The following is a 127,125-nucleotide window of genomic DNA, read 5'->3' as shown; positions in this document are numbered from 1 at the left end:
ACTGGAGGGTATCCGGCCGGCATATCACAATGGGATGGAATACAGTGCATCTCACAGGCTGAAACTGGCTGAGATTAAAAAACAAACAATCATCTCTACTGGTCAGAGTTCATAGGTTATTTATTTATTTTTTTTTTAAGGTGGCATAAGGGAGAAAAGTTTGTGAAGCAAATTGGGGGGTGGTGCTCAAGACTGAGGGGTTTCCTGGGATGTGGGACCGCAATGCTACAATCAGGACCATCCTGAACAAACTGGGACAGCTGGTTCCCTTAGTCTGTGACTATACTCGGGACCTCCGAGTCCTGCTCAGATGCTCCTGCTGAAGAGACATTCCAGGCAAAAGAAAACTATTCTAGAACCATGTGCTGATTCCTTTCCATCTTCTATCAATGGCAGATACATTTATCTCTCATGGCATTTGTTCTCATTAATGGTAGAGGCAGTCCAAGAATCCCTCTTAACACAGTGGTTCAGGCAGCCAGTATCAATGGATCAGAGTTGGAACGCCAAAGAACCTGCTACCTCTAATTTAGAGCTTTGACTCTGGACCTAACAACTGAGCTGGACCAAGTAGAGCCTCCAGAACTCCTTTTGCCCTTCTAACCCTGGATCCTGCTGAACTTGGCAGGCAGTGTAGCCTTTTGGCTCCTTTGCACTTGACCAAGAACCTGACCTTGTCTCTCCGGGACTCTCCATCTAAGGTAAAGCTTCAAAGGCTGACAGTATGGGCTGTAAGAATAGCAGATCATACCTTTGTAACATTAACAATATGCCTGGATTGGCTCTAGGTGCTTTGTGTGTATTTATGACTTATATTTTAGGGAGGAGGAAACAAACTGAAGTGAATTAAGCGACTTGCCCTGAGTGCTACAGGTAGTGTGGAGTGGACACGGGACTCAAGTCCGCTCAGTCTGGCTGGGAAATTTCTTAAGCACTGCATTGTAGTACCTCTTGTCTTGGCCACTGGGGATCCCTGGCTCCTGACTCAGATCTTGGCATGTAGCCAGTGCTCATCATTAAATCTGTGCTGGAAGTTACTAAATACAGACAAATCCTAACAGTATGTTTCCTTTTTTCCAGTCTCCTTGTCCATGGACACTGCCCTGGGTCTTCTAAGTAAGGGCAACCTTTGATCCAGCTGACTAAAGCAGCAGGACAGAGGACAGAAGAGCAGAGACCCATCCAATGTCATGTGGTCTCAAATCCCGACTCTTTTAGTCTCCTGATCTGTAAAAAGACAGTGACAATGGAATTTACCCCAACAAGTTTGTGTACTAAATGAGAGCCAAGAACTTGGCACACAGTGAATATGTAGTGTTAGCTTTGGTTATTTTGATCGTTATTATTAGAAATCAATCCAGGGGTGCCTGGGTGGCTCAGTTGGTTAAGCAGCAGACTCTTGAGGTCAGCTCAGGTCTTGATCTCAGGGTCGTGAGTTCAAGCCCAGAGTTGGGCTACACGCGGGGCATGGAGCCTACTTCAAAAAAAAAAAAAAAAAAATCAATCCAAATGTAGTAAATGTAAGTGCAAAGAGGAAATTTCTTGTACCAGGAGCAATCTCGTGACACCTGCTAGTTCCATTCCCAGTGGAGAGCTCTCCTCTTGGGGTCTTTGGCCCTCCCCTTCTGCATCTGCCCCTTCTCTGCAGAGGGGGTGGATGAAAAGAAATCCTTGGGCTCCCTCTAGAGGCCAGCAGCACTCAACTTTTAAACTTTCAATGACCTCCCAGGAACCAGAGGATGTTTTCCGATATTCTCTGGTTTTTTTTCCAAGTCCCTTCTTCTGTGCTGGGTGTTTTCTGTTTGTCCCTCTGTATCTATTCTCCCTTCCTTTCCACTCTGCTCTGGGTCCCAAGATGCTTGACTGAATCTGGGGGCTCCCTTGCCCACTGACTTCCAGGTTATTTTAACCAGCGGAGATCACTCCTACTGAGGAAGAAGAGAGAGAGACTGGGGTATTATTATTTCCTCAGACCCCTAAACGCTGAGTTTTCTTAGACTTGACAATTCCCTTCTACCAAAGACTAGAGCTCCCATCAAGCAGACCCTAAGATCTTTGGGTCTTGATGCTGGCCTCTTTATCTCTTCAGAGCAAGGATGGAAATGGTCCCCTGCTGTTGCGAGCCCCAGGACACAGCACCATCTTGTTTTCCCTTAATCCTGCCCACACCTTTGTAAATAGTCCCTTTATTAAGGCCTCCTCAGTTGAGTGTGCCATCTGTTTCCAGCCACATTCTACTCATACTGTGTCCAAATTCCTTGGCTTGGCAGTCTCATCTCTGCCTCACTTCCCCTGTACACCGCGTTCCCACAAACCAACCACTTATGGCTTCTGCGATATAATCACGTTGCTTAGTGCCGCAGGATTCTCACATGAATTCCTTCATTGGCAGAGACCCGACAGCCTCCATGCCCACCCCCCTTGCATTTCACTCTCCACCTTTACCCCTCTGCAATCCCAGGTGCTCCCTCTTCTTCTTTAAAGAACATGATTCAGTCCTTCCTTATCTCCTGTGGTGCATGTTTTGTCCCTCATCTCACTGGCATCCTGCCATTTCTATCCTATTGGGTAGCAGCGTTGCATTTTGGTTGGATTGACCTTTTCTCTGGCATCTGTGGAGGATCCTGGGTAATTACATGGCATTAACTGGATTAATTCACATAGTCCTAGTCCTACCAGTATCTGGCACTTCCCTGGCCATGGGGATTTCTTTACAGGTGTTCCACTCGGCAGGAAACTGAGGAGTTTTTGTTTGTTTTGTTTCAGGAAGTGATGCTCTCCCATCAGAGTGAACAGGGAGCCTGTAGTTACATCTGCTACTGGCAGCCATGTTGTAACCAAGAAGAACGCTATACTGAGCAAGAAGGTGGCATAGAGGGAGAGCGGGGTCAAGAGAACCACTGAGAAACAGTGCCCAGATCTGTTATGCCAGTTTGAAAGGGGGTTTCAGTGACACAAACTAAAAATATCTGTAGCATTTGTGTTCACGAAAAAGCAAAATTCACAGGGTGCACTTAGAAAGCAACTGAATTCATTTCTTCTGCTGCTCATTCAAACGCACCCTAAGGGCTACATCTTCAGCTGTCTCTGGATGACATACTGGTGAAGCCCAAGGTCAGGGGAGGCTCTATGACTTATCTGTTCTTTCACTGGTAAAAAAAAAAAAAAAAAAAAAAAGATCTTCTAGCCACTTCTAATTACAAAATAGTTTTATTTCAGTAATTAAAATACCCATTTCTAAGTGATAGTTAAACCTCTGTGATTCATTCAATACAAAGCTTCCCCGCTCCCCAAATTCCAACCACTAAAAGCTGCAGTGGGTGCCAGGTGATGGGGGAGGGAAGTGTTTCTGTTTCCCCCATCCAACCTCGGGAGTGGTGCATTTTATTCCCCGTTTCGCCTTCCTTCTCATTTTCTAAGAGGTTTCTGGCTCCTGGTTTGAAGCACAGGGGAGAGGAGAGGGGATTAATGAGGAAGATCTCACCTGTACGGACCCTCCAAAGTGATATAGTGGTGGTTCCTGCTCTTCAGATGTTTAAAACTAATTTTTCCTGGGTTTGAACCCAGGCAGAACTATCCTCATTGGCACTTCTGCGGGTTCGCTGAGGACCTCCCTGGCACACTGGGCCGGACTCCCTGTGATGTGAGCAATGTGTTTTTCTCTGTAGGTCACTTTCGGGTCCTCCCCAGCTCCTGGGATTCTGGCAGTCTGTCCTCTTACTGGATTTATGGCAACAGTTCAGGCTTTCTTGGGCTGCAGTCCTGCCTACCTCGCCCCCTGCCCTCTCTTCCTCGCATGGGTCACGTCTGGTTCTGGAAAGATACTGTTATATCCTTTCCCCAGTGGGAAGAGTCTGCTCGGGGCAGCCTGGTCTCTGCCCTCAGAGTAGTCAGCCAACCATAACCTTTTGCCTTTTGATTTTACAGGCATATGTCACATCGCATCACTGTGCTCAGCAGCCCCCAATGGTTACATAACTGGAAGACAGCCTAATCTCCTCTCAGCAAGTTTGAGGGTAGAGAGAAAGATCCCCTACCCTTCCCCCACATGCATGGGAAGGGGGGCTGGGGAACAGACACACTGATAGTCTCTCCACAAAAATCCTCTTGTGTCCAAACTCAACCTGGAGACGGATATTTGCTGAAAGTCGCACAACTGGTTGATTGCATCCTCTTTCCAAGTCCTGCACAGGTGTTCCATCCCATTGGAATGCGGGGTGCTTACCACCTATTGTCTTGATCCCTCAGCAGAAATGGAGAGAGACAGCGTGGGAAGTATCTCTCTGTAACACCCTTTTGCTTTCCCTTTCCTGGAATGGGTGTGGGTTTGGGGGGTTCTGGGAAGAGTAGGGGTACAGTCTCCTGGAGGGCTGAGAAGGAAGGGGTCCCACTCAGCTCAGCCTCTGCTGCCTTCGGCTCTCGTCACATCCTTCCGTCCGAGAAGCAGGCATATCCTGGTTTGCTCTGTTGGCTGTAGGGTAAACCCTGCTTTGTGGGGGTAAAAAGCTGAGCTGGGGTAGAGGAGGGTTAGATCAATTCAGGAGCCTGCTAGCAGGCCTGTTTTGTTGTACACTTCAGCCAAATTCTTCACTGTTATATCATCAGGATCATAGCTGACATTTTGACTTCCGTCTGTCTGAAACCCATAGGACTCAGCGGCTTCTCCATTTTGGTGGGAAAGAGAGGTCTTATTTGGGGCTCACTTCGACACCATCACAAGCTATAGAGAAAAAAATTTTTTTTTTTTTTTTTTTTTTGGCCCACATGAGTCTTTAAAAATTTCCAAATCAGCATAGAACTTTTAAAATCAGGGAGATTTTAACTGAAATTCTAGATTTCCTAATTATCATGATAATTTCAATGATTTGGTAACACTGGGGCTCCATTCCTCATGGAAACAATTCCTGAGATACTATGTAGCAGCTCCCCCTTTAGCCAACGCCTGCGCTTACCCATTCTCCTCAATTCCCATTTAGCTAGTTACTAGATTTAGCAAATAAAAATACAAGACGTCTAGTTTAAAGTTGAAATTGAGATAAACATTGATTTAATTAGTAAGTATATCCCACGTAATCCATGCAATTTAGGACACCTCATCCTGTGTCTAGCAACCCTACAATTAAAACTCCTTCCCTCCTTCTTGTTATCTGCTTAGGTTTAAAAGGTAAGTGTTTCCTACGCTTGTACCCATTTTTGCTTATCTATATATGCTTAATGCCTAATATACTGCCTGGCTCCCATTCATGTGCTCAACAATGTTTGTGGAATAAATATAGTCTGGGGACCAAAATTCTGTCCCACGGAGAATGTCACTAAGTCTCAGAAGAGGAATAAAAAGTGATAACCTCTTGCTGAACTCATCTTGGATAGAGATTCCGCATTTGTGGTGATTCGAGGGGCAGCGCTGAACTTGAATTCTGGATGGTCGACTTGTAGGCTCCACTCAGTCACTGGCTAGCTGAACAGAGTCGGGCATGTCAATGAGCTTTCCTGGATCCCTGGTCTCCCAACTCTTTGTGGAAGGAATTGATCAATTTGCTCCCCAGGACTTCTACCAAAGGGAATGTTTCTGATTTCTTCCTTGTGTTGTATATTCATCATAGAAAAAAGATCAGCATGGGAAAAATTTGACATCAGTATTTCTCAGCAGCACAAGGAGAGAAGTCAATTAATAACTATGTAATTGGTGATAATAAATCAGCAGACATATGAATAGGCTACTTTTTTGTGTCCCTAGAAAATCAGAACTTCTGATCTCATACAGAAAATAGAAGCCTAAAACTTCAGACATATATATAGTATACTACCTTTTTTTTTTAGAGTTTAAGATGTCATTAACACCCACCATGATTTAATAACAGCTACTTAGAGGGAAAAATATATAAATTATCACATCTGATGCCAATTCAAAAAAACTAAAACAGTGATTCATTTTTTAAAAAAATTGAGTGTAGTTGACACACAACGTTACATTATTCTCAAGTGTGCAAGAGAGAGATTCAACTTCTCTATACATTATGCTCTGCTCACCCCAAGGGTAGCTATTATGCTAAAAGAGTGATTTTTTTTTTAAAGGTATGTCATATAATGAAGAAACTTTGGTATATTTAGTGGAAAGTTTAGGAGATCACTAATTATTTGAAACCTTATGAGCAGCAGGAGATCAGACCAGAAGGGTGAATCGACATTTACTGAGCATGTTATGTGGTAAGCGCTTTCATTTCAGTCAAGGTTTCTCAACCTCGGCATCACTGCAGAGGCTGTCCTGTACCTGGTAGGATGTTTAGCAGCAACACTGACCTCTGTCTACCAGATGTCAGGAGCACCATATCCCGCCCCCACCCCCCCGTTGTGACAATAGTGTCTCTAGACATCACCAAACATCCCAGGATTGGGGTGGGGGAGGGAAGCTGTCCTAGTTAAGAACTATTGATTTAAATTATCCAATTTTGAGCTAAATAGTTCACAACAAAGTAAGGTCTCAGCAGTCTTCACTGTGCCAAGGTCACGCTGTGGTCTATGCAGACCTGGGTAGGAGCCTCCTCCTTTGTCACTCTGGTTTCCATTTAGTCCCCTGGCTACCAGGCAGTGCAGTGTATACCAAGTGTCTCAGCAGACTCAACAGTAACAGAGTTTCTTCTACTTCCTGCTGTATCCTCTCCTTCCACGAGACTCAGACTGAGTCTGCGGGGCTGCGGAAGCTGAGATGTCACAGTGTTGCTGTCTGTCCTGCCTCCCTTCTCTGATGACAGGTATTTACTCAAACCTTGAAAGGGTGAGGAGACAGAGGGATAAGAATCCGACTCCTATCTAGCCCTTACTATCTGCCAGGCAGCAGACTTAACACCTGTATTACCTTTGTGTAGCTAAATTCTAGAATGGATGACTCTCATTTATTTAAAGGAAATGAATGAAAAATTTCAGGCTACTGTCTGAGCTCTTGTATGGCATATGTAGGTTTACAACCCCCTCGGGTTATCCTGGCGTATGCTGCAACTGGCCCCTATATGCAGAGGGCGGGGAGAGAACGAAGAAAGAGGCAGGTAGGTGATAGGTGGCAATTTTAATAACAGCAAAGGGAGATCATATGATAGTTGTCTTTCTCCAATTGACTTATTTTGCTAAGCATAATACCCTCTAGTTCCATCCATGTCGTTGCAAGTGGCAACGTGGGGGTTTTGGGGGGGGTAGGAAAAGAATAAATGAAACAAGATGGGATTGGGAGGGAGACAAACCATAAGTGACTCTTAATCTCACAAAACAAACTGAGGGTTGCTGCGGGGAGGGGGGCCCGGAGAGGGGGCTGGGGTTATGGACATTGGGGAGGGTATGTGCTATGGTGAGTGCTGTGAGGTGTGTAAACCTGGCGATTCACAGACCTGTACCCCTGGGGATAAAAATACATTATATGTTTATTTAAAAATTTAAAAATTTAATAAAATTTTTTAAAATGACAATTCAAAAAAAATAAATAAAATTTGAAAATAACAGCAAAGGGAACTTACATAGAGGCTTGTCTTGGGTGGCAGTAAGGTAAATGGATGCCCTATGTGGTCTCCAAATCTTAAAAGCTTACCCAGTCAGGACTGAGTTTGGTTACCTGTTCTGTGCAGGTGTTTTCACCATCACATCACCATCTCAAGGCTCTGTCCTTGAAGCAGCCTCTAGGAACAGGAAAGAGTGGGAAAGGCAAGTAGAACCTACATTCCAAGGACATGGGAGGGAACGAGGAGCCTCCAAGTGCCCAGGTCCAGCTCACTGGGCAGTGTACAATGTGATGATTTGATATTTGGGTATATTGCAAAATGTTTGCTAAAATCAGATTAGTTAACACATCCTTTACAACACATCATTGCTATTTTGTTGTTGTTGTTCTGGTAAGAACCTTAAAGCTCTGCTCTCAATAGTAACTTTGAAAGATTCAATACGGTATTACTAACTATAGCCGCCATGCTGTGCATTAGATCCCTGGACCACATTCATCTTATAACTGAAAGTTGGTAGACTTTGACCAACATCTCCTCCATTTCCCCCACCCCTCAGGCCCTGGCAACCACCATTCAACTGTTTCTGAGTTTGATGGGTTTTATCTTATTTTTTTATTTTTTTAAAAGATTTTATTTATTCATTTGATAGACACAGAGATCACAAGTAGGCAGAGAGGCAGGCAGAGAGAGAAGGGGAGGCAAGCTCCCTCTCGAGCAGAGATCCTAATGCGGGGCTCGATCCCAGAATCCTGGGATCATGACCCGAGCCGATGGCAGAGGTTTTAACCCACTGAGCCACCCAGACACCCCTTGAATTTGATGTTTTTACATTCTGCATGTGAGAGATCACAGAGAATTTATCTTTCTTTGACTTATTTCACTTAGTGTAAAGCCCTCCAAGTCCATGCAAGTTGCTGCTATTGGCAGGATTTCCTTCTTGTTTTCATGGCTGAGTACGATTCCATTATGTATGTCCAATTACATATACCCCATCTTCACCCATTTATCTTTTGATGGACACTTAAATTGTTTCCATGTCTTGGCTATTGTAAATAATGCTGCAAAGAACATGAGAGTGCAGATATCTTGTATCTGTTTTCATTTCCTTTGGTTATATACCCAGAAGTAGGATTGCTGGATCATATGGTATTTCTATTTTTAATGTTTTGAGGAACCTTGGTACTGTTTCCCAGAGTGGCTACACCAGTTACATTTCCACCAACAGCACACATTTTCTTCACATCCTCACCAGCACATGTTATCTCTTGTCTTCTTGCTGGTAGCCATTCTAACAGGTGTGAGGTGATAGTTCACTGTGGTTCTGATTTGCATTTCCTTGATGCTTAGTGATGTGCACTTTTTTCCTATAACAGTTGCCCTGACTCCTTTGGGGGAAAACAAAATGCCTACACAGTTCCTCTGTCCATTTTTAAAAATCAGATTTATTTTTTTTTGCTACTGAAGTATGTGAGTTTTTATCTATTTTGAATATTGACCCGTTATCAAATATATGGCTTGCAAATATTTTCTCCCATTCCATAGTTGCCTTTTCACTTTGTTTCTTTGCTGTGCAGAAGTATTTTAGTTTGACGTAGTCTCCCTCATTAATTTTTGCTTTTGGTATGAAATTTCCTAGGAGGAAGAGAAGGAAGAGGGCCTGTAGAGAAGCAGGAACAACAAGGACAAAAAGATGGCAAGAAAAATTCTATTGTGAAGATATGGCTGACAGGATTTGGAAACTGAATGTTGAATGAAATGAATTACTGATGGTCCTCAAAACAAAAGCAAGTGAAAACTAATACTTTGATGATTCAAACAGATCTGGAACTTCCTTTCTACGTATTCTCCTATGCTCTGGAACAACTGGATCCAGAGGAATTACAGTGCCTGGAAACAGGATACAAAGTAGTTTCACTCCCAAGTGCCACACAAGAATGTGAACAGTAGATGGCACTTTTGTGTTATCCCTAAATTTTCAACCTTTGAAGGGAACTAACCTAAGAAAGACTCCTGTTAACATAAAAACAAACTTTTATGGTGCTCAAGTGGATACATTTGATTTCTAATTTGAGGGGAAAATTAGGAAAAGGAGAGCTAATTAAAGGATCTGTTTGTCTTAGGTAGTACCTTGCCTCCAATGCTATCTTGTGGATTTCCAAATAGTGTGAAATATTGTGGCTTTCTTCCAGATTAATACATTTGCAATTTGGAGTGGTTCCAAGTTACCGTAGCAAGTGGAATTACGTGAATTCAAGCAGGCTTGAGGTGAGGGGAAAAAAAATAGCCCCAACTTTAGCCTTGTTTCCAAATCTCTGTTTCTGGGCTTTTGCAGTTTGCAAAGGTGAGAAATAACAAACAAAAACACAGTCAAATCAAATATGGAAAAGAACCATGGGAGGAGCAGTTTGGACTACTGAGAGAATAGTGAAATGGAAACAAAGATGCTCTTTTTTTTTTTTTTTTTTTTAATTTACTGTTAGGCTAGGACACAGAATTTTACATGTTTACAATATGCCTGCCATCATGCAAAAGGCATCATGATGTAACTATGTACTTGGGGCAGGTAATTTCATATCTCTGCATATCAATTTCATCATAAAGAAACATGGTAATAGGAATGCCTGGATGGCTCAGTTGGTTAAGCTGCTGCCTTTGGCTCAGGTCATGATCCCAGGGTCCTGTGATCGAGTCCTGCATCGGGCTCCTTGCTCAGTGGGGAGTCTGCTTCTCTCTCTGCCACTCTGCCTGTGTTTGCTCTCTCTCTCTGACAAATAAATAATAAAATAATTTTTTAAAAAAAGAAACATGGTAATAATATTATTCTTGTGAGGACTATGTCAAATTTTGTAAGTAACTTAGAGGAGTACTGAGCATGTACCGAGCACACCAAAGGTAGAGGCAAAAAAGTTTTTAAAGCCAACTTTTAGGTGATGGGCCAGTAGGTGATAATTTCCCTTCTATTCAGTAAAGAACATGTATTTTTTGATAAGTAGAAAGTTTAAAATCTTTAACTAAAAGACTTAGAGAAAAATCTGTATTTAAAAACTTCTCTTTTCTTCTGAACTAGTTTCTACATCCATCCTTTTCCTTTTTCTTAATCTGCTATACCCATGATCAGACATATCCTGACTATGAGAAATCCAGAGGTCTTGGTCATTCTTCAGAGTTTCCAGAATTATTATTTTTGATTGTAGTCAAATATATATAACACCAAATTTACCGCTTTATTCTTAAGTGTACAAGTCACTGCCATGACATACATTCACAATGTTTTCCATCATCCCTAGTACCTATCTCCAGAACGTCATCATCTCAAACAGTAACTCTGCACCCATTAAACAATAATTCTCTATTCTCCCTTGCCCTCACCAGCTCTGGTAGCCTCCATTCTACTTTCTGTCTCTATGAATCCAACTATTTGAGGTACCTCCTATACATGGGATCATGCAATATATGCACATTTGTGTCTGGCTTATTCACTTAGCACATTGTTTTCAAATTTCACTCATGTTGTAGTATGTATCAGAAATTTATTCCTTTTTATGACCAAATAACAGTCATTGTTATGTACTTATCACATTTTATTTGTAGATTCACCTGTTAGACATATGAGTTCTTCCCACTTTTTGACTGTTATGAATAATGCTGCTATGAACTTAGATGTACAAGTATCTGTTCTAGTCCCTGCTTTCAACACTTTTCTTTAAAAACCTAGGAGTTAACTTACTGAGGAACTGCCCAACTGTTTTCCACAGAGCTACAGCATTTTACATTCAAACCAGCATCCAGGATTATTTTTAAGAATGCCTTCAAGTCAAACTGAAATACTGAATCTAAAGTTATTTCCTAGGGGCACCTGGGTGGCTCAGTGGGTTTAAAGCCTCTGCTTTCGGCCCAGGTCATGGTCTCAGGGTCCTGGGATCGAGCCCCACATCGCATCGGGCTCTCTGCTCAGCAGGGATCCTGCTTCCTCATCTCTCTCTCTCTCTGCCTGCCTCTCTGCCTACTTGTGATCTCTGTCAAATAAATAAATAAAATTAAAAAAAAAAAAAGTTATTTCCTAGCTGCTTAGTTGCTATGTACAGTATTTACTAAAACTAAATTCTATCACTAGGTAACCAGAGCACATATAATTAAGAGATGCAGTACACCTTTCATCTATATCGAACATGCATCTTGCCAGGTGTGGTCCATTGTGTCATTTTTTGTTGCCAATAATGTTTATCTTATATGTAGTTTTCAGCTGAGTCCTTCCTGCTTTGAGGGAGGGTTAAAAAGGATACAGATTTAGAATTTGAAAATGTGACTCTGGGATCTTTGACAATTATACGTAAAATATCTAGGAATGAGGTTTATAACTTGTAAACCTTGGTAACATTTTGTCACTCTATCGACCTCATAGTGTTGCCGAAGTGCAGATACAATGTGTAAGAAAGCCTGCTGTACGAGGGCGATAGTTACAATGTGTCCTAATAATTTAAACAAGACAACAGGTTTCTTTCTAAGGGTTCCAACAGACTTTCAACATGCTGCCCTGTGAGTCTGGGGCTCTAAAGCAAACGGTAATGAGCAGAGCATAGAAACCCATTAACAGAAAAACATTAAGTGGATGCATAACATTCCTTCTTCATTCAAGTTTATCCAGCATCCATATTGTGTCAAAAGCAGTGATTAAATAAGTTAAAGTAAAATTTTATTAAATTTATTAAGTTAATTAATTATTAATAATTAATAATTAAATAGGTTAAAATAAAATAAGTCCTTCAGAGGCTTAGTTCATGTGTGAATATTAATAATACTAATAATATCGAGCTGCCCAACTTCAGATCCATACCCCCTTACCCGGTCTCATTAAGCAGTTGCGGACCCTCTTCAAATTCGTGGGCGCTGTCTCTTTAACGTGCAGCAGAACTCCGATTGCATCGATCACAGACTCGTCATGCTTCCTCCCCTCGGTCTCATTTCCATCCCGGTGACTGCTGTACTTCACAGTTTCAAGCAGAGGAGAGAGCGTGCGTTAGTTAAACTTTGGGTCTCGTGGGTGGTCACACCTGACCCCGGAGCGCCCCGCTTGCCAGCCCGCGGCGGCCCTGCTTCTGGCTGCGCCGGCGACACCTCGGGGTTCGACTGGCCACGCCTGGAGCGCGGGGTTTGACTGGGCCGCCGTTGTTGTAGTGACCGGGAGGCGCCGCCGCTCTGGGCAGACAGTTCCGGGCGCCGCACGGTCCCCCCTCCTACCCCATCCCCTCCCTTCCCCGGCTCCCCCCGCGGGCTGGAGCCCGGCGCCGACCGCGCCTCCCATGGCCTCCGCCCTGGTAAGGAGGGGCTGGGGGGCGCCTCCCCGGAGCTGGTGCCGGGGGCTGCGGCGCCAGGTCCGGGCAGCGCTCGCACCTGGCGGGAGATGGAGGCGGCGTCCGCAGCCCCGTCCTGAGAGCCCCTCGCCCCTCGCCCCGGGGCGTCCACATCCCACTCTCTGCTACTGGGGCCGAGTTCTGGCCAGACCCCGGGCGCTCCTCCCCGCGTCCCCGAGTCCCGGACTGAGCCGGGGCAGCCCCATGGCCCCTAGAATCCTCCGAGGGTCTCCGCGGAGCGCCTGCGTCAGAATCACCTGGCAGCTTTAACAAGTAGCGAAGCCGGGGCCCCGCCTCGCAGCCGCGACTCGGAGCCCGCGGCCGGGGCCCGGGGACGCGCATTCGGATGAGCAGCCCGGGGCGGGGGGCCCCGCGGGCGCGGCCGACGCTGGGAAGCGCCCGCGGCGGGTTTGGCAGGTTTCTGCGCGGCAGGCCGGCGCCTGGCGTCCCTCGGCGGCGGTCCGAGCGTGTGTCCGCAGGCTCCCGCCGGTGTGGCCGCCCCGGGGCTGGGCTCCGGGGGAGCGGACCGCCCTGATCCCGGAACCCCGCGTCCGAGGTCGGCACCTGCAGGCAAAACTTGACAACTTTCCTTCCCAGGAGGACCCCGTTCTGGAGCGATACTTTAAGGGCCACAAAGCTGCGATCACCTCCGTGGACTTCAGTCCCAGCGGCAAACAACTCGGTAAGTGTTTTTCTCTCTTTTTGTGAGGAGGGACATGCCCCACTGGTCGGAAACCGTGTCGCCCGTCCACCCTGGGCCGCGGGAGCACCGCCGGCGACCCGGGCGGAGGTCGACGGCGGCCGGAGACGCGCGCACCTGGGTCGCGTCGGTCCCGCCCCCAGCCCGGCCCCGAGAGCCGCCCGCCGGGCCTGGGCCTGGCCGGCGACTTTCGCGAACTAACCACCAGGAGGAGCGAGTGGGAAGGGGAGGGGTTTGTCCCCGGCCCAGGGAGGGTGGGGTGCTGGCGAGAGAGTTTGTGAAAAGTTGTGAGAAGAGCGGGAGGAAGCGGGGACAGAGGAGCGGGGGCTGTGCCGGAGGCCAAGGACTGAGGTCTCAGGTCACCCCGGGAAGCCCCCCGTGGCTGGAAGGGAGCCGAGCGTCTGCGTCAGAGGAGGGACCCGCTTCGGAGTTCGCCCCTACCTGAGCCTGGGACTCCATCTGCGGGTCCCCAGCCCTTCTCCTGCGTGGTGACTCTGGTGGCCGCGTCGGCGCCCTGGCCGTGAGGATCCGGATGGCCGTGAGGTGGACCTGGGCAGGCAAAAGCTGCCTGTTGCTGGCGCTTTTAACAGTGGCCTATATCCTGGTGGAACTCTCGGTCTCCACTTTCCATGCCTCCCCAGCAGCCGACCTTGCTAGGGAGCAGAGGCCAAAACAGCTTTCAGAACCCTGGGAAAAGGCAGAGGATTTGTCTCGACCGCTCTACAAGAAGCCGCCTGCAGACTCCCATGCGCTGGGGGAGTGGGGCAAAGCCAGCAGACTCCAGCTCAGCGAGGGTGAATTGAAGCAGCAAGAAGAACTTATTGAGAGATATGCCATTAATATTTATCTCAGTGACAGGATTTCCCTTCATCGCCACATAGAGGACAAGAGAATGTATGAGTGTAAATCCAAGAAGTTTAATTATAGGAGACTTCCCACCACCTCTGTTATCATTGCTTTCTATAATGAAGCCTGGTCGACTTTGCTCCGCACCATCCACAGTGTTTTAGAAACTTCTCCTGCAGTCCTTTTGAAGGAGATCATCTTAGTGGATGACTTGAGTGACAGAGTTTATTTGAAGACACAGCTCGAAACTTACATCAGCAATCTTGATAGAGTCCGCCTGATTAGAACAAATAAACGGGAGGGGCTGGTTAGAGCCCGCCTGATTGGGGCCACTTTTGCCACTGGGGATGTCCTCACTTTCCTGGACTGTCACTGTGAGTGTAATTCTGGTTGGTTAGAACCACTTCTGGAAAGAATTAGTAACGATGAGACGGCAATTGTTTGTCCTGTTATAGATACCATTGATTGGAATACTTTTGAATTCTATATGCAGACTGGAGAGCCCATGATTGGTGGATTTGACTGGCGCTTAACCTTCCAGTGGCATTCTGTCCCCAGGCACGAAAGGGACAGACGGAAATCGAGAATTGACCCAATCAGATCGCCCACCATGGCTGGAGGACTGTTTGCTGTCAGCAAGAAATATTTTCAGTACCTTGGAACATATGACACTGGAATGGAAGTGTGGGGAGGTGAAAACCTTGAGCTGTCTTTTAGGGTCTGGCAGTGTGGAGGTAAACTGGAGATCCACCCGTGTTCCCACGTGGGGCATGTATTCCCCAAGCGGGCGCCCTATGCTCGGCCCAATTTCCTACAGAATACCGCTCGGGCAGCAGAAGTGTGGATGGACGAGTACAAAGAGCATTTCTACAATCGAAACCCTCCAGCAAGGAAAGAAGCTTATGGTGATATTTCTGAAAGAAAATTACTACGTGAACGGCTGCAGTGCCAGAGTTTTGACTGGTATTTGAAAAACGTGTTTTCTAATTTACACGTCCCAGAGGATAGGCCAGGTTGGCATGGAGCTATCCGCAGTATGGGTATCTCTTCTGAATGTTTAGATTATAATTCTCCTGACAACAACCCCACAGGTGCTAACCTTTCCCTGTTTGGATGCCATGGTCAAGGAGGCAATCAATTCTTTGAATATACTTCGAACAAAGAAATAAGGTTTAACTCTGTGACAGAGTTATGTGCAGAGGTTCCTGAGCAAAAAAAATATGTAGGAATGCAAAATTGTCCAAAAGATGGGTTCCCTATCCCCGCAAACATTATTTGGCATTTTAAGGAAGACGGAACCATTTTTCATCCACACTCGGGGCTGTGTCTTAGTGCTTTTCGGACACCTGAGGGTCGACCTGATGTTCAAATGAGAACTTGTGATGCTCTAGATAAAAATCAAATCTGGAAGTTTGAGAAATAGAAGAGCACAATGGCACTCTCTTCCTGAGCTTAGAGCTTCAGGAAAGTCAAAGAGCTGGTGAAGAACCTCAGTAAAGGCTGTATTTCATCAGAAATCACCCACTGTTCATCTGCGAGAGCTCTGTGAAAGCTGTGTTTCGTTTGGTACAGAATACTGAAAGTGGATGCATAGAGAGCTGCTGTTTAATCTCTCAAAGTGCCTTACTGATGGGTTGTCTTGTTTAAGGGCTTTGTCAATGTGGTTTCTTCTCCTTAAAGAAGTTGACTGTGAATTGAGATACATAAAACGTTTAAGTGCCAGACTTAATAGTACAGAATGTAAAAGTCCAAGCAGAATGAGTGATGAGTTATGTTGATGGATAAGTTCAATGGCCATCCTTTTAAAAACAAAACTCATAAATATGTGGTTGGAGCTATTGCTATTTTGATTGTATATGGGTTTTGAATTTCTTTTAGCCAATACATTAAATTTTAGGTGTTGTGGGTTTTTTTTTTTTAATTTTAATTTTCCTTGAATCAACTAGAAATCAAAGAAAGTTGATCTTAAGGAAGAAGGTCTGGCATAGATGAATGTTTCATTAGAAGAGGGCATTAGTTTGAAAGTGAGTTTGCAGGTCTTTTTAACATAGAGACATCTCAGAAAAGTATACCCACATCTGAATGAAATGGGGAGATACTTACATTCCACGCTTGGTGAACTGGAGCTATTAGACTTCACTGATTTGTATTGATACCTCATACTGCTCTGATTTTGTAAGCTGTCCTCTCTGTGAACTCTTTTTCGTGTGTGGGATATTTTCTGTTTGCACTTCCTTAAGTTATGAATGTACTGGAGAGGGACTCATTCACAATACTGTGCTTCCCTTTGTTAATGCTTAATCATTTAAAGTAAACACAGTTGTTGGCTCTCTGAAGTTAAACCCAACTGCATTTACTGAAATGTGTGAAACTGAAGGTGGGTCTCATGCTAGAAAGGCTGTGGGATTCTTCTAGGAGTTCTTCCTAATTAGAACATTTAAGGATTTATCTTAAAACAAAGAAAAAGACTGTCTGGGCACTGGTGTATACTGCCTGGCAGCCTGTTTTCAGCACCTAGCACCAAGCCTGGCACTTAGGCAGCTTTCAGTAGTGGGTGGGTGGATGGATGGATGGATGAATGAATGAATGAGTGAATGAGTGAATGAGTGAATGAATGGCTCAGCCATGGAATGTGATTTTCGTCCTGTCCTTTGACCAACTGTTTGGGCCTCAGTTTTCTCATCCGTAAATGTGGGTGCTGGATTTGATCTCAAAGATCCCTTCCAGCTCTGGAATGTTGTGATGACACATTACAGTCACTCTTACAGTCTTTATAACACTTTTTATCTCTTCACTTTTAACACAGATAATGTGATTGAACAACATTCAGTCCAGTTATGAAGCTGAAAATGAGGGACGGTTTTAAAATTAAGTGAGGTGAGGGTCGCCTGGGTGGCTTAGTCAGTTAAGTGCCTGACTCCTGATTTCAGCTCAGATCGTGATCTCGGGGCTCATGGGATTCGAGCCCCATGTCAGTCTTTGCACTAAGTGGGGTGTCTGCTTGAGATTCTCTCTCCCTTTGCCCCTTGTTCCACTCTCCCTTTGTCTCTCTTTCTCTCAAATAAATAAATAAATCCCTAAAAAATAATTCAGTGATCTGAGCTCAACTGAAGTGGTTTGGTTTGGATTGAGTGGGAAGTTGTTGTGGTCAGTGTTTGTATTCATTTTATTTTGGTAATCGTTGAACCAATTTTGTTTTTATCTTTACTCTTCAAACTCTAAAAGTAATCTTTTGGGCTAAGAAGACAAATATTTACTAAAACAAATTATCTGAGAAGTAAGCATATTTTTTTGAAGAAAAAAATATGTTTACTAGTTTTATTCTAGTGCTATATCCAGAAATCACAGGCTGAATTTAGAATTCTGTTAGTTCACTTTAGTCTAGATTTATGGAAAATGCATACTCCATAGAAAATTAGATGACAGTACTCATAAGTAAAGTTGTTTTCGTTGTGTACATGATGACTAGAGAGAAGGAACTTTGCAGAATGTGAATTTAAGAAAAGCTTTTAGGGCAACCATTTCAAAAATTAAAAGTATTATGTATCTCGAACAGCTTATTTCTCCTTTGCTTCTTAAAATGTAAGTGTGTTAATAACTTTCATTAAGTTATTTGGCAACCTTAAAGTTTATCAAAGAAGTGTCCAAATTTCATATGCACTGTATATGGGCATGGGTGTAATTTAAGAAGGAGTTATAAGAATACTCCTAATTTTGCAAAAATGGTTGTTTGACAGCAGTTGTTCTAAACCCACCCTCTCCTCTTGCCCAGTCTACTTTTTAATTTAAATTACCCTTTTTCTTTTTACTTATTTTTTTGTTCTTGTTAGCTCCCTATCAAATGGAAAGACTAAAATTGATGTATTCTGGAAGTACTTACTGGAATTACTTTTGTTCCAGTGTCTTGCTGCTCCTATCAAAAGGCGAAGGGGGCATTGAAAAGCAAAGTACTTAATTGTTTACCTATTGCCTAAATTGTAGGCTGTGACCCATTAATCTTTTTGGAAAGGAATTTTAGGGTAGTGCTTTATTTATATCAATAACTTGAAAGTGTCTGGTTCTTCATTCCTCCTGATAGTGTAGGTAACAGAAGAATGAGACTTTCATATTTTCATCTATAGGCATTTCCAATTTAATTGCAAAAACATACTGTAAAATTATAAACAAAATTTATTTTGATTCTCTAATTCCAGTTTATTGGTACCAAAGCTGTCTTTTGCTGTAGACAATGAAGAGTTGACCTTTTAAGTTATTTAACATACTACTAACAGTTTCAGTGAAATATTTAGTAGACCAGAGGTTTCCATTTTAAATGTTCACTGTCATGTAGTGTCCAATTCTATGAGTAGATTGTCTAAATAGGCATTTCTAGCAGTCATCTTTTAAGCAAATGATAACCTAGTCATCTGCAGGATCTCTGTAACTCAGAATAACTTGTTTGTATGAGAAAATCTGTTTACTCCCCAGGGGTAGGCTCCTGCATATTCATTATATGTTGGCAAATCAAACTTTTCTAGGTTGAAGTCAAGAGGTTATTTCTAAGTTGTAGAGTCTTAGTGGTTTTAGGATCTCAATTTTAATGGATAAAATATTTAGTTTTGACTTGTTTGTCCCTTTAAGTTGCTGTTTTAATTATATTTTTAAATGAGCACAAAGAATATTGAGGTTCAATTAATCTCTTTTGAACAATGAATTTTTTTCCTTTGTGATGAGCAGTTTCCATCCTTTTTTTACCCTTTTGTTAATGGTTTTTGCAGTATTGATCAGACATAAAATAAAATGATTGACTAATTATTTTTGCAAATGGATTCTAATAATTTTAGTCTATGGGATCATTTTTTCTATGTACACATTTGTTGATGGTAACAGAGGTGAGTTAAGTTCATAATAATTTTGCTTGTTTGAAAATACAGATAGAATGTTAAAAAGTCAAAATTTCTGAATTATTTTGCAAGGTGTCGTTAACCAACAAGCATTCTGAAGTGGTGTTAGCACTATTAATGCATGCATTAATTACTCATAAACAAACAGGAAATGATCCGGGAGCTCTGGGACCTATTGGGGGCACTATAAAAGGAAAAAGGTGAGCACCTGGGCACATTAATACCAATTTCAAAACCCTAGGCCAAAAAGAAATATGCCTATTCTATAAACCACATAGCCTCACATTTTCCTTAACCTTCTCTCTGCATCATGCCATCCTAAGTACAATTCCTGTCTACCGGTCATATCTCTCTTCCTCAGTGATTCTGCCTAATGCCCTACACCCTGCCTCTCCTAGCCTGAGACACTGCCTAGGAATCACTATTCTAAGTGAATACTGGGGATTCACTATGCCAAGACGCCAGATGTCTTATAGCCACGTTTAGGATATGTATAGTTGAGCTAAACAAATTTTTACGCACCTTTTGTTTTGTACGTATAGTTTAAAGTGTTACTATAAATATGTATGTTATAATCTTGCTGTCTTACTAAGTGACGGCAACCCTGTGCAAATCATTTTCTCTCTCTTTCAGTTTCATGGAAGTGAGAAAAGACTGGGAAAATCATAGAAACAGTATATAATGTTTGCCAGGGGCTGGGGGAGGGAGAAGTAGAGAATGATTGCTAATGGCAATTCTGTTTTGTTTTGTTTTTTGGGGTTTTTTTGCATGTGTGTGGGCAGGGGAGGGGTGTGATGAGAGTGTTCTGAATTACATAGTGACAATGGTTGTACAGCTTTGGGTAAAACACTGAATTATACACTATCAAAGGGTGAATTTATGGTATTTGAATTATATCTCAATTATTTAAAAAAAAAAATTAGAGGAAAAGAAGAGGCTGGAGAATTTCATGTATCCCAGAAAGGATTTCTGTGTCCCTCTATGCCTATTAGACTTTAAAACAGGCCAGCAGGATTTATTAACACTTGAGTCATTTTGTAATTCAGCAGAATTAAGAAAGCTAATATAAATGTGAATTAGGCTGTGAGTACAAATGAATTTATATTGGAATGTTTTCCTAAAACTTCAGAGAAACCTCAATCAATCCTCTTGAACAGGAAGTAGGGATTATATGTGAAATGAGTTCCTGAATTACATAGTTGTCCATGGCAGAACCGAAGAGTAGACAGTCCTTACAACTTGCTAATAATCAGACGCTACATTTCCTTTTGTGCCAAATTCAATCACTTTCTCAGGCTGACCTGAGAGAGTTGTGTGCTGCAGGCCAGCGGTGTCCTTGGCTCTCTGGTCACCCTTCTAACCCTCTCATTTGCATGTATATAATCTTGTTCAAAGAGGGAAATGGGAGGTACTCTCTTTATTTAGTATTCCTTTATTTAGTTAATGCTACTGGTGCCAGATACTGGCTTCTGCTCTGGGTATACATATAGAGGTTAACAAAACACATGTGCTTTCTCAGGGGGTATGAAGAATTCACAGTCCAATGATAGATACTAAGAAGCACATAAATCATGTGCCAGTACAATGTGAAACAGGAAAAGAGGGGCATGGTATGAAGAAAAGGAAGAGTGCTTTGAGGAAGAACAGTGGTGACATAAGTTTATGGGGTTAAGGGACACTCCTTTGTGGGAGTTAGATTTCACTCAAGACCTGAAGGAGGAGTTAGCCAGGCAAAGGCTGGAGAGAGAATAGCATATGCAAAAACCAAAAGTGGGAAAGAACTTGTCCTTGATCAAGGAAATAGAAGAAGGCCAGAGGCAATTGGCTGGCTCATTCAGAAGAGTGTATGACTCATGGACTCTGGGTTGTGAGTTAAAGCCTGGCATTGGGTGTAGAGTATGTACATATGTACATACATAGATACATACACAAACATTTAAAAAATTTTACTTAAAAAGAATTCCAGAAGGGTAAAGCCGGGTAACAAAGGAAGAGAGCGAGCTTTGGTAGATGAGTTTGCAGGGGAAGGCAGAGGCAGTTCAGCTAACATCTTGGAGTCTAGAGTGGGTCAAATGGGTAGCACTTTATTTTATTTTTTTTTAAATGGTAGCACTTTAAACATGTTCCTGAAACCTGTAAATATAACCTTATTTGGGGAAAAAAAAGTTCTTTCCAGATGTTATTAAGAATCTCCAAAAGAGATTATCCTGGATTATCTTGGTGAGCCTTGAATCCAGTGACAAGTATTCTTAAGAGAGAAGCACAGAGGAAATAGGAGGAGGCCACGTGAAGCCAGAGGCGGAGATTGGAGTCACGCAGCCCCAAGCCAAAGAACTTCTGGAGGCCTCAGACATTGGAAGAGGCAGGGAATGGAATCCCCTTTAGAACTTTAGAGAGATTCCTGCCAACACCTTGATTTTGTACTTCTGGCCTTCAGAACTACACAAGAGAATTTCCTTTGTATTAAGCCTCTAAGTTTATGGAAATTTCTTCTTTCTTTCTTTCTTTCTTTCTTTCTTTCTTTCTTTCTTTCTTTCTTTCTTTCTTTCTTTCTTTCTTTCTCTCTTTCTTTCAAGGTTCTATTTATTTGACAGAGAGAGACCACAAGTAGGCAGAGAGGCAGACAGGGGTGGGGAGAAGCAGGCTCCCTGCCGAGCAGAGAGCCCCATGCGGAACTCGATACCAGAGCCCTGAGATCATGAACTGAGCCCAAAGCAGAGGCTTAACCCACTGAGCCACCCAGGCACCCCCTTGTGGCAATTTCTTATGGCAGCCGCAGAATACTAAGACAGAGGCCATGTTTTAGGATTTTGTTCTGAGAGTTATAAAAAGTTGTTGAGGGGTTTTAAGTAAGGGAATGAATGGCATGATGTGATTTATACTTCAAAAAGATCATTGTGGGGACGCCTGAGTGGCTCGGTTGGTTAAGCGGCTGCCTTTGGCTCAGGTCGTGATCCCAGCATCTTGGGATCGAGTCCCACATCCGGCTCCTTGCTCAGCGGGAAGCCTGCTTCTCCCTCTGCCTTGGCCTGCCACTCTGTCTGCCTGTGCTCGCTCTCTCTGACAAAAAAAAAAAAAAAAAAAAAAAAAAAATCATTGTGGCTACTATGTGGAGACTGAACTATTAGTAGAGAAATCAGTTAGGAGAGATTTTAGTAATAACAGCAGGAGATGATGATGGTCTTCAAACTAGGGTAGTAATCTGGGAAAGAGAAAAATGTGGGAGTTATTAGCATAAGGATGATATTTAAAGTTGTCAAAAATTCAGAAATAACAGAGGTAAAACCAAGCAATCCCTGGAACAGTTGTTAATAAAAGTTTATTGTGCGCATACCATAAAGACATTTTGCAAACTGGGAGCAACTCAAAACATGGCATGAGGCTCAGAGGTACATTATGAAGCAGCTTTTATAGTAAGTAAGCAGTGACTTTAGTCTTCACACTGATTGCTTGTAATATTAGAATTCTCTTAAATGGTAGGGTGTTGGTCAGCAGTTACCTTGGGAAACAGTTCAAGTTTTGCTTAAGATTTCCAGGGACATAAGCAAGAAATGACCCAGGTCAAGTTAGTTTTACAAAATAAGCCAAATTAATCTTTGTATGACTAAATGGGTTTTGTCTGCTCAGGGAATTTTCAAGGCTGGTCTCCATTTGTTTTTGATTTTAGCCAAGTCATGGGAATATTTGAGGTCACCTGGGAAGAACGTAGAACAATGAGGGCAGATGGGCCAAGGCTGAGCCCTAAAGATCTCCACCCTCTAGACCAGAAGAAGAAATGGCAAAAGAATCTAAGAAGGGATAATCAGAAAGATAGGAGAAAAACCATGACAGCAGGGTATCATGAAAGCCAAGGTCCAGGGTGGGGTAGAATTGTTGAATTGAGAGGAGATGATATTACATAGTCATTAGCAGGGGCGCCTGGGTGGCTCAGTTAAGTGTCTCAGTCTTGATTTTGGCTCAGGTCATGATCTCAGGGTTGTGCGATTGAGCCCCACATCAGGCTCTGTGTCATTAGGAGAGTGGGGAGGGGACTCTTTCAGAATGAGGCACTGCTGGACAGTATGGAAGATCCATGTGAAATTAGTGGTTCTGAATTTACAGTGTTTCCAATCTGTTTGGGGTGTGTCTGGCCCTTTTGACTGGTACAGATACCGCCCCAGGAAAGGCAGAGTGATTGGGACTCGGCTGGGGAAATTTGAAGGAGGGAGGGAGGGTCAAGGGGTTGAATATATGTGTAAGAGAAGGATTATCAGTTGGATAAGGAGAGAAATGAAGATTATTAAGTGGAGGGAGAAATGGAGAGAGCCTTGGGGAGAATATAGGTCAATGGATTGGAGTTCTTCATGCGATACAAGTTACTTGACTATACTGTAAGGAATGCAGGTTGTCAGAGGATGATGGATTTCCATTCGTGATCTGCGAAGTCAGGTTCTGCTGATGACGATGCAGGGTGTGGCATGAACAAGTTGCGGAGGAAGCGCCGAAGTAAAGGGCTTTGGAGAGTCTTAGTTATCCCCTTAGTCTGAAATGCTCTTCACTCTTTACTCGGCTTGGCTGACTCCTCCTTGTCCTTGATGCCTCTACTTAAAATGCTACTGATAACTCCATCTGAATTAAGTATTCTACCCCACACACAATTCTTATTGGGTCTTCCTGACTTATCTTTCACGTCTGTTAGCAAAAGGTAAAATGGTATGTTTGCCTGTTGTTGACTTGTTTTCCTCCTCTTCATCTGAATGTCAGTAGCTCCCCGTTTAGAGATTTTGTCTATTTTGTTACTTAGGACTTTCCCTGCCCTTGCCATAACGCCTTACGTGTTACATGGGGGTGAGTATCTTTTGAATGAACTAATACCAGGAGTTGGAGAGGAAAACTGTGACCTGGGGTAGGTGAAATGTGAAAGAGAAAATGATTATCACTTGAAAGGGTTTCAGGGAACTTGGGGTTCCCAAGCAGAGTCAGGCATAAGTGGTTGAGAAGAAGGGACTTTCATGGAGGAGGTGGAGGGTATAAGGGAGATCATCTAGTGGATGTTCCTCTGGGCGAGTGGTAACTTTCAGAAAGCAGAGAAGGCATAGGTGTTAGGGTCACTAAAGGTCAACTAAGGAGACATCCAAGCATTGTGGGAGTGAGTACATGTGACTGATGACTTGAGGGGCTCAGGGCTTCAACTTCTGGTGATGACTGGGGAAAATAGAACAATAGAACATGACTGGGGGAAATAGAACATTTATACTTGGCAGCCTTTTTGAAGGCTGGGTTTCACAGAGGGATTTGGGAAGGATCAGAGGAGAGGGGAATGGGAACAAACAGTAGCCCGTGAAGTGTTTCCATTCCTTGTTCTGGATGAAGGTTCAGTGACTTTTCTGAAGCTCTGTAGCCTGGCTGGGCCTGGTTTGGAGTCTGATTCTGGAGCCACATTTTTTGCATTAGGCTAATTTTTCAGAGGGCAGCACTCAAGTTTATTTAAACATTAGAAAGTTTTAAAAGTACTGTCATGTGGTTTGTAGAATCTGTGTTGTACTTTAGAAGTTTTTATTTAAATTTGTATAATTTTAACATTGAAGTTGTCACTTTTCTCCCCTTTTTTTCCTTCAAGGTTATCCTGTCATCGACTCAATTCCTATTTATTAGACTTTGGGCTATTTGTAGAATAAATCATAGTAAAAAAAAAAAAGTTAATTTCTTTCTTTCTTTCAAATAGGAGCAGAATGAAATTTAGAATTTCTAAGTTCTTTTCCTCTTGGTGAAATCATAGTAAAGGTTTGCCAGATACTCTTTTTCTATTATGGTTCTTGATGGCAATCTGTGTAGTAGCTTTGTTAAAGTTTCTCCTACTGTTTTAGTTCAAAAAATTACTCCCAAGTACTAAAGTAATCTAGTGTATGCACTGAGAGGCAGTAGCAGAGTGCCATATTTCTCTAGTTTTGAAGTACATCAGACTTACACGAGAAGGTGGTTAAAAAAAAATTCAGATTCCTTGACCTTACCCCAAACAATGCTTAATTTGCTGGAAATACACATTTTTTAAAAAATAATTTTATTTATTTATTTGACAAAGAGATAGAGAGAGGGAGGGAGAGAGGGGGCATAAGCAGGAGGAGCAGTAGACAGAGGGAGAGGGAGAAGCAGGCTTCCTAGCTGAGCAGGGAACCCAGTGCAGAGCTGAATCCCAGGACCCTGGGATCATGACTTGAGCTGAAGGCAGATGCCTAACCAACTGATCCACCCAGGTGCACCTGGAAATAGACATTAAAAAAAATTTATTTATTTATTTATTTATTTATTTATTTATTTATTCATTTGAGAGAGAGGGAGGGTATACACCAGAAAAGGAGGGAGGGAACCTTAAGTAAACTCTGCGGAGCATAAAGCCCACTGTGGGGCTGGATTCACAGCTCTGAGATCATGACCTGAGCTGAAACCAAAAGTTTCGGAAATACATGTTTTAAACAAGGTTCCCAGTAATTCTAATGGAGATAATCTATAAATGCCCCATGCTTCTCAAAGCACCAGGTTATTGGTTAATTGGCCAGACTTTGGAGTCTGATTGAAATGAGTTAAAAATGGACTCCATTACTTTCTGCCTCCATGATCTTGGACAAATTACCCAACCTTGCTAAGGTTTATTTCTTTCCTCATCTATACAAGAAGAATAATAATATTTACCTGCCTTGTTATGATGATTAAATAAAATAATGCTTATGAAGTCTTTAAAAGTACTTGGCCCATAGTAACAACTCAGTAAAGGTGCATTCTGTTATGACTGTCCATCCTCATAGAGATGTGGAATTTGAATAAGTTAAACTAAGTTTCTCCAGGTTATCATTACTAAAGATTATTTTTAAAGCACCCACAGCTCCTTTTAGACCAATCTTACACTAGTAAGATAATTATTTAGTGTCAGCTAGAAGGAAAACATGATTAAATAGTCCCTCTTTCAGGGCAGAGGAATGTTCATTTAGTGCCATCATTTACTTATATTATTACACAGTGCTTGGAGAGCCCAAACTAATTCTGAAGGTATTAGATAGGTATTAAAGTTGATCTAGCGAAGATTAGAATATTTTCTTTTTATTGGGCAGCCTTCTCTCTTTTATCTGAGTTTATAGATATGTGTGCTTGGGAACTATATATTTTTTCATTTCTTAAAAATAGTTACAGAAAACTTCTTGTCAATTTCCTTAGAAGATGTCCTTGTTTATTTTTCCTTGGAAAAGGCAGCCTGGAGTCTCTTTTGTGACCGAAAGACAAGCACGAACCTGGAAATGCAGAAGGAAGTACAAAGTCAGGGTGCCCTCAAATTAGAAATCTGAGTTTACTTCTGGTAGTGGAGTACAAGTGGGACATAATTAGGGTCCAGAATATATAGAAAGATCTCTGAAATAGTTGAAAGATTCAATAATTTCTATATGGGGGTGCCTGGGTGGCTCAGTGGGTTAAAGCTTTTGCCTTTGGCTCGGGTCATGATCCCAGGGTCCTGGGATCGAGCCCCACATTGGGCTCTCTGCTCAGCAGGGATCCTGCTTCCTCCTCTCTCTCTCTCTCTGCCTGCCTCTCTGCCAACTTTTGATCTCTGTCTGTCAAATAAATAAATAAAATCTTTAAAAAATAAAAAATAATTTCTTTATGAAGGTAACCTGAATTGTTGGGACTCTCATGAATATGGGATAAAGAAGTCCAAGAGGGATATAATCCAAATGTATAAAGTTGTGAAAGATACTATATTGTGATCGCAGACCTTTTTGTAAGTTTAAAAACATGTATTCTTAGACCCATTCAAAATTCTTTTGGGAATTAATCACAGAGATACACTTGCACACACCAGAAATGACACATGTACAACAACATGGCATTGTTTGTGAAAGGGCAAAGCTGTACACAATTAGTCTGGTTAAATAAGTTAAGGTGTAGCTACACAATAGAATACTATGTAGCTATTAGAAAGAAGAAGGCATCCTTCCATCTCTAGTTAGGACAGGGTAATTTGGTAACTGAAATTGCCCTCCTGCCTGAAAACCACCGAAAAATGAGACAAAATGTATGAGGCAACTGTATTCAGGCATTAAGCAACAGAGAGTGCAAAACTGTGATGATTACTACAAGGAGGGAAACACACAAGGTGAGCCCACAGTCAGGTAGAGCCGAAGCGGTGACATCCTAGCTGAGCGGAGGCAACAGAGGTCATAGTTCTAGAAATGATTCTGGAAGGTAGTACCTCAAGAATGAATGACACATATTAGAGAAGGTCACAGAGACTAGTTTAAGGGAATCTCGCCAAATTTTAGACAGTATGAGAGTCAAAATAAATAATGATAGCTATGGATTGTAATCTGAGTCCATATTGATGAAATAAGTTATTGAATAAGTAGAGAAATAGAGGAAAAGGGGAAGTTCTTCCTTGCGATACAAAATTAATTAATTATATATTAGTTCATTAGTTAAATTATTAATATAATTTCTAATTAGTAAGTTATGGAAAGAAGGATGTGTTAGAAGAGCATTAAGGGTGCTAAAATTAGTTGTGATAGCTTATTAAGGAAAAGGGTTTATCTAGTCCTAAAGTATCGTCCCCACAAACAACTTATTGATTACAGGGGGGAACAATACTAACTTCACTAGGCAAAACCACCTAAACCAAGTGATGAAAGTAAATCTCACCAAAATTGGGACAGATAGACATCACATACACCCTAATATGATAAGGGCACAATAAAACTTGTGAATTTCCTATCAAAAACATATATCCTGACTCTAATCATGAGGCGCACCAAGAAGAAAATTGATGAACACCCCACAAAAATAACGGGTCTGTAGTCTTTAAGAATATCAAGGTCAATAGAGAAAAAATGACTTGGGAAATCTTCCCGGTTTATAGGAGACCAAAGACACTTGGCATTTAATGCAGTGCATGTCCTTGAATTACAGCATGGACTGGGGGAAAACACCTCTAATTGACAAAGTCTGTATATAGATTGTGAATACGTATTAAGAATATATTAAATAGCCTTTAATTTCCTGGCTTTGTTAACTGTACTATGATTTATGTCAATGGAATATCCTTGTTCTTAGGAACTGCATACTGGAGCATGTGGTGGTAAAGAGACATTATGTTTCTAACTTTCAAATAGTTAAGAAATATGCATGTGTAAGAGTTTTTGGAGAGAAAATATAAAGCAAACAGTGTTAATAAAGACAAAAATTGGGGCACCTGGGTGGCTCAGTTGGTTAGGCGTCTGCCTTCAGCTCAGGTCATGATCCAGGATTCTGGGATCGAGCCCCATGTCAGGATCCCTGCTTAGGGAAGACCCTATTTCTCCCTCTCCTTCTGCTGCTCTGTCTCCCCCTGCTCATGCTTGCACTCTCTCTCTCTAATAAATAAATAAAATCTTAAAAATAAAGGGGAGGGCAAAAATCTAAGGTGGAAGATACAAGGGAGTTTCTTGTATGACCTTTGTAACTGTTCTGTAAGCTTGAAATTATCAAAATAAATAAAATAAATAAAATAAATTATCACAACTAGGGAGGAAAAAAATAAGACAGTTCTATGTACTGATAAAACACGACCTCCAATATATACACTATGTGGGCTGGCGGAGAAGAAGATGCAGAAGCAAAATGCAGAATGGCAAGAGTAACATGTTACCATTTGCATAAAAAGGACATGTGAATAGACATGGATTTGTTTAAGCACACAGAAGGATATTCAAGCCATGGTTAACACTGGTTGCTTCTAGGAAGGGGAACTGGATAGCCAAGGTCTGGAAGGAGATGTGGGTAAATACCAATGTCAGGTACATGTGTTACCAATTGAAAAGATAAGACAATTCAACACCAAACTCAAAAACTGGAGGCAGCACCATTTCTTTCCAGGATATAGTATTTCTGACAGAGCAGACTTCTGAATCACTTCAGCTTTGGGCAAATCAAGGAGTGAGAGATCTTCGGTTGTCTAAAGTTATTGCTACTTAGGGTGACACAGTAACTTTTGGACATTGTGGAAAGCAAACATGTTCTCCATTAGTTTGTTCCTTGTTACTCCAGAGACCCAGCATGGTCTTTGTTTTTTCTTTTGTCCTAATGAGGATTTCTTGAAACAGTGAATTGTTGTTATAGAATATAAATAGTTTTTTAAATGAGTAGATTTACTAGTTAACCTTTTCTGTTAGCTTCCTGCCTTTGACATTTTATCTCAAAACAGACCAATCAGATGATGAAGCCTTGACATTTGAAATTATGTAGTAATGTTTATATAAGGTGTGGCTCAGTAGAAATGTATGAGAGCAAATTCCACGTTGACACTATGCAACATTGACATTGATAGTCCAATACCTTTTATTATCATGGTATGAGAATTTGGTGGGATCAGGTAAGGAAGTAAGGAGGAAAAATTCAGAAGAAATCTAGAGTGTACCTTGAGCCACACAGTGGCGATCAGACATCTCTGCTTCTGGTGTTTCATAATATAGGGCCTCTGAAGTGCCACCTTGCCCAGAGGTTGGGTTGTCCCTGCCCGTGAAGCACTTGTTGTTTCTGCTTTCTCACTTCCCTTCACCAGAACAGCAAGTTCTGCTTTAATGTGGGCATGCAACCATCGACTCTAATTTTTGAGCACCCACTCTGGTTAAGATGGTCTTTTCTTCTTCTGATGAAATATGTGAAGGCTTGAGCCCTACCCTGTGTCACCTTCTCATTTAAGCTTCTTATTCTTATCCCTCTGAGCCCACCTTACCCCATTAATTTTTGCATCACCATGAGCATCCTATAATACCATTTTTTCCCGGACCTCTTATCATATTGTTAGGGACCCTGCAAATCTTCAGTGAGTTAAAGAATCAATCTCACAACCCCGAGGTCATGACCTGGGCCAGAATCACAAGTTAAACCCTTAACCAACTGAGCCACCCAGGTGCTCCTACCTTTAAATATATCTTAATTTTGACTCCTTCTCCCACTTCCATGGCCTCTAGTTTAGTCCAAACAACCACCTTCTTCAATTTTGTCTCTCTGCCCTGTGTGTATTCTGCATAGAGCAATCAGAGTGATATTTAAAATTTTTTTTCTAAATGTTTCATTGAAGTACAGGATATGTAACCAAATTGGACAACTTGATAAATTTTCACAATGTGACATGACCGTTTAACCAGAGCCAGTACCCCAGAAGTCCCCTGTGCTCCCTTGCAGCCACTGTCCTCCCTTCTTGTCCCCCAATAATCCGTATACTGGTTTCTAACTCCATTGATTAGTTTTACTATTTCTTGAACTTCATAGAAAATGAAACTTCATTATACAGGAGGTACACAGTGTGGATATATGACGTTTAGGCATCCATCTTTGATGGATAGTTGGGTTTTTATTTTTAGTCTATTTTGGATCCTATTGCCACAAATATTATTATTATGCATCTTTTGCTAAACATACATAAGAATTACTGTCAGGGATATATCTAGGAGTGGAACCACTGAGTCAAATGGTCAGTGTATATTCAGTTTCAGCAGATACTCATAACAATTTTCTGAAATGGTTATAACCCTCAGGATTAAGTGAGAGGTCCAGGTGTCCCACATCCTCATCAAGGTTCGGTATCATTTCTCTCTTTCATTGTAGTCCTTCTGACGAGTGTGTAGTGAACTGTGCAGTGCACTGTGTTCATTACACTTGTACTGCTGAGCTACTCATGGAATGGACTCCCTTTTCATATGTTTGTTGACCATTTGGGTATCTTCCTTTATGAAGTGCCTATTTAAGCCCTTTACCTATTTTCTTGCTCTTTCTTATTGATTTGTAGGGCTCTTTACAGAATCTGTGTTCAATGCGGATATCTTCTTCCACTCTGTGGCCTGCCTTTTCACTCACTTGGTAGTATCTTTCCATGAACACAGTTTCTTAATTTCGGTGTAGTACAGATTATTGCTTTTCCTTTAGTAATTTAATCATTTTGATGTCCTGTTTGTTGCCTACCCCAATGGTCATGATGGTATTCTCCCATGTTCTAGTCTAAAAGCCTGTCATTTTACCTATCCCGTTTTTTAGATCTGTACTCTATATAGAATTATTTTTGTGTTTAGTATAAAAGGTAAAAGTCAAGATACATTCTTTCCCCTTATAATATCCAGTTGACCCAGCATCATTTTTTGTAAAGACTACCCTTTTCTTACTGTAAGAGTGGTAATTTTCTTAACCTAGATCATGAGGTCCCCCCTTGCTCAGAATCCTTCGAAGTTTCCCACTGCACTTAGCATGAAATAGACATGTCTTCCTGTGGCTCTTTGCCTGGAATTTGCTTTCTTCTCAGCTTTTGCCCCACTGTTCTCATTTTCTGCTCTCCACAGTGGACATGCTGGTCTCCTTGCTGTTCCTCAGTCTTTTAAATGCGTTATTGACTTGGGCAGTCAGGCGTGGGGTTTGTTCTGCCCAGACAGCGTTCTTCCTCCACGTGTCAGCCTGAAGCCCTCCTCACTGCACTGCACTCAAATCTGTGCTCAGACGCCCTTTCCAGAGGCCCCCGGGTGGCTCAGTTGGGGAAACATCGGACTCTTGGTTTCAGCTCAGGCCATGATCTCAGGGTCTGTGCTCAGTGCGGAGTCTGCTTCGGATTCTTTCTCCTTCTCTCTGTGCCTTTCCCCACTCACACACGCTGTCTCTCTCTCTCTCAAATAAATAAAATATTTTTTTAAAAAGCCCTTTCCCAGGGAGGATCACTAACCACTCCACGTAACACTAAGAATGAAGAATTTATGAAAATCCTCTGAACATGTATGATATTATTAGTGAACTCTTTCCCGGTGATATCAGTGCCTGCCAGGCGGCCTCTTCATTCTGTGTCAGATTCATCAGATCTCACTGGATTTGGAAGTAGGACTGATCATCATCTTTGCAACAGGCAGCAGCTCTTTTAAGCCAGCGCAATTGTGCTTTCTTCATTGTTTTTAGCGTTTGAATTTGAAGAAGTGCTTTTGAAGACTTCCATTTTAAGAACTATGAAAATTTTGCTTCCAAAAACCTTCACTACTGTGTGCTTAAATGAGTGTTAATTTCTGAGGTTTGGAATTTTGTGGATTTGTCACCTCTTTTTCTTTTCTTTCCTCTTTTCTTTCTTTTGATGTTGTTTGCTGTACATGCTGCACATCCAGATTGTGTATCAGAAGGACATGGATTATTTTTATGCTTTCTTAGTGATAACTGTTGTTAGAGTACCATTGCTGTCTGTCATTGCACTGTTTGTTCTCCTGAAATCAACTACTTCTAATTCCCAGTTAAACAAATCATTTTCAGTTTTGTCTGTTGTCTTTCTAGCCATTACAGTCATTTGGAATAAAAATTCAATTTCAGTGAAAAAAATGGGGTAAAGACCTAAATGTGAGCCCAGAAAGCATAAAACTCCTAAAAGAAAATATCGACAGTAAACTCTTTGACATCAGCTTTTAGCAACACTTTTCTAGATATGTCTCCTCAGGCAAGGAAAACAAAAGCACAAGTAAACTATTGGGACTACACCAAAATAAAAAGCTCTTGCACAGTGAAGGAAACCACCAACAAAACAAAAAGGCGACCTAGTGAATGGGAGAATATATTTGCAAATGATATATCTGATAAGGGATTAATATCTAAAATATATAAAAGACTTATGCAACTTAACACCCCCAAAACAAATAATCTGATTGAAAGATGGGGAGAGGAGCTAAATAGACATTTTTTCCAAAGAAAACATACAGATGGCCAACAGTCATATGGAAAGATACTCAACATCACTAATTATGAGGGAAATACAAATCAAAACCACAACGAGATATCACCTTAAAACTATCAGAATGGCTAGAAATGAAAAGACAAGAAATAAGTGTTTTGAGGATACGAGGAAAGAGGAACCCTCATGTACTGTTGATGGGGTCATAAATTATGCAGCTACTATCAAAAACAGTATGGAGATCCCTCCAAAAAATTAGAAATATATGATCCAGTAATTCCATTACTAGGTATTTACCCAAAGAAAATAAGAACACTAATTTAAAATGATAAATATACCTCTGTGACCTGCAGCATTATTTGTAATAGCCAAGATGTGGAAGCAACCCAAGTGTCCACTGATAGATGAGTAGATAAAGATGTGGTACACACACACACACACACACACACACACACACACAGGAATATTACTCAGCCATATAAAAAGAATGAAATCTTGTCATTTTTGACAACATGGGTGGGCCTCAAAGGTGTTATGCTAAGTGAAATAAATTGGATAAAGACAGATACCATATGATATCTAAAAAACAAAACAAATGAATGAACAAATAAAGAAACAGACCAATAAGTACGAAGAACATAATGTGCTTGCCAGTGGGGGAGTGGGCACATTAGATAAAGAGGAGTTGGAGCTACAGAAAATAGAATGAATCATTTGTAAAAGTCTTCTGAGCATGTAAATTATTATTATTGAACTGTCTCCTCTATGATGTTGTGATTCCTTGAGGTAAGGGATTGTGTCTTATTTCCTTTTGTAGATCTTATTTGCAGCATAATACTTTGGAACTCGAATAGGGTCCTTAGTATAATGCGTGCGATAATACATTGTTTTCCCTATTTTGTCTATATTAGCTCCAGATCATTCAGACTCTAATATAAATATTTAATAATCTTACGAATTGAGGTGGAACATGAGCTTTTTGTATTTTTTAAAAAGAGGTTAGTATACAGCATTATAGCCTGAAACTTTAAAATCCACTTTAACTATTTTATATGGGAACAACACATAGACCAAGTCCAGGCAAATGTTATCTATGGCTAAAGAAAGTAGAAGGTTTTCAGTGACTTTATATTCTCTTCTAACAGTAATACAAGTTGTATTTCACGTTTATAAAGTTGCATTTTTTTCTAGAATTCTGCAATCTAGACAGTATTTCTCATTGATCTGGTTCCTATTATTGGTGCAATTTGGGGGTTACATGTATATATAAAATATGATTTGGGGACAAGAGTTAGATTGATCTTTCATTTATTTATTTGTTCATTCTTTGTCTGAGGCATTTATTTCCACTATTGGTTGCATTTGTTTTTATTTCCTTAAAGCCTTAAGCTATGGCTTAATATACACGATTCTTTGATTAATTATAGAATGTCATAACAGAGCAGAAAGAGACTTTCACGATCACCTTATCCAGCTATAAAAGACATTACTGGGTCAGTTAACAGAATGGGAACACTGTTGGTAGATTCAATTATTATAAGTGATCAGCTTCCTGAAGTTGATAGTGTTACGGGCATATAAGACAGTATCCTTATTCTTAGAAAAACACAATGAAATATTTAGGAATAAAGATGCCATGATGGTGTATTTACTTCCAAATGGTTCAGGGAAAGAAAAGTGTGTGTGTGTGTGTGTGTGTGTGTGTGTGTACAAGCTCATTTGCATATGGAGAGAAAGAGGGAGCACAAATAAGCAAAGAGTCAATTATAAACCAAATGGGGCACAACATTAACAACAGGTAGATCTGGCAAAGGATATGTTAATCTTCTTTACACTGTTATGTGTTTCCTCTTAAGTGTGAAATTCTCTCCATCTAAACAGTTTTACTCATCTCAGCCAGCCCTCTCAGGAAAAGCATTCAGTCTGTGTGACACAGAGGTTACGTAACTTTCCCAGTCGCCCTGAGAGTTAGAGACAGAACCTCTCCTAGTCCTGCAGGCTGTGTTATGCTGTGCTGCCACCTTCTAGTAACTTGTCATCGTGCTCCAACCAGATGCAAGGGCAGTAATCTTCACTTGTGGTTGCATAGGATGCAGCCAAACTTGCACATTAATGATGTAGCTCTGGCTGACTTTTAAAAATACTTTTTCCATCATCTGGTCAGCCTTACAACCCCAAGCCCCTGTGTTACCTGGACATCTTGTTACTAGATATCCTGCCCATTGTAATGAGACACGCCTACATTTGCATGTTAACAGTCATGGTTTGTTCTTCTTTCTCCTGATAGCTACTGCTTCTTGGGATACGTTTCTCATGCTATGGAATTGCAAGCCACAAGCCAGAGCTTTCAGATTTGTGGGTCACAAGGATGTTGTAACCAGTGTGCAGTTTTCCCCACATGGAAACTTATTGGCATCTGCTTCACGGGACAGAACTGTCAGACTGTGGATTCCTGATAAGTAAGAGAAATAAAGAAATACCTGATGCGCTCTGGATTTAGGAATGTGAACGAAAATGAGCCTGGCCGTTCCTTCTGCACTTCTCAGGAATGCCTGCACTCCCAGTATCTGCACTGCTCCTAGTCTGAGTCACGTGCAAGACGTGGTGCCCTTGTCGTAAAGTTAGCAAACTCCTTCATACTGTTTTTTCCCCATCTTTAACTCATAATTATCTCTTCTTTTTGAAATCTATGTCTAACCATGGAAATATACTTAAGGTTTGTTTTTTGGTCTTTTTTTTTTTTTTTTTTTTTTTGGACAGGGGGCTGGTTATCTATCCCTTTATAAATCTATTGTAAACTTCAGATTGTCTCCCTAGAGAGACACGTATCGACATTATAACTGAAATTTCGTAGTTTATTCACCTACTATCACCCATTTGTGGATCTTTGGGGGGGGTCTTTGGATATCTGTTAATCCCTGTTGCAGAACTGACTTTTGGTGCATATCATATATTATTGGGCTCCGGAGTTTTCTGGCTAAAGAATGTTTCTGACAAATGTATAAATCACTGTGTTTGTGTAAAGTCCTATTCTAGTCTAACAAATCCCTCTTTAAGAGGCTTTTAAAATCCTAGCTGATAGCCTATCTATTTTAAGCAATTATTGAGCCATGATTTTTTTAAAAGCCTTTGAACTCTTTTTTTGAACTCCTTTTTTAATTACATGTTTTCAAACACACATGAAAACAGAAGGAGTAGCACAGGGATCCCTCCCCCCACCATATTCCTCCACCACACCCAGCAGCTCTCGGTATTAGCATTTATCAGTGATTTCACCCATGCCCCCGCTCTCTCTCTCTCTCTCTTTTTTTTAGCTAGAGTATTTTTAGAACAAATCCCACACGCCGTTTCCCGCCATAAATAAGAGTTTGAGCATTTGCCTTGGCGCTGCTGTGGCAGGACTGGATTTGTGGTGCGTGACTGAGCAGTCTCAGGCACCCCCACATGGACATTCTCAGGGCATTTTCCTGCCAGGAGGCACTTTGTTTTCTGCCACCACCCAGGGAAACTCCATGCTGAGAAACTGATGGTGAAAACTACCCGAGAGAAACAGCGTGTTCTCATGACGCTGTGGGTGGCAGGGTGCAGGGTAGCTGCGAGGGCGGGAGACTGGCTCGGGGTCCAAAAGGGAGAGCATTTTCTAAAATCCTTAACTTTGGGGATTTAAGGTTCGTGGTTGTACTGTCTTCAGCAGAACACAGCTCCCGTCTCCCACCACTTATTCAAGGAGCTCTCAGTGAATAAGCGCCATACAAGGGTAGACATGCTTACCACGCACGGTCGTTGATTGGTACCGGCTAATCAAGTGCCGCAGGTCAGCCTGGGTAGATGTCTCTGGTTCCTCTTTCTACATCATATCATCGTGGGCCAGGGAAGTCATGGCTCATGGCAGTGGGATGGAGACTGATTGCTCCGTATTGCTGTATAATCATCCTCAAAACTTAGCCGAATACAGTAACTGTCCTTTCCCATAATGTGTGGGTTATCTGGATGCCCCATTTGATGTTAGCTATTACTCACTCAGTTTCACTAGGCCGGGTGTCCTGCACCCCACTCACACCTGTGGCCTGTGCCAGCTGTTGGCCGGGGCTCCCTGGTCCTCCGTATGCCCTCTCTGCACCCAGATAAGGACTTCCTTACAGCCTGGCAGCTGGGTTCTAGGACGGTAAAAATGAAAGCGGCTAGGCCTTTGAAGGGCGAGGTCTGACACTGCCACAGTGTCACTTCCGTCTCACTCTGCTGGTCAGAGTAGGTCACAGCCAGCCCAGATGTGAAGGAGGAGAAATGCGTAGATTCCACTTCCTGGCGGGGTGGGGAGCAGCGTGTGGTACCGGGATGAGAGGGAGTAGGCAGGCGGCTGCACTTGCAAACACCACACCTGGTCACTGGCAGGCTAGGGGAAGATAGTAGGACCAAGCGTGGAGGCAGTTCTGGCCCGGAGTCCATCACCATGGGCAGTCACGAGAATGTGGGCAGAAAGGGAACGTAAATATGTGTGGGCACAGAAACCAGTGTCAAGGCAAGGTGAGGACCTACGGAGCCGTTAAGCAGCAGCACAAACAAGGCACTCCTATGGTGGTTTCTTATAGCCTTCCTGTTGAGACTGGGTCCAGGGTCACAACAGACAAGAGCCAAGAGGCAGGCCCTTTAGAAAGACGTCCAGCCAGACGGCCTGATGGAGTGTGGAGTGCAGAACTAATGACCAGGGCGGATTTGAATGATTCCAACTGTCTCCTGGCTTCCTGGTCATAGCAGATGCCAGTCTAGTCTTTGTCTTTTCTAGGCTATAGTCTTTGTTTTTTTTTAAGATTTTATTTATTTATTTGACACAGAGAGAGAGATCACAAGTAGGCAGAGAAGCAGGCAGAGAGAGGGAAGCAGGCTCCCCGCCGAGCAGAGAGCCCAATGTGGGGCTCGATCCCAGGACCCTGAGATCATGACCTGAGCCGAAGGTAGTGGCCCAACCCACTGAGCCACCCAGGCACCCCTCTAGGCTATATTCTTGAATTCGGGCCAAACTATACTCCTAACTGCCACCCATAGAACTTTCCCTTGAAATTTCACTGGACTAGAGCCTGAATGCTCCTTCCTATTTAAAAAAATATATATCAATTTTAGTTTTTCCTGGTATAATATCATGTATCAGGTGATGGAGATTTATTACAAAGTCACTTTACATTCTACAGACCACTGGAAGGATAAGCCAGGATGGATCTAAGAACCTTAAGTAGTGAGTCTTCCTAGTGGAATTGAACAAAGTGTATTGAGCTCTTTTTATATGCCTGATATTTTGCTAGATGCTGATCTTATAGGGATGAATAAATCATCATTCCTGTCCTCAAAAAAAAAAAAAAAAAAACCCTACAAAAAAACCCCCCAAAACTCAGGGCTTAATACAAGAGAAACAGGTCTATTTTTTTTTTTTAAGTACTGTATAATGTAATACATAAAATAGATATAGCAGACAGGGAGCAGTTAAGCCTGCCCGGGTCAGTCAAGGCGGCGGGGCGAGGACGGGGGGGCTGTTGGGGTGGAGGAAGTAATCCAGGCTGAGAAAAAGCAGCAAGTGCAAAGCCAGAGGTGTGTTTGAAGCTCGGGGATTGTTCTGAGTCCAAAGTTCAGTGTAAGGGCAGGATGCCTTGCTGAAGAGCTTGGGCATTGTGCCTTTTCTTGGAGGGCAGCCAGTGACACGTTTATGCTAAGATTTACATGCATAGAATGGCACTTTTAGGGAGGTAATAAGCACCGTTAGTTGGGGACTGGAGGGGGATAACAGATTAGAGCAGGGAAACCAGTTAAGAAGCTTTTGCGATAATCTCCGTGAAGGATATGGAAGGTGTATCTCCCTTAATGTGAGCATAGCTGGGATAGAAAGAAGAGGTACTGAAAGGATATTTGGGCAGTGATAGCAATATCACTACCAATAAGTCCATTTGTTGGCCTACTGAATGTGGGAAGAGAAGGGGAGCAGTTGAGTATGACTTCTCCCTCTACAAATTCTGTCGTCTGCTGTTTTTCAAACAGTTACATGTAAATGACTTTCTGAATGGAAAGACACTTGGAGGTGTCTTGGGAACTTTAGAATGCTACCACAAACCCTAGTATTTCCCCAAAGCCACCTTTGAACTCCAGCTCTCTCTGCTAGCCTGCTCCTAACTATTTTAAAGTTTTTTGTTTTGTTTTTTTCCTGGTGCTTCTCCTTAAATGCCACACATCATTTTCTCCATCTCTTCTTTTCCTGTTCTCTTTTGCTCACCCTAGTCAAGAAAAAGAAGAAGCATCTGAAATTTCAGTGTTGAGAACTGTGTTATTACCATTTATCCTTTGTTTTGCTTATGAGCGTAAGATTGGACCTGGCCTGAGCATGGCCTTAGATATACCCCAGGGGTCTCAGTTCTCATTGCTGGTGGGTGCAAACGCAAGTGGAAACAGGAAAGTCAGATCACCTAGAGCTATGTTCTGGAGAGGGGAAAATGGCATAAGGGGCATCTCTTCCCTCCCAATCCAGACTGCCAGTCCACACGTGACCTTAGTCCGAAAGCGCTTCCTTGGAGCTATTCATTTAACCTGTCTTAGTTTTTCTAGGTTGCAGGTTCTTTAAACTATTTTTTGCTCTTTCTGGAGGAACAACAGTAACTTAAAATTCATGGTCGAGATTTGTTCAAAATATTATTCTCTAGCTTCCAGTTAAAACAGCAACTGCATTTCTGGGTGGGACCACCAGGGTCTTTCCTGTTATGTATCAGTTGTGACTCTAATAAAACCAGCTATAAAGAGTGTTAATGAAGAAACTTCTCATACTTTTCTTAATTTTTTAGGAATTAAATTTTCATATGTTTCAAAGTCTGTACGCTGGTTAGTTGTTGATAATATTGAAACCCAGAGTTACAAATATTGAACTGTTTATTTCCAGGAGAGGGAAATCCTCCGAATTCAAAGCTCATACAGCTCCAGTCCGAAGTGTAGACTTTTCAGCCGATGGCCAGTTTCTAGCTACAGCCTCTGAAGACAAATCCATCAAAGTATGGAACATGTATCGCCAACGTTTCTTGTATTCCTTGTACCGACATACACACTGGGTACGCTGTGCCAAGTAAGTATGAAGTTTCGTCATAAGGTTTCCACATTTTTTCCCTGCTGTAGTTCATGTTTACCCTCCCCCCTAGCCCCCAGAAAAGGGGATTGAGGACAAATTTGTTCGTTCGTTCATTCAGCAAATATTTATTGTGTGCCTGCTGTGTGCTGGGAAGAATAGGAAACAAAATGGTCAGAACCTCTCACTGTCATGAAGCTGACATTCTAGAAAGGGGAGACAGAAAACAAACAGGTAGGAAAATGGATTGGAAGGGGCGGCTGGAGTTTTAAACAGGGTGTTCAGAGACTGCGTCACAAAAAGGGTGGCCTTTGAGCTGAGACCTAATATAGGGGGAGGAGGCAAGGCTTGAATATATTTGGGAAAGGAAATGTCCCGGATACAGGAAACTAGTACAGAAGCCCTGGGGTGGAAGCCTGGTGGCTGTTCAAGGACCAGCAAGAAGGCTGGTGTGGAGCAGAGTGTGGGGAAGGAATTGGAGAGGCCCCAAGGGAAGCTTCAGCCAGGTTGGGAACAGCTGACAGGCACTGAGTGAGGCGAGATGCCACTGGAGCGCGTTTCATCTCCCTGACCAATTGACCAATGTTTTGTGGGGTTGCTCTGATTTCTGTGTGGAAAATGGACCTTTGTCAAAGTCAGGGCAGAAGCAGGGGGTGTTGCTTGGAGGTTATGTGTAGTGGTTCACATCTGGGCTTGGACCAGAGCGGTGGCAGTGGAGACTTCAAGAAGTGATTGGAGTCTAGACATAGCTTGAAGGGATAAGCAACACTACTTGCTGTCACATAGGATGTGAGAGACAAAGAGAGGAACTAAGAATGACCACAGTCTTTCTCAGTAGTCTACTGGGACAAGTGCTATTGTAGGTGTCCCTTTCTGTTCTTAAGACACACTGCTAAAGTACTTCAAATATTTCCCCAACTGCCATGGCAGGTTAGGACTATTGTTTTATTTTCCTAGTTTTGCAGATAAGGGAACTGAGTTTCAGAGTTAAAATTAGCACTCATCTAGTTGAAAGTGATAAAAACCCAAAGAAACTATTTTTTTTCCTCTCAAGGTGGTTAATTAGCTGATGTTTGGTAACAATGGAGTGAAGACAGGGAACACTAGAAGCAGGGACTCCAATGCCTCCAGCGTCACTGTAGGCCTCCATACATGCCAGCTCTATTCTCTCAAACACGCTGCTGCTGAGGTCACTGCCAGCTCTTGGTGAAGTCCTCACAGCTCTGTGACTGGACAAGAAAAGCTCCTCCTGGCACCAGTTAGAAAATGGGCAGCTCTCAGCTTGGATCCCGTGCCCATCCCTTCAGGCAGTGAGACACTGGTTGCGTAAGGTTAGGCAGGTGCCCGATGAGACCAGTGACCCCGGCTGGCTGAGGGGTGAGAGTACATACCAACTATGCATTCTGGTGGTGGAGAGAGAGGACAGCTTGCAAAAGGACGGGGCTAGCATAGTCATGGCCATTAGGGGACAATCTGTGAAGCTTGCCGCCAGCAGACTTGGTGCACACTGGAGGAAACAATGTGTGACGACATCTCCAGCCAGGATATGGGGGAGGGGGAGCCCAGCCCTGTCTGTCTCGCCTTACATCCCATGTTCCTGTTCGCATGCTCTCAGTGGAACATTATTGTTCAGGTGTTGATTATAATCTAGGGTAATGAGTCTAAGGAAAATAAAAAAGACAGAAGGTCATACTTTCAGTCAATAGTTTTTTTTGTTTTGGTTTGGTTTTTTTTCCCCTTCAAAAGGTCTCCACTACTTTTGGCTCTGGCCATCTCAGTCTTATTTCTGTATATGCCAGAGAGCTGTGTGGTCAAGAACCTGGGCCTGGGACCTAAATATATAGGTTAAAATTCTAGCCTCACCAACTACCAGCTGTGTGACCTTATGGAAGTTTATCTAACTACTGAATGCCTTAGTTTTCTTACCTGTAAAATTAGGATAATAATAACCTGCTACACAGGTTGTCATGGTATTTAAATGAGTAAATATATGTGGAACTTTTAGAATCATGCCTCCCACAGAGTAATCACTAGATAAATCTTTAGCCATCCTCTTCCTCATCATCATTGGACATCACAATTTTGTTTCCTTTTTAAAGATATTGTGAAACTTGAGTTGATAATTGTTTTCTGCCTAAGGAGGTGACATGTGTGGTGGTCCCAAGAGGCTGGTCAGCTCATTTGTATTGATTTATTCAATGATGTTATGAACAGAGAATCGATTGTCCAGTGCATTAGACCTGGAGAGCAGACAGAGGACAGGAGACTAGGCGGGGGCCTGGGAGTCATTATTCAGCTCCCACTAGGACTGACTCTGGATATGTTTAGCAAAGACACTAGTTTCTATTATCTTCATCAAGGAGCTCATCAGAAGCAAAAACATTGAATGATAGCTGTTGTTTCTCTAGTGTGTCCTGAGTGTTTCTGTTTCCTTCCTAAAATAATTTAAGGTGGTTTATAATAACTGTAACACAATCAGAGGGAATGAAGAGATGATTCTATCTAGAACCATGTAACCTTGCTTAGTGCAAATCTGGCAGGTTTAGACTGAGTTTCCTGCAGCCACGGTATTAATGGGATGATGGTCGCTGACGTACTTTCATATTCTAACAACAAAAAGAAATCCTATCAAGTTGTTCAGATAAGACAAAATTTTTCCTGTAGTAAATTCGAGGAGGTATTTTATTCCTTGCCCTTGTACTGAATCATCTAGTATAATATACATGCAGAAGAAAACTTATTGCTGATATAAGACAGAAGAACTTAGGAAATGTTGAAAAGGTCACCAATAATGTAAAATTCTGGTTTTCACAATATTCCTTTAATGAGCATAGCCCTACTATGTACCGCACATCTGTGCTGTGTGTTAGGTAGGTAGAGATCCACAGTCTGGGCCTCAAGGAGCTTTTATATTTTATAGTTCAATGGGAAAAAATGGATACAAATTATACTTATAAAAATTATAAACTTAATGTATCCTGTGGGAAGGTGATGCACAGGGTGATAAGGGATTGGGCAGTGGGGCACTGAACTAGACCTGCATGAGGAGAAGCTGGGGAGGCATTTCAGGCCCAGCACCGACCGACAAAGACAGGCAGGAGAAGAGGCAGCAGCGTGTTGTCAGATGGGGAAGGGTGGCAAGCCATTCATGGTGGAAATCAGCCAGAGTAGGCACTGTGGCCTGGGGAAAGGTTTTGTGCCCTGGGAACATTAATTATTCAGCTGTTGCCAGGTGTGAGGAGTGAAATGAGAAGTGGGGTGGAGGGGGGAGAGCTGGGGAAGGCTCAGTGTCATGGATGTCATGAAAAAGACTTTGGACTTCATCCTCCAGGTGACACGGAGATATCAGAGGGCTTGGAATGGGGAGGAAAAGTGATCTTTCTGGAGCTCTCTGCTAATTGGTCTTACATCCCACAGCATGCTTGCTTTAGAGCGTTGGCATGAGCTGGGCCAAGACTCATAGGCCTCCCTGTGCCACATCATTACTCTTCGGCAAGTCATTCTACGGCTCTCAGCCCAGTGGGAGGTGAGGGTAATGAGGCATCTCAAATAGACTGTTGTGGGGATGAGAGAGAGTGTGTGCAGAACTGAGTGATGCCAGAAGCCTGCCATTCCTCCGGCTGGACAGCACTGGTTAGGGAGAGACTTAGGTATTGGGGAAGAGCCCCTAAAAACATTCTCCCTCATCAGTTAGAGAGGAGGAGGTGATGGTTGAACCCTGCTTTTCTGTCTGCCTGGCATCTGTTCTGTTTTCTAGAGACGGTGCCAAGTATTCCCCGAGGAACCAGTGCTCCCCCGCAGTCCCTCATTATGTTATGTACCATGCTGGCAAAGCCTACTCTCCAGCCCCAGCGGAGGGCATTGAGCTCAGGCTTGCCGCCTGGAGCGGGGCATCTCCTGCCTGCAGGAGTTAGTGAGTCTTGTTAGAACGGCATGCCCTTGCCTTGGGATTTCTCTGTCAAGCTTATTTCCTTTTTCTTTCTTTCTTTTTTTCCTTAAGTTTATTTATTTGTTTTAGTAATCTCTACACCCCAAGTGGGGCTTGAATTTATGACCCTGAGATCAAGAGTCACATACCCTTCTGACAGAACCAGCCAAGAGCCCCTTAGGCTTATTTAAACCTGTGGCTGCTGAAGGACAGTGTGGGCAAAGAGCTGACTTGGGGCAGCAGACTGTGAGCTGGAGAGAGAAAACGTTGCTGTCTAATTACCTGCTGCGGTTTCTGGAAAGGGTCATACCTGGTTTTATTAGCAGGTGTTTGCATGTGGGCATGTATGTGCGTGTGAGAAACCAGCCTTAGAAATTCTCACTTTATTTTTTAAAGGCACTTTCTATAAGATGTGATAGTGGAACAGCGTTTTGGAAAAGTGAGAGTTATTGTGGCACCCTGTGATGTACCCTCTCCACAGATTTGCCTTCCTTCCCCACCCCACCCCCACCAACGCTCTGCAGTCTCCATGGAGACCCTGGTGAAATGCAGATCCAGTCGCAGGGTTCCTCAGGTTAAAACCACTCAGTGATTCCTTGCCCTGGCGCCTCTGCTCTGCCTTCCTGTTATAACCTTGTCTTTTGTCCCTGTCACCATCCCCTTCTTGCCTCTATGCAGAGTTCCCGTGTGCGATGTTCTGTTATGTTCTGTGCCTTTTCCACATGCTGCCTGCCCTGTCTGCAATGCCCCCTGAATCCACGCTCCCTTCACAGTCCTGCTCTGTATCTCACCCTCCAGGAGATGTTTCTGACTCTCCCAAGCCCAGCTTATCCGAAGTCCTTTATGCCACTGCATTGTCCCTTTGAGGAGATCTGCTTCAGCCTCACTTCCCTGTCAGATTTTGAATTACAAGTATTTTATTCCTATTGTATTCCCTTGACAAGCACTGTTCTAAATTCTGTAGCTACCATAGAAAGCAAACCAAAATTCCCAGTCTTGTAGAGTTCCTTCTACCAAAGGGAGGTAGACAATTAAAAAAATATGTTAGTGATATGTGCTCTGCAGAAAAATTCTCTAGGGTAACCAGATAGAGAGTGCTGGGGTTGCAGGGTGCTCTTTTATCCCGGTGACAAGGCATCTCTGCTCAGGTGACCTTGCCTGAAGGCGGGAAGCCAGTGAGGGGGGGCAGGGGGCGGGGACAAGTGTTGGAGATGGAGTCTTACACAGTATGAGAAGCACCGCCATGTTAGTATGGAGTGGGGAAGGCTCAGAGGAGTTGTGTAAAAATGTGGGTTGAATGAATCAGTGAGGGGTGTGCAGGTAGTTTAGGTGGGAGTTTTTATGGGCTTCTTCAAGGAAGAGTCATTTCTGTGGATTTTTAATATCAAATAAAAGAGGACTGTACATGCATGTTGTGTTGGAGAATGTGTATGGGACTTCACTTTTTTTTTCCCATTTTTTTCCCAATCCCTGTTCAGATTGATAATTTTGTACAGAGCTCACCTACTCTTTTATAGAATGCCTTTATCTCACCTTGTCTACCTGTGGTTCTAGGTGGATTTCTTTTTTTCTTTTTTACCTGTTTTCTTTTTAATTTATTTTTTTAAATTTCTTTTCAGTGTTCCAGAATTCATTGTTTATGCACCACACCCAGTACTCCATGCAATACATGCCCTCCATAATACCAGGGTCACCCAACCTCCCACCCCCGCCCTTTCAAAACCCTCAGATTGTTTTTCAGAGTCCACAGTCTCTCATGGTTCATCTCCCCCACCAATTTCCCCCAATTCCCTTCTCCTCTCCATCTCCCCATGTCCTCTGTGTTATTCCTTATGCTCCACAAATAAGCGAAACCATATGATAATTGACTCTCTCTGCTTGACTTATTTCACTCAGCAGAATCTCTTCCAGTCCCATCCATATTGATATAAAAGTTGGGTATTCATCCTTTCTGATGGAGGCATAATACTTCATTGTAGATATGGACCATATCTTCTTTATCTATTTGTCTGTTGAAGGGCATCTTGGTTCTTTCCACAGTTATGAACATTGCTATGAACATTGGATTGCTGCTATGAACATTGGATTACAGATGGCCCTTCTTTTCACTACATCAGTATCTTTGGGGTAAATACCTACTAGTGCCATTGCAGGTCATAGGGTAGCTCTATTTTTAGTTGTTTGAGGAATCTCCACACTGTTTTCCAAAGTGGCTGCACCAACTTGCATTCCCACAAACAGTGGAAGAGGATTCCCCTTTCTCCACATCCTCTCCAACACTTGTTGTTTACTGTCTTGTTGATTTTGGCCATTCTAACTGGTGTAAGGTGGTATCTCAATGTGGTTTTGATTTGAATCTCCTTGATGGCTAGTGATGATGAACATTTTTTCATGTGTCTGATGGCCATTTGTATGTCTTCATTGGAGAAGTGTCTGTTCATGTCCTCTGCCCATTTTTGGACATGATTATCTGTTTTGTGTGTGTTGAGTTTGAGGAGTTCTTTATAGATCTTGGATATCAGCCCTTTGTCTGTAGTGTCATTTGTGAATATCTTCTCCCGTTCTGTGGGTTGCCTCTTTGTTTTGTTGACTATTTCCTTTGCTGTGCAGAAGCTTTTGATCTTGATGAAGTCCCAAAAATTCGTTTTCACTTTTGTTTCCTTTGCTTTTGGAGACATATCTTGAAAGAAGTTGCTGTGTCTGATGTTGAAGAGATTACTACCTATGTTCTTCTCTAGGATTCTGATGGATTGCTGCCTCATATTGAGGTCTTTTATCCATTTCGAGTTTATCTTTGTGTATGGTATAAGAGAATGGTTGAATTTCATTCTTCTGTACATAGCTGTCAAGTTTTCCCAGCACCATTTATTGGAAGAGACTGTCTTTTTTCCACTGTATATTTTTTTCCTGCTTTGTCAAAGATTATTTGACCATAGAGTTGAGGGTCCATATCTGGGCTGTCTATGTGTCTGTTTTTATGCCAGTACCATGCTGTCTTGGTGATCATAGATTTGTAGTAAAGCTTGAAGTCAGGCAATATGATGCCCCCAGTTTTGTTTTTCTTTTTCAACATTTCCTTAGCAATTCAGGGTCTTTTTGGATTCCATACAAATTTTAGGATTGTTTGAACCAGCTCTTTGAAAAATGCCAGTGGAATTTTGATCAGAATGGCATTGAGAGTATAGATTGCTCTAGGTAGTATAGACATTTTAACAATGTTTATTCTTCTGATCCATGAGCATGGAATGGTCTTCCATCTTTTTTTGTCTTCTTCAGTTTCTTTCATGAATGTTCTGTAGTTCCTTCAGTACAGTTCCTTTACCTCTTTGGTTAGGTTTATTCCCCGGTATCTTATGGTTCTTGGTGCTATAGTAAATGGAATCGATTCTCTAATTTCCCTTTCTGTGTTTTCATTGTTAGTGTATAAGAAAGCAACTGATTTCTGTACATTGATTTTGCATCCTGCCACATTACTGAATTGCTGAATGAGTTCAAGTAGTTTGGGGTGGAGTCTTTTGGGTTTTCCATATAAAGTATCATGTCATCTGCGAAGAGAGAGAGTTTGACTTCTTCCTTGCCAATTTGAATACCTTTTATTTCTTTTTGTTGTCTGACTGCTATTGCTAGGACTTCTAATACTATGTTGAATAAGAGTGGTGAGAGTGGGCATCCTTGTCGTATTCCTGATCTCAAAGGGAATGCTGTCAGCTTTTTCCCATTGAGAATGATATTCGCTGTGGGTTTTTCGTAGATAGATTTTATGAAGTTCAGGAATGTTCCCTCTATCCCTATACTTTGAAGCGTTTTAATCAGGAAAGGATGCTGGATTTTGTCAAATGATTTTTCTGCATCAATTGAGAGGACCATGTGGTTCTTCTCTCTTCTCTTATTGATTTGTTCTATCACATTGATTGATTTGCGAATGTTGAACCACCCTTGCAACCCAAGGATAAATCCCACCTGGTCATGGTGGATAATCTTTTTAATATACTGTTGGATCCTATTAGCTAGGATCTTGTTGAGAATCTTAGCATCCATATTCATCAGGGATATTGGTCTGAAATTCTCCTTTTTGGTGGGGTCTTTACCTGGTTTGGGGTTCAGGGTAATGCTGGCTTCATAAAAAGAATCTGGAATTTTTCCTTCTGCTTCAATTTTTTTGAAACAGCTTCAGGAGAATAGGTATTACTTCTTTTTTGAAAGTTTGGTAGAATTCCCCAGGGAATCCATCAGGTCCTAGGCTCTTGTTTTTTTGGGAGGTTTTTGATCACTGCTTCAATCTCATTACTAGATATCAGTCTATTCAGGTGGTCAGTTTCTTTCTGGTTCAATTTTGGGAGTTTATAGTTTTCCAGGAATGCATTCATTTCATCTAGGTTGCTTAACTTATTGGCATATAACTGTTGATAATAATTTCTGATGACTGTTTCTATTTCCTTGGTGGTAGTTGTGATCTCTCCCTTTTCATTCATAATTTTATTAATTTAGGTCTTCTCTCTTTTCTTTTGGATTAGTTTGGCCAATGGTTTATTGATCTTATTGATTCTTTCAAAAAACCAGCTTCTAGTTTCATTGATGTGTTCTACTGTATCTCTAGTTTCTATCTCACTGATCTCTGCTCTAATCTTGATTATTTCCCTTCTTGTGTGTTGAATTGGCTTAATTTGTTGTTGACTCTCCAGTTCTTTAAGGTGTAAAGAGAGCTGGTATATTCTGGATTTTTCAATTCTTTTGAGGGAGGCTTGGATGGCTATGTATTTCCCCCTTAGGACTGCCTTCGCTGTATCCCATAGGTTTTGGACCAAAGTGTCTTCATTCTCATTGGTTTCCATGAATCATTTAAATTCTTCTTTGATTTCCTGGTTGATCCCAGCATTCCTAAGCAAGGTGGTCTTTAGCTTCCAGGTGTTTGAATTCCTTCTGAACTTTTTCTTGTGGTTGAGCTCCAGTTTCAGAGCATTGTGATCTGAGAATATGCAGGAAATAATCTCAATCTTTTAGTATCGGTTGAGCCCTGATTTGTGACAGAGTTTGTGGTCTATTCTGGAGAAAGTTCCATGTGCACTCGAGAAGAATGAGTATTCTGTTGTTTTCGGGTGGAATGTTCTGTATTTATCTATGAGGTCCATATGGTCCAATGTGTCATTCAGTGCTCTTGTTTCTTTATTGATTTTCTGCTTGGATGATCTGTCTGTTACTGAGAGTGGTGTATTAAGATCCCCTACTATTAATGTATTCATATCAATATGACTCTTTATCTTGATTAACAGTTGTCTTATGTTACCCGTTGTTTTCTAACTGTTTGGCCTGAGTAGTTCATGGGAAACTCTGCAGAGGCCTCTCTGGAAGAATGTTCTTTGATAAATAATTTGGTTAAATTTAATGAATAAGGATCTCATCTTTTGGGCAACTTTCCATGTATATGCTTACAGCATACTTAGAGATTCTTTCTCATGCATTTATTATGTTTTTTCTGGAACTAAAGCAAGGAAATTTGTTGAAAAATTATCTTGATGAATAGTTTTCTTGGGTTCGGACCATGTGATGGGGCCATCTCGGCCACATGCACACACCAGCCCAGGAAGCTGCATGATCAGCTGGTCGGGTCCTCGACCCGCTCCCCAAGGCCAGGCAGGAGACACACTGACCACTCTTGCCTCCTGCCATTGCTGGACACCTCCTCTCTGGTGACAGGGTACTTGTCAGGTGCAGCAGTGTGGTTGGTTGAAGTCCGCGGAGAGGCAGTGCAGGGTGGTCAAGAGCAGGGGTTCACTGGAATGCGATCTGCTAATTCCAATGTGTGTGCCCTGTTTGGGTCAAGATTCTCTGCCGCTTTGTAGGTCTTGTAATTTTTTTTTTTTTTAATTATGTGCCCAAACACTGTTAAGTGTCTGAGATTACTCTGTCATCTCTAGAAAGTGATAAGTTTTGTTCTTGTAAGCAGTTAGCTTTCTGCTGGTTCTGCTAGATTCTCCTGAGGCTTGGATTTAGGCTGTTTTAGGGTACATCTAGAGTAGCATTTACATTTGGGCTGTAGTACTAGTGGCCTTTCTAGGGCCTCAACCAAATGCCTGAAGCATTTAGCAAGGTCTGCCCAGAACTTGAACATCTTTGAGTACTATTTAACATCTGGCATCTCTGTTCAGCTCTTAGTCTCCAGTGGTTGCTCTCTGTCAAGCCTTGTCAGAGCATAAGCAGCTTTGTATTTGACTAGACTCAAGGGGTCTTGGAGGCAGATTTTTGGAGGGTTTCTGCTCTTTGTAGCTCCTCTCGCACACGTCTCCAAAATTCTAGCCCTTTAGTCCAGTTCTGAATTCTGATTTCTGTTTCCTCTGCTCAGACTGTACTGTCTCCTTGGACCCTATGTCCTCGTGCCATGGTTTGGAAAATGCCTGTAGGTACATATGCGGGATAGATCTCATCCCATCTCATATTCCTTCTCTCGCAAGATTCACAATGCCATGCCATCTCTTCACTGATACCTAAAAATAGTTGCTTCATATATTTTGCCCAGTTGTAGGTTTGTTTATAGGAGAATAAGTCTGATAACCATTACTCCCTCTGTCTAGAAGTTCTGCCAAATGAATTTAGTGGAGCCTACCAAGCCAATTTCAAAATTCATATGGATGAGTTATATGTGTAAGAATAGCCAAGAAAAAAATGAGAAGAAACTTGTCCAACCTGCTGTCAGAACACAGTATAAAATTATAGAAATTAAAATACGGTGATAGTGGTATGCTATTAGGAAAATAAGTCATAGAAAGTCTAGAAGCAGGCTCATATATGCCTTAGATGGTGTTTCCAATAAGTGGGGAAGTGGATGGACTATTTAATCTATAGTTAAGATAATTGGATTTCTGTTTAGAAGACTATAAAGTGGGATCTTTATTGTATACCATACATGTACAAAATTTGTAGATGAATTAAACACCTAAACATTAAAAATGGTCCAACGATACTGCTTTTCCTCCTAGTATGTAGGAAGTATATGTAAACAAATATAGAGGGTCAGCAGAGTTTTTCTCCTAAGTATATTCATTTTAATGTATGGCATAGACTTAAGTAATTAAAATTCTATGTCTGTCTATGCTTGGTATTTACCATAATTTTGTTCTTAGAGCCTCTGTGTGGCATAGAGATGGTACCTATTCATGTAAGAAGTGATGAATAGCTTGCTACATTCTTTGAAGTGGCTATTGTTTATAATCATACATTTTAATTCACAGAAATATTTTTTAAGGTACACTCTCTATTGGGAAATATGTTCGTGCTTTTAAAATATAAATTAGTATCGTCTTTTTAGAAATCAGTTTGCAAAATCTGTCAGGTATCTTTGTTGCAATGACTTCACAATTGGAAGTATATTCTACGTAAATACTCTTTTTTATGTGCAAAAGAAAAAGCTTTGTATTCCAAGATACTGCTTTCAGTATAATTTATAATGGTGAGAAGTCGGAAAGAACGGAAAAAACTAGTTAAATAAACTTAAACTATTGTATAGTTTAAAAGGGGACTATATATAAGTAATGACATGAAAATATTTATGTGAGGGAGGGAGAGCAAAACTCAGAACTCATTATAATATAAAAGATAAAGTAGCTATCATACATACAATGTTAAGTATGATTTTGAGTGATGGGACGATAGACTATTTTTACTTACCGTATTTCCCATTTTTTTAACATTCAATTTTTCTTTAATGAGTAATGAAGAAAACATTTATCATTTGATATCTATATCTTTATCTATATCTATATATAAAATATGAGAAATATTTTCTCTTTCCAGTGGCAAAGAATTTTTTTAACAGGTAAAACTTATTGTAGCCCTATATTCCTTTTTTTTTTTTTTTAAGATTTTATTTATTTATTTGACAGACAGAGATCACAAGTAGGCAGAGATGCAGGCAGAGAGGGGGAAGCAGGCTCCCTGTTGAGCAGAGAGCCCTATGTGGGGCTTGATCCCAGGAAGCTGGGATCATGACCTGAGTGGAAGGCAGAGGCTTTAACCCACTGAGCCACCCAGGCACGCCTGTAGCCCTATATTCTTAAAATCATGTGTACTCTAGGATTCTGTATGCTTTTTTATGGTATCCTCCATTAAAAATAAACACAGCCTATTGAGACAACGTTTCCAACATTATCGCTTTTCCAGCATTAATTTTTAGGGGGAAAATATTCTACCTTTAATTTTCACTTGTTGGTAGAGTTACAAGTGATCTTTGACCACCTGAACTACAGAGGTTTTTTCCTTCACAGTGGTAAGATACATATATTATAGAGCTTACCATTTTAACCATTTTAAAGTGTAAAGTTAAGTGTCATTGGGTATATTCATGCTGTGCAACAAATTGCAAAGATTTTAAACATCAGCTTTCATTGGTTATATTTTAAATTGGACCCAATTTTCTTTCTTTTTTTTTTCTTTTTTTTTTTAATTTTATTTTTTATAAACATATATTTTTTCCCCAGGGGTACAGGTCTGTGAATCGCCAGGTTTACACACTTCACAGCACTCACCATAGCACATACCCTCCCCAATGTCCATAACCCCACCCCCCCTCCCAACCCCCCTCCCCCCAGCAACCCTCAGTTTGTTTTGTGAGATTAAGAGTCACTTATGGTTTATCTCCCTACCAATCCCATCTTGCTTCATTTACTCTTCTCCTACCCCCTTAACCCCCCATGTTGCATCTCCTCTCCCTCACATCAGGGAGATCATATGATAGTTGTCTTTCTCTGATTGACTTATTTCGCTAAGCATGATACCCTCTAGTTCCATCCACGTTGTCGCAAATGGCAAGATTTCATTTCTTTTGATGGCTGCATACTATTCCATTGTGTATATATACCACATCTTCTTTATCCATTCGTCTGTTGATGGACATCCAGGTTCTTTCCATAGTTTGGCTATTGTAGACATTGCTGCTATAAACATTCGGGTGCACGTGCCCCTTCGGATCACTTCGTTTGTATCTTTAGGGTAAATACCCACAGTGCAATTGCTGTGGACCCAATTTTCTTAAAAAAAAAAAAAAAATGTCTTTTAAATGCCTGAAATATTTACTAAAGACCTACTCAGTGCCATCTACTGTATCTGGAAGTGTAACAATGAACAAGACAGACGTGGTTTCTGTCTTCTTGGTGTTTACATTTGTTGGGGAAGACGACAGAATGTTTGGTTACAAGTGTGACCTAAGTGCAACTCTGAACCACTTCAAGAACACATATTGAGGAACTAAGCTGGGAACGCAGGGGTGGTCTAGAAGACTTCCTGAGATAGTGATGCTGAGCGGGAGGCTTACAGGACAAGTAAAATCCTCTTAGGTTTTTTAAACTAGGTAAAGAGTAGGGGGCAGCATTTGAGGCCCAGGGAATAGCACATGAAGACACTTCCTGAGACAGGGGCAGGGACCTGAGAAGAGAGACATATATGTCAGCAAGAGTACGCAGGATGATGGAGAGACAGGAGGGGAGACTCTGGAGGACCTGGTAAGCAGTGGGAAGGATGCCAGGCTTTTTCTCAAGGGAAATGCAAAATCATCAAAGCATTTTAATCAGAGAAATTTAATTTAATGTTTAAAGAACACTTGTATTGCCTGCGGAGAATGGAAGACATTAGTTCCCATTATGGCTTGAAGGGACAGGGCCTGATAATGGATTGGAGTGGGTGGGTGTAGAGGAAGAGAAAGAGGCACAAAACATGACTCCTAGGTTTCTGGCCTGAGAAAATACTTACTGAAAAAAGGAACACTGGAGAAGGAGCAGTTTGGGGAGGTAGACGATGAGTTCAGATTTGGACAAGTTCAGAGTTGGAGGAGCCTGCAGGATATCCAAGAGGAGACTCCCAGTAGGCAGTTGTATTTATGGGTGGAGATCCCAGGAGAGAAGTCTGGGCATATAAGTGGTAAATGACCCAACAAGTAATTAGCATGTTCCATGGCATAGTTAAATCTTTTTGTATCTCTTTCATCTGCTTTTTGTCTCCTAGCAGCTGTAGGAATGAATCCTGTTCCTGTCATTAACAGATGGGTTCTCTTCTGATGCTGACCAGCACTTAAAAAAAAAAAAAAAACAACACCGCACACACACAAATGTTTTGCTTATTGCCTTGAACTTCACCTTCAGTATGCAAACACAAAATCCCAACAAAGCAAACTCTGAGACTGCCAATATATATTTTTTTAATGAGTCTATGAAAGTTTAGGTCTGAATGCAATCCAAACTCCCTCATTATACAAATAGAAAACAGTGGCCAGTGTGGTTTTGAATTTCACAAGGTTACAGAGCTGGGCAGTTGCAAAATTGGCCCTAGAATCCAGGACCATGTACCGACAGGGCAGTCTTATTTCCAGTACTTTTTACTGCTTCCCTCTCCTATTGGATAGTTGCTGACTTCAGAGTACCAATTACTGATTATTTGTTTCTTAAGGGACATGGAACAGTGCCTACTCTGATGTCAGAGCCCTGAGGGCTGGAATGGTCATTTTATAGAGTATTCATTCCAACGATAAGAAATTTCCAAAGGAAAATTTTGATTTCTTATGAACACTGAAACTTCTCACGGTTCATGAACCCCTTTGGCTCTCTAATGAGTTAATAACTCTACGGCTCTGCATATAATAATACAATTTTACATACAGTTTTAGGAACTCCATAGATTCCAAGTTAAAGAATTCCTGTTATATAATTGGGCTATTCTCAAGGACCTGTGAACCAGTTTTTCTAGAAAGAAGTTCAGTAATTTTCTGATTCTCTCAAATGAGTATCACTATGTTTAAGTAAATAATTCAGTTAATTTCCCAGGTACCTTATAGACAATTCATGTGTGCTAATCCAGTAGTCACTATTAACTAATGTCCATGTCAGTGACACACTCTAGAGGTTTTATTTATTTATTTATTTATTTATTTATTTTTATTTTTATTATGTTATTCCCCATAAAATACATCATTAGTTTTTGATGTAGTGTTCCAAGATTCATTGTTTATGTATAACACCCAGTGCTCCATGCCATACGTGCCCTCCTTAATACCCACCACCAGGCTAACCCATCCTCCAATGCCCCCCTCCCCTCTAAAACCCTCAGTTTGTTTCTCAGAGTCCACATCCTCTCATGGTTGATCCCCCTCTGATTTCCTCCTATTCACTTTTTCTTTCCTTCTCCTAACGTCCTCCATGTTATTCATTATGTTCCACAAGTAAGTGAAAACATGATAATTGACTTTCTCTGCTTGACCACTTAACTCAGCACAATCTCTTCCAGTCCCATCCATATTGATGCAGAAGTTGGGTATTTGTCCTATCTGATGGCTGAGTAGTATTCCTTTCCTGATTAAAACTCTTCAGAGTATAGGGCTAGAGGGAACATTCCTCAACTTCATAAAATCCATCTATGAAAAACCCACAGCGAATATCATTCTCAGTGGGGAAAAGCTGAGAGCCTTCCCACTGAGATCAGGAACACGACAAGGATGCCCACTCTCGGCACAGTTGTTCAAGATAGCACTAGAAGTCCTAGCAACAGCAATCAGACAACACAAAGAAATAAAAGGTATTCAGATTGGCAAAGAAGTCAGACTCTCTTTGCAGATGACATAATACTTTATGTGGAAACCCAAAAGACTTCACCCCCAAATTGTTTATTTTTATTTAAAGATTTTATTTATTTGAGAGAGAGCAGGGGGAGGGGCAAAAGCAGAGGGAGAAGCACACTCCCTGCTGAGCAGGCACCCCCCCCCCCTTTCTAGGTTTTAAAAGGTGGTTAAGTGGTGCTAAATTAGAGAGGTAGAAATCTGTTGATGTTTCAGTAGAAATTGTATATATTCTTAACATTCTTAAAATTAATAACCCAGTTAGATGTTGTCTAAGCCCTGAAAAAGGAAAGAACAATCCTTTGCCCCAAAGTCAGGGTAAAGAGAAGCCTGTTTTATTGGGGCTATCCTCTTTTCGATGTGTCTAATTTAAAATGAAAGGGGAGAAAAGAAGATACAAACCACTATCCTCACTTTTAACCCCTCCCAAGGCAAACAACAACAACAACATTTTTGAGAACATATGTCGGGATTATAATGTGGTATCCAGAGGAAGGGGACAGCCTCAACCCTGAGTCCCCCTTTGGTTGTGTTGAGCTGGGGGTAGAACCCCTCGCTCCCTGCCCCCGCTGCCCTTCACTCTCAGCTTATCTGACTTCTCATGCCCTTCGTTTCTTTAGCACCTGGAAATTCTCCCGGGCTCTAGGTCCTCCTGCTCAGGATGAATTTCTAGCCAGCCAAGATCCCTTCTTTAACTTACTAATGAGTTTCTTTAAAGTCCTGTTGCTCCATTCTAACTTCTACTGACAAATTGGCACCTTTTTGTTACAGACTGTTTTCTTAGCACTATCTAAAATGCTATTATTTGTGTGCCCTTTCTAGAATGAAAAAGCTCATGAGGGCCAGGATCTTACCAGTCTCATTCACCACTTAATCCCCATTACCCAGGACAATGCCCAGGTTTTGGCAGGTGTGCAATAAATATTTGAACGAATGGATGAATATCTTCCCCATAAACTCCCCAAGGACACTGACAGTGTCTAGCAGCACAGACAAGTTTTTATTAAAGGATAGTCTGGTGGCTAGCCTGCCAGTCATAGCCCAGTCACATAGCCTCCTCAGAATCCTGCCTCATGGTTTCCCTTCACCCTAGAACATTGTGTGGTTACCCAGAAGCCACACTGAACTGTGCTATAAATCATTTAACCAGTTGAAGAAAGTTTCCTTTCAGGGACTTCAGCAGAGTGGCTGAGAGGTTTGGCTATGGAGCCAGACTGCCTGGTCAGACCTTCCTGTCTGTGTGACTCTGGCAGTTTCCTGATCCTTTATGGGGCTGGGCATTTTCACCTGTAAATTGAGGATACCAGTAGCACCTGTTCTGTAGATTATTTTGAGGATTAAATGAGTTGCTATAGGAAATGTGTTAGGAAACATTCTAAGACATATGCGCTCAATAATGTAGGCAGGATAATGACGATAATGGAAGTGGTGGTATTTGGTCAGTAATGTCAAAGGGTGGGTGTTTTTAGACTTTGTTTTTAATCTGGTCATTCCATTAACCATTCTTTCATCATTGCTTTCTTAAAATGTATGAATCAAGTAATCTCTTAGAAATACTTTTTAAAATATTCATAGTAAGTGATTTTTAAAATATTACTTATTAAGAAACAATTGATTCCTTATATTAGTTGCATTATTATCCAAAGTTTATTTCCATGAGGATACTGAGTAGGTGTTCCTTCCCTGGGATCTGTGTCAAATACATATCTGTTTGAATCATTTCTATAATACTGCCTTTCATATGTGAATCTTCCTGACATATTTTCTAGAAGAAAAGATTAATAAAATATTATATTATCATAAAATCAAGTGGTGCCTGCCTGGCTCAGTGGCTAAGCATCTGCATTTGGTTCAGGTCACAATCTCATGGTCTTGGGTTTGAGCCCCACAGCAGGCTCCCTGCTCAGTGGGGAGTCTGCTTTTCCTCCCTCTGTGCGTGTGCTTTTTCTCTCTCTCTCTCTGTCTCAAGTAAATAGATCAAATCCTTAAAAAAAAAAAAATCAAATCAAATCAAGCTGAACTACCCAGCATGGAAGGCATTTCCTTGCAAGGTTACTTTCCAGAATTTTATTTTATTTTTAAGATGTTCTTTATTTATTTGTCAGAGAGAGAGAGAGAGAACATGAGCAGAGGGAGCAGCGGGCAGACGGAGAATCAGGCTCCCCACTGAACAAGGAGCCTGATGCAGGGCTCAATCCCAGGGCCCTAGGATCCTGACCGGAGCCAAAGGCAGATACTTAGTGCACTGAGCTACCCAGGTGCCCCACTTTCAGAATTTTAAAAGACTATTTCATTTCACATAGAACTAAATTATGCTTCTACGCCCTTTTTTTAAATATGGTAAGTCCATAAATGACAGATTGAAAGTTTCTGTCAGGAAGAATTATTTTTAGGTCAGTCTTAAGAACAGAGAGGGAGGAGAGAAGAGAGTGAGAGAGAACAACAACGACAACAACGAAACTCTTCAATTACAACCCACGCCCTTAATTAATGACCTTTACAGTCATCTGGGCATAGAGGGAAAAGTACAAAGAAAATTCAAACATAATCAGTCTATGACCTAAGTCCTTTTTGTTGTTGTTGTTGTTGTTGTTATTGCTAAAGTATTAATAATAAAAATACTATTCATAGTTTCCTAATAGTCTAAATTTTTTTTTTCTTGGTCGTCTTTTCTTCTGTTTTTCCCCTACCACTTAGGGGAAAAAGAATGAACCTCAGGAAGGTTCTTAAAGGAGGAGAGTGCATAAAAGCAGTAGATGAGATGTCTGAGAATTGTCTCACTTGTTTCTGAGGGGGTCATGTGGATGGTAGGTGTGTCCGTGAATGAGGATCTTCAGTTCTGTATAAATAAGCCATCTGCTGGAGATTTCCGCTGGAGATTTCCACTGGAGATTTCCGGCCTCCCGAAGTCCAGGAAGTTACTGGCTGAGCGAGTTGGTTCTTCTGTTGGTGGTGTCATTTAATTTTAATCCTCAACATGCCAATCCTTTTCTTCCAGAATGCTTCACTACCGGTTAGTGGGATGAGTAGTAAAGGCTCTTGTAGGTCATAGGGATAGTACCAGAAAATGACAAAAGTAGAAGAAGGAGATAAAGAATGATTTTTTTAAAATAAAGTATTTGGCTTGGGAGGAGTGAAGAGTTGAATCAAAGACCTAGAACAAGTGCCATAAAACTAAATCAATTAAATCAACTAATACAAGGAAAAAAGAAAGTTGGTTGGTCTGTATAGTGTATTTTGATATGGTCTGTCATTGTCATTTGTCCTGCTTATTTGTAGTTAGAAAGATGGTTGTAGAATATGACCTTGCTACATGGTATGGTAACTGTGGTCTCTGGTATTTAATATGTACAGCCTGACATGTGTGTGGGGGTGTGGGGGTAAGGCATGTGAGTGATTGTCAGGAGCCTTTCACAAAGGCTGTCTTCTTTCTTGTGCTCTCCAGATTTTCACCTGATGGAAGGCTAATTGTATCATGCAGTGAAGATAAAACTATTAAAATTTGGGATACCACCAATAAGCAGTGTGTTAATAACTTCTCAGATTCTGTAGGGTAAGTCCATTCCCTTTGTGCATTTATATGGGTTGGTTTGCTAAGGAGACATTTCATTATTAAAATTCAAATAAAGAAATGAAGGGAAAGAAATCAGAATATTAGGCTACCTTATTCTTTCCTCCTAGGTTTGCAAATTTTGTGGATTTTAACCCTAATGGTACATGCATAGCATCGGCAGGTTCTGATCATACCGTGAAAATCTGGGATATAAGAGTAAACAAGTTGCTTCAGCATTATCAAGGTAACAATTTCCATGACAACAAAATCCAGTTGACGCCTGGCCCCTTCCAGGAAACCGTTAAGCCACAGCCCATGCTTCTCAGTATGGTTTGGCCCTCTTCAAGAGAGTCAGGGGGCTGCCTTTGAATTGACTCGAGAACAGTTAGTTCCATCAACAGCATGGTGGGAGAAGCTGGGATGGGTGTCAGAGTGGAGAGGGAGGGGGAGGGACCTCAGAAGTAATGCCAGGGCTGTTAAAAAAGAAGCTACAGTGAGATGTTCACAGGTTGGTTCTCTGCATAGTATGAGAGATAGAAACTAATTCTGAATTCCGAATCAGGAGTCCTGTGAGCACAAATAGGTGTTGTAAGTGGTGGAAAATGGCGTCTTCCTGTGTCTATGTATTGAAACTAGAAGAGAAATTAGTTGATTTCTTGGTTTGTACTGGATTTATATTAAATTCACATTTCCCTTTTAAAATAAGCATAATACTGTGCTAAATCCTTACAACAACCCTGGGACATATTATTATTATTATTACTATTATTATTATTGTTACTGTTATTATTGCCCCCATTTTATAGATGAGGAAATTGAAGCTTAAGGAACATAAGTAACTTGCTAAAGTAATTGCTAGAACTAGCTTAGGGTTATCTGTTTGTAAAGTACGTGGAAGAACAGCCTTCTCATGGCTGTGTCCTGCTGCCTTCTGTTGGAAAGATGGTGTCCAGGAATGAATTCTCGGAGAAGCTAGCAAGACTGCACTTCTGCAAATAGACTGCCACACTCTTCATCCCCAAGCCTCAAGTCACTAATCGGTTATGAAATTTCATTTAAGGCTAGATTGTATACCATATGTGAGCTGGTGGCAATCCATTATTGGTTATATTATCTTGGTAATGTGTCTGAAGACTTCATAGTTATGGTTAACTAGCTTATCCTTCCATGACATACTTCCAGTTTTAAAGCTATTCAGTCTCGTTGCTGGAAGTTGAATCTATGATCATAAGCTACTTACTTGTTTTAGTGAGCTATATGGAATTTTGGTATCGTGGAGACATTGGCTTTAATGGATTGTTGTTTCCAAGCTAATATTGCTAATAGGGCAAAGAGACATCTCTGGAATTAGAAATTGTTCTCTGAACTTGTTGCTTTTCTTTCCCATGAATTAGTTCACAGTGGTGGAGTTAACTGTGTATCATTCCATCCTTCGGGCCACTACCTCATCACTGCCTCTTCAGACGGTACACTTAAGATTCTGGATCTCTTAGAAGGGAGGCTCATATACACCCTTCAAGGACATACGGTATTAACACTAAGATTTGTGCTTTTTAAATAACATATATTTTAAGGCGTTGGCCCAGTTTATTATATATCTTTATGATCTTTCCAGGTGTAGCACACGTTACCATTATGACTCACACAGACTGTTTGCTTTCAGGGCTTTGTTTTTATCCTCTGGAAGCAACTCTTAGAAATATTACTTATTGTAATTCTTATCAAAATCAATGTGTATCTTTCAGTAGCCCTGAAAGTAATCCTCCACTGCTGGCTTCCTCAGTATGTAACATAGATTTGCCTGGTCCAATGGCGATGGAGAAGCATTTTCCTGACTTCAGATCTTTCCCCTCATGTGGAGGCTGTCCACAGCTCTGCCTCTCAGCCTTGCACACCCTCTCACTCATTCCTTTTCATTAATCTGATTGATGAGTTTAGAAGGAGAAAGTCAACAAGGAGAGCCCAGTGCCTTCTGTTAGGAACCTGTCCTCAGTGTTTTTCTCTGGTATTTCTTGTGGGCATGCCTGCCTTTGTTCAGTCTTGCCTGTGACAGGGTACGCAAACGTGACTCATTCTGGGATTCAGTTCTTCAGCCCATGTGCCCACAGATAAAGCCACTTTTTCTCTTTACAAGCCTTCAGCAGCAAGAAAGATGACATTCCTATGTGTTAATTTTTAATTGACTTAGAACCCAGTGAGGAAGAGGCTTGTTATTTATTGAGCCTGTTCAATCTCACGCGCACACACACACACACACACACACACCCAGCATACAATGAAATAAATAAAAATGGTTTTTAAGTGTATAAACTATTCCTCCTTTCTGGGTAAATATTCAAACTTCTTTAAATTTTTTAGAATGCATCCTGCATCCTCTTTTTCTTTGTTTGTTTTGTTTTGTTTTAAGATGTACTAGGTACTTCCTTTTAACCAAGTGTGAGCTGTTTATCTCCAAAAATAGAATAGGCTTTGTGGTCTAGGAGAGAAGGGGTTCTTTTCTGCCTTCATATATCCTGTCTGGCTTCCTGCTTTGCTTTATCATTTGTTCTGCAGCTGTGTTAGAGCAAAGCAGGAATAGACACTAACAAGTCAGATATGTGTATATCCACGGATTCAGGCTGAATAAACAACCAATAAAAGTGGTCGAGGGTTAAAATATCTGTGGAATAATATAGGATAATAATAATTCAGAATAATAGGAAAAATATATTTTAGGGAGAAAAACAATGTACACAAAGATGAAATTTTTCAGTCTAGAGTGAAGATGTTTAAGAGGCTATAATAACCCAAGTCTGTGTGATGATCTACTTGAAAAATACAAAATGATTCCCCCCCCCAATTTTGCTTACACCAACTAAAGACATTAAGAACAAACCATATAGTAATATATTTGAGATGAGAAAGAGTTACTCTTGACGGAAAAATTGACCTAAAGGCTATGCATCTTGTGACTTGCCCAACTCCACAGTCATTGCTTAATTTCAGGTTCTCACTACCTATCACCTCGATAACTGCAGTCATTTCTCAATGAGCTCCAACCATTAATTCTTGCCCGAATTCATCGTTTACAATCGTGATCCCAGTGTTCCACAGTCACAGCTCTCTGCCTGTCTCTGCTGGCAAAACTCTCAGTGACTCCCTGTTCCCTCTTGAGGGGAGAGCTCCGCAAAGCCCTTTGTGGTCAGGAAATGGCCTTTGTCCAGATTGCCTTACACACTTGTCATTCGGTTTCTCCTAGTGATTTGATGAACAAAGAGTGCAAAACCAGAAAATCTTAACAGACATTCTTAGTCACTTACACGTTTACAAGCTTTTCTTTAAATGGAAAGAAAGTGTATTTTCATAGTTTTATTAGTATTGCTTTTTTAATCTAGTATCATTGGTATGTGTTTTAATACAATTGGGTTGGTTCCTTGATTATCTTTACTCCGCCTACATTAGTTGGCAGTGACTGGATACGTTCTATCAGACTTACAGCATACATCATCTACATAGATTAGGATGAAAAATTCATACAATCTTTTTGACTATGAGAAAACAATACCAAGTGCTTTTTTTTTTTTTTAATCTCCATTTATTTCCTAGGGACCCGTCTTTACTGTTTCATTTTCAAAAGGTGGAGAGCTGTTTAGCTCAGGAGGTACAGATGCACAGGTTTGTAAATCTTTCAGCTCTTTCTCTGATTTGGTGAGGGTAAAGGGATCCAACACCTTGGCTAGGATTCTTACAACCAGCTCATTTGTAGGTGTTAAGATGATTATCACTGAGTTTATATTTTACTTTAATGCCAGGAAGTCTGCTGTCTCATTGCTGAACTAGTACCGGTTCTGACACTTTCTGGAACTCAAATAGTGGTTATTTCTTGTGCTCTTCTTGACAATTATATGTGGGATTTCCTGAGGTCCCAGTGCGGGTGTGGCACTTCCACTTGAACTCTTGCCTCACCTTTTATCTCTAGGTCTTTTTTTCAAATGTTAAGCCCCTTGAGGATGGTAAATATAAATTGTTCATGTAGCAAATCTGCATTTTTGAGGAAGTGTCCAAAGTCATCCATAGGCAGATGGACTGAATGAGGGGGACTGTCAGGCCAAGAACATGATTTTGAACTTTGAAAACATGAGAGAGTATTTTAAAGGAATACGTTACTTTCTTAGCATAAATTATAAATTGGACATGAAGGCAATTCAAAGTGCTAAATCTCTCTCACCCTTAGAAATGTAGTAGTGGGAACTAGTAGCACATTTGAAATGTATATTTCAGCCTTCCTATTCTGAGGAACAATCATGTAAACTTTTTTCTTTTTAATTTGTTCTGTTGGTTTTATGTGCAAGTCAATTTTAAGTGCCAACGTATTAATTTTTTATAGGTCTTATTATGGAGGACTAATTTTGATGACTTGAACTGTAAGGACATGATAAAAAGAAATCTCAAAAGGTTACATTTTGATGCGTCACCACATCTTGCCGATATATACCCAAGGACACCACATCCCCACGAGGGGAAAATTGAGACCATTGAAGTGAGTACTTTGCACCCCAGTCATCTCCCTGTTTGCAAGTGTATGTTTTGGGGCAACTGGTCAACTAGATGCTTGAAATTATACTTCATTATATAAACCTTAGTTATATCTTAAAGCAGCAGCTCTTTGAGAAACACTTATTTTCAATAATACAGCAAAACTATAAGTAATGATAGTGTGTAATTCTATTGAAGCCTTAGATTCATGGCTTGATGGTCTAGAAATAAAGCTTAAAAATTTTGTCAGTGATACAAAACATTGTATCATAGGAAATGAGAAATCAAACCTAAGGCCAGTGTTGACCGTGTAGCCCGAATTAGCTCATACTCTTTTTTTTTTTTTTTAAGATTTTATTTATTTATTTGACAGACAGAGATCACAAGTAGATGGAGAGGCAGGCAGAGAGAGAGAGAGAGGGAAGCAGGCTCCCTGCTGAGCAGAGAGCCCCATGTGGGACTCGATCCCAGGAACCTGAGATCATGACCTGAGCCGAAGGCAGCAGCTTAACCCACTGAGCCACCCAGGCACCCTAGCTCATACTCTTGATGTGTTTAGGGAGCATCTGTGGTGGCTATCACGAGAATGGGGCTGAAAGGCAAGAATTTTTATAACAGTTCCTGGAATAGGTATCTTACAGCCTCTTTATGACCATAGGAAAAAAAAATCTTGTGGACAGTAAAAAGAAGAGATTTAGGCATTAAGCCTAATCTTTGAGAATCATTTTACTATTTGCCTACTTTGCCTACATGTATTTTCAAATATGTAATTATCTATTAAATGCTGTAGGTCTTTATTGACAAGTTCCCCTAGGTCCTATAGATTTAAATGTTCTACTCTCTTCAGAGTCAGAATTCATCGTTGCTGGGTACTTGGCTGGTGTTTTTTCTTGGTTATAATTTTTGTCCTTCCATCTTCTGACCATCTTTCCAGTTCTTCTAAACAGAGTATTTACCATGTGCTTTACTGCTTGTTACTGTATCATCATAATTATTGATGATTATTGTATCTTTTTTTTATTTCTTTGAAAGAAATAATGTAATATAATTTGTGATTCATCACATTTTTGTTTCAGTTTCTACAATGGTGTATGTATTCGTGGATTCCCTGGGATCACATGTGTTCACATAATGTATATGTAAAATATATTTGAAGTTCCCTTTTCTTGTTTTACCCCAGCTGGTTATTGACTCGTGGTATTTTTTACTCTAGCATTTCTGGGGCTTGGCTGGGCTTGGTCCTCAGTGTTGATGCTGCCCAGTCATCCAGTCAGCCACCTTTCCAGAGTTGTGGGGGGTAGAGCTGCAGGCTGAGCCCAGTTCTCCTGGCTCCTAATTGAGTGATATTTCCATGACACCACACCACCCCTGCAGTAGACACCCAAGTTATTTTCTCTGTGATTTGCTGTCAGCCCCAGCCCACTTAAGAGTGCTGGACTTTGTTGAAAATGTCAACAAGTTGTCTGAGAAGCTCAGCTCTGACAGCAGCCAGAAAGCAGTAAAAGTGGCTGGGCTGCTTTGCTTGGCTGGGTCAAGATGACCCCAGTCACGCAAAGTCACTCTCAACCATAATTTTCACATGTACGCTTGAAAAATCTATTAAAAACCAACCTTTCCTCCTGGAATTAGAATTCAGTTATACTGTACAGAATGTTGAGCAGTATAACTGAATTATGTTTGTGGCCTTAAGAATGTCCGCCTCTGTGCACCTAGTTTAAATGATCTATCAAGCACTCATGGCTGCTTCAATTAAGTACACAGAGTGACGTATATTTATAAAACATCCGCAGACCACGTGATATAAAATACCAGAGAAGTGATAGGATGCTGCATAGGAACAACCGTTTGCCTTTTTTTTTTTTTTCTTTTTTCTTGAAAAGTTCTTATAGTAAGCAAGGATGTAAAGTTTTCTGGACAGAGGATATCTTTAATATTAGAAGTAAATGGTAAATGTCAAATTTTTTTGAAGGCTTCAAGTTAATGTCCAAGGATGCCTCCCAGAACCAAAAAAACATTAATTTGACAATATCACCTAGGATGGAAGGGGATGAATCAGAATAGATGTTGTACTACTATGTCCATTTATGATCAGTACATTTGACCTTGAACTGCTAAATGTGGTGGATTGATTTTTTTTTTCCCCCCAAAGATTTAGGCAAGGTCAGTTTATATATGATAGGCTACTCTGGAAATATTTGAAATTAGAAAAAAACTTTTTGAGGTCAGAATTCGTGATTAACTGTATAAAAAGGTATTATTGAAAGATGTAGGGAAAAAATGGCTCCTAAATGATCTAGTTAATTTCCCTAATTGGCTCTTTTTATAGTAACCATGAGTATTCTATTTCTGAGTTTGAAGCAACAGAGAATTCCTATGGTTTATATTTTTGTGTGTTTTCTTTGAGGCTCATTTGAGTGGCATAATCCCAGCCTTCTGGGTGACAGTGGCCCTTTATGAAAGTGACCCATTTGCCAGCTTTCGTGCTTTGCTTGTTTGAAGGTGGAGTCTTAGACCTGGGTTCCAGCTGAGGAAATGTGTAAATTACTAATTACTACACGGATAGAGAGGGTGATAGCAGGTTGCTTTTAGAATGAACGAGAGAAGGCCACATGAAAGAAAGCACGCAGCATGCAGTCCTAGCTCCAGCTGTGCGGGACAGGTCCCTCCCATGTCCTTCCCACTGGTCTGACTGCAGATCTTTGTTGTGGCACTTCTGACTCAGGCACTCCATCTTTTGTTTTTTCTTTTAATATTTATTTTTATTTATTTATTCATTAAAGATTTTATTTGTTTATTTGACAGAGGGAGACACAGCGAGAGAGGGAACACAAGCAGGGGCAGAGGGAGAGGGAGAAGCAGGCTTCCCGCTGAGCAGGGACCCTGTCGCGGAGCTCAATCCCATACCCTGGGATCATGACCTGAACATAAGGCAGACACTTAATGACTAAACCATCCAGGTGCCCCTAAATGTATAGATTTTTAACTTTAAGTAATCTCTATACTCAACGGGGGGCTCAAACCTACAACCCTGAGATCAAGAGTTGCATGCTTTACTGACTAAGCTAGCTAAGGTCCTCCATCTTAATTAAAAACTTGAGAACAGCTTCTTTCTTTTTTGGTGGGAAAGGATTCTTAACTCAGACCATGCTGTGCTATGGCACATCGCTAATTCATGCTGTCTTTATCTTCTTCAGACTGACATGAGCTGAACTACGCAGTTCTGCCCCTGGATAAAACCAGATTTCCTTCTTGAAGGGGAACTTAATGTGTGTGCAGTACCTTCTTCTTTTGCGTATTTTAATGGGAAGACAATAAAGCCATCCTAAGGGTCACAGGCACCAAAATAATTATTCTAGGAGAACTGCAGAATATTGTAAGAAGGGATTATGGTAGGTTAAAAAGAGTTTATTAATAAAATAATTGTTCTGGTGGCTTTTAATCTAGTACCCATTTGAGTTGAACTTAATCTATAAGTTCTTAATATTGCACAGGAAATTCTGTGTGATATTTAACAGGAAGGAAAAATTCCTTTAACTTAACCAACTATTATAATAATAATTTGTGACAGTCTGGCCATGATCCATTGTTGAAAAATGACCAATTTAAGTCTTCAGGTTTGAGATTGGGTTTTTATCTCAACCTTTTCTTAAGGTTAGAAGCATAATTTTGGATAAAAAATGATTACTTCTCTACAAATCTTGTATTTTATTTCTAGCCATGGCATATGTTTATGTTGTTTCGGGCCTCAATAAATGTTCTTCAGAGATTACATAATAATATTAATAATGATAGCAATATTAAGTACATATAGAGTTACTCTAATTGGCCTATATAAGTTGTCATTAAATCTTCCTTTAAAGCTCTATGAAGTACTAGTTTTATTCCTTGAGAAATTGAGGCACATGTAAGTTAAAACTTAAAGTTAGTAAATGGCAGTGCTAGAATTTCAACCCAAACACTCTGGTTCCTTTTTTTTTTTTTTTTTTGTGCTTTTAACCATTTTGAGGTAATGCTTCAAAATAATCAAAATTAAATGCTGCTGTGTTAGCAGTAAGTATGTATGTGCTGGACATTGTACTAGCTTTGGAGTATGCAACAAAGAACAAGATAGGCACATTCCTGTCCTGGATTTTGTTAGTAGCAGTCCTTGTGCTCATGGACTCCTCCGTGTGGCGGGTACACAGGGCCTCAGAATGGGATGCTGTGCACGAGGTTTCTGTCCTGCATAAACCCCTCAATGACACGGTCAGTGATAGAGAGAACTCAGCCCCTCAGAAGGCAGTCCACTCCACGTCAAGGTGAGTGTAGTTATGACGCGGTTCTTTCCCTTAATAAGGACAAAGAGCTAGGGTGGACTGTTGATATTCCTGGAGGTTAGCCGGTGAAGAGCCTTACTGGAAGCATCTCCCTTCTCCCCTCCCCCCGCCGCAACACACACACACATTCTCTTTTGGAGAAGACTGTGGAGTTTTACTCAGTAAGAACGTCCTGCTCCATTTAACGTATGTGGCAGCAACTTGTTAGTCACATCAAGAGTTTTCCAACTTGGAGAAGTTTACGGATTGCTCTGTGAGAGTTGCTATTTCCATGGGATTTAGATTTTCTGAGCAGTTCCACTTTCAGATGGTAAAACCAGTTGTATTTTTCATAGGTAAGTGATTTCACATCTACACTAGGTGGCAGTAGATAAAAGAGAATAAAATGTCTGCAGGCACTCTCTGGCCGGCTAGGCTAAGATTGGAAGGAAGGTGATTCATCCTCAGGTTTCTTATCGTGGCCTGCCGTGTGGACTCAGAGCTGAGAGGAGGAGGCTGTGTTTTCTGTTATCTGGAGCAGCCAGAAAGAAACAGAGGGGCTGATAGGCCCTGGTCCTCATCCTGCATGGTGCTAACCCCTTTCCTGGGGCACAGACACTCCTGGGCATGTACCTCTAACACAAGTGGCAGGATAATTATAAAAGTCTCTTATTGTTTCCAGAACTCTAGCTATACCCATCAAACATGATAAGTGTTTTTAAAATCATTCTGCTCCTCTGTGTGTATGTACGTGTATGTACACACACACACACGCACACACACACACATATATGTGTGTATATATATATATATATATATACACATACATACATACACACACATCTTCTCAGCCATTAAAAGAAATGAAATCTTGGGGTGCCTGGGTAGCTCAGTGGGTTAAAGCCTCTGCCTTCAGCTCAGGTCATGATCGCAGGGTCCTGGGATCGAGCCCCACAGTGGACTCTCTGCTCAGTGGGGAGCCTGCTTACCCCCTCTCTCTGCCTGCCTCTCTGCCTCCTTGTGATCTCTGTCTGTCAAATAAATAAATAAAATCTTAAAAAAAAAAATGAAATCTTGCCATTTGCAATGATGTGGATGGTACTAGAGGGTATTATGCTGAGTGAAGTAAGTCAATCAGAGAAAGACAACTATCATATGATCTCTCAGATGTGAGGAATTTGAGAGGCAGGGCTGGAGGTTGTGGGGGGTAGGGAAAAAATGAAACAAGATGGGATCGGGAGGGAGACAAACCATATGAGACTCTTAAGCTCACAAAACAAACTGAGGGTTGCTGGAGGGTGGGGGTGTAGGGAGAGGGTGGCTGGGTGATGGACATTAGGAAGGGTATGTACTATGGTGAGTGCTGTGAAATGTGTAAGCCTGATGATTCACAGACATGTACCCCTGGGGCAAATAATACATTATATGTTAATAAAAGTAATTTTTTAAAAAAATCATTCTGCTCCTCTTCCCCTGGGCTCAGCCCTTATCAGCACAGTCCTGGACTGCCGTAGCGGTGTTCTTGCTGTTACCCGACGTCCTTGGTGCTCTGCAGGCCTCTGTCAGATTCACCTTGCTAAACAGCATTGCAGGCTCCAGCTTCTCTGTGTCTTCCCCAGTTCCTTCACCCTTTCCAGTTTGCCCCTTGCCAACCTGTCTTATTACTGCCCTCTCCAAAAGGATCATGTCAGCATTCTGCCTCTGTGCTCAGGAATGCTCTTTACCTCATCTCTGTCTCAGGTTTATTTCCTAAACCTTTGTTTTTAGGGATCCGTCTTAAGCCCTTCCTATGTTTCCTCCATAGAAAAGGTTTTCTCCCTAAATCCCCAGTCAACAGTTTCTTCTTTGAGGTTCTTGTATACTCACTGCTGGTACCATTCATTTGATACAGAGTTCTCCTACCTTTGTTGCCCTTTGTTAACTAATTTGTATTCACAGTCTTTATAAGTATTTGGTGATGATGTGGTTTTATTTTTAATTTTTTTCCTTTGGTCTTCTTGAATTCTGAAGTAACCTCCTTCAGAAGTAATCACCAATCTAGTTAATTATTCCCTTGCTTTCATTTTTTCATTTACTATAACATTTTAACCTATAATTAGATGTTACTTAGTTTTAGATGGTTTTAAGCTTTATACAAATGAAATCATACTGAGTGTATTTCTCTATAAACTGCTTTTTTACTTAAAATCCTGTGGGGCGCCTGGCTGGCTCAGTAGGTTAAGCTTCGGCCTTTTGCTTAGGTCATAATCTCAGAGTCCTAGGATCGAGCCCCACGTAAGGCTCTGTGCTAAGTGGGGAGTTCGCTTGAAATTCTCTCTCTTCCTTAGCCCCTCCCCACTGCTCATGTGTGCTTTCTCTCTCTCTCAAATAAATAAATAAAATCTTTAAAAAGAAATTAAAATCCTGAGAGTCATACGTTTGGATTCTGAATTTGTATAAACATATGTTGTACATAGTTGTATTTCATTTATTTTCACTGCTGTATAGGATTCCAGTGAATGTAATTACCATGACTTATGTGTCTTTTCTGCTGTTGATACACATTAGGGGATTTGGGGCTGTGGCTTTTTTTTTTTTTTCCTCACCATTATAAACAGTACTGCTATAAACAAGACTGGCATCATTGAGCTCTCTCATTTTCAGAACCTAATAGGTGTCAAGTGGCATTTTGCTTTAATCTGGTCTAATTACTGATGTTTCTATAAACCTCGCCATATTGCTGGTCAACTGTTAGGTTTTTTCTTCCATAATTTTTTTTCTTGGGATCAGTGTCTTTCACAGTGATTTGTAGCTGTGTAAGGAAAACCTACTTTTTCAGTTTTAGACAGCATAATCTATCTCCTTTTCCATGATCGGATTATTAACTTTGTGGTGTCCATTGTTAAACAAATTGTTAACTTTGATGTCATCAGATGCATCAGGTTTCTAAAAATTCGGTGTTGTTATTTTTTACCTTATGGTTTTGCTTTTGCGGCTCTTGTTAAGATGTCTTTCTTGACCCCATGTGACAAAGATATTCTTATTTACCTTATAGTTTATAACTTCCTAGTTTTAACATAACATTTAGGTTTTGTAATCTATCTACTGTCCACTTTTGTATGTCATATGGTGAGCCAGTTTTCTCAACTATAATCATCCTTCCTCTATTGATTTGTTGTGCTATTTTTCTTTTGTATTTATTTCCCATGTATATAGGGTGCCGTTTCTGAGATTTTGGTGGTATAGCCTTCTATTTATTTAAGTCTTTTTAAATATCTATCATGTTAGTTTTATTATTTTTCCCATGAGATCTTATACATCTTTGTATGTTTATTGTGATGTATTTAAATTTTTTATGGTGTTGTAAATGATGTTTTTATTCTTTTTTAAAAATTTTTTCTTATTGTTTTTAAAGTAAGCTCTACGCCCAACATGGGACTTGAACTCACCACCCCGAGATCAAGAGTCGCATACTCTACTGACTGAGCCAGCAGAGCACCCCATAAATGATGTCTTTTTCAAATTTACATTTTCTGTGTGTTGAAGTATAGACATGAATTTGATTTTGTGTATGGATTTTGGATTGCATGAATTCTCTTGTTAGTTCTAATGATTAACAGTAGATTCCCTTGGAATTTCTCCGTAGATAATTACATATGAATGACAGTTTTATTTCTTCTGTTCTAATTCTTACATCTTATCACCTTTTATTCCTTTTCTTGTTTTAATGAACTGGCTAGGACTTTTTTCTGCATCTCTGGAGGTGGGTCATTTTATTTTATTTTAAAAAATCCTTTATAAAGGTGAATTATATTGATTTTCGAATGTAAAATCAACTTTTTATTCCTGGAATAAATTCAGCTTGGTCCTAATAATCTTTTTTTTTATACATTGATAGATTTGATAAGCTAATATTATGTTTAAAATTTCTGCATCCATATTCATAAATATGGCAATGTATTTAATTTTAGAATATTAGGAAATACCTCTAGGTTGTTACAAATAGCATCCAGGTTCTTATGGTAGAAAAAACTAATGTTAACTTTTCTTATCTATATACACAGATTAATCCAAAGCTTGAGGTAATTGATTTGCAGACGTCTCCCCCTGTTGTGGATGTCCTTTCTTTTGATTCTACCACAGTAAGTTTTCTTTAACATTTAAGTGGCATTAAATTATTTGGCAAAATACATTTTCCTTAAAAAGTGTGTGGGAGGGGTGCCTAGGTGGCTCAGTGGGTTAAAGCCTCTGCCTTAGGATCAGGTCATGATCCCAGCGTCCTGGGATGGAGCCTCTCATCAGGCTCGCTGCTCAGCCGGGAGCCTGCTTCCCTTCCTCTCTCTCTGCCTGCCTCTCTGCCTACTTGTGATCTCTGTCTGTCAAATAAATAAATAAAATCTTTAAAAAAAAAAAAAAAGTGTGTGGGAGAGGAGATAAAAAGTGGTCTAAATAGCCTAACATTTTAGCATTAATAAAAACAGTTGTACAGTCATATTTACAATATGCCTAAATAGCCACAAGGGGGAGCAGCACCAGTTTCTCAGAAAAGCCTTCACTTCTGATGACCTTAAACTCAGCCTAACCTGTACTCACTGTCTCATTCCCTATCAAGGTGCCATCCAGGTGACATTTCACTTTGTTGTCACAGAACAGATTTTCTTCTCTGTTAATTGCCTTTCAGAGATGCTAAACTCACTTATAGTTTTCTCCTGAGAAGCTATAAAAAAAAGCAGTCCTTTCTCTGTCCATCCCTCTTGATGGATTATGCAGGGATTAAGAATTTCTAGTACTTGCAATTTCGTTTATAACAACTATATATATATATATATATATATATATATATATAATTTACTTACTCAGTGTAAAGTCATACACTGAGAGTTTCAGCCTTTCAGTCTGAGTCTTTTGGCCTTTCCAAGGCAGATCATTACTGCCGTCAATACCCGCTAGTCAGTGCAAAACTAGTCGTAAGAATGAGTGGGAGGAACGGCATGCACACTCTGTTTTCACACTACTGTGATGGTGTCAGTGTAGTTGAGTATTTTGGAGAAATTGTTAATGGGTGGCCAAAAAAGAAAACAAACAAAAACGCTTGACATTATGACATTACACCCTTTCCAGCAGATCTCAAGAATGGTATTTTTGGTAGAGGAATTCTGTAGAGGGACTAGTCCATGTTGAATCTGTCCTGTACCAGAAAGAACTGTATTATTGGGGCACCTGGGTGGCTCAGTTGGTTACCTTCAGCTCAGGTCGTGATCCCAGAGTCCTGGGATCAAGTCCCACATCAGGCTCCCAGCTCCACAGGGAGTCTGCTTCTCCCTCTGACCTTCTCCCCTCATGCTCTCTCTCACTCTCTCTCTCTCTCTCAAATAAATAAGTAAATCTTTAAAAAGCAAGAAGAACAAACAAACAAAAAACCTGTACTTAACCCGAGGCAGAGAAGACTCATGGATCACTCATGAGAAGTTTCACAAAAAGAAATCACCCTGGGTTGGGGGAGGGAGGGTGACCAACAGGCTGATTGTCATGTAGAATTGTCACGGAATCTCAGGCAGGTCCGTGGTCCTGTCTTCTGTAGTATTCATGTTTATAAAATATTTCTCTTAGCACTTCTGCATTAATAGCTTACTTATGGCATTAAAAATTAACTGGACATCTAATTGTTTCCACATGGATTGGTGGCTTATAATAGGTAGGTCAATACATTTATGTTCAATAATTTACTTGAAAAACATAAATTCCAGTGAGTTAGGTTTTTGCCCCTGCTGTAAGAGGACCAAAAGAGAGGTGATGCCTTCTTATGAAGCTGTTATTCTGTAAGATTTGTGTATTCCTGGCCTAGAAGTTATCCTAGATCATCAAAATTTGGTCGACATTTTGAGACTCAGGCTTCTTGCTGGTACCTTTGAAGTTTTGCAAAGCCTCATGACCTGAATAATCCAGACTTTTTTTTTTTTTTTTTTTTTACAGTTTGCTGTGCAAGTGGCCTAATTGCCACCTAGCAAGTGATAGCAGAGTATCTATCCCTTGATGGTGATCCAAAAGTGCCAAAGTCAACTAGTCCATGTTATAGTAACCTAACTCAGGGACTACAATGTATGTGAAATTCTGAGAGGACAGTTCTGTGTGATAAATACATGATAAGTTTGCAGCTATGCTAGTAAACCTTTAATAAGACTGAAGAGTACAAATAGGTCCACATAAGGGATAATATAAGGTTGGATTATAGGAAATTGCCACTTTGTAGGCAAAAATAGTCTAATGTCAGTGATTTCCCATGGTTCAACCCAGTAGTAAGTATTACAAAAAAGACTCTACTGTTACTTTGAGTTATGTGCTTAATGCTTCATAATAAAACAGACAAAAAAACACAGGAAAGCAAAAATATATTTGCCATAAATCAGTTTAGGATTAGGCTAATGAAGTCCCATCTAGGTAGATTCTTTTATAATCTGGAAGATAGCTGGTTGCCTCCAGGGCAAGTTATAAGGATTCCTGATTTTATTTATTTTACTAGGACATTCTCTGAAGATATAAATATATGCTCATAAAGCATCTTTTTTATAAAGAATATCTCTAAAACTTTTCCCTTCAAATTTTCAATATACATATATATATGTATGTTCCTTTTAGCTCATTGATAGATAATTGGGTAGAAAACTAAAGTGAAATCACTTTAAATGTTCATCTTCTCATTAATCTACTGATAAGTAATTCTTAATCTATAGTCTCTGTACCTTGGCTACTTTTCTTTTGCTTCTGCAAACAAACCAGGCACAACTGTAAAGGAGATTTGTTTCCAGTCTGGCGTGAAGCATAACTGCATTAAGTATTTGTGATTTGAACTTTGCATGTGATTATAATTTTAAAACCCAGAGAAATACCAGAAGCCAAAAAAAAAAAAAAAAACCCCCCAAAAACCACCAAACAGTATTGATAGGTGGTTTTGGTTTTTATTGTGGTGGTTACTCTTTATCTGGGGGATTTATTTGTTTGGTTTTCATAGAAGACTGGAAGAAATTTCCCTTAGAATTCATTTCATCAAGATGGGACATAAAAAAGATTACTCTTCAAGCCTTAATTTGTTATATTTCCTAGTAGGACAAAAGCCAGGGTTGTTATGATAGAAGTAGTTGGCTTTTATTCCTACTTTGACTTGATTTTATATTACATTCAGGATGATTTATAGATCTGAGAGTACTGGTATCTGGACTCTGATGCTTTCTTTTTCTTTTTTTTTTTTAAGATTTTATTTATTATTTGACACAGAGAAAGAGATCACAAGTAGGCAGAGCAGCAGGTAGAGAGAGAGGGGGAAGCAGTCTCCCTGCTGAGCAGAGAGCCCGATTCGATGCAGGGCTGGATCCCAAGACCCTGAGATCATGACCTGAGCCAAAGGCAGAGGCTTAACCCACTGAGCCACGAAGGCACCCCACTCTGATACTTTCTTATTACAAGTTATGGCATACAGTATAACAGTTGGAATCTTCCCGGCTTGTACTTGTGCCTCTAAAAGCGGGCAGGACATCTGATGTAATATTTCAGGATCAAAATAAGCTATAACAAATATGCATTTTTTTTTTTCAGATTTTATTTATTTGAGAGAAAGAAGTGAAAGACGGGGCACAGGAGCAGAGGGGGATGGGCAGAGAGAGAGGGAGAAGTAGACTCCTCACTGAGCAGGGAGCTGAATGTGGGGCTCCATCCCATTAGGACTTGAGCAGAAGGAAGACACCCAACTGCTTGAGCCATCCAGGTGCTCCACCAGTCTGCATTTTTGAAGTTTTGCTATAAACAAACAAACAAAAACAGAATTGGGGGAGGGGCAGTTTGTAAAGGGACATACTGGCTGTCAAATAGATGTAATTTTTTAAATGTTGATCTCGAATCCCTAAATCTTCATCTGATTGCATTCTTACTCATTATGTACTGATTTTTTAAGGGTTTTCCGGGATTCCATTGGGTCTTTTAATATTTTCATTTATTCAGTTAGAACTGGACCAACCGTTTTAACAATACGGTTGTAGAGCAGCATTTAGCATTAGCACTGACATTGGATGTGGCCCTATGGGATGTTCCAGACCCTCCCCTATTCTTACCTCTCTCCTATAAAAGGCAGGCAAGATAGGAATTTCTCTTCTGTATCCTAACAAAGTCTTTTTTTAAAACAATACTGACTATAAACAAAATTTATTTTAAAATATTCTAGGATTATTAAAATGTTTTATTCTAGGTCAACTGTATTCCTACGTTTTGATGTATTAATTTTATTATTATTTGTCCTACAAATGAACAAAAAGGTTGATAATCTTGCTAGTGTTTCCTCCGACTGATTGTCAAAACATGGACTCTTCACTGAGAGAGAACCAAAACAGTGTTCTCATCTTCATTCTGGCAACTGTGTAGACTATGAACATAATGTGGGTGTCTTTCTTTAGAATTGGGGACAGTGTTTCAGGTCAGATTAATTCTTTACAATAAATGAGAATTTACAATTATAGGGAAAAAATCATGGGTTTACAGTCTTTTGTTGCTCCATCAGTCAAAATATATAAGATTATAGTACATGAAGACAGAACATGAGATGCTCAGTGAGCTGACTTCAAAAAACTTAGAACCTAGCCCAACAGAAATAAGAGTTCAGGGGCCCCTGGGTGGCTCAGTGGGTTAAAGCCTCTGCCTTCGGCTCAGGTCATGATCCCAGGGTCCTGGGATCGAGCCCCATGTGGGGCTGTCTGCTCAGCAAGGAGCCTGCTTCCTCCTCTCACTCTGCCTGCCTCTCTGCCTACTTGTGATCTCTGTCTGTCAAATAAATAAATAAAATCTTTAAGTAATAAGAGTTTAAGAAATAAGCGACACTTGGAGTATAGTAGATACCAAGTGTATGTGATCGTCACGAAAGTTTACTGATGGAAGTACTCAGAAAAGATCATTAATGGGCTGGAGGATACTAGAGAGATTTCTCTGGAAGGAATCTTTTGACCAGTTCTTGACCTGACCAGAATCGGTTAGGATTTTGTTGGGGACGTTCCAGTTGGGGAAATAGCAAGGTGTAGGTAGATGTCTCCGAAGTAATTGAAAATACATACCACAGCAATCAAAGTGCATCAGTCTAGTTTGGGATCTTTAAGTTGCTTGACTCAGTGGGTAGCAGATGTGGCAGAATGCCAAGAACATGCCTACGCACAACATATATGTCTCTTAATCCGTATTGTTGAGTAACTGTTCTGTGTCATTCATCGTTCTTGATTTTAGGAAAAGGGAATGAAACAAAAACACCTGCCCCCGAGTAGCCTGCTTCCTACATCCTAGTGGGGAAGACAGGCAATTCACAGATTAAAAGAGACTGTACAGTGTGGTAGGGCGTAGCGTATATAGCCCCCCGCCCCCAGAAGGCAAAGGTATAGGAAGCGCTGAAGGCAGACAGGAGGAGGGATGTGCTTTAGGTATGGCCAGGATGAGATTCACGCGTGAGGAGTGAAGGGGACAGCCATGTGGATATCTGGGCAGGTGCCCCCGGCAAGTGGGAGCAGTGCTGGAAGGGCAGATTGGGAGTGAGAGAGGAGTCAGCAGAGGCTTTCCTTCCGAGGCGGAACTTGTTTGACTTGGGTTTTAATAGGTTCACTGCAGCTATGACTGTGTTGAGAACCAGCTGCAGGGGTGGTGGTGGAGAGAAGCAAGCAGATTGGCTAATTAGGAAGCTACTGAATAGTCAGATGGCCGTCCGGAGTTCCTTGATCCACAGTGGTAGCGGAGGAGGTGGTGTAAGTGATCTGATTCTGGATGTGTTTTGAAGGCAGAGCCAAGAGGATTTCCTGACAGGTTGGATGTCAGCTGTGGGATTCCCTACCTCCTTTCCCCAGGGATGGTAAGGTGTAGCCTTGAGTAACCTCAGGATAGCTGAGATTATCTCCTGGCTCTGCATCATTTTGCCAGCGGGATTGCTGAAAGAAGAACTGTGGCTTTACCACATCCTTTTTTAGGCTCAGGAAAGCGATCAGATCAGTTGAATCTGATACTATGCTGTTGCTGTGACTTAGGGAAGCGCAGTGGTAAAACACTCCTCTCTCCTAGACGTCACTGAGATGGATGTTTTTCAGCAAAGTGGACTCATTTCCCTGTTGGAAAGACTTTTGTCTCAGCGTATTTTTAGGAAGAAAAATGTTGCATGCTTCCATGGAGATAGTCATATGGTATATGCTCTCTGAAAAATATTAATGCATTGATAAACTCTATGGACATACAAAGAGTAAACTCGCAGATACAGAGGGAATATTTCCATGGATGTTGTGGCAACAGTTTGTCCTGGCTACTGAACAACATTGTGTAACTAGTTCAGTTATTCCAGTTCCTAACTGCTTATGTAAGCAAAGATTTAGAAAGACTTACTCAAAAGAACATGGTGTATGCAAACCTAAATGTCTCAAAACTAAACTGTATAACTTTAAAAGTGTAAAATGGTAATATGCGATTTATTGTCCTCAGACTCCCCATTTACTTTTCCAGGAAAATAAGTAAAAATCAGGTTGCACAATCCTCCTGCTTTCACTACTTTCCTGTATGCTAACATTGCTGGCTTTACGTATATAAACCATCTCCAAATTTGGAGGCAGGGAGATTCTTTTTGAACTTTTTAAACTTTGTAGTATTTTTTAACATAGCATTTGATTTTTAAGTTTAGTCCATATGATTTCTGAAACTAGGTATGTTTGTAACTTTGTTGCTGCTTACTAAGCTTTAGGAAACAGACATGTGAACCATATCTGTAGACATTGGTTCAGTGGCCCTGTGCTATCTTTCTCCTGACCACCCTTGGTCTAAGCATTTGAAGGGAAATGAACATAGATATTTGTAGAATCTATATCCGGACTAACTAGCTGGTACCTTCCACATTTTGTCCACCTTTTATTAAAAGACTTTTAGTCTTCATTTCAAACAATAATGAGCCTGTTAAGTAGGACACAGTGATTTTTTTTTTTTTTTTAAATCAGGAACTCCAAAAGTTAAATGTAACTCTTGAAATGCTTAGTAGGAATAAAAGAGGAATTCTCATCTGGGTTGAGAAGTAATTTTAAAACGTTGTCCTTTGAAATTGTAAGAAATGAAGTAATTAAATTGTCAGACATTTTAAAAAGAAGATGTACATGATAATCGATGGAAGTAATGAAGAAAAACGTTTTCACAGACCTATTACCAGTTAGATGAAAACAGCACATTTTCTTTTTTTCAGATACAAGTTATTTTAGAGATAGGAAAGAAAATATTAGAGATAGAAAGAGACTACTTCCAAATTAGTTGTGTCTTTGCTTTTGAAGTATATCGTGACCCATATATTAGAAAACTACCAACAGTTGTGGATGTGATAGCTGACCTTTAAAAAAATGTGGTTTTGGATGGTAAAAAGGAAAAAAAAAATCCAACTAAAACTTTCTAACTTTTTAGTCTGTTAAAGGAACATGACTTTTTTCTTTTTCTTTCTTTTTTTCTTTTATTTTTAGATGACACAGATCTGATAATCTGTAAAGTTTACCAAGATAGTACAGCTAGAAAAAGAGATTAATAGTGTAGGTCAGAGGCTTTCTTTTTTCCTTCAAATAAAATATATTTTTTAATAAAAAATCATAATGATCTTAAGTTCCAAGGTTTGACTTAGCTATATTGAAAAATATATTAATTTTTGAGTTTTATTCCCAGGTTCAAGGTCACAGAGAAAGAAAGCTTACATTAATGTTTCCTTTCACCAAAAAAATGTTAACACAAATTACATTTCAACAAAAATTATTCAGGACTTAAACTCTTCTCTATGAAATGTACAAAAGAAGAAATTTTAAAAAAAGGAGATGCTCTCCAAAAAGATTTTATAAAATACGCTCTTTGGCAGCCCAACAGGGTACTTTTTTACAATTTCCTTTAGAAAATTAGCACGTTTCTGGGAACTGGAGGTGTTGAAGTTCCAGGTATTATTTCTGCCTTCCAGCTCCCTGAGATATTGTCTGTCTAAGCCGTGACCCCTAACTGCTGCAGTACTACCCCCGTCCCGGGCCTGGGAATCTCAGCCGCACCCCTGGTTCCCACAGCTGAGCCTGAGGCATGCTGAAAATGCCCCACAGCTCTCTCCGCCCACACATCCAGTAACAACTGGTTCCTTCCTCTTCCTGTGGAAGAGCAACATCCTCTGAAATGAGAAGAAATGCACCCTGAGGAATGCAAGAACAGCAGTGAGCTTTTCACACAGGAAATTACTCCAGTAGCGCTCTGAAAAGTGCCTGTCTCTTGGACTGTCAGCCGGGAATGAGCTTCCTGCGGCTGACGGAGAGGATGGTTCACTGTGGAGCTAAGCACCACATACGGGTCTGTCAGAATTTCGTGGAAAATCGTGAACGCATTGTTCTGTCCATCCCTACCTATCTGGTTTTGAGTTATTTGGTGCTGCATACATGGGAAAGCTAGTTGGCTTTGCCCTTCTATTTAGACACTTGACAGTTAATTACTTGCTGGAAGTAATCAATAATCTGCTAATAGAATTTTCAGTCATTTCAATTGTACTTTATGAAATCAGGTTTGGTAAAACGTGTTAGGGCTTCAAAGAAATTAAAACCCTTACAATCAGTGACGTGGCTATTAAGGCCAGTGCTGATCCTTTTCTAGTTCCTCCTGTGTCTTTCCATTTCCTTTCTTTTACTTTCTGAAGTTTAGGCATCAGTAGAAGGTAACGTATTGTGTGCACAATCATACATTCTCAAACACAGATACAACTGTTGCTTTGAACCAACCAACCAACTCCTATCATTTACATTTCAAATGGATTTTTACAGTTGAAGAATGTTTTAGTATAACTTGACTTTTTTTTAAAACTAACTCCCATAGCGTTTTCTCTTTGCGTGAGATAATGATGGCCACCACAAAGCCCAATTTGTGTATTACATGTACATTTTAAATTGCTTTCCAAATCAATTGGAGGTTTCAGTGCTTATGGTCACAAAATTCTTTTACTTTTTGCGTGTTTGGATTATTTTGCTAAAGCACATACAAGTCAACTTGTTTGTTCTAAGTTGAAGGGGAGATGGAGAAGGAATGCCAGGCATTTCCTCTTCCTTTTCAGAATGTCTTTTTAATGAACATTCCTCTTCTCTCCTATGAACAAACCATCTCAAGTCAGCCAGGGGCCTCTAAGTGCCTAGGGTCCAATAATCCAACACATTTCCTTTGTTTCTCCAGCGCTACTGAGGTCTTGTTCCATGCATTTACTATTTCTTCTTCCCTCTGTGCTTCCTTTCAGCCTTTACAGACTTCCAAACCTGTTTAACCAGCTCCCTATATTAAATTCTCTCTGTTAAAATAACTCTTGTGGTTTCTGTTTTCCTGTTGGATCCTGAATGATCATTCTAAAGATCCTAAATCATCTTTAAAAAATAATAAGACAGACTGACAAAGACTTCTATTCAAGTACGTTTATTCCAGCATGACTCTTAATAACAAGAGAGTGGACACAAATCAAATGTCCTTTATGAGAGTAAGGGTTAAATAGAAGGATAGTATATCCATGAATGGAATATTATGTAGCCATACCACATTTAACAACAACTAAATACAATGTGTGTTATTCTAGATTTGATCCTGGGTCAGTGGGGAAATTGCTACATAGGACATGATTAAGACAGTTGGCAAAAACGTACTATCAATATTAGATGATAATATCAATGCTAAATTTCCTGATTTTGATGATAATACTGTAGTTGTATGGGAAAATGGTCTTGTCCTTAGGAAATACCCACAATAGTAATTAAGGTAAAGAGGCATAGTGTCTATAGCTTTTCTCAAAAGATTCCAAAAAAAATTAGATAAACAGATAATGATATAGAAGATGTGACAAAATGTCAGCACATGAATCTGCATGAAAGATATATGAGAGTCCTTTTCATTATTCTTGCAACTTTTTTATAAGCTTGAAATTATTTCACAATGGAAGTTAAAAATCACTTATATGTCTTGTAAGGGTATGATTTTTATTTTTTAAAATTTTAAAATATGATTTTTGTTTATCTTTTTATTAAGTGAAAAAAGAATATCGCAAACAATATGATTCTAATTTTATCAAGGGACACAAATACGTGTCTCCATTCAGTGGAATTCTTTCTGAGCGTCTTGTATGTCTTGAATACCAACCTGGGCATTTGAAATTTACCCAAGGTCATCCAGCCAGTAAGTAACAAAGCTGGATTTCGAACTCTATCTAGTTTTACAGTGTGCTTTTAACCACTTTGTAATGTCCATGTGTATGCTTTTAAAGCAGTAACTTTCCAAATTATACAAAGAATGAAAAACAAGGAGAAAAAAGACAAGAAACAAAAAATTACCAGGAGACAACTGTTGTGAACATTTAAAATATTTTCTCCCAGGAAGAGGTTGCTGCTGTTAGATGCTAGAGGCCTGGAGAAGAGGCCCTGCCCTCCAGCCTCAAGAGCTCAGAAGGCAGAGCCTGCAGACTGAACCCAGACTTCTGAGGGCCACTGGTCACCTGGTGCGAATGTCTCTGTGAGGTCAAGGCTGTTGCTGGGAAGAGGCTGACTGGCGTCAGACAGGGAGAGGAGTCTCTTCTGTCCCCTCCGACCTCTATCCTCCCCATCATGGCTCCTTTTGGCAGAGCCTATCAGGGAACCCATTGGCAAGAGAAAGCTGTAGTTCATAGAGGCCCAATCTCAGCATCACAGAATAGAGTTTTGAAGGGTGGATTCGGAACCAAGAAACATATTCTATAAGAGGAATCACTGAATTAAAGGATAGGAACTTTAAAAAAACCAAAAACTATAGGCAAATTCAGTCTAGAATGTGTGAATTTGGATCCCACTAGTTCTATATGAGGGTGCCCACTTACTATATTTTAAAACATATGTTAGGTGTTATACTTACTTAATTATTAATTGTTTAATTTTAAAAGGCTTTAAAAATCTAATAAGTAAGAGGTGTTTTTATTTTTTAGTGAAGTGAGCTTTTTAAAAAATATTTCTGACCAAAAAAATTGGATATATTTTGTGTGTATTGTGTATATATATACACATATATATGTATATATATATATTGTGTATATATTGATGTGTTCAGTGGGATGTTTTGATATATGATTACATGGTGTAAGAGGACCGCAGTTGAAGTAATTAACATATCTGTTATGTCCCATAGTTACCTTTTGTGTGTGTGGTAAGAACAGTGACTTGTGTGCTTCAAACTGTTTTCATGATTTCCGCTCATTCCTATTTCTCAGCATTGCTTTTTTGTGTGGTTGCCCATTTTTCTTATTGTTTTGTTAATTTTAAAATTGATCCTTAAGTCATTTTAACTGATAAGGTTGACCATCTTTGCCATGTGCTACAAAGTTTTCTTTGCTATTTCTCCTTGAATTCTCTTTCTGATTTTTGATAGGTTTAGTTGCATTAACTTCTTGAAAAGTATCATTATTTTAATTTTATGATTTCTTCAGAGTTTTTGCAAAGGAAGTCCTTCCCTACTTCCCAAATATATCCCTAGCTACTCTTATTAAGTGGTTTTTTTTTTTTTTAAATTTAATTTATTTGAGAGAGAAGGGAGCAGGGAGAAGCAGAGGGAGAGAGAGAATGAGTGTGTGCAGGAGCTGGAGGGGCAGAGGGAGAGAGGCAGGCAGACACCCCACTGACTCAGAGCCTGATGTGCTGGGCTCTATCCCAGGACCCTGGGATCATGACATGAGCTGAAACCAGTAGTCAGATGCTGAACTGATTGAGCCACCTGGGCGCCTCTTAAAGTTTTATTTTTAGCAATTAAATCTGCAATTCTAGATGAATTGATTTTGGTGTTATAAATTACATATTTATAGTTAACAAAGTTATCCTCCATTTGTATTGTTTCTTTCCTCATTGATTTGAACCTTCTTAAAACTAAATCCTTATGTACTTGTCTCTGGGGATTTTGTCTTCTGTCTTATTGATCTGTTTGCTCTCTATTTTCATACCTTAATTATTGTAACTTCAAAATATTTCGTTAAAATACAGTGCGCAAGTTTTCCCTTCAAATGTTTCTTGGATAGTCTGACCTAGTATTTATCCATATGAACTTCAGAATCATTTTGTCAGTTGTCCAAAAACATTCTTTTGGAATATTGATGAGAGTTGCCTTTTATTTATAAAATAATTTGAGGAGAATTTGCCAACTTTACCATCTTTATTTGCTTATCTAGGAATATAGCATTATAGGTATGTATTTTAAAGTTTCACTGAATCAAGTTTAGGAGCATTCTCCTTACGTGCCTGTGGTATTCACAAAAATAGTCACCATTTCTTATGTACGACTAAGCATTTTATCTCCTTACTAAGGATGCACACAGACTCTATCCACAAATTAGCTCTAAAGAGGTTAAGGTAGCTTGCCAAGGGATACCTGGGTGGTTCAGTCAGTTAGGCATCTGACTCTTGATTTTGGCTCAGTTCATGATCTTAGGGTCTTGAGATCAAGCCCTAAATCAGGCTCTGTGCTTATAGGGTGTCTACTTGAGATTTTCTCTCTCCCTCTTCCTCGGCCCTCCCCCTGTTCACAAACTCATGTACTCAATCTCTTCCTCTTTCTCCAATAAATAAATAAATCTTTAAAAAAAAAAAAAAAGATACTGAGGTAACTTACCCAAAGTTACACCAAATGTGAAGTGATAGAAGCAAGGGCTCGAATGGGACTAAGTTCTGAGCCCACACTCACCCCCTGCACTCCACCACTCCCCCAAAGGGTTCAGCTACCCACATCACATTCATTCTAAATCCTAGTTTTAGCATCCTTAGTATCAACAGGGCTTATCCTCAGTAAATATTTCTTCACTGGTATAATATAGTAGCCAAAAAAGCCTGACGAGTATTTGTTTGGGGAGAAAAGGGGGACAGGTTTTGAGGATCCCAGTACTTGGTTGGGAACATATGGAGAAATGGGCCCTAGTGTCAGTGCTTACAAGTAATCCGTTGTGGGATTTCATACATCCCCCATTCCTGTTCGCCAAGTACTTAAATCCTCGGCACATGCCAGGCTTTAACAAGCACAGATCCTTAATTAGTATTGGAATCCTGATGGAGAAGAATTGTTTGTAGCAGACGCACTGTCTCTTACTGACTGTCCAGGAGGCATTCCCTGTTGTGTGCTGGTCACAGGTTATTCCAGCCTAGCTGTGTGGATACAGCTTCCTGGTAAGAATAGTTATTGAGGGGCACCTGGGTGGCTCAGTGGGTTAAAGCTTCTGCCTTCGGCTCAGGTCATGGTCCCGGGGTCCTGGGATCGAGCCCCGCATCGGGCTCTCTGTTCAGTGGCGAGCCTGCTTCCTCCTCTCTCCCTCTCTGCCTGTCTTTCTGCCTACTTGTGATCTCTGTCTGTCAAATAAAGAAATAAAATCTTTAAAAAAAAAAAATAGTTATTGAGCTCTCCGATCTTTAAGTCTCTTTCCCAACCATAGAATGGCTTAACCTCCTTAACAGGGCTTTTTGGTTACTTTTCTTTGACTCCTCCCCCCAGGAGCCCAACCTTATCCTACTAGGATGTTCACTTTTGTTGTTGTTGTTGTTGTTGTTGTTGTTTTGTCTTGTTTTTGTTCATTGCTTTTGAGGAAAGGATATTCTTTGTGGTAAGAATCGTGAATGCGTAAGTTTTCTTTGGTGCTGTTATTGCTGTTTGTTCTGGTGGTTGCAGGTTTTATTTCCTTTGTAGAGTAGATGGTAACTTCGGTTTCCATCAGATTTGGTTATGTGTGATTTCTATGAAGTGAATCCTGTTTTCCACTGCCTTTTATTTTTAAACAGAACTATGTTTTCTTGGTAAATATCCTTAGTTTGCTGGGCTGGAAATCTTGTGGGCAAGGCTGGAAAGCTTACCCAAACTCGTACTTTGTTTCTATTGATTTGAGTCATTTTTGCAAATATACATCCATTTGCAGAACCCGGGCAGTCTCCTCCAACCTTTTTTTCCTCTTGCTGTTACTATTGCTCAGATTCCAAGTACTTGCTGTTCCGAGGGATCCAGTTCTTCCATGTTCACTGCTCCTCGGCCTCCGCCGGTATCCCCTCTTTGGGAGCCATTATGTAACAGAGCTGTGTTTCCATGTTGTACCTTGTCCCCACAGGTGGGAACTTCCAAAGACATTTCCTAGTTCACTTGATCAAGTTCTGTTTGAAGCTTTAGGTTCAGTAAAATGGGTCTGTGCCCACTTTGTCCATTCTGTGCATAATTAATATTATGTAAAATGAATTAATTCTAAATGACATCTAGCATCAGGCAAATTACCATGCTGAGGAATGTTATTCCAATTCTGAAATAATGCATTTTGAGGATAAGAATTAATAACAATGAAATTTGAGAATGATAACTAAAATAATTTCTCATCTTAAATAGAACTGGAAATGCATTATTAAGACAAAGTGAAGACATTTGTGTGCTTTGGAAAACCAATTGAAAATCTGAAAAAATTTGACTAAGCAATGTACTCTCCCAGATTTGTACTTTTAGAAAATTCTGTGTACTTTCTGTATAATTCTGTACACGGTAGAATTACTGAAAAAAATTCAAGATGTTAATGCTATTTTAAAAGAAGTTGTTCTTTCTTTTTTAAGAAATCATTTCTATACTTATGTGTTCTGTGAATTGTGAATGCATAAAACTATGCCTATTTACATTTTGGACACTGATGTACTAGAGGGTCACATCCTTTTCTCTCACCTCTGGAAAAGCAATTACTTTCTGGCCTACAACTAGATGACATGAACAATTGCACATGAATAAGATTATTTAAAAAATTCATCACCATTTTTCAAGTTGAGTATACTAGTAGGTTTACCAAACAGAATTGGGGGAAAAAATTGTTTTAATTTCAAAATAAATGATCTCTTCCCTTAAGTACACTTAAAACTTGTTATTCAGAGAGCAACAGTTTTCTCTAAGGTATACTAATAATATTTTAATCAAGTGTTAATATCTTTTTATTTGTGCTACTATGTGCTTATGACTATTTTTATGTATTTATTAGTGAAGGGAATTGACATCCGTGGAGTTTATATCTCAGACTGTGTTTTGTTTATTTTTAGTGTTCACTTTGGCACTCCTTCCAGGCGGTTGTCTTGGCAACAACGGTGTTGTTTCTACCTGTCGTGTGTCTATGCAGTTAAGCTCTTCCATTAGCTTCCCATCACCGCTTACTTCATGTAAATGTTCTAGATGTTGTATCCAGCCATTAACTTATATAATTTTTCCTATAGCATTTTTAGTCAATTTTTTTTCCTAAACATGAGAAAGAATAGATTTTATGAGAATCTAGGCAGTGAATTTTAAATGGAAAAAAATCAGAGTGTACTAAAAGTTTTTGTCTTTTCCTCCTGCCTCATTCCCTCCTGGTGCCAAAATATTTCTCACACCAGGGTAGGAGATTTGAATCTGGCCATAATAAGTAGAATTTACTTGATTAAACTCTGTTTCTTATATACCCAGCACAAAGAATCTGGAGTACCTAGTAGACGGTACACGAAGATTGTGTCCAACCGTGCTTGTTATAATGAACAAAAAGGCCAATGCATGTGGAATCATTTACTCTCTGGCCATAGCTCAGCAGACCCCAGACAAGTGAATCTTGGAAAGGAATAGAAAATCCCTCTAAGAACCAACCACAGATGAGCTGGATTTCTGTAGGAGCTGAGCTCGGAGCAATGAACCTTGTTGTGTTAGTGTGGTTTGGCCTGTCAGGAGAAGGCTCAACAGACATTGTTCATTCTTTTCTCAGAAAGGATTGTGCCAGGTCTTAGGTGGGAACTGGAGGCTGGGGAGAAGGATGCATGTAGGCTGTAAATCTAAGCAAAAGCTATTGTAGAGAGTTACATGATACGGTGAGAGTCTGTATTGGGGACATTAGACATCATTAGGTATGTGGATAAGGTGGAATCAGAGACAGTTCTTCTGGAAAGACATTTGAACAAGATATAAAACCTTGCTATTCAGGGGCACCTGGGTGGCTCAGTGGGTTAAGCATCTGCCTTCAGCTCAGGTCGTGAGCCCGGGGTCCTGGGATCAAGCCCCCAAGGTCGGATCCCTGCTTCTCCCTCTCCCTCAGCCACTCCCCCTGCTTGTGCTCTGGCAGGCTCTCTCTCAAATAAATACATTCTTTACAAAATTTAAAAAAAACAAAAAACAAAAAACCTTGCTCTTTAAAATGTAGTCCATGAATAGTCTGCTTGAGCATCATCTGGGACCTTATTAGAAATACGGATTCTCCAGTCCCATCCTAGACCCTCTCACCCTAGGATGAGTCCCATCCTAGACCAACATGTACATTGAAATTTGAGAAATGCGATCTAAAGCTTCAGAGACAGCTGAGATGAGAGGGTTAGGAGTACTGGAGTGGTCTAGACAGAACGTTGTGTGCGAAGACTGTCTTGCAGGGGGCTGGGTATTCCCTAGGGACTGAAACGAGGGCTGGAGCGCAGGGATGGGTGGGAGCATGTCGTGTCCTGGCAGCCCAGAGAGGAGTGCTTCAAGGGCATGGGTAGCAACATAAATGAAAGCCAGGAGAAGGACTGAAAAATATTTGGTGAGTTTGGCAGAGATTTTTGGTTACCATTTCTGATGGAATAATACAGGTGCAAGCCCATCTGAAGAACAATGAGTGGGAACAATGAGTGTCTGGGGGAAGGGTGAGCAAAAGAGACGGATAGAATAGATCTTTCTTTCTTTCATTCAATACATTTGCTGAACACTGTTATATACCAAGCAGTGGGAATGTACAGATGAGGGACTATGTCCAAAAATAGGGATATATGCCTAAGTTGCTATGGGAGTCCAGGAGCAGAGTGGCTAAATAAGGAATGTGTGTGTGTGTGTACACATGTGTGTGTGCAGACTAGAAAAGTAAAATGTGGAACAAAAAGTTAATCAGAAATAACCTCCCAGATGGGTTGATACCTGAGCAGATTCTTTAAGAATTTGCCTGATTATATGGAAAGCAAGGACAGAGCTCAGTTTCTGCATACACAAGAAGGCTTGAGAGGGCATGGTGAGTTCAGAATACTGTGGGCGTTCCTGATTGCAGCACTGGGGGAGGGGGTTGAGGGATAGCAAGACAGGAGGCAGGAGAGAAGAGATGAAACTGGGTCATGAATGACCTTGAATGCCCTCTGAAGGTGTTGGGACACCCTGAGAAGTTCAGATGGACCAATGAAGGATTTTAAGCAGGAGAGTGACAAGCGAATTTGAATTTCAGAATAGGTACTTCGAAAACATAACGGAGGGGTAACAGGGAGGTGAGACTGGAGGCATAGAAAAGTGGGGGCCAGTTGCAGTAGTATTCCAGATAGAAAGCAGGGAGTGCTTGATCGAGAGCAATAACATAGGGTATGGAGAGGAGGTGACTGACCTTAAATTTGGAACTGCTGAGTAAACAGTTTACCAAGATAGGACACAGAGCTTGGGGATAGAGCCTCCAGTCCAGATAGAGATGTGAGAGTCCAACTGATTGATCGAGCCATAAAGTCGCACAGGATGACCCCAAACTGCACCCCGTGGTACATACTGTAGCGACTATGACGAACTGATGGTCCGCATGCATCCCGTCCCATCCATCAGGAGGGACCATCAGAAGACTGTTTGAGAAATGCTGGTTATCTGGTAAACACTGTGACTGAAATATGAAGCAGCTAAAACTGGGTCTGTTGGATGGCAGGAAATATTAGACATATTTTAGCGGTGGCACGGCTGCTCCTTTCAGAACTGCCTGCTTCCTCCTGGGTTTGTGTGCGTGCACAGCTTATCATGATTGCTAACCACTCTTTTACGGAGTTAGAGAATCGAGTTCACATTCTCTCTGACTCATGGCATCTGTGAAAAGTATGGTTGAATTTTTATGGTATAATTTTTTTTCAAGAGGATATTAAATCATTTATTAATTACATGTGTTATCTGTAATTTTATCTGATCCCGTAATTCAGTTTATATATATTGCATAGGCTGTGCCAGCGATCGTATTAATAACCAGATAACCAAATAAAATCCTTCTGAACATGAACTCCAGGTGCCAACACATTAACTTGTCAGTTCAGCTATACCAAGGTTTCTGGAGACTGTGGCTTCTGTGCCCGAGCAAGTTGCAAATACATTTCAAATGGAACCTGGTATCCCCTTGAAGGGATGCTGACTTCACACTGTTAAGGTAGTTTACCAAGGTGGCTTCAGAGTAGACTGACTTTACACAGCACATTTTTTAAAAAGACACATTTATTCAGCACCACGATCAGACTATTACATTTAGCAATTGGCAGCGTGGGTGGGAAAAAAAAAAAAAAAAAAAAAAAAAACCTACATTAAAACCCTTTCTTGGAGTGCTTTACATCTTCCGCAGAAAAGAAGCTAAAAAACCTGTTATACAATTAATCAAGAGTTTTTTGTCCACACGTGTGAGTATTGTCTAAAACATGTCTTCTTTGTGGCAGCTTGGCTCTGCCACCACTGTGCTTGGCCAAGTTCACAAACCTGTTGTAACCTGTAGCTTCGCTGTCACTTCTCTGGCTCTCCTCTCCTGCTCAGCTTTGTTTCCTGGCAGTCGTGAAAACCTTCTGCCACTGCTGTCACTACTGCTGCTGCTGGAACCACCGTAGCCACCTTGGTTTCATGGTTTGGCAAATGTTGGCCTCCACCACCCTAGGGACCAGAGCTTTAGCCTCCAAAATATCCTCCTTTCATGGGTCCAGATTTTTTTAAGATTGATTATTGTAACTGCCAAAATCATCATAGCATCCACCACCTCCAGAGTTGCTTCTAACATTACCAAATACATTATAGCCATCCCCACTGCCACCATATCCACCACCACCTCGACTCCCAGCAAAGCCCCCTCACCACTGAAGTGTCCTCTATGACCAAAGTTGTCATTCCCACCAAAACCACCTGCACGACCACCACCAAAGTTGCCAGAACTACTTCGACCTCTTTGGCTGAATAAAACCCTGGCCACCTCTTCCTTAGACAGGGCTTTTCTTACTTCACAGTTTTGACCATTCACGGTAGGAATTTCTCAATGACAGTCTTGCATACAGAGTCATGGTCATCAAATGTTATAAAAGCAAAGCCTCTCGTCACCACTGCCTCAGTCAGTCATGACATCAGTCACTTCAGTTTTCCCATACTGTTCAAAATCATCTCTTGGGTGATATTCTTCAGTGTCTTTTTTAATGCCATCAACAAAAATCTTCTTCACAGTTAAGTGGACACCGTGTTTTTGAGAATCTTCTCTTGAGGCAGCCATCTTTGTTTCCACAGCTCTTCCATACGCTTGGGTGGCCTTGCATTCATGGCTGCCTCCTCCTCCTCCTCCACAGTGGCATACGTGACAAACCCAAAGCCTCTGGAGTGCTTGGTGTTTGGATCTCTCATGACCACACAGTCTGAGAGCATTCCCTGTTGTTCAGAATGGTTCCTCGGAGTTTCATCAGTTGTTTCAAAGCTCAGACCTTCGATGAGAGCTTCGACAGCTGTTGGGGCTCTGGGAGACTCTGACTTAAACATGATGGTGGCAGGAGGGGAGACCTTAACGATAGTAGTAGTATTTGTAAGTTATTTTTCCTAGACCATCTTTCCCTATGGTAATTGATTAAAAAGAAAAAAAAAAAAGGAAAATCTTTCATTATAAATGCAGTCATTATTTTTATTGTCTTTGGTTTCTGGGTTTCTTCCACCAGCAAAATAAGAAAGGGAAAAACACGCAAAAATCTTGGAAAGGAAAATATTGTATCTCTATCAAACAGTGCACTATTATCGTAGCATCTTGTTTTCAGCTATTTATAATGAAATATCTGTTACTGAAATTCTACTCATAAGCTCATAAGCTTCCTGGAGGCTTTATGCCCTAATTTTTAACTGTGTCTATATATATAATCTTCATCAAGGGGTTAAATATTTTAGATAAGATTCATAGATTTAAATGCTTGATGTTAGATTGGCTTCCTGTATTAATTATTAGGAAACCATTTTTATCCATGAAAATGACAAGATCAGAATTTTTTAATAGCTGTTGGATCTTTGTCTACTAAATGTCTTTTGAAAATATTATGTACATTTTTCAGGCACCTGCCTGAAAATGGAAACCTTGTTTTTTGTGTGTGTTTTTTTTTTAATTACATCTGAAAATGTCTTAATATTTTATTTTGGATTTGTCAGTGATTTTTATTTTAAGTGTGTATTCAGTGTATACTTCTTTAGTATCAGCATTTATTTATTATGGTTCATCCATTTATTTGTTGAACTGCACCTGCCTTTTATGGCTTATGACCTAATTTGAGAAAATAGACATATAAAGAATAGAATTAAAAAACAAACAAATTTGGAATATACAGCATAAAGAAGTATCTTTAATTCAACAAATTTCATTAATTACTTTATGTGTGCCTTACACATAGGAGTTACTCAGCAAGTTGTCAACTGTGTGAAGGAAGGTAACCTGTCGCTTCTGCCCTTCTAGAAACTTGCAAATTAGATTTTAGAGGAGTTGGGGGGAGGACATAATATGATGATACTGATGATGGTAGGTAAGTGAATAAGGAATCTACATTAAACTCTTTCAATAAATCTACATTCTCACAACAGCCTTATAATGTAGCTTAATATCATTTTCTTCATTTTATGGACAAGGGAACTAAGGGCTCTTAGAAGGTCAAGTAATTTGTCCATGGTCACATAGTTATGGCATAAAAGATACAGGGTTAAAAGTCTGTGTGACTTAATGTCCCATTCATATAGCCACCATATTATATGAGAGCATAGAAAATTATATGATGTCACAAATAGCAGAAATGTAAGGAAAAATTGATAATTGCCTTAAGAAGCCAAATGGAATTTTTGTAGAGATTTAGATGATGGGCAAGTTTCATCTATTTGGGGAAGATAAGGAAAGACTTCATTATTTAGCAAATGCAAATTAAAGTCAACTAATACAATGTACACTGTGTATATTGAATTCTCATAGAAAGCTTTCATTCTCTGTTTTTTGAATGATTTAATGAATAATAAATAGAGAGAAGGGTGGTTTTCAAACCCAGCTGTGAATATATATTACTGTTACAATCACAGTTATTAATTGTACTATAATAATCACGTTATGCTACATGATGAATAGAACAATAAATAAATACAATATTTGCTCTCCAAAAGATGTCTGTAAAGCTTGCCAGTTTTCTGAATATAGCTTTGTTAAATGATTGGAAAAATTCTTGTCTTAAAATTGCCTCTTCATAGCACTAAAACAAATACAGCAAGGAAGCTAAAGTCTTATTCAGTTGACTAAAGCATGATGTACTTTGTATGTACAATTTAAAAGAATTATCTCATGAGTTTTAACACCACAGCTCGCTTCTTTTGAATCTGGCATTTGAAAAGTTTTGAGGAACAGAAAATAGGGCCTCTAGGAAAGGCTAAGAAATGGCATTATTTATCTGAAAGAATAAACAAGCTCAGGAAATAATTTTTCAAAAATACATTCTAAATAATGTCCCTGATTCTTTGATAACTTTATGTTTCACAGAAATACTGAGGATAGTTATTTTGAGGATTTATTTGACTTTTGATTTGGTTGGCTGTCTGTGTACCAGTCTTCCTCAACTTACATGAAGTTACATCCCAGTATACTGCATTTAAGACACCTAACCTACCAAATGTCTTAGCTTGGCCTTGCCTACCTTAAATGTGCTCAGGGCATATTAGCCTACATACAGTCAGGCAGAATCATCTAACACAATGCCTATTTTGTAATGAACTGTTGAAAGTCTCATGTGAGTTATTGAATACCATACTGAGAGTGAGAAACCGAATGGTTGAAAGTATGTTGATTGTTTACCCTTGAGATTGTGTGACTGACTGGGAGCTGGGGCTCACTGCTACTGCCCAGGACAGAGAATGTCATATCCCATGCACATTGCTAGCTCAGAAAGAGATCAGAATTTAAAATTTGAAGTGTGATTTCTACTGAGGGTGTATTGCTTTTGCACCATCATAAAGTTGAAAAATTATAATTTGAAACATCAGGGTAAGTTGGGCTCTGAATGACTATTACAATGCTAACCTGGTGGTGATGTGTTTGCTTTTATTTATTTATTTATTTGATAGAAGACACAGCAAGAGAGGGAACACAAGCAGGGAAAGGAGGAAAGGTAGATGCAGAATTCCTGCTGAACAGGGAGCCCAGTGCGGGGCTCAATCCCAGGACCCTGGGATCATCTTGTGAGCCAAAGGCAGACACTTAATGACTGAGCAACCCAGGTGCCCCCAGTGTGTTTGCTTTGAAAGCACATAGACTAAAATTGAAATGATACAGAAAGTACAGAGTGTAAGGCCTTCATGTAAGGATAACATGAAATTTAGAAAATATTCCATGTTTTTTGGAATACCAGGTTTGTAGATCAGGTGGCTCAGTGTCATAAAGATGTTAGTTCTCCTGAATGAATCTATAAATTCAAGGCAATTCCAGTAAACATCCCAGTAAGATTTTTAATGAAACCTAAAAAATTGAGTTTAAGGCTCAAGTAGAAAAGCAAAGGGCCAAAAATAGCCAATTTTTGGAACAGGACAATTTTGAAGAAATATGGAGGTTGGAGTTTCATTAAGCTTAAATGTGGTGCTATTACAGGCAGAGACAGAGCCCACTTTGGGAGCACATAAACAGACCCACACAGAAATAGATGGTTGGTATATGAAAGGCCTGGCTTTGCAGACCCATGAAGACAGATTAGTCACTAAATAGACTGTTCAATAAATGTTGCTGAGACAACCAGCTAATTGGAAAAAATATATAATTATTTTCATGCTTTTAGCCACAAACAAAATCAATACCAGGGGAGTTAGAGGTTTAAATGTGAAAATACTTCAGAACCTCTAAAAGAAAACAGAATTTATTTATACACTCCTGGTAGGCAAGGATTGCTTAAACAAAATACAAAATACACAAATTACAAAGGAAGATTTGAACAATTTGACTACATTTGTAACAAAAATTTGCATGAATAAAGAAAATCCCATAAAACGGAAGTGAAGACAAACCACAAAGTAGAAGATGTATTGTACCTATAAACAACAAAATACTCGTATCCAGAATATATACAGAACTCTTAAATTTAAATTAGAAAAAAGAGAGGCAGACCTATTAAAAAGTGGACAAAGGATTTGAAAGGCAATTTACAGAAGAATAATATACAGATAAAATATGCTCAAGTTAGCAGTAATCATGGAAATGCACAATGAAATATTACTGATTTTGTAGAAAAAGGGGAGATTGCCTTCTGCTCATACAAAAGTAAGTTTAGACAATGTCTGAACAATATTTTGGACAATATCTAATAAAACTTTGACTTAACTTTCCCATTCTAGAGAAACTCTCACACCCATATGCAGGAGACATTTATAACACTGCTCATTGTAGCATTTAATTCAAGTTAACAATAGAATATCTAAACTGTAGAATAGTTTTCAATGGAATACTATTTGTCAGTGAAAATAAGTGAGCTAGACTTACCTGCATCCCCAAAGACAAATCTAAAAACGGTTAACAAAAAGTTCTGCAAGGATACACTACAAGACCATTTTATGAGCAGTTCTAATACATGCAAAAACAATACTGTTGTTCAGGGATATCTAGAGAGTGATAAAAGTACAGGGACGTGAACTGGGATGATAGATACCACATTCAAGATGATGCTGTTCTTTACAAGGGAAAGGGAAGAAGATAGACCCAAAAATGGCACACTTTATTTCTTAAGATAGGGGAGAGGACTGCTTTATTATTCCTTATACCTTTTAATTGAAAGTTTTAAAGCAGAGTTGGAACTTAAAGAAAAACCAGCTATTAGATAAAAAGAGAGAAATCACTGATTCATTCAAAGATGTTAGAACTACAGTGAGTTTGCATTTCTTATTCAGTCACGTATTAATTTCCCTTGACTGCTGTTGTGCACACAGAGAAAGGGGCAGCTTTCTGAAAGGTGAACAGATGGCTCTTTAGAGACACGTGGGTGAAACTAAACCAAATATGGCTTTCCACGTCAAACTCCCATTTTTTCCAAGATATAATACTTGCTTGAATATAAAACATCTTCAAGAAATACATCATTGTGTAATATAAGCTATTACTTGCCTCAAAATTTAGATATACGCATGCATGCACCTTTTTTTGAACAATGAGTGAAGCACCATGGTTTGGTTTTGCCTGATCGCGTAAGAAATGAAACAGAAGGAAATTTTTGTACAGATTTTATTTGTCATACTTGTATTCTGCACGTTCATGTCTTCAAAATTAATAAGCTTCTCTAGAGATGAGAATAAAGATAAAAGTTGATTTGTTGTGGCAGCTGCCGTTTTCAAGGGGACTGAATTAAGCATTCAGATGTTATAGTTGATAGCTGCATAAGAGTGTGTTTTTCAAGTCTTCTGACAAAAACGGAATTTCCAATTTGGTTTGAAGAAGAAAAATCAAAGCCCTCTGTAAAACCTTATCCCTAAAGCCTGAAGGCTCTTTCTTTGAGAAAAAGATGTATGATTTCTCCCAAGGGACAAACAGAAGTCTTTTTCAGCTCAGCCAGGGTAGTGTGAGAGACACAAATTTCACATGACATTCTCTGATTTTATCCCAGAGATATTTTTAAATCAGTAAGACTTGAGCAGGTGGGTATGTTTTTACAAGGATACACAGTATGTTGTACATATATACGAAATAGAAGACTTGCGGTTTTCTTCAGGATTTTCTTCCTAATGATTTTAGAAATTGGGACTGACTCTTTTGGTGTGGTCCTCTGACAATCCCACATGGGTGAGTGTATAGCTCCTTTTTCTGTTTTTCCTGATTGGTTCATCCATTCCTTGGTTAACACAGGATTCTGACCTCAAGGAGAGAACTAAATATAGAGCAGCAGTGAGTCACTTCGGAAAGACAGCCATACTGTCTCTCTGTCAGGATTCTCAGATGAACTCAGTGACTGTCTGAATCCTTTGTGCTGATGGTAAACTCAGTGTAAAGCCTGCTAGTTTTTGCCACCACTTCCTCCAGTCCTCGAATTTTGGTATTTCATCAACCCCAGAAGGGTCTCCAATCCTGGTGCGTTTTCACTGCCCACCTCCTCTGTCTGTGTCCCTCTCTTCTACTTTAGGTTCTGTAGTCCATCATGATAGCCATGCCCTTATCCCTTCCTACCACTGTTGTACCCACCTGAAAAATTTGAACCTGGTTAAATCTATTCCTTTGCCTACTGTACACCAACACCCAAGCAACTGATTTTGAGTAGACAGCCATGCTGACTGATTGCACCTTAAATTTATACAAAGTTCCAGGGCACTTAGTGCTGCCTAGCCAATCCATTAGCTGAGTAGTTATCACCTCACTGTCCTATGACATCAGTGCTCTCTTTCTACCAGAACTTTTCCATTAGCACACATTTATAATGTATCTGCCATCTTTAAAAAGGAAAACTTCATTTGACCCCTCATCCCTGTCCAGCTCCAGTCTCATCACTCTGCTCACCTTTAAAGCAGAGCTCCCCAGAAGAGTTGCCTACATTCGATCTTCATTTCTTCATTTTCCACTCTTCTGAATTCCCAATTAAACTTTTGTCCCCACCATTCCATTCATGTCAAGGTCCCAGTGCTTTGTTAAAATCAGTGTTTCTACAGCACTTGCTCCTGGTGATCACCCTCTCCTCCTTGAAACTGTTCTGTCCCTTGGCTTTCTGGGCCACTACCTTTCCCACCTCATGGGCCCCTCGTCACCTTTCCTGCTCCTTCTCTTCCTGCCTTTTGAAGTCTTTGCAGCTCTTTCCTTGTTTGACTCCCCCTGAGTGATCATAGACCCATGGCTGTAATATTTACATGCTGAGGATCCCAACTTCAAGGCAACAGAAGTTCTTATATTTGGGACTTTTCCAGACCTTGCTCTGTGTGTCTCTTCATCTGGCTGTTCATTTGTATCCTTTACAAAAACTGGTGGATAGATAGATAGATAGATAGATTGATTCAGATAACTCTCCACAACTTCTCCACAGAAATCTAGAATTATATACTTCCAGTGACAGTCATGACTTTTCCCTTTGGAAGTCTAACAGGTATCTCAAACTTAACATGCTTAAAATTTATTTTCCACCTTTCCTGTTTAAAAAAATACATCTTTGAGGGGTGCCTGGGTGGCTCAGTAGGTAAGCGTCTGCCTTCGGCTCAGGTCATGATCCCAGGGTCCTGGGATCGAGCTCCACATCAGGCTCCCTGCTCAGTGGGGAGTCTGCTTCTACCTTTCCTGCTCTCTCTGCTTGTGTTCCCTCTCTCTCTCTGTCAAATAAATAAATAAAATCTTTTTAAAAAAATACCTCATCAATGAAGCTGTATCATAATATCATGTTACCCTGCTTTATTTTTCCTTCATAACCCTTGTCATTACCTGACATTATATCACATATCTGTGTATTTATTTTCCTGTTTCACTCACTTGAGTTTAACCCTGTGACCACAGGATCTCTCTTGTTTATTCATTCCTTATAGTAGGCAGCGATGTCCCCACTCCCAGAATATGTGAACGTGTTTTTTTACACGGCAAAAGGGATTTTGCAAATGTGATAAAGTTAAGGATCTTGTGTTGGGGAAATTATTCCGGATTATTGGGATGAGCACAATAAATCACTAGGGTCCCTGTATGGGAAGGAGGGAGGTACAGGAATTAGAGGAGTATGACAATGGAAGCAGAGATTAAAATGATGGGGTCATGAGCCAGGGATCGCAGGGGCCTCTAGACGCCGGAAAAGGTAGGAACACAGCACTGCTGGCTTGTCGGTTTTAGCTGTGTAAATCCTATCTTGGACTTCTGACCTCCTGAGCTTTAAGTTCATATACTTGTGTTGTTTTAAGCAACAAATTCGTAATTTGTTGTAGCAGCAGTAGGAAACTAACACAGTTTTGTATCTCTGCTGTTTAGAAATTTTTTGGCGTGTAGGTGCTAAATAAAATGTCATTTGAATGGGTTTTATGTCTTCATTGTTTTATTTTATTTTTTTAAAGATTTTATTTATTTATTTGACAGAGATCACAAGTAGGCAAAGAGGCAGGCAGAGAGAGAGGAGGAAGCAGGCTCCCTGCTGACCAGAGAGCCCAATGTGGGGCTCGATCCCAGGACCCTGCGATCATGACCTGAGCCGAAGGCAGAGGCTTTAACCCACTGAGCCACCCAGGCGCCCCTGTCTTCATTGTTTTAGATCCCATATAGAGATTATTAAGTTCTGAATTCATACTCTAAATGTTATTGAAAATAAGTGACCCATTCTTTATTTGGAAAATAATATTTACCTTTATTTTTATCCAGGCAAAAGATACTCTTTGTTATCCTAGTCTATTTCAAGGAGGCATTTCATGTGTGTGTGTAGTCATTTAAAAATCTCAGAATATCCAGAATGGAAAGGGCTTTGAAGGGCATTCGTTTGAATTTCCTGACCTGATGTTTGTATACTTTTCAGAATATCACCAACAAATGACCATCCCATCTCTATTTTAGAATTTTCAATGATAGGAAACTCACTAGCTGGAGGGGTCAAAACCACCCTTAGAAAGGCTTTTCTGACTTTTGTCTGTTTTGTTTTCTACTCACAGAATTAAACCAAGACTAAAAATAGTAGTTCTAAGCCCAAACTTATTAAAGATATATCTTTATGGATATAAAGATATATCCATTTATTAAAGATATATCTGAAGTGCAAGTCATTGATTACTTTTACATGTGAAATGCCTACTTTGCAGAGTCTTTATGCCAGGCCATCAGAAACCATCAGATACGCTGTAGGGGGAATGGTGAGGAAAAATCAAGAAGTGATCTGCAGATTTGCGGTTACGTGCTAAATGCTTCCACTGCTCCCTCACAGGAGGCACTTCAGACAGAATGGGATTGGCTTAACTTTGGGTTTTTACTTGTCTCTCAAACTATCGAATTATTAATAATACTATTTTGTTGGTGGCTCACCTGATACGGGACAGTGAATTAGAACCCATTAGAACCCATTCAGCTCAATAACTGGGGAGCCCTGCCAGTGTCTCATGGACTGTGCCAGAACCCTGAGGAAAAATGATGGGAAAGTGGTGGCTCCTGCCCTCAAGAGACTCTCTCACAAACTAATTGGGAATGTAGATCTGTAAACACAAATGTAACAGGAAATGACAGCGAGATGGTGAGGGAAGAGGCCCCAATGATTATGTCTGGCTGGCTCGCCCAGACGGGGAGTGGGCGAGGGCCGGGAGGAGGGAAGAAGAGGAGAGCAGGGAGGAGCAAAATGATGCCTGAACTTCTGTGTGTGGAAGGAGCAGCACAGTATCGCGAATGTTCCGTTGTTAATTATGTAAATAGTAATAGTTTAAATGTGGACCTTGATTACATCGTTGAATGGTTAATTTCCTGATGAAAATTTGCTTGCAAATGCCACAGTTTTCACTTTCTATTAATGTACTTAAAAAAATTCATTCTCAGGGCTCCTGGATCACTCAGTCCGTTGTGCGTCTGCCTTTGCTCGGGTTGTGATCTTGGGGTCCTAGGATCAAGCCCCATGTCAGGCTCACCACTCAGCAGGGAGTCTACTTCTCCCTCTCCCTGTGCCCCTGCTCATGTGCTCACTCGCTGTCTCTCTGGCAAATGAATAGGTAAAATCATTTAAAAAATATATCTAAAATATTCATTCTCTAATGTAAGTGACAAATGAAAAATTACGCATTAATTTTTCCATGGCGTCTAAACAATCTTTTAAGAGTCCGTTTTCCAGGGGCACCTGGGTGGCTCAGTCAGTTAAGTGTCTGCCTTCGGTTCAGGTCATGATCCCACAGTCTTGGGATCGAGCCCCATGTCAGGCTCCCTGCTCAATGGGGAGCCTGCTTCTCCCTCTGCCACCACCCCTGCTGTGTTCTCTTTCTGTCAAATAAATAAATAAAATCTTCAAAAAAAAAATTTTTTTTAAAGAGTCTCTTGTCCCCAGAATGTCAGTTTTGTGTCTAGCTCTCAGGACTATCAAATTGTTGGCAGTCGTCAACTCTGTATCTCTTACTTTGTTTTGTATGCTTAAAGGGAGAGTTTTCTCAGCCACTCAGATTTATTCTGCTCTTGGCGCATTTTCTGCATATTCTGCATTTCCCATCTTTCACATGGCCACCATGGGCCCATCCAAGGGAAACTTAGGGGTGGTGATTTCTCTGCCATCCTTCTGGATCAAGTGGTCTCTCAGAGAACTGTTAAGCTCCACAAGGGGAGGTACCACATCTCTCTTGCTGTTTCCTGTAGCTTTAATTAAAGCCCAGCATAGGAGGCCTCTGTTTGCAGAATCAATCAAGGAATGAGTTATTCTTACCTCACTATACTTCAAGCGTTGGCAATAAAAGTAGGAGCTAAGGGAACAGAGTGTGGTTTCTTCCTTTCATGGAGCACCAGAGGGTCGCTCTTTTTGACAGACTTCCAGTCACAGGTGTGCTCCTGTTTCTTTTCCACTGTGCCCGCCAGTGATGCCCCCGGCCCCTCGGGGGTTCTAGGCCTCGCTCTGTCTTAATTCTCTCCCCACAACAGAATTCTCAAGAGCAGGCCTTGCACCATACTCCCGTTGACCCTCAGTCAGTGCTCGCTGTGATGTCGGCGCTCAGTGGGCATTTACCCAGGAAAGGAGTAGAAGCCACTTGGAGAGGGCCAGGGTGCACTGGGAGCAGCGGGGACGGCAGCCTCATCTGCTGGACTTCTGATAGCCCAGAATCTTCAACCTATTTTTTCCCTTCTCGACTGCTTAAAAAATTTCATGAATGAGTGCTTTGAAACTTCCCTAAGCCATGCATACTTCCCTTTTCCTGTACAAGCAGGATGCAAAGTCAGAGTTGATGAGTGGGAAAGAATCTGCTCATTTCGAGGTTCCAATACCTCTGAGAGACAGAAAGAGAGATGCGTCAGTTGGCTAACGTTGTGGGATGTGGGATGGAGACCTCGTACTTTCCCCATCTCCCTGACCGTCCCCTTGGCTGTTTTTCATTCACCTCCACATGTCATATGATAGTAATTTATTTGTTGCTGGTCCCAAACAAGAAGACCATTATTAAGGCTGTATTGAGATCTTTTATGGCTTAGACTGAGGGACTTAAATCTTTCCTTTGTCTAGTTCCTATTACCCTTTTTTCACTAACCACCCTGACTGTAAAACCCCAGAGTTCAAAGATGGTTGCTTAACTAGCCTGAGGCCTTTTCCCATGGGTGGCCGGAACAGTTGCTGCAATACCCCTAGTGATACTTGCATGTACACATGGAGGTGTGTCATGCCCCGTGTAAAAGACTATCTTGGTTATATGGAACATTTGGTTTCTGTCAGTGAGAACAGCAATAAAATCTGTATATAGGTGGTTAACATATTACTCAAAAATATTCAAGTTCCTGCTCAGTCCAGGGTGTACAGTGGTAAGGGTTCTCACTGCTTAGGGGGGTGCCTAACACAGAGCGAGGCCCTGGGACCATGTGCTGAGGGAACAGAGAGACCCTGAGCAGACACACTTAGCTAGGTAGGAGTATGAAGGCGTGTTTTATACATCCTTTTAAAAGAAACTTGAGGGCATCTGGGTGGTTCAGTTGGTTTGGCTCAGGTCATGATCCTGGAGTCCCAGAATCGAGTCCCACTTTGGGCTGAGCGGGGAGTCTACTTCTCCCTCTGACCCTCCCCCCCACCATGCTCTCTCTCTCTCTCTCTTTCTCTCTCTTTCAAATAAATAAATAAAATATTTAAAAATAAAATAAAATAAAATAAATTTGAATTGCAGATGATGGATTTTAGGTTTGTTTTTATTATTTTCAACAAATGGCAAATTTATGATAGGGGGAAACTTGAAAGTTTTCATCTTCCTAAAAACTGGCTGGGAACCTCATGGAGAAAGCGGCTTTGATCCCAAAGTTACAGCACCTAGAATATTTCAGCATCTCTGAGATGTATGATTGGTTATGGTTCATACATCTTTCCTATGTGTATATCCTAGGGCAGGCTATTCAATCTCTCTGTATCTGTTCCCTCGTTTGTAAAATGGGAATACTAGTAGAACCTACCTTATGGGATTATTGTGAGGATTAAATCAATTAATAGAGGTAAGGTACTTGAAACAGTGCCAAATACATAGTAAGTTCTGTATGCTAATGGTCATCACAATCATCATCATCATCATTAGACGTATACTTCCATGTTTGAGGGAACCTCACTCAGGAACTCTCATATGATAGCCAAAAATGTGAAACTGATTAAAATCTTTTAAAAAAACCCTCTGTAATGTGTATATTTATATTTTTGCTTGTTTTCATCATAGTTTTAATAAGATAAAATTCACATACTATAAAGTTCACCCTTTTAAAGTATATGATTCAATGGTTTTTGGTATATTCACAAAGTTGTGTAACCATTACCACTATCTAACTTATAAATATTTCACTATTCCAAAAAGAAATTTAGAACTAAATCCCTTTCTCCCTTCCCCCTCCCTCCCTCCCTCCCTTACCTCCCTCCTTCCTTCCTTACTTCCTTCCTTTACTCCTTCCTCCCTTCCTTCCTCTCTCTCTACCTCTGCTCTCCTCTTTCTTTTCTTTCTGTCTCTGCACCCAACATGAGGCTTAAACTCACGACCCTGAGATCAAGAGTTGCATGTTCCACCAACTGAACCAGCCAGGTGCCCCAGAATTTTAGAACATTTTCATCACCATCATAGTATTACCAGTCTCTCCCATTAGCTCTCTCCTCCTAGCTCCTGGCAACCACTAATCATAGTCTGTCTTCATATATTTATCTATTATGACCATTTCATGAACATGGAATCATACAATGTGTGATCTTATATATAGCTTCTTTAACTTAGTCTAAAGCTTTCAAGGCTTATCCACATGGTAGCATGTATTAGTACTCCATCCCTTTTGTGAGTAAATAATACTCATATAGATTTACCACATTTTGTTAAAACTTTCATTACTACGGCATTTGGATGCATATGGAATGTTTTCATTTTCTTGGCTATCATGAATAATCTTTCCATGACACTCATGTACAAGTTTCATGTGGATGTATATTTTCATTTTTCTTTGGTATATACCAAGGAGTTTAATTGCTAGGTCTTTTGGTAATTCTATGTTTAACTGTTTTCCAAAGTGTTTACACCATTATACAATCTCACTAGCAAATATATGAGGGTTCCAATTTCTTTATATCTTTACCAACATTTGTTATATTCTTTCTTTTTTGTTTCAATCATCCCAGTGGGTATGAAGTGAGATCTCATTATGGCTTTGATTTGCATTTCCCTGATGACTAATAATGTTGAGCATGTTTTCGATGAGCTTATTGGTCATTTGTGTATCTTTGGAGAAACATCCATTCAGACCCTTTAACCATTTTTGAATTATTTTTCTTTTTATATTTGAGTTGTAGGAGGTGTATGTTCTTTGTATGTTCTTCAAAAAATCTCTTATCAAATATATGAATTGCAGATTTTTTTCTCCCATTCTACGGGTAATTTTTTTTCAGTTTCTTGATGGTATCTTTTGAAGTACAAAAGTTTTTAATTTTCATAAAGTCCAATTTATTTATTCATTTAGTTAGTCATTTGTACTTTTGGTGTTGTATCTAAGAATCCTGTGTCTAATCCAAGGCCAGGAGAATTTACCTGTATGTTTTCTAAGAGTTTTATAGTTTTCGTTCTTATTTTTAAGTCTATGATCCATATTGAGGTAATGGTGTGAGGTAGGATCCAAATCCATACTTTTGAATTTAGACATCTAGTTTTTCCAATACCATTTGTGGAAAACACTATTCTTTCCCCATTAAATTGTCTTGGCAGTCTTGTCAAAAATCAATTGATCATAAGTGAAAGGGCTTATTTCTGGATTCTCAGTTCTGTCCCATGGATCTATATACCCATTGCCATACTGTCTCGACTACTATAGTTTTGTACTAAATTTTGAAACTGGGAAGTGTAAGTCCTCTAAGTCTATTCTTCAGTATTGTTTTGGCTATTCTGGGTTCCTTGCATTCCCTTATGGATTTTAAGATAAGTTTGTCAACTTCTGCAAATATGGCAGCTAGGATTTTGATAGGAATATTATTGAATCTGTACATATCAATTTGGGGAATATTGCCATCTTAACAGTGTTAACTGTTCTGGTCCACAAACATGGATTTGGATGCCTCTCCATTTATTTAGATCTTTAATTTCTTTTAGTGATGTTTGCAGTTTTCAATGAACAAGCCTTGTGCTTTTGTTAAATTTATCCTAAGTATTTCATTCTTTCTGGAGCTGTTGTAAATAGAGTTGTTTTTTAAATTTTATCTTCAGATTGCTCATGACCATATGTTTGGAGGGCTTTTTGGCTTTTTATTGTGATAAAATATACTCAAAGTTTACCGTTTTAATCACTTTTAAGTGTACAGTTTGCAGACAGTAAGTATTCACAGTGTTGTGTAATCATCGCCACTATCTACTTTGAGAACTTTTTCACCATTGCAAATAGAAGCCCTGTACCCATCAAACAGTAACTCCACCTTCCCCCTCCTTCTAGCCCATCGTGGCCTCTACTGTTTCTGTGTCTGTGAATTTGCCTGTTCTGCATACCTCATATTAGTAGGCTTGTGCACTATTTTCCTTTGTGTCTGACTTATTTCCCTTACCATAATATTTTCAGGGTTCATCATGCTGTAGCATGTATCAGCATTCCAGTCATTTTTGAGGCTGAACAATCTCTGTTGTATGTCCATACCACATTTTGTATCTACACTTACCTGCTGATGCATATTTGTGTTGTTTCCACCTTTTGGCTTTTGTGAGTAAAGCTGCTGTGAACAGTGGTGTATAAGTGTCTGTTCAAGTGTCTGCTTTCAGTTCTTTTGGATACATACCTAGGATTGGAATTGCTATGTCATATGGTAATTCTGGTTTAACTTTTTGTGGAACAGCCAAACTGTTTCCTACAGCAGCCACACTGTTTGCTGCTCCCTGAGCAATGCCGGAGGGTTCCAGTTCCTCCACATCCTCACCCTCACTTGTCGTTTTCCATTTTTAAAAAAATAATGGTCATCTTGATGTGGTATTTGTTTTTAATTAAGAACTAGACTGCATTGGGGTGCCTGGGTGGCTCAGTGGGTTAAGCCTCTGTTTCAGCTCAGGTCATGACCTCAGGGTACTGGGATTGATCCCATCAGGCTCTCTGCTCAGCAGGGAGCCTGATTCCCTCTCTCTCTCTGCCTGCTGCTCTGCCTACTTGTGGTCTCTCTCTGTCTCTCCATGTCAAATGAATGAAATCTTTAAAAAAAAAAAAAAAAGATTTAGACTGCGTCTAAACTATCCTTTTAGTGGTAAAACACCTCATCCAGCTCTAGCTGACGGGTACATACAAAGTGCATTTCATGTAAAAAGTCAAGGAAAATTGGAATTTTATCTCTTCATTGTTAGCTTTATTTTCTCTCTGTAATTGTAATTTTTATAATACTGTAGTTGATAAATGTAAGCTGGGTATTTAGAAGGAAGATTATTAAATAATATTTATCTATCATGTTGAGGTTTGGAAAATATAACTCTTCCTATCTTTTCTGTGATGTCAAAGACAACAGATACCACCACTGTTAGAACCTTAGCAGACAAGAGCGAAGAGATCTGCGGATATTTCTTGAACCCTTCTTTATTGTCATCGGAATGTTCCCCAACGTCCTTGAAAAAGAAAACAGAAGACATGAGTGACCTCCCTTCTGAGAGCCAAAGAAGCATACCACTCGCTCTGACTGATGCTTTAGAGCATATTATGGAACAACTCAATGTTTTGACCCAGGTAGGCCAGTGTGCTTTGTCCTGAGGGGTAGCTTATACAAAACAGCCCAGGTTACAGCACCCTGCAGAACTAGCAGAGCCAGGGGGAAAGTTCTTAGAAAGGTAAGCTCTGGGTGGCAATCAATACAGCAAGGCACGCTCTGCTGAGCTGCTCTGGTAAGATCTTGTGGAGGTAAGATCAGGGTCCGTGTGTGCATATGCATGTATGCATTTACACACACACATGCACACGTGTGTGCGCACACAGCTGCCCTTGTGCTCTCTCCACCATCTGGAGGCTGGAAGGAACAGTGGAGACTGGGAAGAACAGCAGTGGTACTCCTTGCTATAAATGTAACATGATTCCGCTCGGTAAGATTTTACCTGAAGATTTTTAATGTATTGTGCTCATATTAGTGCATTATCAAAGAAATATCCAGGGCCATAAGAAAAACGATTAACAATTTCTGGTTAGAATGAAATTTTGGCAATGCTTATAGTTCTTCACCTGAAGATATTCTTATTATCCAAGATATAACTTTCCTCATTCCAGAGCTTATTATGTTGATGCTGTGTTCTTCTGGAGGTGATGGTTTTTGCATACCTGTTTTAGAATATTACCTTGTCCTTTGATGCCTTTTTACCTTTGCAAAGAAGGTATACTGTGGATCTTTATGTATCAAAGGTCTTCGAAGCAACTCTTGGTCAGAAGATACAGGTGTCATGTAAGGGAAGGGGGTGTTGAAATGGTTACCTCAACGGTTTCCCCTCCAGCTCTGCTGATTCAGTGTTTCCTTTGAAGATGTCTTATTGTTCCTGTATCTCTAGAATGAGGTTGCCCGTATCTGTCAGAGCAGACCTTGGCTACAGGTTATACAGAAAGAGAGGCTATCATGTGAGCTAGAGAGATGTCAGTTCCTTTTCCAGAATACATATTTCAAGTTCAAACAGCTCTTGCATAGAAATCCTCTCATTCTGTTCTCAACACTGGCTGTGCATGACCATCACTGGGGCGGTTGTAGAGCTACAGATCAGGATGGCCAGTTCTCTTCTCCTGACAGCGCATTGCCATTGGTCTGGGGCAAGTCCCTGACATTTGTCCTTTTAGGTACCCCATGTGATTCTGTTTTACAGCCAGGGTTTAGAGGCGGTCATTAAATGAATACTAAAAACCTGTAGATGACATCTCAGGGCCTTTAGGAGCAAGGGCCATGTATGTGGATTTGGGGTCCTGACAGATTGTGGGGAAGGGCCACGTGAACACTTGGAGTCATCACAAGATTTGTTCGGTGAAAATCATATTAAAATCACTTTCACTTTGCAGTATTGAATTGGAGGTGACCTTCTCTGTATTTATCAGACATTTCTTCCCTATAAAGACATCTTCCCTTTCGGCCTCATGCCAGATTTCGTTTTGGTTGGCTTATTTCCCATATTGCCATGACTTCCTCACCTGTCATATTCAACGTCAGGTCCTTTTTAGAGCCTCTCACAAGTGAATCTTTCCATCCTCTTTTTACCTGATTCGGGGTTGAATGAATCATTTAAGATTTATTGAATGTCTCCATGATTTTTAATTTTGAAAGGCTGGCTTTCTTTTATAATTAAAGAGGTTAAAGCAAGCACAACAAACTTGCAAAATAGAAACAGTGAATTTCAGTGAATTTATTTATTCTGAAATAAAACAAACATGTTCTGATTCACTTTAATTATAGATGACTGAGCATCTCCTAACTCACTCACGGTGTTTATAACTTATCTACACTAAACTATAATCAGAAATCAAGTAAAAGAAAATTACGTTTTATGAGATAGATACATGGAATTAGCCAGTGTTAAAGATGTCGCTTTAGCATGTGGGATTGTGATAATGTATGCAAAGTATATGGCAAAATGCTTGCCCCCTATAGGTACTCAAGAAAGGATAGAAAATATTATTAGCATCATTTTTTTAACTCTTTTTTTAAGATTTTATTTATTTATTTCACAGACAGAGATCACAAGTGGGCAGAGAGGCAGGCAGAGAGAGAGAGAGAGAGAGGGGAAGCAGGCTCCCTGCCAAGCAGAGAACCCAATGCAGAACTCGATCCCAGGACCCTGAGATCATGACCTGAGCCGAAGGCAGAGGGTTAACCCACTGAGCCACCCAGGCGCCCTAATAGCATCATTTTTAATTAGCCATAGTCTATAGTAGGAAATATGAAAGCAATAGCTATTAAGTAATGATATCTTAAAAATTATTTACCTTCAGAGGACAATAGGGAATCAGTTCATTTTCTTGACACTTGCTGACTAAAATAATCAAGTATTTATTGCCTTTCCTATATGAACTCTACCACTGGATAACCAAGTAGTAGATGAGGAAAGCATCTCTTATTTATAAATTATCCCAGCTAATACTTTTCTAAATGATGGAATTAGAATATCATCATTTACAGTCCATAAGAATGAATAGTTGTCGGCATTGAGCAGGTCCAACATTATGAGAAAAGAAATGATCAAACCTTATTACATGCATTCTGATGAAATAGATGTCTACCGAGAGCTTTAACTTGCGGTCTTGTTGGATCCATAGTCTTACAGATCTAATCTGAGTCTAATCAAGCCTTTAATCCAGCTGCCAGTTTGTAGAAAATACAGAGAACAGAACAGACTGACCTGCGCCCTTAGTGCGCGGACCTGAAAATACAGCCGGCTGGAAGCTCTGCAGACAAAAGTCTGTCCTCAGTGGCCTGAGTTTGTCAACAAAGTGTTTTACTTTATCTTCTTAAAAGATTGTATTTATTTGACAGAAAGAGAGCAGGCAGAGAGAGAGGAGGAAGCAGGCTCCCTGCTGAGCAGAGAGCCCGATGCAGGGCTCGATCCCAGGACCCCGAGATCATGACCAGAGCCAAAGGCAGCGGCTTAACCCACTGAGCCACCCAGGTGCCCCAACAAAGTGTTTAAAAAAAAAAAAAAAAAGTGAGGGGAGAGGATGAGCAGCTGTCAAAAGGAACTTTATATGACATCTCAAGCTTTGAAAACGGGTAAGAAAATTATAGTGTCTAGGAATGTACATTTGAAAGATAAAACCATAAAGAATATAAGAAAGCAGTTACTATCATGGTAAGGATGGTGGTGGTTGTGGGGGGTGGGGCAGGGGTGGGGATTCTGAGAGGCCCATGGAAAGAACTTGGGTGGCTGGCAGAGTTCTCATTCTTTTTTTTTTTTTTCTCTCTTAAGATTTTATTTATTTATTTGTCAGAGAGAGAGCCCACAAGCAGGGAGAGCAGCAGAGAGAGAGAGAGGGAGAAGCAGGGTTCCCCGCTGAGCAGGGAACCCAATGCAGGGCTCGATCCGAGGTCCCTGGGATCATGACCCGAGCTGAAGGCAGACGCTCAACTGACTGAGCCACCCAGGCGCCCCCGAGTTCTAGTTCTTGATCTGGGTGCCAGTCATCAGGGTATTTTTCTCATGAGGATTCATTCAGAGACATGTGTTTTGTGCAGCTTCCTGAATTCACTTTATTTTATAATAAAACGTTTAAAAGAAATGTAAAAGATCAAAGATGAAGTAGTCAATATCAAATTAGATTTGTGGAATTTAAAAGTAGCCGTGTGTGTGTGTGTGTGTGTGTGTGTGTAGTCATATGCTCATTTATTAACCACAGGAGGCAAAAGAGCTAAGATTCCTCAAGCCCCATGCGCCAGACACTCGCGTAAGCATTTTATGTGCATTACTTCGCTCAGTCCTCCTAACAACCCTGGGAGGTGCTGTCATCATTTTCAAGATATGAGAACTGATGCCGGTCATTATAACAATTTAAAGGAAACTAGGGATCCAGCTGGTATAGACAGGGTCCATCATGGATTGGTTGTGACACAGTGACAGAGCTCCTGGGCTGGGCATGTGGCACTCCCCATCCCCCCATACTGCTGTGTAGCATGTGGGGCTGCTCACAGCCTACCTGGGGCCCCTTCCCTGGCATTGGTGCTTTAGGAGATCAGACAAGAATGGTCTACAGAGACCTCATCTTTTACTCTTTTCTCACCAAAGGCATCACTTCTTCATCTTTTCCTCAAATTGCTTCATAGCGCTTTTTGCCAGTGGTAGGGCCTAGAAGCAGAACAAGTTCTGGGGCTAATTTATGAGCCCCTTCCTGGCAAAGGGGTGGACATTCCAGTTGCTGAGAGTATCTCCTATGTAGAGATGACTGTCATTGTCCTCACCATCGGGTCACCAGGCATTGATTATTTTGTCATCCTTTTACAGACTGTTTCCATCTTGGAGCAGCGACTGACTTTGACAGAGGATAAGCTGAAAGACTGCCTTGAAAATCAGCAAAGGCTTTTCAATGTTATCCAACATAAAAGTTAAATAGAAAAATATGAACAGAGGCTTGATAAATGACCACATGTACCTGTGCTCAGGAAGGCAGTGCAAGATGGTTCCGGCAACTCGACCATGTACTCACTATCATGGCCTTTCTTAGAAGGGCGAGCAACAGAACAAAAGGCAGAAAAGGCATAATTAATGACCAATTTAAATACACAAATCAATGTCAAGGACTAATCAGATCATTAACATTTATGATTGCAGTAATAAAGTAATAAGTATCCAAGCGGCTCGATATTTTCCCCCATATTATTGTAAATGCCAGTTGTCATTTATAGTACAAATCCTGCCAAGAAAGTAACCAAATCTCCAAATTTCACTGTTAAATCATTTCAACTGATCACGTTCAGGCGATTGCTTAAAGCAGTGGATGTGTTCCCTTCATGAACAACACGCTTGGGGTGAAGTAATACAGTTAGCTCTCTTGAATCCTGGACGCAGGGAATGAGCTAGCAGTCTGGCTCATGGGTCTGTGAGTTCAGAAAAAACTTACTCTTCCTTAACCATGTCCCGAAATGATGATCTTATAAAATTCCCAAAGCACAGACTTTCCACAGCAAGAACACACTTACATATGTGACACAGGGCCGTGGGTTTTTAATTTATGCTGTACATGGCTTATCCTTTGCCCAACCTGAAAGAAAATGAAGAGTTAGAAATGCATGAAGCACACATCTTTGCCCTTGTGGGTGAGTGCCCGGAATGATTGGGGTTGTGCCCAGACCTGTGACCCCAAGTTACAAAGATGGCGCCAGTGGGATTTCCGTAGGCTCTGGTGCTTGAATGAGGCAACAGTGATACTTACAGATGCACACACACATGTATGTCCACATGCTTCAGAAATGCTGCTGCTCAGGGTGATTTTGGTGGCTGGGTAATAAGTACGTATAATATTCACATCATTGTCTTCCTATTTTTTTTTTTTTTTTTTTTAGTGAATTGTGATTTAAAACAAAATGAAAATGAGCCTGACATTCCAAAAAATGCTCAGGGTGATCTGGTTACAAATGAAGAATTTTGTTTTATCTTAAAAAAAAAAAAGATTAAATTGAAGAAAAATGAATTTTTGTTTGCTTTTCTGTTAACCTAAATCAAGAACAAAGGTGGGAGAGGGCAGTCTATTTATGCTGTCTGTAGGTAACATGGGGAAAATGCTATCTATGTTTTGAAAAAGAAGAAAAAGTCAAGTCCTATTTGTGTAGGAGTCTATGTTGATAAATTTTTCCCAAGCAATTTCAATCATATCTATAAGGTGGTTTTTTTAAAAAATCACCCTGTTGTATGTTTTAAGTGCCTTTTTATATTATACCAAGTGTGAACTTCTAGACATTTCAAAAGTTTATAAAGACTAAGTGGCATTGTATTTTTATAACCTCATTCAAAAGACTAAGAAATGAAATGTCATACCGATTTTTGTTTACCATTTCTTAAGCTTCAAACAATAAAGACATTTTACCTTTAAAAAAGTTGTGCCTTTCTTTCTGGGTGGTTAAAACCTTGACATACTAAACTTCTTATTCAGCTAAGTCACGTTTCATCGTACATAACAGTCTCCTGGAGCATTTGTCCAGTTTTCTTGGGCCCTATCCAGTTTGTAGGATCATGGGGGTCAATCAGGGCCCATCATCTGCAGCTCTCAGAAGCTCACAGGTGTCCTAGCTGCTTGTCGGCCTAAGGCCCACACTCTAGAAACCCACGATGGAGCTATAGCCACTTCTTACAATGTGTGGTTGCCACATTTTTGCAGACTTCACAGACCTTTATAAGAGATCCAAAAACAGTGGTGGTAGAAATTAAAATGCCTTGAAACTTTTTCAAGAGGGTCATTTTATAATCCCCCCTCCCTTTTTCTAAGTGTTTGCAGATTCTCTTTGCTTTTCCTCTGATTTCCAGCCTCTCCTTCGCCCCAACCTGCATATTCAGCTGCCTCATCACCATCTCCACTTGGTTAGTAGGCGGCTCTGAATCTGTCCTAAACCAAACTCGGCTACCCCTTCCACACCACCTGCCAGCTCCTCCCCTAGGTCTCCTCCTCTGTCTCCGCGAGTGGTAACTCTCCCAACAGGCGCTCAGCTCAGGCTGACAACCTCAGATTTAGGCTTGCCTGCTTTCTCTCAGACCTCACATTCTATTCGTTCAGAAGATTTTGTCAGAATGGATGAAACACCCTGTCACTTCTCACTTCCTCCGTCACCTGCCAGGGCCCAAGCCACCGTTATCTCTTACTGATGACGACATCCACCTCCCTGCACGTCTGCCTGCTGTCCTTGCAGTAGGCCAGAGTACTCACTGAGGAGCGAGTTTACCCATATGGCCCTTCTGCTCCAAACCTTCCAGGGCTTCCCATCTCCTTCAGCAGCATAAAGGCTCAAGCCTTGGCAGTAGTAATGTGACCCCTACCCCCTCCTTGTGGAACTCCTCTCTCCCCTGCCTTGGGTCACCCTCCCTCACTGCTCTGGCCTTAGTGGCCTCTTTGCCTTCCTTTGAAGAAGCGAAATAGCTCCTGCCTGAGGGCTTTTGTACTTGCCATTCCCTCCACCTGGAACTCTCCGTCCCCAGCCCTCCTAACATTCCAGCCCTGCTCACAGGTTGCCTTTTCAAAGACATCTTTTTGTAAAAATATTTCATTCTTGGGGCTCCTGGGTGGCTCAGTCAATTAAGTGCCTGCCTTCGACTCAGGTCATGATCCCAGGGTCCTGGGATGGAGCCCCACATCAGTCTCCCTGCTCAGCATGGAGCCCGCTTGCTTCTCCCTCTCCCTCTGCTGCTCTCCCTGCTTGTGCTCTCATTCGTTCTCTCTCTCAGATAAATAAATGAAATCTTTTATAAAAAAAAAAAATTATTCTTAAGCAATCTCCACACCCCACATGGGGCTCGAACCCACAACTTCATGATCAAGAGTTACACACTCCACAGACTGTGCCAGCCAGGCACCCCTACAGGTTGCGTTTTCAGAGGTGCCTTCCATGACCACCCAGGATGAAATAATTCACTTCCATTCATTCCCTGCATGTCTCTGGTCCAACATAGATGGCAATACCATTGCAATTCTGCCCTTTCCACTGTGGCTCTACCTTCTCCAAATGCAAGGTGCTGTCATCTCTAGGTTCCCCCACCAAGCACATAGCAGATAATTGTTGAGTAAATGATAATTTTCATTTATTTGAGGGTTTTAAAAACATTTGTCAATTCACTTCCAGCTGAAAGTAGTTAAGACTAGGCTGGGTGGACTGGAAGAAGTAACATAGGTAAAAATTTAGATGCTTGGGGCAGAGTGGGCATTGCTCTGGCTTGCTATTTGTTGTATGCTCAATAGGTACATGGACAGCCTTTTTTTTTAAGACACACCCCCCCCCTTTTTTAAAAGATTTTATGTATTTGAGAAAGAGAGAAAGAACATGAGCAAGGGTAAAGAGGCGGGTATCATAAGGAGAGGGAGAAGCAGATCCCCTGCAGAGCAGGGAGCCGGACGTGGGGCTTGATCCCACGACCCTAGATCATGACCTGAGCTGAAGGCACACACTTAACCGACAGAGCCACGCAGGCGCTCACATGCAGTCTTCAAAGCCAGAAACACCTGGGTGTACATTCCGGCTTTGCTTTTCTCTAGCTGTATGACCTTTAGGAAAGGTATTCACAAAGCTTCGTTTTCCGTACCTATAAAAGGTGAAAATAATAATTATGTTTGTGAAATGATTAGCACAGTAGCTGTCAGAGAATTAAGTGCTCAGTAAATGTTAGATATTAATGGTCTTTATTAATCATCTTGTTTCCCTGGACTGTATTTTCAAGTAATATGATTTCATATGATTTCAACTGTAACTGTGGGAAGGATACAGGTATTAAGTGCTAATGAATGAAAGCATGGTATTTAATCCAGAATTCATGTTTTCCTTATTAAAAGTACAACAAATAGAATAACATGTAAAAGAACTTAGCCTTCCATACACAGAAAACCTCAGGGTTCAGGCCAAAAGCAAGTCTCTGAGCAACTTCAGAGGAATTCAGCCCGAGCATACAAATGCCATAATTATCCTAAAAAGAGGCAGGGCAGAAATGAGAAGTGGGAGAAGGGACTGGAATGTGAACCAAGTAAGTGCCAGTGAGACAAAGACTTACCGGGAATTCATACTGTCCCTGCCCTTTGACATTTGGAAAACAAGTATCATTTGCTTTCTGCCTTTTCTTTAAAGACAAAGCAATCCAGAACCTCACTTAACCTTTCATTCACATGAGGAGCAAACTTGGTCTGTTGGTCTCAAAATAAATTCTGTGCATCTAAGAGGATTGAAAGATAAGCCCTCTATCCTTGGGTAGAAATATTTGGCTGCTGAGAGAAAAATGATTCCAATATTTGGAGGTTATTGACAATCATGTTCAACTCATGAGCAAATTCAGTAATAAGTATGGATGGGTCTGTAAGAGATATTCAAGTGGAATTATATCTTCAATACATTGTATGCTTCACATTCCGCTATGGTTCATACAATGTCATTGCCTGAGCAAGTCACGAGGTTTTAGACTTCATGCACCAGAGGATTTATGAATGTACATAGAATCTAGAAACACTGTGTAATTGTCAGGTTGTCCTCCCTAAGTCCCAGCTGGGACTCTCAGTCCCAATGGCAGCTTGGGCTCACTAGGAAAATAGGCCAGTGGCTTGCCAAGAGGCAGAAGTTAATGGGGGCAGAGAGGGTGTGCACAACTACTTTTTTTCTTTGCAAAGTACAAAAGTTGTCTTTTCTTTTGGGCCAAATATCAAACATGTTCCTATTAAAAATAAAGGCTCTGCTTTGAAGGTCTTCTAATAAAGTAGATTTCACAACAAAAGCAGCAGGAGAACTAGCTCACTCATCTAGAATTTCTAAATTTATAAAGAAAAAGTGTATGAGAGGAAAAGATGGGCAGAAATGCAACATAAATAATTGGGAGTATCAACAGCTCAGAAGTAGAATTTTAGTAATCCGTGATATAGTCTTACACAAAACTAATGAGGCAGACTTAACATATGTACAAAGAACTACATGGAAAGATAAGCAAATTTTCTTTTTTGGCCAACTGGGTTTTTAAACAAAATTTGACCATGGTCTAGATTACATGATATAAAGGAAGTTCCAATGTTATATTCCATGTATACCACAGAGCAAATCATAAAGTTAGAAATAACCAAATAAAATGCTCAGTCACACAGAAAACACGGAAAAGAAAACTTAAAATCCCGTAATGCTTGGGGCAGTGAAGAAACTCCAAAATGTAGCGAAGAGTATTTTTAAACGCAAACAGAAATGCAACCCGTGAAATTAGATGGGATACCACTGAAACCATGAAAGTATGAGCCAAGGGTTTTCCTTAAAAATGTAAGAAGTGATCATAACAAAGTGCAAGGAAAATATAACAAAGTTCACATAAAAACTGGGGAAAAATAGTTGGCTCTTTGGAAATTTTAAAAGTTAAGCATTAACTAAAAGGAGAAGAAAACTTGTTTTATTTCAAAAGTAATTAATAAAAATGTGGCTAACTTAGACTTTGGTCCTTCGGGTTACCGTGAACATTTTTAAAGTAAATGTCAGTCACTCACCAGAGTGGAAAAATCGGGAAAACAAATGTAATAGGAATGTGATTTATGTCATTGTTCATTTCGAGATTTTCCCGTGGCTCTCAGGTAGTGGCGCGTGCGTACTTTTTATCTAACCTTGTGTTGACGGGAGATGGGCATGTCAGGCTGCTGTAACTCCTTTGACACAAAGCCTTTTCTTGACTGTCATACTCCAATCCTTCTGCAGACTCCTGGATTGGCATAAAAAGTGTGGCTAGGACAAACTTGTAGAGCGGCACATTGGCCTTCTGGGAGCAGGAAGAGTATTTTTAAGAGCCTGGTGATGGGTATTAAGGGGGGCACGTATTGCAAGGAGCACTGGGTGTTATATGCAAACAAGGAATCATGGAATACTAAAAAAAAAATTTTTTTTAATAAAAAAAGAGTATTTCTCTTTTGTCATATTCTTGGTACAAATGTATGATTAAGAAAATTAATCATCTGCCTCATTCTAACCTCTGTTCCTTTCAGTGACTCAAAGCCATGACCCGGTAGGATGAGAAGGGCACTTAATGATTTTTAAATATCTTTTCAAAATGATTTTGTGTTAACAAAAGGATACCTGTAAAACCTTTAAAAAAAAAATACCAAAAAAAAAAAAAAAAAAGGCAGCATGCCATCACTTTGGGATGACAGTCAAACGTCTGTGTTTGCCCAGGATCCTCCTGTGGCCCAGAGAAAGGACACCACAAAACACGGATGGGCAGAAGCTGCAGAGCTCTCTGCTGGGAAAGAGAGAGAAGGTCCCAGACTGGGGTGAAGAGCTTCTTGCTCAGTCAGACTCCAGGATATCTCGCATCTCATAATTCTCACGAAACACTATCTCCGCCTTAGGTTGTTTCCTCTGCTTAATCCCCAAAGGAAATCCCTTTGCTTTTCAGAGATAAAAAGTTAGTAGAACAAAGAGAAAGTCAGGGGAAGTGCCTGGGTCCCTTGCTCTAGAATTTCACTGAAGCCTTTCCCAGCCCCAAGGATAGACCCTGAGGGCCACACTGTTTATTCCTACACCTGGATTGAATATCAAGGTCTGTGAGAAGATGAATCATTTAGAAACCTGATGTTCTTGTAGCGGGCTGTTGCCTTTTGAGAACTCACTTAATAACAACTGTGTCAAAGGAAAAAATCACGTAAAAAGTTCAAAGTCGTTAAATCCTCTTTCTGCAGGGCTTTCAGCGAGTGAGAGTCGGAAGTGCCAAGCGCAGGGGGAGGAGGGTGTCTCCCTGTCACCGTGATGTTGTGATGTGGATCACTCTTTCTCTGAAAAGAAGAGATTAAAGACTCACGGAGTGGGGGGCATTGAAGAGAACAATTAAGGTGGCTTAAGGTGGCAGCTTTTACTCTGGGGAACACCTGTCTAAGACTTTCATCATTTTCCTTTCCAATTTCTCCCTAAACCGCGAGCGTCAGGCAAAAGACGCAGGATGGGATTTTGGACCAGGTGGGATCATGAAAGACGCATATAAAAGGAGTTGTGGCCAAGGAGGGTCCTGACTCCGTTTCCAGTACACTGCCTATTCAGGAGAGCATCTGTAAGCTGAGGGGGCTTGCAGTGGGAAGAAGCAATGGGAAGTCCCTATCTGGCCGATGGAAGAAACCAGAGGCGATAAAATCCTAGACTCCATTTATTCACCATTAATATAAGCATTTGATGTCTTAGACTTTGGGTAATAATCCAATTGCTGTCCTACAAGGGGCTCCTCAGAACACCCCTCTCGGTGTCCTTGTACCTGGCATTGGTCAAGTTGGCCGCCGGCGCACCCGGCATTGCCAGCGGGCGCCGGGCATCAGGTTCTGTTCCACCTCTGCGGCTTTTTGGTTTAGGTACCGATATTTAAAAATGAAACAACTGCTCATGAAAATCCAGGTTTCTGGGTTCTGTTCAAAAATGGGAAGATCTGGTACTCTATGATGGTCATTTACTCTGGATTCTACGTTCTGTTAGTCCCTAAGGGTGGCCCGTGTCACGTGGCAGCCTCTTCCAGCCACCTGTCTGCTTGTCTTTGTGGCCGGTCACTGCTCTGTCCAGTCGGTGTCAGAATAGTGTGCTTGTGTGGCTCAGAGGGCAGCTCTCACGATCCCGTGGACTCGGAAATGGTAGAAGCGAGGAAACAGCTCCTTATCTTGAGGAAACGGAAACGCAGGATAAATGTGTGCCAGGACCCAGGCCGTAGCCAGCCCTCTCCGCCCCTGAGCCAGCCCTCTTTCCACTGGTCTCTGCTGCCTCCTTTACTTTGTATTTTAGTTCAAGACAGTAAACATATTTCAAAAACCATCAGGTTTTCAAATAATCGTATGTTCAGTGGGGGAAAAAAAAGGAATATCCTTCTTTATGTACAACAGGATTAGAACAGTAGTACATAATGCATTGAGAGAAGACTTTGGGTAGGGGCCTTAGGAAATGCTTTTTCTTCTTTTTTCCAGACTTTCTTAAATAATGACGTATTAACTTCTATAATAAAATAAAACTCTCATGTTAAGCATTCTAAGCTCATCGAAGCAGCTGCCTTACCTGGTCATGACAATCCCACTTCCCTTTGCCAGAAACTCACTTCCTCGCTTCCCTTATAGCTCAGATTGGCCCACGTGCCGCTGTCCTGGCTAATGGGGTGGAAGGGGACGTCTTCTGGTGGCTCAGGATTTTCAGGACCTGCAGTCTGAAACATGGTTCTGTGAAAATGTCAAGCAAAATTCTGGAGGCAGAATTGTATCTCCTAATCTTGAGGGAACAGACCCCGAACCCAGTTTTAGATACCCCAGTAAAGAATGTCCTGTGGTTTATGTAATTATTATGTTTTCTATTACTTGCAGCCCAAAAAGTGAACATTTGAATGTTTGAACATATGAACATTTACGTTTTCTTTCAGTTAATCCATGTAAACACATTATCCAGAGTTCAGGGGTTTTTTTTGTTTTTGTTTTTAACTTCCTTTCTCAATACTGTCTAAGTAAATTGAAATGAGAGCCAATATTTCCGATAATCTCATCCAGTGAGAAGGGGTTGTCAGGAGATGAATAGAAGGCTCTACGCCGTATTCCGTTTAAGAGAATGCAGATAATCGTCCGTTTTAATTCAGGTCATAGGTTTGGTTCTAACAAGCCTTGGGTTTCATGGGGCTGATCAAGTAGGGAAATCTTTCCATCGATCATTCCAAAAATGGAAAGAAAATGGACATTTGATTTCCTATAAGTATTCGCATGAGGTAAGTCACCCTGTGGATAAAACGGACACAGGATGGAAGGCAGAGCTGTGAGAACAACCAGTGTCCTGAGGCCCCAGTACCTTCAGCCTCCTGAATGGCTCACACAGCCTGGGGGAAGAAGAAAACCAGGAGAAACTCAAGTGTCACCAGAGGAGGCGGAATCAGTGTTAAACGGGAGGGAAAGCCTTCCGTGGCCAAAGATGTCCGCAAAATACCAAATTACACAAAATGCAGCCATCTGTGAAACATTTATAAACTAATGCATACTCTGAGTGTCCTGGAAGTTTGTCAACTATACTTAAACAACAACAACAAACTACTTAAAATAAGGAAATAAGTAACTGTCCAGGAAGGAGCTAGGGTAGGAAGCATGATATAGACTTCTTTAATCCAAGGACCAGATGGGGTTTGGGTTTCGTTTTCATAGAACACAAATTTTTTTGAGGAACACATTTTGGGAAGCTCTGCTGAGTCATTCATTTTCAGGTTTTACACCTTGGTGAGTGAAATAGCGCACGAGAGAAGACAGGAAGCAGAATTTCTTCCTTCCCAGACCTACCCAAGAGCTCTCAGAACTGCCAAGACTTGCTTAAAGGGAACTGTGCCATGCTGGCTGTGAGCTGTCCTCTCTCTCCCCTGGAGCTTCTAGAAGCATCCTTGTGTTCTGACTCGGCAGGTCTACCAGATACCAGGCAAATCGCACACATGTACATATACACAGTAGATAGATGCTCCCTATCTATATCTTATATAGAATAACATAGACACAGATATTTGCCATTTGTCTTACGGTGATCATAAACATTCTCATTTTAAGAATAATGGAAGTAACCTAATGACTCTTGCTTTACAAGACTCTTTAACATTTCTCTTTTTTTACTTTTTATTTTAGAACAATTTCAAAAGTTGAAAGAGTAACATGAAGCCATATACTTTTATGGTTAAGATTTTATTTTTGAGTAATCTCTTCACCGAAGGTGGGGCTCGAACTTACAGCCCTAAGATCAAGAGTCGAGAGCTCCACTGACTGAGCCATCCAGGCGCCCCAAAGCCATATCCTTTTTATCCAGGTTTCCAAAGTGCTAACATTTTGCCACTTTTGCTTTATTATCATCTATGGCTCTATCATTCTTTCTGTATCTATCATCTATCCACCCATCTTCTATCCATCTATCCTCTATCATCTGTCCCCCCCACATCTATTTTCCTGAAACAATTAAGAGTTGCAGACACAATGTGCAATCCCACTAGAAATGCCAGTGTGTATTTACAAGAAGACAAGGACATTTCCTCCGTAACCACAGTTCAGCCATCAGACGAAGGAAGCTCACACACAGTACCACCACGTAATCCACCTACCCCATCTGGATTTCACCTGTTGTTCTGGTACGTACAGTAAAACACTTTTTTAGTCTTCTGGATCCGGTCCACCATTATGTGTCACATTTACTTTGATGTCTCTGTAGTATTCCTCAATCATTCTTTATCTTTCATGACTTCAATGTTCTTGAAGATGTCACACCTCTTTTTTTTTTTTTTTTTTGGTAAAATTTCCCTGAGTTTGGTTTTGTAGACTGGGTTTCTCTATGATACTATATGCATTTTGCCAGGAATATCACGGAAGTGGTGCTGTTCCTCTGTGCGTGTCATACCGAAGGACACGTAATGTCAATCTGTCCCGTTATTGACAACGCTCATCTTGAGCTCTGGTCAGGATCGGGCAGGTATATTTATTTATTTATTTATTTTTTAAAGATTTTATTTATTTGACAGAGAGAGATCACAAGTAGGCAGAGAGGCAAGCAGAGAGAGAGGAGGAAGCCGTCTCCCTGCCGAGCAGAGAGCCCGATGTGGGACTCGATCCCAGGGTCTGGCAGGTATATTTAAAAGGACAGACGAGGTTAAATGCCGCCATTCTGGGTGTAAGGCTGCCTTTGTTCCAGCCCTGCAGGAGAAGATGAGAGAAGAAAAGAGCACAGGCTGAAAAAAAAGCACGAGAAAGGGCGCTAAGGACAACAAGGTTTTCTCGTTCAAGAATTTCCTTGATCGTGAAGGAGAAGAAAAATAGAGTTTCCCTTTTTCTCCCTGCTAACAAAAAGGGGTGTGTTCTGGTTGACACATTCAGGAAGTATCAAGTTTTCTGTTAAACAGATTATAAGACATGTTTTTGCCATATCAAACCATGAGATTATTCTGGGTCATGTTTTTACTGCTGACTCAGTCATCCATTTGCATGAATCAGTTTTAACCTCCAAATTCATCCAGTATAATCCAAACATTAATAGTGCATATGTTACAAATGGATCAGAGAAATGCCAGCTCGCGGCTGGAATTTGAATTCTGGAGCAGCTGTTTCAAAGGTAAGTGGTATGTTGTGGGCAGAAGAATCCTCAGAACTGCTGTGGGGTCAGGGGTGCCGCGCCAGAGCAGGGGTCTGGGGCAGCAATCTGGTTAAAACAGAGATGGCTGGGGGGGTTGTTTTAAAGGTAGGTCATAGGCAGCGCACTTTTAAAGCTTAAATTTTGTACACGGGTCCAAAAGGTAGTAAAATTGTCTAAATATGCTTTTTTATCCACCTTATATACTACTGAGAAAATGTCTATTACATATATCAAACAAGAGGATTATTTTTACTTGTAGTGAATGGCACAAGTCAATATGATCAACAGAGATTATGAGGTTCTTCCTGGTAAACTGCAGTTTCTTCCAACTAGCCAGTCGCCATTATTTGAGCCCAACCAGTTGGTGGGTCATGATCCAAGCAAGTCTCAGAGAAAATAGGTCAAACATATGCCCACAGGGGCACCTGGAGGGCTTGGTCGGTAGAGCAGACGACTCTTGATCCCAGGGTTGTGAGTTTAAGCCCCATGTTGGGCATCGAGTTTACTTAAAACACAAACAACAAAATCAACAGATGCACACATTTTAGCTAGCTAATGCAAGGCAGGAGCCCTCATGGCTCTGGACAGCTCCCTAGCTGCAGCCATACAGGTCAACCAGCATTTTACCAGACAATCATCTTACCTGGGGTCTGCTTCCTGACACACCCACAGGAGGATTGCCTGGGTAACATCTGAGTGAGACCAGGCAGGAAGGGTCATCTGTGGAGTGGAAGGACCCCGGGCTTAAGAAAGTCCAGATCTGAGTGGGAGTGTGCAGCTGACCCCCGGAGCGTGTCAACCGTGCAAGGTCAATGGGTCCTGTTTCACCACTGCTCACTCACAATTTCCCTACAAACATTGTTTCTAACACTCTTATGTTCATCAACTACCCTTAACTGTTGACCCACAGAAGCATGCTCCCTAGGCTAAGTAATCAACCCCAAGATGCTGATTTCAATTAGAACTCCTCACATCTAATTAATCTCCCCTTGCATTGATTTGAGTTAATGCCCCCCCCCAACAAATGGCCTATATTATTTTAAAATAGATTACAAATAAAAATATCACATCATTTTTGGTGGAACTGGTTTTAGTGGTCATGGTGTGGCTGGTGGGGGCTGTAGGTAAGAACGTCCCCAGCCTGCGTCATTAGCAGGGTTAAGTTCCTTCAGTGTAAGGAAGCTCAGGGGAGGCTGAGGCTGCAGGACACCTTGAGTCGCAGACACACTACAGGTGCCACATAGCACAGAGACATGGGCACATCCCCATGTTGTTGCTTCCTCATTACAAATCTCTCACTCTGCTTTTTACGGAAAAGTCAGAAAACACAGCCAACAAAAAGAATCAGCAGTCCATTATCCAATTTGGTGGGGGTTTTCAATTTTAAAACAGAGATAACATAGGTAGATGCAAATTAATATTTTTTTTACAAACATGGAAGCTATCCTTTTTTTCTAAATATATGGTCAATAGTTTTTGATAGCAATGTATGCCTTTGAAAGGCTGCACTAATTAATAAATTGGTTAAATATAACCAGTCTGCTGTTGTGAGTCTCTTAGATCACTTCTAACTTTTTGCTCTTACAGACAGCCCTGCCAAAGAATTCCTGGCAAAGTTCCTTGATCATTTTCTTGTCTTTCTTTCTTTCTAAGTGCTCTCTACACCCTACACGGGGCTTGACCTCACGACCCCAAGATCAAGAGTCGCATGCTCTACGGACTGAGCCAGCCAACTAAGCCAACCCTGATCATTTTCTTAACAAAAATTCCTGGAAGTGATGTTGCCAAGTGAAAGAGCATGCATATTTCAGTTGTCGTTCTTTCTTTAATTCCTTGTCCTTAACGAGTATCTGTTTATCTTCTTAATACTTGCGTCCTGTTTCAGTGAGAAATAGATGCGACCAGATCTTTCCACTGCCCTCACCACTATATCTACCCACCTTGCAATATGGCCATAAGCCCCGCCCTCCCTTCTCTTGCAGGAGACCTGGCCTCCCAGGGGGGCAGAGTTGGGATACCTCTTCATTGTTTAAATTCAGTCCTTTGGGGATCTCTGGTCTCGTAGCCTTAATATAGACGTGTTGACAAACTCACAGACAAATGTCACTCCAGTCCCAGGCTCCTTCTCCTACCTTCCCCCCGCACCCCAAATCCCACTGCCCCTTGACACTGCAAATCTAGCATGCCCCAAACAGAATCCCCAGTCTTCCTCCACATCTCCTCCTCCTACCGAGGTCCCTATCTCAGTCAGTGGCAACTCCAACCAGGCCAGAAACCTCAGAGCCTTGCTTGATCTCTCAGACTACCCATGCAAACCTGCAGCAAATCCCATCAGGCACACTGTCAGAATAATTCTGGTTCCACACCATGGTCACCATCGCCCTGCTCTGAGCCCCCAGAACGTCTTGCCTAGATGAGTGAAAGAGCCTCGCAGCTGGTCTTCTTGTTTCTGCCCTTGATACCCTGCACCATCAGAGGGATACCATTAAAGAATGTGCCAGATGCTGTCTTCTGCTCAAAATCAGACAATGCTTTCCATGTCAGGATAGAACCATACTTCTTGTAGAGACCTTTGAAATCTCACATAATCAGTCCCCTTGCCTTGCTAACCTCAGGTCCTGTTACTTCCCCTGCTGTGCCTACTCTCCCCCCACTCAGGCCTTTGCAATGCTGTTCCTTCTGCATGAAAAGCATTCTCCCCTGACACCGAAAGCCTTCCTCTCTCACTTCCTTTCAGTCTTTGCTTAAATACCACTTTTCTCTGAGGCCTTTCTTGATACTTACTCATAAGTCACCCCCTCCCTGGTACCCTTGCTAGACTTCTCTATTTTTCTCCAAATCACTACATATTTTATGTATTTCCTTTGTTGCTTAGATCCCCTCATTAGAATCTAAGTGCCATGAGATTGGCTGCTGTGTCTCCTGTGCTTGGAACAACCCCCAGCAAGGGACAGGTGCTCTATAAATGTTTGTTGAGTGAATACAGTTTTCAAAAAGAAAATTAAAAAGTAAAATAAGAGAATTTGGGGGGAGGGGCACCCATAAATTTAAAATGGCATATTAGTCACCCATGAAAAGGAAGGGAGTGCTGCCATTTTTTTTAAAACAGGGATGGAACTTGAGGCCATTCTGCTAAGTGAAATAAGTCCAATGGAGAAAAACAAATGCTGTATGAGATCACTTACAAGGGGAATCTAAATATACTGACAGAGAGACGCCTGGTGGCTCAGTTGGTTAAGCATCTGCCCTTGGCTCAGGTCATGATCTCTGGGTCCTGAGATGGAGCGGCGCATCACACTCCCTGTCCAGCAGGGAGTCTGCTTTTCCCTCTGCCTCTGCAGCTCCCTCCACTCCTGCCCTCTCTCTCAAATAAATAAAACCTTTAAAAATAATAATAATTTAAAAATAAAAATGCTGATAGAAGAGGGAGTAGAGGGTAGTTACAGGGACTAGTGGGCGGGGGAAGTGGGGAGATGTTGGTCAAAAGGCACAAACTTCCAGTTATAAGTTCTGGGGATCTGAGTGCAGCATGGTGATTCTAGCTAATAATACTGTGGTGTATACTTGAAAGTTGCTAAGAGAACAAATCTTGAATGTTCTTGCTCCCAGAAAGAAATGGTAATTATGTAACATGATGATGTTAGTTCAAGTTCTAGTGATAATCAGTTTGCAAAATATATATTTATATGTCATTTTGCAAATCAACACGTTGTACACCTTAAATTTATACAGTGCTTTAGATCAAGTAGATCTCAATAAAGCCAGGGGGAAAAATCACCCATAACCACACTATCCAGAGAACCATCATTTAAATGCATACAAACACCATTCTTTTTCCTAGACATAGTTTTAAAGACTGCTTTAAAATTATTTATATGCATATAATTTAAATTTTAAATATATAGCCGCATATAGCCTTTTAGAAATACCAGTCTTGCTGGGGGTTTATGAGGGTCCCTTTTGACATCTTCTCCTCCAAAACTTGATCTTATCAGATTTTTTTTATGTATAATCCAACCAATATAAGTTTGACTCTGATCTTAAAGTTTTTCTCAGCTGATGGCTTTCAGTGGCTTCCTGGGTTCCCCTGTCACTTTAATCGCTTGTCGCTATACACACACGCACTGCCTTCGTCCCTAATAATTATAAGGATCCAAGGGAATAAAAATTGAACACTCTTGCCAGAGAAAATTTCCAGAATTTGAAAATCTAGCTTGCTAAAACTGAAGGAGCCTGATAGTTTGAGTCAGGATGCATGGGTTAGGATGCCTGAATTAGCCAAATACGGACAAGAGCTATTATTTCCTAGTGGATATTTAGGCAACCGTCATATACCATAGCTGTGTCGTCAATGACTATGCATCATATGCCTCCAGAGGGTGCCACTTACACGGACCACATGGTGAGGTCGCCCCCTGGAGTTGGACAATGTGATGCCCTCCGCAATGGAGCGCCTCACTCTCCTTGCCTGGGTCTCCTAGAACCCGTTACACCTATTACTCCATTGTTGTATAAACTGGCTGTTTTCTTATTCCTCATCCCTCTGAGGAGAAGGACCACGTCATGCTCAGCTGTATCCCCAACTATTAAACACATAGTAGACATTTAATCAAACTTTTTTGAATAAAATGAATGGAGCCAGAAAATACTGGCCATGTTTTTTTGTTTTGTTTTGTTTTTTTAAATCTGGCTCAACCTCCAACAAGCCTATGATCTTGGGCAAAACATAACATTTCTGGCTTCAGCTTACTCATCTGTGGCAGGAAAGACGTGGCACTCTCCAATGTCCTTCTGTACTTCTCTCTAGAAGTCATTTGTCTGTAGAAGCCTGGGTCTTC

The 127,125-nt window shown here is 40.7% G+C and overlaps 2 protein-coding genes across 4 annotated transcripts; both read left to right on the top strand.

The window, feature by feature from the left end:
* Positions 1-12,664: 12,664 nt before the first annotated feature.
* Positions 12,665-112,153, top strand: POC1B (POC1 centriolar protein B). 3 transcript variants are annotated; one of them, XM_032874194.1, is made up of 12 exons: positions 12,665-12,802; positions 13,436-13,520; positions 35,242-35,413; positions 39,868-40,047; positions 59,014-59,121; positions 59,250-59,365; positions 60,516-60,649; positions 62,707-62,775; positions 63,488-63,640; positions 71,975-72,052; positions 106,537-106,758; positions 110,988-112,153. In XM_032874194.1, exons 1-12 carry the CDS (start codon positions 12,788-12,790, stop codon positions 111,090-111,092), a joined length of 1,437 nt encoding a protein of 478 aa, XP_032730085.1. In that variant the 5' UTR covers positions 12,665-12,787; the 3' UTR covers positions 111,093-112,153. The 3 variants fall into 3 exon arrangements, with proteins under 3 accessions (XP_032730085.1, XP_032730083.1, XP_032730084.1); XM_032874192.1 differs by lacking the exon at positions 71,975-72,052; XM_032874193.1 differs by lacking the exons at positions 12,665-12,802; positions 13,436-13,520; positions 35,242-35,413 and adding an exon at positions 35,639-35,670.
* Positions 13,905-16,280, top strand: GALNT4 (polypeptide N-acetylgalactosaminyltransferase 4). The gene has a single exon (XM_032874191.1). The coding sequence runs from the start codon at positions 14,071-14,073 to the stop codon at positions 15,805-15,807; it is 1,737 nt and encodes a 578-aa protein (XP_032730082.1). The 5' UTR covers positions 13,905-14,070; the 3' UTR covers positions 15,808-16,280.
* Positions 112,154-127,125: the final 14,972 nt, after the last annotated feature.

This window comes from Lontra canadensis, unplaced genomic scaffold (genome assembly GCF_010015895.1).
Source record: "Lontra canadensis isolate GAN:19392208 unplaced genomic scaffold, GSC_riverotter_1.0 scaffold52, whole genome shotgun sequence".
NCBI classification, from domain to species: domain Eukaryota; kingdom Metazoa; phylum Chordata; class Mammalia; order Carnivora; family Mustelidae; genus Lontra; species Lontra canadensis.
This window is presented reverse-complemented; position numbering and strand designations above follow the sequence as displayed.

What these genes read in the sequence shown, in the direction of transcription:
- GALNT4 (XM_032874191.1), top strand. Translation starts at nt 14,071, where the DNA reads ATGGCCGTGAGGTGGACCTGGGCAGGCAAAAGCTGCCTGTTGCTGGCG.
- POC1B (XM_032874194.1), top strand. An exon ending in TCCCAGCGGCAAACAACTCG is followed by an intron (nt 13,521 to 35,241) that starts GTAAGTGTTTTT and finishes TTCTCCTGATAG; the next exon opens with CTACTGCTTCTTGGGATACG. An exon ending in AGACTGTGGATTCCTGATAA is followed by an intron (nt 35,414 to 39,867) that starts GTAAGAGAAATA and finishes GTTTATTTCCAG; the next exon opens with GAGAGGGAAATCCTCCGAAT.